Source organism: Selaginella moellendorffii, unplaced genomic scaffold (genome assembly GCF_000143415.4).
Source record: "Selaginella moellendorffii unplaced genomic scaffold, v1.0 SELMOscaffold_42, whole genome shotgun sequence".
Lineage (NCBI taxonomy): Eukaryota > Viridiplantae > Streptophyta > Lycopodiopsida > Selaginellales > Selaginellaceae > Selaginella > Selaginella moellendorffii.
In genome coordinates, this window is record NW_003314303.1 from 172,645 (window position 1) to 273,588 (window position 100,944).

The 100,944-nt window shown below is 46.0% G+C and overlaps 20 protein-coding genes and 2 non-coding genes across 29 annotated transcripts; 13 read left to right on the forward strand and 9 right to left on the reverse strand.

Annotated features, from left to right (window-relative positions):
- Positions 1-23,414: 23,414 nt before the first annotated feature.
- On the reverse strand, positions 23,415-26,277 carry LOC9635845 (sodium/calcium exchanger NCL2). The gene is made up of 12 exons (XM_024684746.1): positions 26,188-26,277; positions 26,011-26,137; positions 25,616-25,933; positions 25,457-25,561; positions 25,197-25,390; positions 24,987-25,137; positions 24,821-24,928; positions 24,629-24,762; positions 24,369-24,576; positions 23,982-24,310; positions 23,864-23,927; positions 23,415-23,806 (listed from the first exon to the last, which is right to left on the reverse strand). Exons 1-12 carry the CDS (start codon positions 26,250-26,252, stop codon positions 23,654-23,656), a joined length of 1,956 nt encoding a protein of 651 aa, XP_024540514.1. The 5' UTR covers positions 26,253-26,277; the 3' UTR covers positions 23,415-23,653.
- Positions 26,278-26,302: 25 nt separating this feature from the next.
- Positions 26,303-28,986, forward strand: LOC9635846 (pentatricopeptide repeat-containing protein At4g35850, mitochondrial). Of its 2 annotated transcripts, XM_002979601.2 has the most exons (14): positions 26,303-26,436; positions 26,517-26,685; positions 26,793-26,955; positions 27,024-27,089; positions 27,138-27,235; positions 27,419-27,536; positions 27,582-27,794; positions 27,843-27,919; positions 27,972-28,065; positions 28,114-28,179; positions 28,228-28,305; positions 28,362-28,463; positions 28,513-28,658; positions 28,717-28,986. In XM_002979601.2, the coding sequence occupies exons 1-14, from the start codon at positions 26,382-26,384 to the stop codon at positions 28,757-28,759; spliced, it is 1,488 nt and encodes a 495-aa protein (XP_002979647.1). In that variant the 5' UTR covers positions 26,303-26,381; the 3' UTR covers positions 28,760-28,986. The 2 variants fall into 2 exon arrangements, with proteins under 2 accessions (XP_002979647.1, XP_024540516.1); XM_024684748.1 differs by lacking the exon at positions 26,303-26,436 and having other exon boundaries at positions 26,572-26,685; positions 26,788-26,955.
- Positions 28,987-29,084: 98 nt separating this feature from the next.
- LOC112349760 lies at positions 29,085-31,146 on the forward strand. Its single transcript, XM_024684747.1, has 2 exons — positions 29,085-30,531; positions 30,587-31,146. Exons 1-2 carry the CDS (start codon positions 29,278-29,280, stop codon positions 31,091-31,093), a joined length of 1,761 nt encoding a protein of 586 aa, XP_024540515.1. The 5' UTR covers positions 29,085-29,277; the 3' UTR covers positions 31,094-31,146.
- A 65-nt stretch (positions 31,147-31,211) lies between these two features.
- LOC9635175 (pentatricopeptide repeat-containing protein At4g02750) lies at positions 31,212-33,359 on the forward strand. The gene has a single exon (XM_002979602.2). It carries the CDS (start codon positions 31,212-31,214, stop codon positions 33,357-33,359), a length of 2,148 nt encoding a protein of 715 aa, XP_002979648.2.
- Positions 33,360-33,559: 200 nt separating this feature from the next.
- On the forward strand, positions 33,560-33,633 carry TRNAR-UCG. The gene has a single exon. It is a non-coding gene; the product is annotated as a tRNA-Arg (tRNA).
- A 1,124-nt stretch (positions 33,634-34,757) lies between these two features.
- LOC9635176 (putative protein TPRXL) lies at positions 34,758-35,859 on the forward strand. Its single transcript, XM_002979603.2, has one exon. The coding sequence runs from the start codon at positions 35,019-35,021 to the stop codon at positions 35,532-35,534; it is 516 nt and encodes a 171-aa protein (XP_002979649.1). The 5' UTR covers positions 34,758-35,018; the 3' UTR covers positions 35,535-35,859.
- Positions 35,860-36,684: 825 nt separating this feature from the next.
- Positions 36,685-38,778, forward strand: LOC9635177 (protein phosphatase 2C 57). 3 transcript variants are annotated; one of them, XM_024684770.1, is made up of 13 exons: positions 36,685-37,158; positions 37,208-37,336; positions 37,397-37,505; positions 37,558-37,565; positions 37,613-37,676; positions 37,739-37,818; positions 37,870-37,923; positions 37,993-38,109; positions 38,163-38,217; positions 38,274-38,306; positions 38,354-38,400; positions 38,454-38,712; positions 38,763-38,778. In XM_024684770.1, the coding sequence occupies exons 1-12, from the start codon at positions 36,821-36,823 to the stop codon at positions 38,581-38,583; spliced, it is 1,164 nt and encodes a 387-aa protein (XP_024540538.1). In that variant the 5' UTR covers positions 36,685-36,820; the 3' UTR covers positions 38,584-38,712; positions 38,763-38,778. The 3 variants fall into 3 exon arrangements, with proteins under 3 accessions (XP_024540538.1, XP_024540536.1, XP_024540537.1); XM_024684768.1 differs by lacking the exon at positions 37,558-37,565 and having other exon boundaries at positions 37,566-37,676; XM_024684769.1 differs by lacking the exon at positions 37,558-37,565 and having other exon boundaries at positions 37,400-37,505; positions 37,566-37,676.
- LOC9635178 (MFS-type efflux pump MSMEG_3705) lies at positions 38,599-40,519 on the reverse strand. 3 transcript variants are annotated; one of them, XM_024684762.1, is made up of 4 exons: positions 40,100-40,519; positions 39,743-40,024; positions 39,235-39,704; positions 38,599-39,150 (listed from the first exon to the last, which is right to left on the reverse strand). In XM_024684762.1, exons 1-4 carry the CDS (start codon positions 40,403-40,405, stop codon positions 38,694-38,696), a joined length of 1,515 nt encoding a protein of 504 aa, XP_024540530.1. In that variant the 5' UTR covers positions 40,406-40,519; the 3' UTR covers positions 38,599-38,693. The 3 variants fall into 3 exon arrangements, with proteins under 3 accessions (XP_024540530.1, XP_024540529.1, XP_024540528.1); XM_024684761.1 differs by having other exon boundaries at positions 39,235-39,681; positions 39,735-40,024; positions 40,100-40,518; XM_024684760.1 differs by having other exon boundaries at positions 39,235-39,681; positions 39,735-40,518.
- A 447-nt stretch (positions 40,520-40,966) lies between these two features.
- On the forward strand, positions 40,967-41,852 carry LOC9635847 (photosystem I reaction center subunit IV, chloroplastic). The gene is made up of 3 exons (XM_002979605.3): positions 40,967-41,339; positions 41,442-41,507; positions 41,595-41,852. Exons 1-3 carry the CDS (start codon positions 41,109-41,111, stop codon positions 41,694-41,696), a joined length of 399 nt encoding a protein of 132 aa, XP_002979651.2. The 5' UTR covers positions 40,967-41,108; the 3' UTR covers positions 41,697-41,852.
- On the forward strand, positions 41,818-41,890 carry TRNAR-UCU. The gene has a single exon. It is a non-coding gene; the product is annotated as a tRNA-Arg (tRNA).
- A 227-nt stretch (positions 41,891-42,117) lies between these two features.
- Positions 42,118-43,989, forward strand: LOC112349723 (pentatricopeptide repeat-containing protein At4g02750-like). Its single transcript, XM_024684673.1, has 2 exons — positions 42,118-42,889; positions 43,058-43,989. Exons 1-2 carry the CDS (start codon positions 42,118-42,120, stop codon positions 43,987-43,989), a joined length of 1,704 nt encoding a protein of 567 aa, XP_024540441.1.
- On the forward strand, positions 43,990-47,980 carry LOC9635179 (WD repeat and HMG-box DNA-binding protein 1). The gene is made up of 12 exons (XM_024684759.1): positions 43,990-44,327; positions 44,390-45,489; positions 45,546-45,722; positions 45,770-45,886; positions 45,937-46,041; positions 46,100-46,234; positions 46,286-46,341; positions 46,386-46,491; positions 46,543-46,659; positions 46,715-46,841; positions 46,895-47,025; positions 47,084-47,980. The coding sequence occupies exons 1-12, from the start codon at positions 44,060-44,062 to the stop codon at positions 47,546-47,548; spliced, it is 2,904 nt and encodes a 967-aa protein (XP_024540527.1). The 5' UTR covers positions 43,990-44,059; the 3' UTR covers positions 47,549-47,980.
- A 5,074-nt stretch (positions 47,981-53,054) lies between these two features.
- LOC9635180 (glucan endo-1,3-beta-glucosidase 6) lies at positions 53,055-54,583 on the reverse strand. Its single transcript, XM_024684674.1, has 2 exons — positions 54,261-54,583; positions 53,055-54,164 (listed from the first exon to the last, which is right to left on the reverse strand). Exons 1-2 carry the CDS (start codon positions 54,581-54,583, stop codon positions 53,111-53,113), a joined length of 1,377 nt encoding a protein of 458 aa, XP_024540442.1. The 3' UTR covers positions 53,055-53,110.
- A 295-nt stretch (positions 54,584-54,878) lies between these two features.
- Positions 54,879-56,851, reverse strand: LOC9635848 (glucan endo-1,3-beta-glucosidase 5). Its single transcript, XM_002979715.2, has 3 exons — positions 56,304-56,851; positions 55,552-56,100; positions 54,879-55,464 (listed from the first exon to the last, which is right to left on the reverse strand). Exons 1-3 carry the CDS (start codon positions 56,849-56,851, stop codon positions 54,879-54,881), a joined length of 1,683 nt encoding a protein of 560 aa, XP_002979761.2.
- LOC112349724 lies at positions 56,739-62,694 on the forward strand. Its single transcript, XM_024684675.1, has 5 exons — positions 56,739-58,801; positions 58,978-59,217; positions 59,618-59,697; positions 60,131-60,327; positions 60,558-62,694. The coding sequence occupies exons 1-5, from the start codon at positions 56,988-56,990 to the stop codon at positions 62,643-62,645; spliced, it is 4,419 nt and encodes a 1,472-aa protein (XP_024540443.1). The 5' UTR covers positions 56,739-56,987; the 3' UTR covers positions 62,646-62,694.
- Positions 58,783-60,650, reverse strand: LOC9635849 (probable solanesyl-diphosphate synthase 3, chloroplastic). Of its 2 annotated transcripts, none has more exons than XM_024684767.1 (7): positions 60,506-60,650; positions 60,218-60,423; positions 59,997-60,139; positions 59,813-59,940; positions 59,648-59,751; positions 59,476-59,603; positions 58,783-59,412 (listed from the first exon to the last, which is right to left on the reverse strand). In XM_024684767.1, the coding sequence occupies exons 1-7, from the start codon at positions 60,634-60,636 to the stop codon at positions 58,864-58,866; spliced, it is 1,389 nt and encodes a 462-aa protein (XP_024540535.1). In that variant the 5' UTR covers positions 60,637-60,650; the 3' UTR covers positions 58,783-58,863. The 2 variants fall into 2 exon arrangements, with proteins under 2 accessions (XP_024540535.1, XP_024540534.1); XM_024684766.1 differs by having other exon boundaries at positions 60,218-60,447.
- On the reverse strand, positions 62,664-64,275 carry LOC9635850 (uncharacterized protein At5g39570). Of its 2 annotated transcripts, XM_024684764.1 has the most exons (2): positions 63,291-64,275; positions 62,664-63,194 (listed from the first exon to the last, which is right to left on the reverse strand). In XM_024684764.1, exons 1-2 carry the CDS (start codon positions 64,228-64,230, stop codon positions 62,713-62,715), a joined length of 1,422 nt encoding a protein of 473 aa, XP_024540532.1. In that variant the 5' UTR covers positions 64,231-64,275; the 3' UTR covers positions 62,664-62,712. The 2 variants fall into 2 exon arrangements, with proteins under 2 accessions (XP_024540532.1, XP_024540531.1); XM_024684763.1 differs by having other exon boundaries at positions 62,664-64,274.
- On the forward strand, positions 64,264-66,499 carry LOC9635851 (succinate--CoA ligase [ADP-forming] subunit beta, mitochondrial). The gene is made up of 12 exons (XM_002979607.2): positions 64,264-64,544; positions 64,614-64,724; positions 64,791-64,902; positions 64,949-65,013; positions 65,058-65,135; positions 65,191-65,265; positions 65,319-65,471; positions 65,526-65,660; positions 65,712-65,876; positions 65,933-66,055; positions 66,134-66,205; positions 66,266-66,499. Exons 1-12 carry the CDS (start codon positions 64,326-64,328, stop codon positions 66,338-66,340), a joined length of 1,383 nt encoding a protein of 460 aa, XP_002979653.2. The 5' UTR covers positions 64,264-64,325; the 3' UTR covers positions 66,341-66,499.
- Positions 66,500-66,619: 120 nt separating this feature from the next.
- Positions 66,620-67,419, forward strand: LOC9635181. The gene is made up of 2 exons (XM_002979608.2): positions 66,620-67,202; positions 67,251-67,419. The coding sequence occupies exons 1-2, from the start codon at positions 66,768-66,770 to the stop codon at positions 67,335-67,337; spliced, it is 522 nt and encodes a 173-aa protein (XP_002979654.1). The 5' UTR covers positions 66,620-66,767; the 3' UTR covers positions 67,338-67,419.
- Positions 67,420-72,484: 5,065 nt separating this feature from the next.
- LOC9635852 (copper-transporting ATPase RAN1) lies at positions 72,485-76,443 on the reverse strand. Its single transcript, XM_024684743.1, has 9 exons — positions 75,891-76,443; positions 75,043-75,678; positions 74,555-74,984; positions 74,185-74,498; positions 74,069-74,127; positions 73,655-73,997; positions 73,404-73,595; positions 73,095-73,352; positions 72,485-73,034 (listed from the first exon to the last, which is right to left on the reverse strand). The coding sequence occupies exons 1-9, from the start codon at positions 76,212-76,214 to the stop codon at positions 72,543-72,545; spliced, it is 3,048 nt and encodes a 1,015-aa protein (XP_024540511.1). The 5' UTR covers positions 76,215-76,443; the 3' UTR covers positions 72,485-72,542.
- A 1,419-nt stretch (positions 76,444-77,862) lies between these two features.
- Positions 77,863-79,124, reverse strand: LOC112349759 (cytochrome P450 98A3-like). The gene is made up of 2 exons (XM_024684744.1): positions 78,596-79,124; positions 77,863-78,530 (listed from the first exon to the last, which is right to left on the reverse strand). Exons 1-2 carry the CDS (start codon positions 79,106-79,108, stop codon positions 77,937-77,939), a joined length of 1,107 nt encoding a protein of 368 aa, XP_024540512.1. The 5' UTR covers positions 79,109-79,124; the 3' UTR covers positions 77,863-77,936.
- Positions 79,112-79,498, reverse strand: LOC112349725 (cytochrome P450 71B21-like). The gene has a single exon (XM_024684676.1). It carries the CDS (start codon positions 79,496-79,498, stop codon positions 79,112-79,114), a length of 387 nt encoding a protein of 128 aa, XP_024540444.1.
- Between the last annotated feature and the right edge of the window lie 21,446 nt (positions 79,499-100,944).

Genomic DNA, 100,944 nt, shown 5'->3' on the forward strand with positions numbered 1-100,944 from the left:
AAATGTTGCCCCAAAGTCCCAGACTATGAAAAGGAAGAGGAGCCGTCCTCTAGCGTAGGGACCAAGGATATAGTCATGTGAGGAGGAAGTCCCAGAGCACCGTGGGACTTAGTGGTTGGGCTTGTGGGCCTTGATCCAGTGGCAGTGTTGGTGAACACGGCCATGGATAGAAAGGAACTTGGTGAGGACTAGAAAAGGGATATTAGTCCTCATGTCTGTGGGCATCCTAAGGATGCTAAGGAGTAGATCTAGAATGATTACTCATGGACGGATGACCTAGTCCTTGAGAGACGGGATTGTGATGTAGGTGGTGTTAGACCACCGATGTGACCAAGGTGATGGGGCATGGCCTTAGCATAACAGACTGATATGTCGATGTTACCTTGGGGTGTTGGTCATGGGATCGGACACATGGAGCACTTGGACCAAGTGCAAAGGTTGAGTGGCGGGGATGCCATTCTCAGGGCTAGCAAGCCCAAGTTCGAAATAGGACTTATGGAGGTTGTGAATGAGACTCCTGCAAGTGGTCGAAGGTGTGGTTAAGTGACTAAAGTAGAATGGAATAAATTAGTCGCTTACACCAACCTTGTGGATAAGCAGATCTGCAACACATTTCCAGGGTACTGATTTTAAACTCCATCAGTGATGCAAGTCTTGCTTGAGCTCTATTGCCCACCAAATGGTGTTGTGATTGATTGCACAGCAGGTAGAAGTTCTATGGTGGAGGCAGCACGTGATTTTGGTAGGTAGGTGTTTGTTATTGAAGAACATCATTTCTTCAAATGCTAGCTCAGAGGATTTTGTGAGTTGCCTCCAATCTCAAGGAGGTAAATTATTTTTATTAAAATTTCAATATATGTTTAATTCTATTTTATAGATTACAATCATCTGGAGTTCCTAGAATTGGAGGCTTTGGAAGTCTCCCTGACTATGCAGAAGCTATGGCTCAACATATGCAAGGTGAACCTTCCCCACAATACCAATATAAGAGGAAGCATAAAAGAAATCAATATGTTGATGATGAGGCAGAAGAAAGTTAATTGCATCCTTACATAAAATGCAAAGTTTGTTATATGTCAGATGTTTGTGAAAGTGTCAAATATCAGTATCAGTGTTAGACATCATAATTGCAAATTATCATTCTCATATGTCGCCATCACTTTGCAATGCTTATGTGTTGCCATCTCCTCCTTCAACATTTTGTAAACAATTGTATGTCATATGATAGCACCTTCTAGAAAAAATTATGTTACCTACAACTTATATCATTTTATTATATTTTTTCTTTTAATGCTGACAATACTATAGTATAGTAAGGTAATTTTAGATCTTACATTCCACTGTATAGTGGCTTAAAAACCCATATTTTGCACTAGTTGATGCAGTGTTTCCTAAGGGGATGTTGTTCCTCACTATGAAGTGGTAGTGGGTGTGTGTTCGTAACTCATTCTTGAATCTATTGTACATCCACACGTGCACATTTTCCAGACCCACTGTTAGGCAATTCTTACAATGCTTATGAAAAGTTTGTAAACCCATAGAGCCATTTGTCTTGTCCAAGAAAAAGTAGCATAATGCACACCAAATGTAATAGCATTTTGTGCTTTCAAGTAGTCCTACTATGTCAAGAGCAAGATCTTGCAAAAACATGTGGTATTGCTCTTGAAGCGCTGAAGGCAATCCCTCTTTAGTAGCAAGATTTGGAATTTCATATATAGAGAGCTCTAGTTCAACTTCACTAGAGCCCTTAATAAAAAAAAGATTGTTATGTGGAGGTGAAGGTGGAATGTTGGTAGAACTTGGGGATGGAGGTGGAGATTGATATGAAATGTTGGGGGACCAAGTATGAGTAGCAATGACTTTCCTTCGAGCCATTTTAATACAAACTTCTAAGGAGCTCAAGGAGAACAAAAAAACTATGATGACTATAACTTTTCTAGATACTTTATATACTAAGTTTTAGTCTTGAGAATGAGATTTATTTATTATGACATTGAGATTCTTTAAATGTTAATCTTGGAAGTGGGGCTTCATAATCATAACTTTTTTGTAAACATAAGATCTTCTAGAATTTTAGATTATCATGTATACATATGCTCTATCATTATGATGAAATCCTACTTTGTTACACATATTGTCGTGAATGTGATTTCGGGTATCGAAAGTTACTTGTCAACCAGTCCTTACGGACACTCTTACCTTACTACCACGACGGCAGAAGGTCGGTATTGCTGGACCTTTTATCAGTTCCTCTTGTGCTAGTGGAGTTAACTGGGCATTTCGAGTGTACTTAGACCAGACGAGCATAAGGACGGAATTCCTAAGTGTTATTAGCTAAGCATATTTAGCCCGGTAAAGAGTTCCCGTCTCGTTATGTCTTGCACTGGCTAATGAATAGAACCTTCACGTATTGAGATTAGTCCCTCAATATTGCTGGATGATAGCTTACCGTGTCTGCCAAACACCCTCGCTATTGTCTTAGTCTCATTTCGGTCCTAAATGCTAATTATGGAAAGTGTCTAGATTTGCTCATTTGGCATATCTACAGAATGTAGAGATTTTCCTAAACACAATGGTGTTCGTCCTGTGTCCAAATTCGCAATTTAGTGCCATTTTATATTTAGTAAGTTTCGAGCTTGTCCCAGAGACTAACTCCTGATACTAAGGGAGGCTTGGGGTGAAAGCCCAAAGCGTGTGTTCCTCAAGGCGAGGGGGGAGGGGCTGTGGGGGGTTCCAAATGTATAATAGGGATAGTGAGTAGGTCGGGCATAGCCGACCAACCTGAGGCATAGTTTAGCTCCCGCTTGCGTGCCTATCTTTGTTCTGCGTCCGGCTTGGGTCCAAGCCCAAGTTCCATTCCATGCTAGCTGGTGGAGTACCCATATCCTCACGTTAGGCCACCGGTATGCTGAAATAGTGCTAGACTCCGTTTAGCTCCGTTTTGCGTGTTGGTCCTGGCATTGGGATGCTGGTTACTCTAGGACTGTTCCAAGTCGCTCCGGGCTCCTGTCCCTTTGCTCCTTGGGCTGTATACTCGGAAGTTGCTCTGTGGTTCGGTTCCGTCACTCCTCAGCTCCATGCTTGGGAGTTTGGCACCAATCCTTCGTTCAGTGGCCCAAGGCCCTGAAACTTAGGACTGTCTTATAGACACGTGGCATGTGACATGTGGCATATGACACATGGCACATGGGTTTAAGTTCCGCTCTGTGGTGTTATCCTATGGTAAATCACCATAGGATAAAGGGTAAAAACCATGTGCGCTACATTTGGTATCAGAGGATGAGTCTCAGCGAGTACTATTCAATAAGATTGGGCAACTAGTCTCGTTGCATACGTAGAGATGAAAACGATGATCCGAGTGGGTACACGTTTGGGTGCAAATACTTCGCAATTGTTCCTTAGGTATGGATTTGGTTACCTTTCTGTACTGTAATAATGTGAGCTTGCTCTTGGGCTCATAAAGAATGATTGAGTTGTTCCAGTAGCACGAGTTTTCGCTTGGGCTTGTGAGTGAGGCACATTAGCAACTCGAGGTTACCCATTGAGTTGGCAGGATTAATGTTAGCCTATCGGTGGTTCCATGAGTTGTTCCATGTACCATAGGTAAAAAGTGAACCTTCCCTGGGTTTTCTATGAATGGCAAATAGGCTGGTCCATAGTTGTTTAGCGTGGCACTAGTGGATCCTTCCTAGGCATGATTATAAGTGGATCAATCAAGACTGTAGGGATTAGTCTATTGGTTCAAGTAGTCATTACTATGTTCTCTCATAAACTTTTCTTAGATTAAACTGAAGGCAGTGCAAACGCAAACTTGAGGTTTAGTCAAAGTTAAGACCAAAAAGAGAGTTGTCAGGGACGAAAGATCAAACACGTAAATCATTTTCTTTTTCTTGGAGAGATGATTTGCAATGAGGTGTGACTCATTGCTCGTATTCACATTATACAATCAAGAGTCCCTACCTTGATGCATGTTGGTTATGATGGTCTTACAAGTGGTGAGTTATGGGATGGATAGCAGTGAAGCGCTAAACCATTTTGTCTAAGCTTGCTATTGAAGACTTAGGTTGCAATGCTCAATTCTTTTCTAAGGAATCTTGCTATTGCTCCTTGAGTAGTTGGTGTTGGATTAGTTTTGAGATTGGTTAGATAGAGAGTGGCATGAGCTTGTCTGTGTTGTGAACAAAAGTTAGTGGTGTTGGTGTTGTAAATCTCTATTGGTGGAGTGTGGCATTTATGTTGCATTTTGTCAAATTGAGTTGGCACTTGATACTCACATAAACATTTGTAGTAGTGACATGGGCATTGCTCGTGGTGTTGCTTGATTGATGATCAAGACATTGTGATTTTCATATCATATTCATGTGATAATGAGTAATGTGTTTACGAAGTTGCTTGGTTAAATGATGATCAACCCCAAAGTGGTTGATAGTGAAGCTAGTCTACTTGCATGAAGTAGCATTGAGGTAGCTTTAATTGGATTTTCGGTGATGGTCCATTATACTAATCTTATGTTGGTACCTTGTTTCCTTGAGTTTGCCCATTAGGTGTTAGAAAAAGGTTATAGCATTCACTTGCTATGACTTGTCGGTTTATCTGTTAACACTTGGAGTAGATTGTTGGATGGAGAAAATGTGTAGTTGGGGCATTGATATCACTAGCACTTGTGTTAGTGGAAGTGGCATTGTTATTTCAAGTGATGAGGAATTTTCCTTAGACCTTGATTTTCCATGTCATTTTTCTTATTAGTGTTTTGGCTTCACATTAAATCTTGAAAGTGATTGAAGAAGAGTGTTAGTACAATGTGGATATCCGAAAATGTGGTTTTCGTGATCAAGCCTTGGATGTTTATTTTGCACTTTGCGAATATCGGTGCTAGATATCGGTTAGATGGGCAAAAATGTTTGATGCTTAAGTATATTGTTGGATCATAAGAATTTGTGTTAAGGTGAACCTATGTGAAGTTGTTTGTAAGAGGAAGTTGGTTGAGTTTTGAAAGTTTGCAATCCTGGACTGAGAGTCATTCTTTCTCTAGGATGGAAATTTTCCACAAATTTTCTTAGACTTCTCCAATGGCTGATCTGTTGGTCACTTTGCCGAAAACCATTTCGTTTTTGTAAGCCAGTACAAACTAGTGAAGGGGTTGGAATTGACTTCAGTTAGCTTAGACTTTGGTAGGTAGTTTGTATGATGCAACCCAAAAGGGATGCTGACTTTTGGGGCTAAGGCAATTGAGTTGGATAGAGTATAGAATTGGTATAGAAAAGTAGCTGTTGCGCTTTTCTAAGAAGGGTGACCCTTGTGCCTTTCTTTTGTAGCATTATGTTCGATGGCAAGTTGCACCTTGCATTTTGTTAAGACTCTATGAGAGTAGTGAGCTCTCACTGATCTTGACTTGGTCTTGGTGGCTTTGCGCCTTGGCTAAGGATAGTGATGTCCAACTTAGTTGTTTGAGGTTGAGATGTTGGTACCCGTACTATAACTTTGTCTATGAAAAGGTTGTGTACCGATATGAGTTCATCTTATGGTCTTCACTTTAGTTTCGACTGAGTGTTGATCATATAGCTAGCCTCTTCAAGGCATGCTCAGAGCTATTGGCTAGACGCATTAGTGAGCTTATTGCGGTTGAGTTGGATTCGAGCGATCATTGAGTTTGTGCTTGTCTATGAACTTTTATCTCGTACTTGGGGTATCACGTTCATGTTGAACAAGTATATAACTTGATGATAAGAGTTGGTGTTTGGGTGTTGTGAAGGCAAGTTGAAGAGTGATTGTTAGTTGCTTTGATTACTTATAGACTTCATCAAGGACTGTTGACACTTGCTTTGCTTGATGATGATTTAGCAGTGATGGGCTTGCTTACCGGATGGTGTTGCGGAGGATCGTGTCATTAGACTTACATGGTTTCTCCATATTGGTATATCGATTCCACCTTTGTTGATATCATTTGGTTGCGTTTAGTTTGTGGTGTAGGATTTCATTGAGTCTTGGACGTGGCGAATCACTTCTTGATGAAGTGTTATCTGTAACTGAGTTTTGCTGAAGGATTAGTCTCGGATACTGACTAAAGTATCTTCGACTTTGGTTAGCTTGGTTGCTAAAAAGTTTTGGGTGGTGATTCACTCTTGCTTTCTTCTAGTTTTGTTATGGTGTTGATGGCATTGAAGTGATGCTTTATCATTGATATTGTTGATATTGAGACTAGAGTGAAATGAGATATCCTTCAAAGGATTAATATTGAGTTTCATTAGTCTTGTTGAAAATAGTGTTGATGATTTGGCTTTAGCTTTGCGTTGTTGGCATTCATTTGCTAGTTAGCAACTATATTAACGTTCTAACGAGCTAAGTGGCAAGTTTGAGTTAGATGTGTTTTAGACAAAATTGTTTAGTAGGGGTTGAGTTTTGAGCTTTTCCTTGAAAAGTGATTTAGTGACGAACTATACTAGCTTTACGAGAGGAAGAGTTAGCGATTGATATTAAAGTGATTGAATCCTTATTGGATTTCAGTTGGGATATGTCGATCGTTGATGATTCTTCTTGTGCTTGTTATGAAGTGAGTTACGTCTTGCTATAAATAGATTCATGGAGGATAGTTTAGTGATCACTTGTTAGGCATAGCTCCATTATGCTTAACTTTTGGATTTATGCAGAAATGCTCTTCATTAGCTTTGGCATTATGAAATTTAGCTTATGGATGTGTTGAGGAAGACATTGTAAGTTGCACCATGATTTCTTCTTTAGCATTGAAGTTAACTTTTATGAGACTCGTGATCATTATTAGGCAAGACTTGGTTATAAGCTTTTTCAAGCTTATGGTTCCTTGAGTTTTGTGCTCATTGTTCCATTTGTTAGAAGTTGTTGGGGAAGGCATTTTGGCTCCTAGCTTCGATGTTGAAGTTGGCTTTTGCATCTAGCAATCATTGATGATGATTGACTGTCATCTAGGATAGTTGATTATCCTTGTCAAAGGTTTTGCTTGATTATCGTTGATCTAGAATGATTTGCTATTCTTTAGGATGGTGGATTCCTTCTTAGATGATGATTCTGCATATATCTTTTTGATGGGATGATTGATGATCTTTCATGATGGTTAGTTGTTTTCTTTGATAGATAATGGCTTTTCGCAATACCACATGTTCTTTGTGGTTTGCTTTGGATTGGTCTCTTGGGTTTGAGACATCAGTGGGATGTTGCCGATGCTTGCTTAAGCAACTTTGGTTCCTTGGTATTATTGACCGGGATCTATTCAGATTGGCTAGTGCAATAGTTAGCATGAATAAGTGTTTGTTAGTCTTACCGCATTCATTATGTTCTGTTGATTGTTGCTCGGGTTAGTTTTAATAGGTTAGGATGTTGTTTCCTTTGGGTGATACACTCGTGAGCATTATGCTTGTCAGTCGATGATACTTTGTGTTCTTTAAGTTATCTTTAGTAAATTGTTTGGCATACTCTCTACTATCTTTGGTAGTTAAGTTTCATCATTAAGTTTCTTTGATGATATACTTGCTATTGAATTTTGTTGGATGGTGATTCCTATGTTTTCCACTTATGATGATCTTGGTGGTTCCTATCCTATACTACTGGATTATCGGATGATAACTTAATTGGAATCCTTTTGTATTCACTGATAATTAAGTCTTTTAGATATCATTGTCTATGACTTTGATATTGTCCATCTATTGATCTTTGAGTTGGGCCAGTATAGGCAGACTGGCTTTGGCACTTCCTGTGCATGTTGAAATCTTTAGTCATGGGGTAGCTACTGTAGACTAATCACATCACCCTCCTCTTTGTCGATATTCCTTATTTCATTGAAAGGGTGTGACCATGTAAACAACTCTAACTGCCTGTTTACAGTAGTCTATCTAAACCTTACCGACAGGTTTGGTTTTTTTTCTCATGAGGGTTGGGGCCTCTGGCTTCTCTCTCTATATCCTTGCGGGCAAGGGCGTATCACACTTTTGTAGCTGGGTGACACCTAGAGCAGCAAGGATGGCTGACTCCATTGGTCTTTTCCTTGTCAGCAACAGCCGGAAGGTGTCTGAGCTGGTAGCGCATCCCCATTCGACAAAGAGGTTACTTTAACTCATTTAAGTTGGTGCATTTCTCACATAGTGTGAGTACCATGAACTTTTTCGAGAGTTGTTTCCTTGGCGGTATTCTAGACTCGAGTATGCATTGACGAGGACGTTGATCTTCCCTGTCACAAATGTGACTTCGGGTATCGAAAGTTACCTGTCGACCAGTCCTTACAGACACTCTTACCTTACTGCCACGATGGCAGGAGGTCGGTATTGCTGTACCCTTTATCAGTCCCTCTTGTGCTAGTGGAGTTAATTGGGCATTTTGAGTGTACTTAGATTGGACAAGCATAAGGATGGAATTCCTATGTGTTATTAGCTAAGCATACTTAGCCCGGTAAGGAGTTCCTGTTTCATTATGTCTTGCACTGGCTAGTGACAAAAACCCTCTTGTATTGAGATTAGTCCTTCAATATCGCTGGATGATAGCTTACCGTGTCTGCCAAACACCCTTGCTATCATGCCCTTTGTCTTAGTCTCATTTCGGTCCCAAATGCTAATTATGGAAAGTGTCTAGATTTGCTCATTTGGCATATCTACAGAATGTAGAGATTGTCCTAAACACAATGGTGTTTGTCCTGTGTCTAAATTCGCAATTTAGTGCTATTCTATATTTAATAAGTTTCAAGCTTGTCCCAGAGACTAACTCCTGATACTAAGGGAGGCTTGGGGTGAAAGCCCAAAGTGTGTGTTCCTCAAGGGGGGGGGTGGGGGGCTGTGGGGGGTTCCAAATGTATAGTAGGGATAGTGGGTACGTCGGGCATGGCCAACCAACCTGAGGCATAGTTTAGCTCCCGCTTGCGTGCCTGTCTTTGTTCTGCGTCCAGCTTGGGTCCAAGCCCAAGTTCCATTCCATGCTAGCTGGTGGAGTACCCATATCCTCATGTTAGGCCACCGGTATGCTGAAATAGCGCCAGACTCCATTTGGCTCCATTTTGCGTGTTAGTCCTGGCATTGGGATGCTAGTTACTCTAGGACTGTTCCAAGTCGCTCCGGGCTTCTGTCCCTTTGCTCCTTGGGCTGTATGCTCAGGAGTTGCTCCGTGGTTCGGTTCCGTCACTCCTTAGCTCCATGCTTGGGAGTTTGGCACCAATCCTTCATTCAGTGGCCCAAGGCCCTGAAACTCAGGTTCCACACCACTGTCCTATGGACACGTGGCATGTGACACATGGCATATGACACGTGGCACATAGGTTTAGGTTCCGCTCCATGGTGTTATCCTATGGTAAATCACCATAGGATAAAGGGTAAAAACCACGTGCGCTACACATATATTCTTTTCTACACATACCAAATGTCTAGGGAAATAGACTACAAGGAAATATAAACCATATTCCTCTGACTTGCCAATCTCGCTTGGCAAGTCCTTCGACCACTGTAACATGGTTCCTGCATAAGCGTGAAAGTCCTTGACCATCGACTTTCGTTCAAAGCCCTCTCTTTGAACACTCGGGAACTACTTCCCTAACCTTGATAGCCTTGCTTCATGGCAAGCTTCAAGACCACACTTCTGTTGTGCCATTCTAGTTTCGTACGTTCCATGAACCATTTACACTTGGCCTTTTTAAGTATTAAGCTACCTAAAATCGTCTTTGGGAACCTTGAAGGAACTCTGTTCCTTAGCTTGCTAAAGCCTCCCTTTTCGCAAGCTTTCTAGTTGCCATATAGTCTAGTATGGACAATTCCATATTTTACACTTTCCATGGCATCACGGTTGCTAGCAATAACACCCTCGAGCCCCCACTTGATTCTCCACTCCCAGCTGGCATAACCAGCCTTGGTCATACCCTTCGATTCCTATGGTTCGGTTCTATCCCTTTACTACTTGCTTTTTGGCTTCACATGTTTCCTTCGGTCATTCTCCTCCAGACTAGGAGGATAGCTTTACACTTTCTATCATGCCTTAGCAAGTATTCTTAAGGATGAACCTACCTGATAGCCTAGGGAGTAGTTCCTCAATCCAGGTATGCTCACCTTATAATCCCACACACTGGGATTAACGTTGCTGCTCATGGGCCTTCACTAGCCTTGCCAAAATTCCATTTTTGGCTTTGTCCAATTCAGGTAAACAGTCTTCTCCTGTCTCTACAACCTTAGACATTTGGATAGAACCTTTTATCCATCATTCGCTAGGGACTTAGTCCCTTGGGCCTTATCTATTGCCCTCACGACATCAAACACCACCTCCTGGTGTTCTAGAGTGTTTGGGTGTTCTAAATGATGGCCTCTTTGACAATGAGCATTTCCTTTTATAACATTGACTTATTATATCGCAACATAAGCAATTTATCCCTTATAAGAGTATATTTAACTTCCTTATGCCATTAAGAAGTCTTGGGTAGCTACCTTCTACCAGTTTAACCAATTATCTTGCACCTTTTGCTTAGTTGCCTAATAGTTGTCAAGTCTTACAACTCATTACTGGTGCTTCCACACCTCCATCATTGTTTTGGTCACCACACTCTATCACATGCCTTCCAGCTTAGGCTATGCCATTCCCATTTCTGTTGGGATTCCCTTAGCAAGGGGTTCTTATGAACCCACCAAAATAACCTCAAGGTATCACACCTTGGCACATTTTGTGTCTCCACACCATCGGCCCCACGAGCCTACCCTTATGACACTACTTATTAATGTCTAGGTCTTTGCCAAAATTAATATAGTTGTTTCTTATGCTAACTATCTGTTAGCATCGCACTATAGTGTTTGCCCCTAACTTTGGGCCAAAGTTGCTTTCTTCTGGGAACATCTTTCCCACGACTTTAGTATGGCACATTCTGCCATCAATGAGATATTTCTTGTTCTCATACTTGGATCTTATGATCCTCCCTATACCTTATGGGATACCATACACCTTAGTCCAAATGTTTCAACCAATCCCTTAAGACCATTCCTTGACCCCACTTGAGTCATCCAGCATTTTAGACTTTGCTAATCCAACAACCTACGAGGTCTTAGTCTTCGAGGTGCCAACTTGCTGGAATAAAACTTCTTGTATTCATGTCTTACTCACAAGGACTATCTTTGCAAATGTTACTTCGACACTTGATTTGTTTTCTTGGGGCAACCTTTTGCCCTTTAGGACCACTTGTCCATGTGATGAGAATACTAACTCATCCTCTAAGTACACCCCCAACTCCTTGGGTTGTTCCAGCATTTATTAGAGGTAGTCTCAGCTACCATTTCAAGGACTTGTGTCCTCTTCTGTATTTGACCTCCCATGGTCATCAATTCCGGTCTCAAAGTCATGAGCACTAGCCACAACTATATGAGGGTAATCTTGTGACTCCTTTATTGTTTTGGAGTCTGCATCTTTCCTGTGATCCCAATTATAGTTGTTTACCACAACTACATTAGCCCATTTGCTACGTTAAACACTCATCTGGATTACATCCTCAGCTCTCTAAGGAAACCCTTATACTGTTCCCAATATCCCAAAGTCATTCCCTTACTGGCCCTCTTCCATCCACCACATCGTGCACAAGTTCATGCATGAACTTGAGTGGAGAGCCATGTCCTCTCAACATGCTACTCCTCGAGGATAGGTCCATATCTGGGACCTTCTAATTCCAATACAAGTGGTGATATGCTTGGCCACCAATAAGAGTTGGACTAAGGAACAGCTCTGATACGAGGTTGTAAGAGATTAATTTTTTCCATTCTACTTTAGTCACTTAACCACACCTCCAACCACTTGTAGGAGTCTCACTCACAACCTCCATAAGTCCTATTTTGGACTTGGGCTTACTAGCCCCGAGAATGGCATCCCCGCCACTCAACCTTTGCACTTGGTCCAAGTGCTCCATGTGTCCGATCCCATGACCAACACCCCAAGGTAACATCGACATATCAGTCTGTTATGCTAAGGCCATGCCCCATCACCTTGGTCACATCAGTGGTCTAACACCACCTACATCACAATCCCGTCTCTCAAGGACTAGGTCATCCGTCCATGAGTAATCATTCTAGATCTACTCCTTAGCATCCTTAGGATGCCCACAGACATGAGGACTAATATCCCTTTTCCAGTCCTCACCAAGTTCCTTTCTATCCATGGCCGTGTTCACCAACACTGCCACTGGATCAAGGCCCACAAGCCCGACCATTAAGTCCCAGGGTGTTTGGGGATTTCCTCCTCACAGGACCATATCCTTGGTCCCTATGCTAGAGGAGGGCTCCTTTTCCTTTTCATAGTCGGAGATTTTGGGGCAACATTTGGAAACACCATGGCCTTACGCAAACCTTGGGGGTACTTTCCTCCCCTTCCCCCTTGGGGTGCTCTATCCATGGGCCTAGAGGGAGGTTCCGTTGACCCATCCCAGGTTTCCAAGTAGGTAGTCCCCCCCCCCCTTGGACTAGGAGTTTGGCCCTTTCGTTCTCCCGAGGGAACTAGAGCTGGTTTTTGAACATTTCACCAAGTTACCCCGCTTGTGGGTCCATATTCACTTTAGTCTTGGACTTCCCAGTGGTCAGTTCATCACCCAATACTAGGTATGGCCTTCCTAGGCCAAATTGGCCTTTCCTGGCCAAACTGGCTCCACTGGGCTCCACCCCCACACTCTCCCTACTATACTTTTGGAACCCCCCCCCCCCCCCCCCCGGGGGACGATCGCTTTGGGCTTTCACCCAACAGTCTGTATTAGTATTTGGACTTGGACTCGAACTCAGTCTCGATCTTGGTCCCGGTTTCAGACTCGGACTCGGTCTCGGTCTCGGTCTCAGTCTTGGTTCCATCTCGGACTCCATCTCGAGTCCATCTCGGACTCCATCTTGGATTCCATTTTGGACTCCATCTCGGACTCCATCTCGGGTCCATCTCGGACTCCATCTCGAACTCCATCTCGGACTCCATCTTGGGTCCATCTCGAACTCCATCTCAGACTCCATCTCGGGTCCATCTTGGATTCCATCTCAGACTCCATCTCAGACTCCACTTCGGGTCCATCTCGGACTCCACTCGGGTCCATCTCGGACTCCAACTCGGACTCCACTTCGGGTCCCTTTTTGGAGCCTTGCTTATTGGTTGCCTCGTGCTCGCTCCTCGAGCACATTGTTGAGAGTTCCACTCCCGCTCTCGACCTTCCAAGTCAAAGCTTTTAGTCCAAACGTGTTACACTCGTTTGGCTTTTGCTTCGGCCACTACCACATGGTACCCTTTCCGGCTCTACTTTGGGGCCTAGGGATTTTGTGTCTCATAGTTGGGTATGATGTTAGTGGAACTGTCGTACCTAGGCAAAACACATGCTGCATGTTTGCTATCATGAAACCCATCATATGTGTTTTTGCAGAAGGCATGATAGGTCCACAGGAAAATAAAAATGTTTAGAAATTAGATAAAAATATAAAATACATACTCACCTTTTCAAGCTTCCCTTGGACACCCCTCGTATCAACACCAATAGGATCCATGATGCACCCGGAAGAGAATGACTTAAAATGAATTTTTGCTGCACACGTCATAAGCTCATACATCCAGTTGGGGTCGTTTGGTAGGATGAAGACGACATGGCCAGCTTCGAGCATAAGTGCTTCGGACAAGAGGAATGCATCGCGTATGTGATCAGGTGTGAGAAATTTTCAGTCCTAAATTTTTCCCATCGATATCTGAAAGACCATCTAGAAAGTCAAAGAGAATGAAGTCCGCAACTGAGAGCAATTGTCAGGAATCCCCCAATTCTTGCTACATTCCTGACTCTCGCCGGATTCCTGACCTGCAGACCACATTCCTGACTCTCGAGACACTTCTCTATTCCTGACTCTCGAGACACTTCCCTATTCCTGACTCTCGAGACACTTCCCGATTCCTGAGTCTCGAGCCACATTCCTGATGATGATGTGGCGCCTCCTCAACCTCAGCTGTATTTAGGCTGTCCTCGATCCAAGAGTGGTGGAGCTTCATCAACCTATAGTATATATAGGTTAGCCTTGTTCCATTTCTCCACAATCTGAATCAACACCAGTCTAAGGCCTCTTCTTTGTTTTCACTAGCTTTTTCTCTTTGTCTTTAGCATTTTCCAGTCTTGATCTTGTTGGGGGTCTTGACAGTTTGATTCAGATTGTGTTTTTTGCTTTTCTTTTAGCTTGTTTTGATTATTTGATTGCCTTTGTCTTTTCCCCCCTTTCTTTTCTTTCTTCTTGCCAATGGAGTCTCCAAGCCATCCTGATTTCTTTGCCGAAGTCCTTGCAAAAATCCAGTCTGAGAATACCGAGCTGAAGGCGACCCTTCTTCGCATGCAGCAGGAGCTTGCTTCACTTTCGGCTCAAGGATCCAGCAAAGTTCCTGAACCGAAGGTGAGTTTCCCGGCGAAATTTTCAGGCAAGCGTTCGGAGCTTCGTGGATTTTTGAATCAAATGGAGCTAATCTTTGCACTTCAACATCGGCGGTACCCCACTCCCGAGTCTCAAATCGGCGCGATTGGGACGTTGCTCGAGGGTGCAGCTTTGTCATGGTTTTCTCCTCTTCTGGAGAAGAGCATGAAAGGGGTCGTGGTTCCGGAGCTGATGGATCTTCAATTGTTCAAAGAGAAGCTCGAAGCATGTTTTGGCGAGACGGATCGGGTTCGGGCTGCTACCACAAAGATGAGACGTCTCTCTCAAGGGTCTCGTCCTGCCTCGATCTACGCTGCAGAGTTCCAACTCCTTGCCTTGGACACTCAGTGGGATGAGCGAGCCCTGATTGACCAATTTCGTTTCGGCCTCAACAACGGTGTCAAGGATTTGTTGCTCACCATGGAGGATCCCAAGGACCTGTCGGACGCCATCAACAAAGCTGTTCAATGTGACAATCGTCTCTTTGAACGTTGTCAGGAAAGTCACCGTGCCGCTGTTTTTCCGTCCCAGACTCAGGAATCCCAGCTTGAGTCTTCGGGGCATAGTCCTGAACCTACTGCTCCGGTCCCGATGGATATTTCTGGTACTCCCCGACTCATTAGAGGGAAGTTGAGTCCTGCTGAGAGGCAACGTCGAATATCTCATAATCTTTGCCTCTACTGTGCTGATCCTAATCACAAAGCAGCTGTGTGTCCCAGGAAGCCTCCCCGATTGCTCGAGTTCACTCTGCCTCAAAATCCACCACTGTTGCAGTCGGGAAACGACCCTGTCCAAACAGAGTAGGAGCTGTCTGTTTGGACTCCCCAAATAAAAATCACTTTTCTTCCTTATCAAGCTCCTCACCACCTTTCATCAAAGCCACCACCAATTCCCGCAACTTCCGCGTCCCATGTCTCCTTTCTTTCACCGGACAATCAGGACTCAAGGCTTTGGCGCTACTGGACTCGGGTGCAACTTCCTGCTTCATGGACACGGACTTTGCTGCCCGACATCACGTTCCTCTTTCTCCTACCATACGGGATCTGAGGGTTGAAGGCATCGGCGGGCATTTTGTGTCTCCATCTTCTGGACTTAGGGAAACGTTGCCCGTTCGAGTACACATCGGGTCCACCGTCACCGATATCGCCTTCAACATCATCAACAGCAAGTCTTCCTCTGTGGTGCTCGGTCTTCCTTGGTTCCAACTACATCAGCCTCAGATTTGTTGGAAGGACTTACAGCTCATCTCTCCCACATCACCATCTCCCACGGCTTCCCCTGGTGTTCATCGAGTCCGAATCAGGAAAAGTTCCCTAAACTCAAGTCGGGGTTCTGTTCCTGACTCTACGCAATTTTCATCCTCTTCTTTTTTCTCTCTTCCCTCTTACACTGGACAGTATCCTCGTCTCATCATTCCATTTAGTCGTACTCTTCCTCCTATCTCCACAATCACTATGAAAGAACTCCTTCATGAAGAACCTCTTTTTCTTTTTGCTTTGCATGTTTCTCCTGTCAGTCTTCCTGAGAAGTATCATGATTTTGGGGATGTGTTTGACAAGAAAAAAGCTAGTGTACTGCCTGTTCATCGGCCTTATGATTGTCCCATTGATTTACAGGAAGGAGCGTCACCTCCGTGGGGGCCTATCTACGGGTTATCCCCGTCCGAGCTTAAGGCCCTCAAAGAGTACGTGGATGAGAACCTTGCCTCGGGCTACATTCAGCATTCGCAGTCCCCGGCTGGAGCGCCTGTCTTCTTTGTCAAGAAGAAGGATGGGAGCTTGCGGCTAGTCATCGACTACCGAGGTTTGAACAAGGTGACTGTTCGGAACCGTTATCCGCTGCCCCTGATCTCGGACCTGTTGGAACGCCTCGGCGGTGCCCGCTTCTTCACCAAGATCGACCTCCGTGGAGCATACAACCTGATCCGGATCCGGCCTGGTGATGAATGGAAGACTGCGTTCCGAACCCGCTATGGCCACTTTGAGTACACTGTCATGCCATTTGGCTTGACAAATGCTCCAGCGGTTTTCCAACACATGGCGAACGACGTTTTTCGGGAGTTTCTTGATCAGATGGTGATCGTCTACCTCGATGACATCCTCATCTACTCAAAAACTCAGGAGGAGCATGACGAACATGTTCGCAAGGTGCTAGCGAAGCTGCGAGAACACGGCCTAGTATACGCGAAGCTTGAGAAATGTTCCTTTGATCAGCAGTCTATGGAGTTCCTTGGGTACATTGTCACTCCTAAGGGTATCACGATGGATCCTGCAAAAGTCAAGACTATTCTCGAATGGGAGCCTCCACAATCAATGTCGGACGTTCAGGTTTTCCTTGGCTTCGCCAACTTCTACCGCAAATTCATTGATCACTACTCTGACATTGTCCTTCCTCTCACACATCTCACTCGCAAGGATGTTCCCTTCTCTTGGTCTGCTGCTGCCCAGCAGGCTTTCGACACACTCAAGGCGGCCTTCAGTTCTGCTCCTGTCTTGATCCATGCTGATTCCTCACAACCTTTCTTCATCGAGGCTGACGCCTCCGACTTTGCCATTGGTGCTGTGCTATCTCAACTCGGAGCGGATCACGAACTTCATCCGGTCGCTTTCCATTCTCGGAAATTCCAGCCTGCGGAGATCAATTACGAAATCCACGACAAGGAGCTTCTTGCCATCGTGGATTCCTTTGGAGAGTGGCGCCGTTTCTTGGAGGGGGCGAGCCATCAAACAACAGTCTGGACGGATCACAAAAATCTCGAGTACTTTGCCACTTCCCGAGTTTTAAGCCGTCGTCAAGCAAGGTGGGCACAATTCCTAAGTCGGTTTGACTTTGTTATCAAGTACAGACCTGGAAAGTTTCAAGGCCTTCCTGATGCTCTTTCAAGGCGCTCCTATCTCAGTCTCAGGCCTGGTAATCCTGCCTTCGATCAACAGGATCAAGTTATCCTCGGTCCTGATCGGCTTCAAGTTATGGCAATTTCCCTGGCCCCTCAGGACTCCTCCTTGATGGATGCAATCAGAAACGATCTTCAATCCGATGATCTCGCTAGCGACATTTTTCCCCATCTTCAGGCTGGACACCCAGTGACTCCCGACTGCCGGCGATTTGACGAGTTCGAGTTCTTAGATGGCTTATTGTACCGTGGGGAGCAACTTTACGTTCCTGAAGGTGATGCTCGAAGGTTGATCCTGATGGCGTGCCATGATAGCCCGACTGCTGGTCACTTCGGCATTGCGAAAACCTATGAGCTAGTTGCACGGGACTTTTGGTGGCCTCACATGGACGACTACATCAAAGCTTTTGTTACCTCCTGTGACACTTGTGCCCGGAATAAGGTACCTCGCCACCTTCCTTCAGGTTTGCTTCGTTCCCTTCCGGTCCCTTCAGGTCCTTGGGAATCCATCTCCATGGATTTCTTGAGTGATCTTCCGAGTTCTGGAGGCTTCAACAGCATTTTAGTCGTGGTGGATCGCTTCACAAAGATGGCGCACTTCTTGCCATGTACCAAGGAGTTTTCGGGCGAGGACATGGCAAAACTGGTATTCAGGGAAATTTTCCGACTTCATGGGATTCCTACAGATGTGGTTTCGGATCGGGGGCCTCAGTTCATCTCTCATTTCTGGCAACGGTTTTTGCAGTTGCTTGGAGTGAAGGCCAACCTCTCTTTGGCATATCATCCTCAAACTGATGGGCAGTCCGAGCGAACGATTCAGACATTGGAACAATTCTTGAGGTGCTTCATCAACTATCATCAGGATAACTGGTTCGATATCCTTCCCCTTGCTGAGTTCTCCTATAACAACTCTGTTCACTCCTCTCTTCGAGTTTCCCCCTTCTTTGCGAACTCTGGCCGAAATCCCCGATTCAATCTCTCACTTCCTTCTCCATCTGAATCCTCTCGTTCAAATCCCCGCTTTGAATCATTTCTCTCCAACCTTCAGGAAATCCACAACTCCATCTCCTTCCACCTCCATCGTGCTCAGGAATCTCATAAAACATTTGCCAATGTCCATCGTCAGGATTGTCCCCCTTACAATATCGGGGATAAAGTCTGGCTCCTCAGGCAAAATATCTCCACCACCAGGCCCTGTCCAAAACTCGATTTCAAACGCCTTGGTCCTTTCCCTATCATTGCCATCATTAATCCTGTCACTTATCGCCTTGCACTTCCCTCCTCATATCAAATTCACCCCGTTTTTCACTCCTCTCTCCTTGAGCCTTATATTCCCAGTCCTATTCCAAATCGGGTCATTCCTCCGCCTCCACCAGTGCAGCTCGAGGATGGGTCTGAGTACGAGGTTCAGGACATCCTTGATTCCAAGATTTCACGATCTACACTCTACTATCTGGTGGACTGGAAGGGTTACGGACCTGAGGAACGCACTTGGGAACCTGCGGACAACCTGATTCATTCTCCTGACCTTGTTCAGGACTTCCACCGCCGCTATCCTTCTCATCCCAGTCCTCATTCTTTTTCTCCATCTCCCATCCCTCGCCGCTCATCTCATCCTCCTCTTCGTTCTCGTTCACATCCTCGTTCCACTCGTTCTTGAGGAGGGGGTGCTGTCAGGAATCCCCCAATTCTTGCTACATTCCTGACTCTCGCCGAATTCCTGACCTGCAGACCACATTCCTGACTCTCGAGACACTTCTCTATTCCTGACTCTCGAGACACTTCCCTATTCCTGACTCTCGAGACACTTCCCGATTCCTGAGTCTCGAGCCACATTCCTGATGATGATGTGGCGCCTCCTCGACCTCAGCTGTATTTAGGCTGTCCTCGATCCAAGAGTGGTGGAGCTTCATCAACCTATAGTATATATAGGTTAGCCTTGTTCCATTTCTCCACAATCTGAATCAACACCAGTCTAAGGCCTCTTCTTTGTTTTCACTAGCTTTTTCTCTTTGTCTTTAGCATTTTCCAGTCTTGATCTTGTTGGGGGTCTTGACAGCAATGGCCTTTGTATCTTTTGGCACCAATGGTTGAATTGGCGCCGTATATCCATGTTGATGTTGTCTTCCATGAAAGCTATTAACAAATTATTGTAGGAGCCAATGAAGATACCCACAATGCCTTGTTGTGTTATTAGGGACACAAGACGGACCTATAAAAGAACTAAGTGAATGAAAAAAGTAATAAAAAATATGCTATTATCATATGGCATGTTGTCGATGAGAGTTCCTTCAACTCTTCACAAGCATCTCATCTAGCTGGAATGAAATTACTACCAATAGTCATTGTTGCAAAAAACATGTATTACCACCTTCAGTTTGTAAAATTCACTTTTGCTTACCTCGAGATCGACGTGATATTCTATAAACCACTTGATCATCATTATTTACAAGTAGAACCTGATCCGAATCTTGGTTGTTTGATGCTTGAACTAGAGCTTAATTTTGGTTATTTGGTGGTGGAACACGAACTTCATCTAGAGCTTCCTCATCCTTGTCTCTATTGTCACTTGTATTGCCATCATTGCTAGCATTGACAACTTCCTCATGATCTAATGTAGAAGTCTCCTTCCCTAGGAGCTCCAACTCCCAAAAGCATTCTATCTTCTGTGCCTTTGGAACTCTTACAAACATTGTTGGGTACATTCTTCCATCCCTTACACCCTTTGCAACAAGTCAAGTGCAAACTAATGCCTCAAATGGCATGCCTTTATATTGAAGATACCTATAAACAATATATATTTAAAAAAGGTCTTAGCTGCACGTCGCATGAAATAAAGATTGACCATGTTAGCAATCATAAGTTGTTGTGCTTGTAGACTTCTTTGGTAGCCACCCTCTTCGATCCCTTCCAATGATGTATTGATGTAGGTGTCAAAAGACATAAATGTGCCATCTGGATTGTCACCAATGTATGGTGCCAAGAACTTCTCACCTTCATTTATAATTTGCATGATGTAGACAACCCTTCTCATCATGTTCTCAAATAGTTCTAGCAGTCTTTTCTCTCTATTCATTAAGCAGATATTGAGAAACTCTAGAGTCTCTATTTATTGTTTATATGGAAGCTTCAATTTTGCGATATTGTAAATCATGTCATCTGGAGTTTTATTCATTGCAAAAGTAACATATGCATAATTGAGAAAAATGAAGTGTGATAAAAAACTTATATTCATGAGAAGAAATTTCTGCTATAGTCTTTAGCCACTCCTTCAGCCTACGATTGTCTGCAATGCATACTAGTTTCTTCAACTTTGAAGACTTTGCATGTTGAATTTTATGCTCAATTTGTACGAACTCAGCTAAGAGCTCTTCCTGACTCTTCTCCGGATGTGCAAGTTTGTAAGCATTTTGCTTGACTTTCACCAAAGGCTAAAAACCAAAATAATTAAAAGAGGCCTTTATAAAATACATACCTTGCACCACACATCGAGCATAAAACTGATTGGGTTGTTGAACCAAGTTGTACCGTCATTTCGAGTGCATGAGTGCCGAACAAGTGTTGCAAGATCATCATCATAATGTTGGCAGATGTCATCCTCACTCAAGTCTGCCAAAAATTGAAGTTGCTCGATGTCATAGACAAAGTTTTGCTTTTGAACAGTGAAATGCCCAAGCCTACATTTAAACACAACAAAATAAGTTAAAGTGGAGTTAGAGGTAAAATTATAAAACTTATGCATTGATCTTTTGGCAGGCCAAAATAAGTCTGTTAACATCCAAAGGTCCCCTCACGTAGATATGCCCAACTAGAACGTTGATATAGTAAATGGGATCATCACAAAAATGATCGTTGATACACTTCATCCAAGCCCCATATTAGTGGTTACTGTCAATAATTTGGAATATTGTCCCCACAAGTTGTCGAGTCTTAAGATGTCTGATAAGCATGTTATCAAATTCCAGGGATTTCCTCCTATAAATAAGATTCTAGCTATTCACAATCTCGGGTGTGATGGTAATTATCTCTGTTGTTCCTGGCTTGCAAAAAGAGACTAGAAACATACCAATATTTGTCACAAGGCCATTTTGTTTGAACAAGCTATATATATCCAGTTGACATACTTAGATGCTGTGTGGACAAGGTTCGTCTGCTACAAACGGTAAAGGGGGATTTCTTTGATCAAGTCACAAGGGCTTGGCCATTTGAGCACCTCAAGTGTTTGGTGAACTGCTTTTTCCCTTATTTCCCTAACAGTCTCTTGGAAGCACTTGTCCACCATGTTGTCAGGAAGGTTTGCAACTTTTCAGCTCCAGGCTGTTCCTTAGATTCACTATCGTGAACACCACTAGATTGCCCAACTTCAAGGATTTATGCTAGTGGTGGGCCAGTGAGGAGTAAAGGTGGAGGTGGGGGTAGTGGTGGTGGCAGCGGGGGCAAATGCAATAGTGGCAGTGGTGGTGGTAGTGGCAGTGGCGATGGCGGTGGTGGAGGTGGTGATGGTGGTGGCGATGGCGGTGGTGATGGTGGAGGTGATGGTGGTGGAGGAGGTGGATCTTTAAATAAATGTGTCTTTGTTGATGTGCTAATGGACATGTTGATCGTGATGTCATTGTTAGTACCAAATTGAACTTCTTGTGTCTTCTTGGCTCCAACAACCTTTTTATGTAATACAATTTTCCTTTTCTGCAAGAGAAAAAATTTTTTTAGTCAAACTATATAAAGATAATAAGAAATTCAAACAATCAAAGAGAGAAATTGAATAACTTTGGCCCCCTAGGCAACCAAAGTGCCCGAGATGGACTTTGAGCCCAGTTGACTTTTCTGCTCCGACATATTTGGTTTTACATAAAACAAGAGTCTTCATAAACAAACACTAAATTGCATCACTAACTTAGATGCATTTGACAAAGATGATGCAATTGTTGGAAAGCATCATCATAATCATTAGTATGTCCAAATACACATTTGGAGACATTTGAAAAAATGGTTCAATTTGCATGAGTGGCTGCACTTAAACCATTATAACACTACAATGTCATCCCTTAGAGATACATAGGAAACTCACATAAATGCCAAATATCATCCCAAGAATGATATGTGGTAATCACCATAAAGTGATCGAACTAATAGTACATATCATCTCTAGGATTCCTATGAAAAAATTTCAACCAAACATAAAGATTAGCAAAAAGAGTAAAAGGAGTTATATTATATGTTGTGAATGCCACTATCAATTAAGTTTGATTGTTCAATTGCAACTATATAATATTGAGCAACTACACCAATTGCTACTCTAGAGTCAAAGGAGGAGGAGGTTGTTACTTTACCATAAAGATGAATGAGAAGAAAAAAAGCAAAAGAAAAGAAATTGAAAAAGTTATAAAAAAAAGGAGATTTAAACAATGCAAAAGCTAGATCTAAACTAAAATTTTAAATCCAAGCACTCCTTAGGGATAATCAAAATTGCTCCTTATTTTCACCAATATGAGTGCATAGAATATAGAAATGAAATATAAAAATGTACATATCAATTAGCCTAAAAACCCTAGCTTATACATAGGAGTAAATGGTTTGTATTGAAACCAATTCGATAGCTATCAAAATCTCACTATGTTAATATTAATATACCACATACATAGCCATACATAGCTATACACTTAGACTTCACAAAGTAATTTTATACAAAATGAATAAATCTTAATTAGAAATTATCCAATAAATATTGACCAGCTATTTTTATAACTCCAAGAATGACAACTTTTACTTTCAAATTCAAATTTATAATATTTTTATGGCTAGAACTCTAACACACTTCATTGTTTCCTTTGCAAAAATAAGTTTTCTGTCACCCCTCTTTATCCCAATTAATCAAGAATCATGTTTCAAAATAAAAAATATATGTAAAAATGTTTTTGGCAAAAAAGTTATAGTCAATTGATAATTTGAACTTTCTGATGTTGAAATAACATTGTAATATATTGCGAATTTATTTAAAAAAGAGAAAAAAAATTCAACACAATCTTCAATGCTCCAAAAGTCTCTTTGATCTTGACTTATATACTTAAGAAAAGATTATTTATTATAAGTATTTTTTGTCTTTTAAAGTAATTTAAAGCACAAACAAAATGTTATCCTTTTCAACTTATTAAAACTTGATCATGAGAATTCCTTTTGCTCTAGCTCCATGAACCCTTGCTTACCTTTAGCAAGATTGTTGCCCAATATGCCTCCCTCCTTGCTTACCTTTAACAAGATTGTTGCACTATTTTTACACCCTAAAAAAACGGGCTTTTTGAAATCTCTCTCTCTCTGTTTTTTTTTTTTTTTGTAAACTCTCGTCCCAGGAACTAGTCGCAGTGATATGGCTTGGCTAATGCCAGCCTAGCACATTATCAAGGAAAGCAATACTAGCTATGGACAAAGGATATAACGCGAGTACTGGGAGAGAGAGCCAAGAAGGAAAAGTCATTCTTGATCCCCCGAGCGCACCAACAAAGAATGTGGTGATCAGTATAGCCGTCACCTGAAAACGAGCAAGCGTAAGGCGAGAGAAAAAGCTTTTGCAATCAAATCTTGCTACCTCGCTAGAGAAATCCCACGTCAACCCTCTCGTATACACCAAGCCAAGGAAAATTCCAAGGCAGCTGAAGCAAAGTCGATGTTAAGCGAGTTCGAAAGAAGCAAGGCAAAGATCTTACAGTGTATTGTTCATTGTCACCGCACCATAAATCTGAGAAAATGTGAGCGAGATGTTTCTCTTCCGCTTCTTTTGTGCAAAGCTGATGCTGGAGACGAGCTCGCTCGCGTTAGACGCAAGTGGAGTGAACACAAAGGCGATAAAGAAAGGAGGTATCTGTGATGCCTGTGCAAATCCATTGATGCTGTTGACAAGAGGATCTGCGAAAGCAGCCGCAAGCAAGCTCCCCGAGAGGAGATAGAGGATGGCTTCAACGTACAGCTTCGAGGATCCAGGTTGGCTTTTATCATCCTCCACCTCGTCAATATCCTGCTCGAGGAGCCGCAAGACCTGTCAAGAAAGGAAATGTTATCAAACGTTTCCTACAAGGCCACAATGAAGAACAAACCTTTTCTGCTTCTTCAGACTTGGCTGCCCAAAAGTTCGGCTCGTCCGAGGTTTCCAGTTGGTGTAACGCTCGTAAATGCTTCACTTTTGCGACTTGCACAGCCCACTTGTTCAGTCCCTCGACGAACTCATGTTGAGCAATGGATTTGTTTGCGTCAACATCGAACTCCTTCAGCCAGTTGTCGATCAAATCGCGAGACATGGTGTCCCTGACAATAAGTGCTCAAAACAATGAGCGACAAAAGAAGGCGACTCATGTACCCGTTTGTTTCGATCCCAAGGCCGACCATGAACGCCTCCAGTTCATCTTTTTCGATTTTCCCGTCGGCATTCTTGTCGAAGCAAATGAAAATGTTTTCCAGCTTTTCTCTCCCGAATGGCGCAAGCTTCTTTTCCTAATAAAAAATGAAATATAAATATACATAGTGATATCCAAGTGATATCCATTAGTACCTTGCTCTCTCTGGACGAGTACGAGGATACTTTTTGTAAAACGCGAGTTTTGAGGAATCTAAGGCGTGCCTCATCAATCCTTTTTTGTTGCAACCACGGAAACGCCACCTTCAGCCACAAAAGCAATTCAACGTCAAGAGCGTAAACGGAGTGTGCTTCAGCTTGCCTGGTATGCGCAATAAACAAAAAGTCCAACGCATGAGATTGCAGAACCAATGAAGGCAGCTTCTGGGCCTTCAGAGGGATGACCATCCAGTAGAGGAACTTGAGCACAAATGAGAGGAAGCGCAGACGCGATCATAATCCAGGCACCCCATCTTTCAAAGTTTAGAAACACGGTCAATCCGGAGAGATCTTACGTGACCAAGTTACGTACCTTGTTTGCGTATCAACCGTAACACCAGTATGGAAAAGATCGTACTTTTTCGTTAGCACTTCATCTTTCGCTGTTCCATCGGAAGAACTCAAATCACAGCGCCCAGCCAGAAGCGATCCAGCCCATGCAAGCGTGAGGAGAAGCGTCGTGGAGCCTGCTAGGACGCCTACTCCAACCATCACCTCCTCCTGCGCCTGAAAAAAAGACCTGCTTCACCAAGTTAGAGCTTACTCGAAAAAGCTATGGAGCTCAGAGTTTATCTCTTGAATGCTTCCCCCTGTACCAGATGCTAGAATCAACAATGTATCCGGAAGAGCTCCCAGAATCGGTAGAAGAAGACCACCAATCAGACCTGGATTCATCACCTGTAGAAACCGAGAATCTGTAAAAGCTAGCTATGGTTTTCGGGCTTTGTTTACCTCGAGAAGGACTTCACTGCCTTTGGAGATAAATCTCGCAGCTACGAGAAGTAAGCAACCAAAAGTGGCCATCAGGAAGAGGTTCCCGCCGATGTTAGACGAGCAAGGAAGGAAGCCATAGCTCTCCTCACAAAGGTTCTCACATTGAGGAGAAGCTTGGCTGCTTTGCTCCGGAACAGTGGCAGCGGCCATTGTGCTAGCAATCACTTCCTGCGCCGATTGAGAGGATTGAGTTGGATTTGGTGCCGCCAGCGCGCCGGGAGAGGATGAAAGCAGCAGTAGAGGCAGTGTTAAGTTCATCACACTTTGATAGCTTCTCTAGTCAGAAAAGAAAAAAAGAAAGGAAGAAAAGAGTGAGCTCGCATAGCTAGAAATTAGAGAAGAAAATGAAAGACCTTGATCGCGAGAGAGCTCCATTCTCGCCGTGCAGCCTTGAAACCCTCTGCTCTGGAATGGAGTGAAAAGAAAACACCAAAACGATTGCCTTGCCTCGATCGGACGCATTTTCCAGGGAAATCTTTCCTGCATTGCAAGTAATGCACAGCTATGAGCAAGAGAATGGTCGATATTACCTAGCGCGCGCACTGTATAGACGCGTATGGCGCGCTTGGAACTCCGTGGGAACGAAGAGCGCCATAGCCTATCCGAGAATTTAACAAAATCCTAACACTATTTGAGTTATTTATTAGGGCTCATTATCCAAAAATGAAATATTCATTTCGCCCTAAGCTTAAGCCCTAAATTTTGGGCGCAGTGGAGGAAAGGCATGGCGTCGTGGCGCTCCCTTCGCGGCTTCCGGCAGGCGCGAACGCTCTTCTCAGGTAGCGCTCGCATCTCAGCTCCTAGATTTCCAGAGCGCCGGGAGATTTTGATTCCAAGCGCGCTTCTGTGGAAAATGCAGGGAGAGCGGCTTCCAAGCGGCTGTCCCATTGCTCCGGATCGTCCATTAGAGATGGGCCTGGCACCACCGGACGCTGCTACGCTACTGCATCGGTCGCGGCCGTGAATACCTACGCGAATGACCTTGATTCGTACAATAAGGCACTGCAAACCCTCAACTTCAAGAGGAGGTGAGTCTAAGTTTTAGGTGGAGTAGCAACAAAGAAAGGAAAAGAAAAAGATCCGAGAGCGATTCGATTTGTTTCTTCCTCCTTTTGACATGGGCTTTTCAGCTCAGGCATTACTTACTCCGGGACGTTTATGACGAAATGCTGGTGGATGGTGTGCAGCCTGGGCCGGCTACATTTCACTTGCTTCTCTCGGGCTGCATGAAAGGTTCACGTCTCCAAGATACAATGTTTTTCTTCGAACAGATGAGAACTATGGGAATTATTCCAGACGTATGAAGCTCTTTCGCTGGATATTTGCCTACTGATAGGCCTTATTGCTTTCTTTGTTTCTGCTATAGGTGGCAACGTACAGTCTCGTCATTGCTGCGTGTGGGAAATGCAATCAACTTAGCCGCGCTTTTCGGGTATGAGTTCGTAAAGTTCCCTGGCTGCTACTAAACTTTGTTTTTCAGGTGGGAGAGGAGATGGAAGCTTCGGGAGTACAACCAAAGCTGGAGACCTTCGTTGCGCTTTTGAGTGCTTGCGGAGTAGCGGGTGACACTGATAAAGCGTAACACTTCCAATTCATGCAATTCGGAGGTTTCCTTGGACTTCCTTCTGGGATTCTTTAGCCTGCTTGTTGAGAGATAGTTTCATACGGTCATGTTTGTGTTCTTGACAGACTGCGTCAGTAGTTCGTTGTTTTTATCCTTATTTGTCTAACCTCTTCTCTTTTTTCCCTTTGTTTTGTCAGCTTCGAGATCTTACGAAGGATGACAACCTACGGAATCACTTTCAATGAGTACTGCTACAGTGCGCTGATAGCCGCTTACAAGAATCGAAAGCCCATTCAGCCTGATACGTTTGACAAGGTTTGAATGAATTCATAATTTGCTTAAACCAATGTAGTTTTGCAGATATACGAGATTGTAAAGAAGTCGAAGGCTTTGGCCTCCGAAGATCTCAGAGCCCGTGCAGCCACCGGTGAAGCCGAGATATCTACCGATCTGCAAGACGAGTTCTGCTCTTTGATAACCGGAGAGGGTCAGATGAGGCGCGGTGCTTTTAATCGTCGGATGCTCGTATATCATTCGGCATTGCGTGCAGCTGCAGACTTGAAAAATCTAGAGGTATACACGTTTTCACTCTATATTGATCTCACTGTTTCAAGCTTCTAGGGTCTGAAAAAGATTTGCGAGATGATGGTGACGGATCGTCTCTTTCCCGACGCGTTTTGCGTGTCTCAACTGATAAGGTGCTACTTAAACTTCCTGGGATATACATTGCAAACTATTTTGTCTCTGCAGGGGATACGTTGCTGCAGGAGACACTGAGAGCGCATTAGAGTGTTTCAACAAGCATATCAATTCTGGCCGACCTGTGAATTTGGACCTCTACATGGTTAGTCTGTTCCATGTCGTCTACGCTGCTTATTCTGTCTTCCTGCAGGTGATGATTCAGGGAGCGATGACCAATTATACTCCAGCGGGTATGACCACAGCCAAAAAGCTTCTGGTAATTCATTTCTGTTATTTTGTTTATATTGATATTGGCCCTGTCCAGCGGCAACTGGAGGAAAAGGGCTTCTATTTGAATCCTAAAGTTGGAAGTGATATGCTAGCGTTCGCATCGAAGGAACCGGTAGATAACATTATTCTTTCAGCCCGGAACGTCATGTTGATATCATTGTGCTGCAGGAGGGGGATTTCACAACTGCAAACCTCATATGGGACATGATGATGCGTAAGAGCTTGAGGCCCACAAGACTGGCAAGCCAAGCGTACCTTGATGGACTTCAGGTGAATGTGTGCTTATGTTGCGTAACCTTTCTCATTTACTTGCATCTAGGGACGTGAGATACCTGATGACGACCCCAGGATAGCCAGTGTAAAAGCTGCACTCAAAACCAGCTCGCCGTTCATGGCCGAGCTGCAGCAGCAACAACAGCAGAGGGGAAGGGTAGGATTTCGGCCTGGAAATGTTCCACTAAGCATGTAAGGACCGGATGTAGTTTCTTTTCCTTCTTTGATGCTAACTATGAAATTTCGACAGGATCAATCGCCGCCAACAGCCTGCACAACGGCCTCGCGTCTAAGGCGGCCAAGTTTTGTACATCGTGGGGTCACCCGTGCTGCTTTCTTTTCGTTTTTATGTCGTTCTGAAAGCCTGCTTGTCAGAAATCGTTTGGCAGAGTGGGGAACGACGTTTGTACCCATGGGCCACTCGACAAGAGCAGATTCTCAGTACTTTGTTTTGAGACTTTCAGCCTTGACAAAAAAAAAAGACCGTGGATTAATAACTCACTGGTTTCTTCCGACAGTTTCGAGCTCTACTCGGCGTCGTCGTATCGGTACTTTCTGTCCGTTTGTGATTCTAACCAGTTTGTCCTGTGAACCAGCTTTCAGGATGAGGATTACAGACTTGTTATTGTTGTGGTGCGAGTTAGGTGCCGTCTCGTGAAGCTTACACGTGGGAAGACAATCTCACGGGGTCCAACAAGCTTACCAGACAGATACAGTGCCGAGTATATATGCTGGATCATCACGGCCCTCAAAAAAGTTGTCAGCACTGGGGTAGCAGAAGCTGGTACATTATTTTTTTTCTTAAGAAAAGATGAAGCAGGCACTGGCACTGCTGCTACTTCTCATTCTCACCGTCGCTGTGCAAGGACTCGAGTTTCAAGACGAGCGGTCCCGGCGACCATGGTACAAGAAGAAACCAGGACCGAAGCCCGGATCGCCACCAAGCAGCAAAAAGAAGCCAGAGAAGCCACCAGCACCGGTACTAAGCAATGACGGCCTGGTAGCTCCTCTCACCCGGATGAACATCCAAGGCGCCTCGGTGCCGTCCTTTGTGGTGGAGCTCAGGGTCGGCAGTCCTCCGGTGGCCGTGAACTTCACCATCGACACCATGGGCACCCATACAGCAATGCCATGGCAACTTTGCTCGAACGTTACCACTGCCGCCACCTTTACCACGACTGACAGCAAAGGGAACGAGAACTGGAAGAAGACACCACCGTCATCACCGCCACCACCGGAGAGATCGTCATCTCCACCAGGAAGACCGTCGCTACCATCGTCACCGGTACCACCATCGTCCTCGAGTCCACCAGAGAAGCCATCCACACCACCAGGAAGGTCTTGGGCCCCGCCAGGAAAGCCACGGCAGCCACCATCGTCATCGTCTCCTCCAGGAAGGCCAGGAAAGCAGCCATGGCAGCCACCATCGTCCTCGACACCACCATCGCTACCACCAACTTACTCTGGAGCTATCCAAAGCGTTCCATGCTCGCATCCAGTGTGCCAGGGATCGTCCTATACGTGTGACAAGGTGAGAAAACGCTGCATGGCTTACGACCGCTACACAGGGAAGCCCATCGACTTGGTTCTCAGCCAGCTTACCATGGAGAGCGTCTATCCATCCGGGGACGTCGCTAGCCAGAATCGAACCATCGCCGGCATTGTCATGGGGTGCAGTGCCCCGTCATCTGTGCCGTACGCCTCGACGAGCATGGCCTCCCTATCCCCGGGCGCCACGTCGCTGGTGTCCCAGATCGCGACAGCCGCGAGCCTGCCACGTCGGTTCGCCTACTGCCTCGGCAAGCCACGTGGTGCGTTCTTTGTGGGCGGGGCTGATTACGTGTTCCGCCAGCGCACCGTCAAGCCGAAAATGCAGTACCTCCCAATGCTGACTCCTCCCGCCGCGTGGCAGCGCGGGATGGGCTACCGGCTCGCACTTCGCGGGATCGCCGTTGGATCCGGGCCAGATGTCAAGCCCCTGCCCATCGATTCCTCACTGTTTGACAATGGGGTGGTGATTGGAACCAAGCTGAGGTACACGAGCTTGGTTGATCCAGCTTACCAGGTAAGCGAAGATCTTCATTCTATCGTTGGATCTCGCTGCTTCTTCTTTCTACCAGGTTGTTCGAAGGCATTTCATGGCGGTGGCGGCGGCGTCTAACGCTTCGATCACTCCCGTGCCATCGCCATTCCCGGAGCTCAATCTCTGCTATAGGATTCCTCCCAGAGCTGCGGTGTCCGGGGCGCCCAAGATCCAGTTCATCTTCGAGAACGCAACGCTCACGGTCCAGCCCAGGAACTACATCGTGAGGTGGCGGCGGACGGACGTTGTGTGCCTGGGAATCGTGGGAGCCGGCGCGCTGGGGCGAGTCTCCGTGATTGGAACGCTCCAGCAGGAGGAGACGCTGGTGGAGTTTGATCTGGAGAAGCGCGTGGTGGGCGTCAGCGAGCACCTCAGCCTCTCCGGGACCAGCTGCAAGAACTTCGAGTTTCTTCCCGATGCGCCGTGGCCGCGGAGGTCGTCGATCACGCCAGCTCCATCGCCCGGAGCTCCAGTTCTATCTGAGGATGATGAAGGAAGTTTTGACGAAGAGGAAGAGGTTGGCATTGCGCCATCGTCTTCTTGAAGGAGGAGTTATTGTATGGTTTGATTGTATTGATATATTCTAAGTTCTCATAACATTCCAATGTTCTACCAAAAGAAATGGCAATGTATTATTTCACCTCAAACCAACTGAGTTGGCAATGTATTGTCTCGAGGAGCTTGTTCATATTGTGAATTCTTCCAAAACGCTACCACAGGCCAAGGCGGCCCACGCCAGCGTTCTCGGGGCTCTCCCTCTCGAGTCTCGGACCGTCTATCTCCTCAATCTGGTCGTCCAGATGTACGGGCGTTGCGGCAGCGTGGCAGATGCGCGCCACGTGTTCGACTCTATCCATCCCAAAGATTCCTTCTCGTGGAATCTGATGCTGGATGCATATGCCAAGAACGGGCATCTGGAACAGGCAAAAAGAGTGTTTAACGCGATGCCTTGTTACAATCTAGTCTCGTGGAACACAATGTTGGCAGCACTGGCGAAAGCAAGCCAAGCGGCAGAAGCAAGCGCATTGTTCTCCAGGATGGAGGAAAGGGATATAATCTCCTATAACACAATGTTATCAGCATATGCCACACTTGGGCATTTTGATACCTTTCAAGAGCTTTTTGATCGAATGCCAGATCACAGTCTCGCGTCTTGGAACTTGCTTTTAACGAACTACTCGCGACGAGGGCTTCTGGTTCAAGCCAAGAAAATCTTCGAAAGAATGCCGGAACAAGATTTCTTCTCCAGGAACACGATTCTTTCAGCACTTGCCCAGAACGGGCATCTGCTAGAAGCGGCGGCGATGTTCTCCACGCTGCCGCTGCGCGATCTCGTCTCCTGGAACACGATGATCTCCGCGTACGCTCAACTCAGCCGCCTCGTTGATGCAAAGGATCTCTTCGACACAATGCCCGAGAGGAATCTCGTGTCGTGGAACGCGATCCTGGGCGCGCTCGTCCAGCACGACCACCTGGACGAAGCCCACGAGATCTTCGCCGCGATGCCGGCCAAGAACTTGATCTCCTGGAACGCGATCCTGTCGGCGCTGGCGCGGGCGGGATCAATCTCCCGCGCCGGTAATCTCTTCGCGGCAATGCGCGAGAAGGATCTCGTCTCCTGGAACATCCTCCTCGTCGCCCATGCCACCGCCGGATCCAGCATCGAGCGCTGCGAGGCGATCTTCGCCGCGATGCCGCAGTGGAACGCCGTGTCGTGGAACGCGATCATGGCGGCGCTGGCGCGCGCGGGGCGGATCGCCGACGCCAGGGCCTTCTTTGATCGCCTCCCGGAGAAGATCATCACGTCCTGGAACACGATACTCACGGCGCTCATCCAGTCCCGGCGATGGATGGAAGCCCACGAGCTCTTCCTGGATCGAATGCCCGAGCGCGATCTCGTCTCATGCAACGCGATGCTCACGGCCTACTCGCAATCGCGCGAACTTCTTCGCGCGAAATCGCTCTTCGATTCTATGCCCCAGCGCAATCTCGTCTCGTGGACAACGCTCCTGTGCCTCTACTCGCGCGAGGCCCGCCTCGAGGAGGCCAAGCTCCTCTTCGATTCCATGGCTCATTGCGACTCCATCGCCGCGATCGCGATGCTCAGCGCCTATGCTCAGAACGGGCATCCAGCCGACGCGCGGCGGATCTTCGACTCCATGCCATCGCGCGATCTCGCTTCCTACAACGCAATGCTTGCCACGCTCGCCCAGGATTTCCAGATCCATGAAGCGCTACTTCTCTTCCATCAAATGCCTGATAGAGATCCAATCTCTTGGACAACGCTCCTCCTTCTATTTGCCCAGACCGGGCATTTGGAACTCGCCCACTCCCTATTCAAGCAAATGCCCGCCCAGGACCTCATCGCGTGGACGGCCCTGATCACCTCCCATGCCCGCATCGGGCGGCCAGGATCCGCGCTCGCGCTCTCCTGGGCGATGCAAATCCACGGCCACGCGCCCGACGATGCCACATTCACGTCCCTCCTCCCGGCGTGCTCCCACGCCGGGGACTTGCGCACGGGAATATGCTGGCTCCGGTCAATGGACGCTGACTGGGGGTTGACCCCGAGCAAGGAGCAGTACGGCTGCGTGGTTGACCTTTTGGGCCGGTCGGGCCACTTGGCCGCGGCCGAGGAGCTGGTCGCGACCATGCCGTACACACCAGAGGCGCTGGATTGGATTTGCCTGTTAAGCAGGAGCGATAGCGCTGTTGGTTTTGGGCGAGGAGCGGCAAAGCAAGCGATGGACCTCTCGCCGGAATCGCCTGCTAGCTACATTCTTCTCTCAAACATCACCACAAAGATCTAAAGCCAATAGTCGTTGTATAGACTTAGTTAGTCCAGAGATTTGTGTGACAGAAAGGCGTTAATCCCGTTAAGTGGGAGTATAGCGTTGTAGGAGCGGCAAAACAAGCAATGACCTACATTCTTCCCTCAGACATCACCAAAGCTCATAATATAGACTTACTTAGTCCCGAGATTAGTGTGAAACAAAATGATTAACACTAAGGCCGCGTAGCGCAGTGGATTAGCGCGTTGGACTTCGGATCCAAAGGCCGTGGGTTCGAATCCCACCGTGGTCGTGCACATGCATCTCTCGTGCTTGGTTTGTATCTTTTGTTTTGTCGATCGATCTGTCGCAAATGTAGACAATCCTAGCGGCAAAACAACTCTCACGACAAAGATCTAAAGCTGATTGTCAAGATTAGTGTTAAATGAAAAGATTAACGGAAAGGCCGCGTAGCGCAGTGGATTAGCGCGTAATCCCACCCCATGGTCGCGTAGATGGATCTCTCGTACTTTGTTTGTATCTTTTGTTTTTTCGAAAGAGAGGAGCCATACGTAGCATTGATCGCTCTCTCGAGAGCGTAGCCTGGACAATCCTAGAAATTTCTATCTGGGTGGCCACCGCCCCGGGAAAATCTTTCCCTCTCAGTGGCACCGTCCCATGCCTCGAGAACAAACTCCGCGATCATGATCAACATGGAAAGAGTAAAACCAAGAGTCCAAAAGAGATGGACCACCACTACACCGCCTTGTGCAGTGCCAATCTTATATACTTCGCTCCTTTTCACTTGATCTGTGCGAGTACGGACTTTGATCTTGGGAGTTTCATGTCTGTCGCCTGCCTTGTAGTTTATTGGTGTTTGTACGGTACGGAGTCGCCAACAAACGATGACCATTTATTTTTCTGCGAGAGGATGGTAGCCGCAATGTTGATTGATTTTGGGGCCGGAGAGAGAACAAAGTTGCGTGATCGATGCAGTCACCGGTCACGGCAGCACTACACTGTACGTGGGATCTGGAATGAAAATTATGGATGCCAATCAACACACGGTAAGAATTTGGAAGATCTCGTCCATGAGCGTGTCAAGAACGGGAAGTTCTCGCCTCCGTGAACCTGGGAGACCGCCGTTGCGTCGCCAGGCTTACAAGAGATTCAAAGCTATGTTTGCGCTTTAAAAACCAATGTAGAAGTCAAGAAAGGGAAAGAACAAGAGAGCAGTCCTCGATGGAACGTAAATCCAAAGTATAGAAACTTAACAACAACCAAAAGCTTACCATCCAGCGCACCAGTCAAGGCTTACGTCGCCCCGGTTTGACCAAGCCAGGGTTTGACCAGACACGGGTTACTATGTGGAGACTGTTGACCGCGTGGAAAGCTACAAGGGACGTACGACTTACGGAGGAGCATGGTTTATCGTGATAAGCCAAAACCCCTTTTAGCTTTAACTAAGGTTCTTTCTTGATAGCCCTGCGTGAGTGTGAGCAGTGTGAGCAGTGGACAGAGGCAGTAATAAGAAGCGCAGCGCTTTTTTTTCCCCTCCCTGTCGCTGCCATTTTGTTTGTTTTCGATCGCTCATTCACTTTGGCTTTGCTCCAAGCGCTTTCCATCGCTCCGAAATCGATCCCATTTCCTTGGAGTGAGGATTTAATCGCCTCGCCAATCCAGTGCTAGGCTATAGCTATGGGGAATGCGTGCTTGCGGAGTAGCGAGATCCACCACCACCAAGAAGAGGAGGACGAGGACGAGATAATGGGAGGCTCGCTGGCCTCCAAGAGGCTCAATCTCTTGAGGAAGAAGAAGCTCCAGCAATCTAAAGCTGCGTTCTCTTCTCCATCTTCTTCTTCTTCTTCTTCTTCTGCTATGGCTACTTCTTCTTCTTCTTCTTCTTCTTCTTCATCTCGATCTCTTGTTGTTCCTGTGGAGATGAAGCCCGCCATGGAGATCCTGCCCAGCTCCCAGGAGGGCGTGATGCGAGTGAAGCTCATCATCTCCACGAACCAAATGGCCAGTATGATCAATGCGAGCTACAAAAAGGACGACTTCCTCGAGAGCCTCATCACGTCGCTGCTCAAGGAGAAGGGGATCAACATTCCAGAGCAGCAGCAGCACAAGCTCTCCGCCTCCAGCTCCAGGAAATCGAGCTTCTCGTCGTGGAAGCCCGCATTGGAGAGCATTCCCGAGGTCAGATCATCCTAGAACAGACATTCTCTCGACGCGGGAGCTCCTTTTTCGATCTCGTCAGCTATTTATTGGTTGGACGATTTTCAGTCTTTTAGTATGTTTCTCCCTTCCCTCGGTGTTCTTCCGGTTAAAGCTTCTCCAGTCGATCAAAACTCGATCTGGGCGTTTGATCCAGCAGAAGCCCACCACGAGATTGGAGCCAAGAACAATATACCAGCAGCATTCCGGCGAGAAACGATTTACCTCTCGAAAGAATCCCCTCTTTTCCTTTTGTATAGAAGCGATACTGCTCTAACTCTGCTACTACTACTATACATGAAAAGTTCCTCTTTTTCTTGTCTTTTGTTTGCTTGCTCGCTCGCCGCGATTAGATTAGATGATGATAAAGCTCTCTCGGATCGAATCAAGCCGGTCTTTTTGGCACGATCGATCGATTTTTCTAACATCTCTTCGAACTTTTCTTCGTGTCCCCGCGCTTGCTTGCCCCGCTTTGATCCATCGCATCGGTTTTTCCGGTTTCGTTTCGTTTTGGAAACTTTTCTCTCGCCATCGAAGTGCTGGCTATAGCAGCTCGTGCTTCCACACCATTAAAAAAACGCGAGGAAATTCTTCTTCTAGATGAAAACAAGAGCTTTTCTAGGGTAGCCACTCACATGGCTATAGTTTAGCAGCTATGATTTTACTGCAAGACACGAGAACTTGTTTGATTCCTTCTTCACATGCCTGTGGAACTTGTTTATCATTTGTTTTCGTGTTCTTCATAAGCTTCTTGATGATCTCGCTTAAACTTAAGAAACTAGGTGCAAGACAGCAAAGACCAACGAGAGATCATTTGATTAAATCGGTGGAAACCATATTTTTTAATGGGTGGAAACCATGGGAAACAGTTAGAGACCATCGGGCTATATAGCTTAAGGTTGGCTCGATTTCACGCGATGATTGATCGAGTCAATTACTGTCTGGCTCTCTCTATAGTTTTCTTCTAGCAAAATTTATCTCCAAAAACTAATGATTGAAGTTAAGTTTGTCGGTGCTTAGCGGCAAAACGTCAGCGCAAATTTGAAATCATAAATATTCTAAGAATATACCATAAGCAATGACTGGCATATTCTAAGAATATATTTTAAGCCCTAACTTTATTAGCTAAAGCCCTTTTTTTAAAATTTAAGCCCTTATCTGTGTGTGTGGTGGGCTTGATGATCCACGAAGAGCTCTCCATCGCGCCCACCGATCGGCGTCCCATGAGCGGCATTCTCTACTCTCGGTGAGAAATTCCCATCCGGGACAGCGCGCGCGAGGCGATGGCGGTGGCAGCGCCTCTGTTTGGCAAGGTCTGCCCGGTTCTTGGCGAGAAGGCCGCGGCAATCGGGAAATCGTCTAGGTTAGGTCCAGTCCAGCAGCAGAGATTCACGGCGCTCTCGTCATCGTCGTCGGCGGCGGAGGTCTTTGATCCGTCTGGATTGCCGCCAGAGTCTTCTCTAGCTTCCCCGTCTTCGATCCGATGGGCACAGCTTGCGTTGCAAGGTCCCCGGGCGGAGATGGAGGACGACATGGAGCTGGAGGAGGGGAGAATTCCAGAATTTACGTTTGCTGCGGTCTATGATGGTCATGCCGGTATATCATCAGTGAACTATCTCAAGTAAGCACTCTACAATTCGATTTTGATCTTTCTAGCGATGGTTCTTCAGGAAAGAGCTATTCAGTGAATGCGTGAATGCATTGCAAGGAGGAGCTCTTCTACAATCTGATAACTCGATCGATTTGGAAGCGGCACTCTCGCAAGCTTTCGTCCAAGTTGACAAACGCTTGCTCTCGTGGTTCGTCTAGCTCGATCCATTCATCTCCACTCGTGATCAATGCGAGGTTTTGCTTTGCAGCAGGCTGGAGCAACAAGAGGAGTCTGATCGAGAATCTGGCTCCACTGCAACTGTCATGTTTCTGGGTAAAGAGAAGGTGGTGGTAGCTCACGTCGGCGACTCACGAGTGGTACTGTCATCGTCTTGCAATGCTTTTGGAGGATTTAACTAGTCTCCACTAGATTATCAGGTAATTTCTCGAGGAGGAAAAGCCGAGGAGTTGACGAGTGATCACAGGCCATATGGGAGCAGCAAGACAGCTCTAGCCGAGGGTAAGCGAGTCATTGCTGCTGGAGGCTGGGTATGTTTCTCTTGATGTTTAGTTTTTGGTACTGAGAACACTCGTGTTTTGTGTTTGACTAGATAAGCAATGGCCGAGTATGTGGTAATTTGGCTGTGTCTCGTGCATTTGGAGATATATCCTTGAAGTCCCGTAGAAAAGAGTAAGAAATCGTTCGCCAGTGAAGGATTCTTTTGACGAAGGGATCTGTCAGAATGCTAGAGGAGGGGCTCAAGAAAAACTTGTGGACGCAGAAGTTTGTGTCGAAGTAAGTGATAACTTTCCTTTGTCATTGTTTTCACCAGTATTTCCTAGACTTCACTCTAGAGTGTTTCAGGCGGGATCTCACAGGAGAATGGCTGACTGCGGCACCGGATGTTACTGCTGCAACTCTTGGTCAGGACGCCGAGTTCATCATTCTTGCTTCAGACGGCTTGTGGGATTCCATCAAAAGGTGAATTCCAGAGCTCATGCAGGACTCACAAGCAACTTTTATGGTTTTCCCAGTAAGGACGCTGTAGCATTTGTGAGAGAGCAACTGAAAGAGCACGGAGATATCCAGGTAATAATGTTTCCATTTCCATCTCTCCATAACGACTAGCTTTTCGTATCTCCCAGCGCGCTTGTGAGAGCCTTGCGGCCGCTGCTCTGGTAACTTCTATCCATCTTACTTTCTTAAAATCTCATCCACTTTACAGGCCCAAAATGGCCAAGACAACATCAGTATTCTCATTGCCGATTTCGGGTGAGTGAATTTGGTACCTCTACATTCTCACAGACGCAAGATCAAATCAACAGAAAGGTAGCACGCGTGGATGGACTTGCGCAGCACCAAGACGTCTCAGCTGGGGTAAAGCAGGTGCTAGTAACGTCTGGCATTCTACTGCTAGGAGTTTATGCTTCTCATCTAGCAAGCTTGATCAGATAAGTTCCACTCTTTACATTCATAGTTGATCAGCTTTCATCTAAAATTTGCAAAACTTTGGCGATCGAACAAGAATCTGCTCAACAATCTTCCCAAGTTTTTGTAACCATATGTTAAGAACCGATAATGCTGGTAAGCTCATTTTCTGCTTCTGGCTCATGCTCTTCCTTGTCCTCTTGCAGCTCCTCGTTTACAAAATAGCCATTGCTCGACTTCTCGTACGTCACCTTGCTCAAGCCAGTGCTCATCTCGGTTTGAGCTTGGAACGAATTCACCACCCTGTCCCGGTCCTTGGGATACGACCAGTAGAGGAAGGTGTATGTCAAGCAACAAGTCGCCATGGGTATGGCATAGGCAGTGTAGAGGGCCTTTCCCAGAGACACGGCATCGCCACTGTTAGCCTCCACTGGATTCTTGGACGTAGGTGGCGGCGGCACGTATCCATACAAGTGCTCCGCGAGCAAGCCCACGATGGGAGGAGCAAACGAAGCGAGAACCGACTCGAAGGACCGATCCAATGCGTAGATCGTTGTCCGGGACTTCTCGGGGACGATCTCCGCAAAGATTGGACTGTTTGATCCTCGACAGAGTTAGCAGATGGAAGATCTTTGAAGAGCAAAACTGTGGAAGAGCTTTCAAGAGCAGGGGACTTACTTGTTGGTGGCTGGAGCATTCCACGACGTGCAAAATCCTAGCACGGCGAAGATGAGAGCGTGGAGCAGCAGCGAATTAGATCTCGGTGGCAAGCCGAGGAGTAGAATCGCCGTAAGTGGCACTCCAGAGCCGGAGCTAAACTGAGCGAGGATGATTCTCCCAGAGTCCGGGAGATGTTTAGAGATGGTGTCTCCCAAAGTTCCAGCGAAGAGGCCTCCCAGAGATCCGCAAGCCGTGAACAGGCCGAGAAGAAACGCTGTGTGCGTGTGGCTGAATCCTTTGAGCTCCAGCCAAAGTGGAGCAAACGCTAGCGATGCCCAAGGGAAGGTGCCAACAACACCCTGCGCTACCAAGAACTGGAAAGTTTTTACGTTGATCACCATCTTTCCTTCTTGAAGCGCTTCTTTGAGGCCACTCCACACTCCGGCAAATCCCCGCTCCCTCTTCCTGGACAACAAAGATCTCCAAAACTTTAGCGACCGACAAAGTCACGAGCTTACGCTTTGGCGGCAGGATCCACCGCGAAGATCAAGAGCAAGATCCCGAGAACCACGCTGATGGCCGTCACCAGCAAGAACGAGAGCCTCCATCCCGAGATCCCGAGGAAGCTCGTCCCCGCCAAGATGATCGACAAGAACCCACCAAGTATCGTCCCCACGCTGCCCGTGAGCTGCAGCCATCCAAACGCCTGGCCGCGCTTGGATTCGTCGCAAGCATCAGCTACGAGCGACTGGATCGCGGGGACGACCAGCGCCAGCCCGACTCCATTCAGAGCTCTCCACACTGCGATCTGCGCGAGATATCCAAGACCCACTAAGCGAAGCGATCGAGATCTAGAGCTAAGTACGATGGATCTACGACTTACTTGCGTGAAGGTTTGAGAGATCCCCACGAAGAACGTGGCAATTGACCACAGGAAAGCGCCGATGGCGATCACTTTGGAGCGATCGTAGTGGAGGCTGAAGTAAGCGGCGAAAGGGAAGCACAGCGCTTGGGTGATCGATCGGAGGAGCGTGAGCGACCCAAGTGCCGCTAGGCCCGTGTGGAGGCTCTCGCCTATCTCTTTGTACACACCTGGGAGGAGCGCCTCGTCCGCTTGCTCCATGACACTGGCGAGATTCACCAGGACGAGCGTTCGCACCCGCTCGTCGCTCCATGGCTTAGCCCTCATTCCTCCTCCTCTCGCGGCCACTCCAAGGGAATTAGTTCAAAAGTTTAACAGCTGTGCTTGACTAGAGTTGACTAGTTAACATGACAACGCATATTCCAAGAGATTTTTATCGTGCAATTCTGTGGTGATCACGAGAGGATCTGAGGAGTCGAATCATCGTGATTTCTTATTAAGTGTTTGATATAGTTCGGAAACCTGGAGCTGAACAGATCGAATCTCCTTAGAAGAAAAGTCACCGGCTAAAAGGAGCCCTAAAACCTGCTTGCTAATGGTGAAATATAATAAATCAAAATCAAGGTAAATAAGGAAACTAAGAATATATGGCTTAAGCCATATACATTTTTTAGGGTCTTGCAGCACACAATGCAATGGATAAACTTAGGTTTGGTATTTTTAAGCCCACTTTAGGTGACAAAGCATATTCTATTAAACCGGTCTAAGGGGAAAGAAAGTAGTCCTACTCAGCTAAAGTCAATCCTAGTCAACTCCAAGTTGGCAGTGATGTGGACCAATCCATTACCGATAAGGCCACTTCAGATAGGGTAACGAGGCCCGGGCCAACCATGTCGTGCCACGTCTTCAGCTAGCGAGCAAAACCCCCTTCTTTCGTTTCGACCTAGTGTTCTTCGCAGACACACGTTCCCAGCACACGCTCGCGCTTTCTCTCACACGAGAGAGAAGATCAAAGCAAAGAAAGGAAGGAATGGCGTCGGCGGCGGCTTCCGGGTGTGTGGGATTAGTGTCTGGAACAGCAACGACGAGCGCATCGTCGTCCAAATTCTTTGCCGGCCAATGCCGGGTCTCTCCAGCCGCGTCGTGGAATCGGAGAGTCCCCTCCTCCGCCGGATTGGTGGTGAGAGCTTGCGAGACCGCCGCCGCTCCACCAGCCACCGAGAAGAAGCCAGAGCCGGTTGGGCCTAAGCGTGGATCAATTGTAAGTGGATCCTTCTTCCAATTCTCGCTCGATTTGATCTTGGGTCTTGTTCTTCTTCCATCTTCTCATCGCGCACATTGCTAAATCCTTGGATGGATGCAGGTGAAGATCTTGCGGCCAGAGTCGTATTGGTTCCAGACCACGGGCAAGGTCGTGACAGTGGATCAGGTAAGCATTTCTACTACTTTTCGTTTCTCTTTCGATCGACTCGATCGATTGCCTGGATTTTCCTGATGGGTTCCTTGCAATCGCCAGACCCCCGGCGTGCTCTACCCCGTTGTTGTTCGATTCGAGAAGGTGAATTACGCTGGAAACTCCACAAACAACTACGCGCTGGACGAGGTCCAAGAAGTTTAAAAAGAAGCGCTCTCGTGTAAACCACATATATCTCTCGCCTTTATCTGTGAAAGAAAAAAAAGAGAAAAGATCCTTACAAGAACTGTACTTAAGGTCTAAAACGGGTAATTTTATAAGATGGGCTCCCGTGGCCTAATGGATAAGGCATTTGACTTCTAATCAAGGGATTGTGGGTTCGAGTCCCACCGGGAGTGTAACACTTTTTTTCAAAGCGCACAAATTCGAATATACTTTTAGAACACTTTTGTTTTTATTTTCTTCTTTAAAGCTCCCTGAATATGCGAAGCTGGCATCTGTTCGAGAGTCTATTGATCTCATTCGATCCTGCAAATCCCTCTCTCACGCCCAGCGCGTCCACAGCTACATTCTTGAAAGCAATGGCACCCAAAATTCCACCTTTGTCTCTAACTTGCTCATCCAGATGTACGGCAAGTGTGGTGCCGTGCAGTCGGCACGGATCGTCTTTGATAGCATCGCCCACAAGGATGTTTTTTCCTGGAATCTTATGCTCGGCGCATATACCCGGAATGGGGATCTGGACGCCGCAAAAGTGCTCTTTGACAACATGCCCGACAAAGATCATGTCTCCTCAAACACACTTATAGCGGCATTCTCCAAGTCCGGCAAGGTAGATCACGCGGCAGATTTGTTCGCGGCAATGCCCGATAAGAATGTCGTGTCTTGGAATTCGATACTGGCAGCATATGCCCAGAATGGGAATCTTGCGGCCGCCAAAAAAACGTTTGACTCCATGCCCGAAAAGGATCTTGTTTCCTGGAACACAATCGTGGCGGCGAGTGCTCAAGCCGGGAATCTAGAACTTGCAAAGGATTTCTTTGATCGGATGCCCCAGCATGATCTAGTCAGCTTCAATGCCATGCTCGATGCATTTGCCCGAAACGGGCATCTGGCAGACGCTTACGCCCTTTTCCACGGGGAAATGCTCTCCCGCGAGAGGAATATCATCTCCTGGAACGCGATGCTGGCTGCAATGGACACTCTGGAGCGCGCAAAGGCGCTGTTCGATCGAATGCCTGCGCACGATTGCTTCTCCTGGAACTCGCTCCTTTCAGTGTATGGATCTTTGCGGCTTGTGGATGCTGCCATGGAAATCTTCGAGCTCTTGATGCCAGAGTGGAATCTCGTATCATGGAATTCTCTCTTATCAGCAATGGCAGATCGTCGAGAAGATCGTCTGGTTGCAAGCATCTTTGCGTCAATGCCCGAGAGGAACCTCATTTCCTGGACTGTGATGCTGGGATCTTGCTCGGATCTTCCACAGGCGAAAGAAATTTTTGATGCGATGCCCGAGAGGAATCAAGTGTCCTGGAACACGATGCTCGAGGCATATGCCCAAAGAGGGAATCTGGAAGATGCCGAGAATCTCCTCTGTACGATCCCCGACACAGACGAGGTAACGTGGAGCATCATGTTGATGGCATATTCCGACCACGGCAAGCTCAACGAGGCCCTGACCGTGTTTGACCGAACCCCTCATTATGACGTTGTCCTGTTGACCACCCTGGTGTCGGCATATGCCCGGCATGGGCATGTCCGCGAGTCGGAGATTCTGTTTGACTCGATGCCGGGGTGGACTCTCATCTCGTGGAACGCAATGCTTGCCGCGTATCTCCACAACAGAGAGTTTGATCTCGTCGACTGGACCTTCTCGTCAATGCCGGTCACAGACGCTGCGTCGTGGTCAGCGCTCCTGGCCGCAGTTGCCGCGAGAGGGCAATTCGAGAGAGCCGAGTGTTTGCTCGAGACAATGCCCGAGAGGGGCATTGCCGCTTGGAACACAGTTCTAGCGATGAACTCGATCAATCGGCGAGGATCCCAAGCGGCGGATATCTTCGCAAGGATGAAGCTGGAAGAGAATTATGGCATGAATGAGGTGACTCTCAATTGCGTGCTGCTGGGGTGTACTCACGCGGGCGATCTGGCTTCCGGGAGGAGGTACTTTCGATCAGCAGCGCTGGATCACGAAATCCCAGCCACCAAGCAACACTACTGCTGCTTGATCGATCTTCTCAGCCGAGCTGGGTATCTAATCGATGCCGAGGAGCTCTTGACTACCATGCCCTTTGTTCCAGAGGCCCAGGACTGGCTTTGCCTGCTCGGGGCTTGCCGGAGCCACAGAGAAATTGGAGTGGGATCTCGCGCAGCGCAGGAAGTGCTTGGATTCTCCATGGCGATGTTAAAAGCTGGGCCTTACATCCTCCTCTCCAACATGTATGCTCTTGGCGAGCGCTTGGGTCTCCCATCAAAGCTCTTCCTTCTTCCAAGATTATAGATCTAGAGCCCTAAATATTTGAACTTTCCCGCCATTTCGCGCCAAGGGTTTAGGGCATTTCTCATCCGGGATGGGGGCAAAATCCAGGCTCCAGCAGCGGGACGCGCACGCCAAGGGTCGATCGATCATCGCTTGGGACAAGACAGGCAAGAATCTCGTCACTGCTGGTGTCGATGGCAAGGTTTTGATCCACACCTGGGATCCATCGGTGCCCTCGGCCGTGATCGCCACTATCAAGGCACACAACGCGGCGGTCACTTGTGCAGCGCTCTCGCCGAATGGGACGGTCTTGGCGTCTGGATCGGTCGATCACTCGGTCAAGCTCTTCAGCTATCCAGGTTAGTCGGTGTTTTTTAAGTAACTTTTATTTGTGAGTGATGGATGATTTCTTTTGTTCTAGATGGGAAGTTTCAAAGCACAGTGACGAGATTTACTCTGCCGATTCGGTGCCTGGGATTCAGTGCTACTGGCGGTCTTCTAGCCGCTGCTGGAGACGATGATGGGATCAAGCTTATAGCCATGGCGGACAATTCCATAGCTCGGATCTTGAGGGGTCATGGTTCTCCAGTTACGTGGGTGGCGTTTGATCCCAAGAACGAGTATCTAGCCTCGGCCGACAGCGACGGGACTGTGATCTTCTGGCTCATCTCTTCCGGAAAGAGCTTGCACACTCTCACACAGATTGCTCCAAGGATCGACGTCGAGTTCTCCGAGAGTAGCAACTGCGTTGCATGGAGCCCTGATGGAAATCTCCTCGCGCTTCCGGGTCGCAAGAGCGATGTTCTTCTCTTGGACAGGGACACGGCGGAAGAGATATGTAGCTTCAAGGGTGGTCATACGAGCCCGGTTAGCGCTTTGGCCTGGTCGCTCAATGGGAAGTACCTTGCTACTGCCGGGAGTGATCTTCAGGTGGTGCTTTGGGACGTAGAGAAGCAGCAAGACATCGACGGGATGCTGTTTGAGACGCCACTTTGCTCCATCGCTTGGAAGCCAGTCGAGAATGCCTTAGCGGCGATCAACATGGAGGGGAAGTTTTCAGTGTGGGAGTCGGCAGTGCCTCCACACATGGTTTCCCCGACGATCTGTGTTAAGTCCAGCCTTGTGTCGGCGACAAACTTCGAGCAGCTCCACAAGTTTAGTGACGATGAGGGGTCGGAAGGCCATGGACAGTCCATAGACTTGGGAAGCCAAGACACTGCTGGTGGTAACGAGGATAATGACGAGAGCAACGGTGAAGAAGAGGAAGAGGAGGAGTTCGTTAGCTCGAAGAGACGTCGCGGTGGAAACTCTGCGTCTTTGGATGATGTCTACGATAAAAAGCCGGCAAAGAGGCCACAGGTAGAGACTGCGAGAGCCTCCTTCACGCTTAAAGTTCCGGCAATGCAAGGAGCATTTCACCCGGGATCCACGGACAAGGTTGAAGGGAAAAGATGGTTTCTTGCTTACAATCTCATTGGTAGCATAAGCAGCTGCGATAAAGACGGTTCTTGTCATGTGGAGGTAACTTAAGCTAGCTACTCGATTCGAAGATACTCACGTTCTTTTGCTGCTTACAGGTCGAGTTTCATGATATTACTAAAGGAGTTCGCATTCCCGCTATGGCGGATTATTTTGGCTACACAATGGCTTCTTTGGGAGAGAAAGCTTGCGTTCTTGCGAGTCCGCAAAATGGCGATAAGTGTCCGAGCACTCTGACATACAGGCCTTTCAATAGTTGGGCGAGCAACAGCGAGGTAGTATTCACGGTTGGCACAACAGTTTTCTTAATTTTATGCTGCAGTGGTCGATGAGATTTCCTGCAAATGAGGAGGTTAAGGCTGTTGCTGTTGGGAATGGCTGGGCTGCGGCAGCAACAAGCTCTCACTTCCTTCGTATTTATTCGGAAGGCGGTGTGCAGGTATATTTCTTGGGTTTTTAATACCACTTATAACTTGCAATGTTCTGCAGAGCTTTATCCTTTCGCTGTCGGGGCCGGTAGTTTCAATGAACGGATACCAGCATCAACTCGTAGTTGTCACTCACTCTTCGAATCCATTATCCACGGATGATCAGGTGAGCTTATTATTTTTCCTCTTCGCTGTAAAGGTCATGCAAGTTTCTGTTTGTGTAGGCAATGGAGTTCGTGGTTCTGGATTTGCAACGACGGAGGAAAATCATGGATGGCCGTCTTCCACTTAGTCCTGGATCAAGATTAGCCTGGATTGGTTTTAGTGAAGGTGGCTCTCTTGGGTTTTATGATTCTCAGGTAATCGACGACGTTTTTTTTCGTCTTGTTGTCTTTAAAAGCTTTAAGCAGGGTGTCCTCCGACGGCATTTTCATGAGTTCGGTGGTTGCTGGGTTCCTATCTTTCGGTAATGTACAGTTGATCTAATGAAGTGGCTAATAAGATTTTCAGAGCCGAAAAGGAAAGGAAAAACTCAAGCGAAGTTTTTTGGATGGTTGGATTCGATGAGACACAAACTTTTGCAGTAATATGTAAGCTGCCGGAGACACAGCCCCTGGTAAAAATTCTTTGACCGTTTCGATGTTTTGATTTCAAATACTTTTTGCAGGTCTTTCCGAGGCCTATACTGAGCTTCTTCAAACACAGCTTGCCACTTGTCAATGCTGATCTTGGTGGCGATGATCTCGAAAATGACTACCTTCGCCATTCTCTACTTTTATCTGAGGTGCATTTGTTTGTCTAAGAAGTTTGTGCGTCCATTTGATGTGCGGGTTGTGTAGGCACGAGCAAAAGCAGATCGAGCTGCTGCTGAGGGCCTCGACGCCGATCACGAGGATGATAACGTTTTACAGAAGGAAATAGAGCACGACAAATATGTTCTACGTCTCGTGGCAGCCGCATGCAAAGGTAGAATTTTCTCTTTACGTCAAGTTTCATCTCTGACACCAAGTCACTTAAAGGTGACAAGCTCGTGAGAGCAATGGAACTGGCAGCTTCTCTACGGCTCCGAAAGTCACTGGAAGGAGCAATCAAAGTTGTCAATGCCATGCGTCTACCGTCTCTCGCAGATCGACTCAATGTCATGCTCGAGGTATGCCAGAAAATTGTCTTCAAGAATGGCCTTCTCACTTCTTATCCTTTTTCTGCAGCAACGAAATATGCAAAAGAGTCTGGAAGACGACGTTTCAGAACCTGTGCGTGCACCAGATTCTTCCATCTGGGAGCGTACTCAAAGAGTGGAGGCTTTGGAGAAAGAGCCTGTTCAAAGAGTAGAAGCGCCCGGACCACCACCATCAGTTCTCCCCGTAGCGCAGCATCCAAAACCAGTGATCCAGAAAGAATCACCGGCGATCCCGAGGGAGCCGCCTCAGGCTCAGGCTCATCAACAAGACAGAGCAACTCTTTCCAATCAACCTGCGAAGGTGTCGCACGATCAGGCGCTAATCTCTGCTCAACGGAAGGCAAGCAATCCTTTTGCAAAATCACCGGCGCCCAATGGTGGAGCCTCCACGTCGAAGTCGTCGGTGCTGGACTCTCTCAAGCTGCTCCAGGGCGATAAGAAAAAAAAGGAAACAGATGGCGAGAAGGGAAATAAAAGATCCCGCAAATCATGAACACGGGCTGGAGAACGCAATCGTGATCCAGTGATCCCGTGGTGTCAACTACGTCCAAGTTCTCAACTTTTCATGGCTACCATCTGCCGCTGTGGATACCACTACCAATGACTCGCACTGGAACTCCTCTGCGATCTAAAGTTTAGAGTGCCGGGATCTCCAGTTCTTCTCTCGCTGACCGCGCAGTCCGCCACTGGTAGGCTAAATTGCTTGGAAACTGCGAAAACAAGAGCACCGAGCTAGCAACATGGAACAGATTTGCCTCAGGAAACTGGACACACTTCCAAAACCCAAAGTTGTTCTTTCATCGTCAACTTTATTTAAAATCCTTGCATGCAGGCGCCTGTTGCATGCTGGCAACTTGTGATGATTTCACGAATGATCCATGGTTTGTGTACGAAACCCAAAGCAACGAATGAACTGAATTCTACAGCCTGCCGCTGGAGAGAACTCCAAACAGGAAGGTTGGACTAACCATTTCATCTAGAATTTTTGTACTAGAGAATGGTCTGATCCTTGGTGGATTGCCCCCTTCTTTCTGCTAATATTCTTTGTATTCTGGCAAATCACTTGAGATAATCATACACTTCCCAACGAAGATAGCAATCATCTTCTGGTGAACATGAACTAGCGCCATAAACAAGAGTTGGAAATTGTTCAATACTCTTTTTTAAGTTTACAAGGCAAGAGTATTTGAGAGCAAGCAGAATGGCCATGAATTTCTCCAATCCTGACAGTATTATTTCTTGAACTTGTCACTTTTAGCAATTGCATCAAAAGTTCTTGTTAGCTGCTCTCAAATTTATTGTATCTAAATCTTCCTAATAGTTCTGTGTTTAGACAAACACTTTGTGCATAGAGAGAAATAATAAGAGGAGAAACATAGTATACATATCTGAAGAAGTCTTGATTGCATTGATATTAATAATCCAGATATTTTGCATATTTTTATTCCAATGCTTGAATTGTACTCATAGTTTGCTTTCCATATTCTATAGAATAACAATAATAAAGACAACTGAAAGACAAGAGAGACTTGAAGTTTGTATCCGTTCCTTAGCCCATGCCTGTGCAGCATTCACAGCTGTGGGATCTCACTGCAAGCAGTCAAGTGTCAGGATCTATGCAGCCCCATGAGAGCCAAGCCAGCTGGAATTGAGGGAGCGAGCGGAGAAACCCTAGCCTCGGCCAGCATATAATAACTGTCGCATGCCCCACTTCTCTCAAGTAGATTATTATTATTATTTTAGAAAATAGAAGCAAGCAAAACTTCTCAGCTATGTATAGTGCGATCATAGTGTTTCTGGTCTTATTATTTCTTTCCACGGCACTTACACAAATTCCCGTTTGTCCAGATCCGGAATTAATAGGAGCAGTAAGATACAACAAGGAAAAGGCTCGATCAGGCAGCGTGTTTGATGCACAACTAACACAAACTTTTGATGCTATAGTGACAGATTCTGAAAGGAATCATACCGCGAGGATTGGAGAAATTCGTGGCTTTTCTTCCTGCTCTCAGTCGCCTGTATATCCTCGGTGCTCCCCATGCCTTGATACCTTAAGACGTGATATCCAAATGATTGCTCCTCTTGCTTTGGGAGCTGCTTCATGTTCCACAACTGGTCAATGCTACCTTCGTTACGAAGTGTACGATTTTCTCAACTGATTTGCAAGAAAATAAATAAAAATTCATTGACAGCAAATCCACAAAATAGTGACCACAAGCGTTTAGGAGGGAGCGAGCTGCCAGCCGTAACTCCGAAGGGCTATGGTTTGAATAATGTGCAATATTCTTGCGATGAGTGGTCGTTCCCTCTTCCTGCATAAGTAAACCACAAAGCTTTCCAATTATTTTTAAAAATGTGAGCATTCCAGGCGAGAGATGGAATCCTTTTGAGTGAGCAGGATTATGGGCCATTGTTTGAGAGTGATGGTTTGCGCACTATAAGGCTCCTAGCAGTGGTGAAAATCGAGGACACCAGAGTGGAGGCGGGTTCCCACCTAAACTGGGATCGTCTAGATGTTAACTAAATGTCTGCGTCTGGTTGCAAGCATCTTTGCATCAATGCCTGAGAGGAACCTCATCTCATCGACTGAAATGCTGGGATCTTGCTCGGATCTTCCACAGACGAAAGAAATCTTCAATACGATGCCCGAAAGGAATCAAGTGTCCTTGAACACAATGCTCAAGGCATATAACCAGAGAAAAAATCTGGAAGATGCCGAGAATCTCCTTTGTACGACGTGGAGCAACATGGTGATGGCGTACTCCGACCATTTACGAGGTTCTTGCCGTGCTTGACCGGACCCCCATTATGAGGTTGTCGTGTTGACCGCCTTGGTGTCGGCATATGCCCGGCACAGGCATGGCCGCGAGTCGGAGATTCTGTTTGACTCCATGCCGGGGTGGACTCTCATCTCGTAAAACGCAATGCTTGCGACGTATCTCCACAACAGAGAGTTTGACCTTGTTGACTAGACCTTCTCGTCAATGCCGGTCAGAGACTCTGCGTCGTGGTCAGCGCTCCTCGCCGCAGTTGCGGGGAGAGGGCAATTTGGAAGAGCCGAGTGTTTGCACGACACAATGCCCAAGAGGGGCATTGCCGCTTGGAACACAGTTCTAGCAATGAACTCGATCAATCAGTGAGGATCCCAAGCGGCAGAGATGAAGCTGGAAGAGAATCATGGCATGAATGAGGTGACTATCAATTGCGTGTTGCTGGGGTCTACTCAAGCAGGCTATCTGGCTTCCAGGTGGAGCTTCAGCACTGGATTACGAGATCCCAGCACAAATCAGCATTACTGCTGCTTAATGCTTTATAATTAAAATTGTACATCTAAATCTACTAGTATCTAGGAATCTCGATAGTCAAGTAATTTATATTTCCTTAAAACGGTAAAAATTATTTCTATAGATTTACTAGTTTTTTTGTTATAATTTAGTTTTATGTTAATATCTGTAATTTCATTAAATTTCTTCCATCATAATTCTGTTAATTACTATTTATATATCCACAAACAAATAGCCTTGGAAACAAAACTCCCTTCTAATAGCATTTAACCTTGTTATTGTGAAATCAACCTGTTTGGGGCTAAATCTTGGTATTAAACCATAACAATTGAAATTAAATAATAAATTAATTGGCAAAATAAATTTGATAGAATAATCATTATTACCATAGAGAAGTGAGTTAGATAATTTGCCCAACTATATATTAAATTCATAATAATGATTATTAAGTTAAATAGAAATTTGAAAATATAATATTAGAGTGCCTATTTTAGGAACTTCCTGTGAAATTCTGAATTTTTTAAAAGTTTTTTACTTTGCTTGAAATATAAACAACATATTAAAGAAAAGTTTAACAAGAAGATTCAAATTTCTAAAAGACAAAAATAGAGTCATGCTTTAAGAAGAATATATGATGTTATATTGCAAATCATAGTAGTGGTGTTGCCAATGTCAATAAAATTATTAATATTTAAGATTTTTTAAAATAAATTACTAGCCTTTGGTTGCTTAAGCAAACCTATAAGATATACCTAAAATATGTTTGGATATTTTGGGATATTCTACCATATAACTGTTATTATTATTTTTATTAATCTTGTATTTATAATTAATAAGTATAAATTACAAATTTCCTGAACACTTTCTAGAATATTCTACTTTATTTTGTCATTTATATGTAATAGAATTAATTTCATTTAATTGAAGCTTAAATCATGTATTGGTCTTATAAAGTTATATATATTTATTTCCTCTAAAAAATTGAAATGAAAGTAGAGAATTGCATGTATACAAAAGTGTAAACAATAAAAAAGAATGACTTAACAAACTATCAATAAGGGTTTAAATATAAAGATAAAGAACTTAGAAATAAAAGTGCAATATTTTTTTTAATCAGTTAAAAGTTTTAGAAGATTTAGGGTTAAGTGTTAAGTTTATTACCAGAAAGAAAGGAACTATTTATTATTATCGTATTATAATCATTTATAAGTTTTTATTTAATCAATAAATAATAAGCTCTACTATTAAGCACTCCCACACTTGGATTAAAGCTTGAATTGTGCATAGATGATGGAATATGGTGAGAATGACATATAAAAAACTTATTAATCAACTACTCAAAGATTTGTTCTTAGTCTTCACATATTATTGATTCAACCTTGCATCTAGCATGTGGTCTTGGCCTTGAACTGTTTTCCTTTGCTAACTCACACATTAATCTTTATATGCATTCTTCTTAATTGTTGGAAATGCCTGCAAAGAGTTGCATACAATATTCTTGAATTTTGACTCAATGAGGCAAGATTCTTATTCATATATCAAGTTGCTACATTAATTTGCCCTTCTTAAATTTGGACTTCTGCATTATGATAAACACTTAAGTAGTGGCTTCCCAAAGAAAGTTTAATAGGTAATATTCCCAACAAATGAGCTAGGCTAGATAATCTCCCCAACACAACAAATGAGGTTGTCAAGGAATGAGAGGCGAAATCACACAGTCATAGTAGAGGAGAGGAGTAGACATAAGGCATATGGAAATGCCTCAATTTCAACAAAAGGAGAACTACTTCAGCTTTAGTGGCCCATATCTTTTATAGGTAAGTTTGTAGTTGCCACATTGCATGATAAAGGAACCCAACATGGAAGGAAGATATGTTGTTAAATTGCTGATAAATCTATGTATTTATAGGGTGGATAGAGGGAGAGTTCAAGGGGGGAAATGGTTATTGAGCAAGTTATGAGTTGGGAGTCAAGTTAATTCAAGGGGGGTTCTTTAGGATATGGGACATCTTCTTATGTATTGCACAGGCTTACACCTGTTTTAGAATTGCTACAACATAGCATGCCCTATATCAATATTATAAAATACAATCATATTTTGATTGCAACTATAGCAATCAAAACATGATTCTGTCAATTATAATATTATGTAGAATAAAAGAAAAATACTCCCAATCATGTTTTGATTACAATATATAGCTATATTTTAATGTACTAATAATTTTTTGGGTGTTGAATAGTATTGCTATTCCTATATAGTATTTTATTTACTAATCTATGGAAGTTTATAATTATAAACATGTTTTTAATTTATAAATGCAAGAATAATCTTATTGCTAGAATAAAAAAGAATATACTAGGAAGTATTAACTGTTAAAGGTAGAATATCCCAGATTATTTAAGTATTTTCTAGGTATATCTTAAAAAAACTAGAATATACTAGAAATATTTTATAAACTATATAAACAAAATTAATCTATATGAATAACAATAATATCCCAGAATCCAAGTAAAAATACAATCAATAAATATAAAGTTTGTGTAATAAAACTTATAAACGTGAAGTTGTTTATTTTTAAAGCATTTAGGGCCATTCGTGTTGAGCAGCCCTGTTCGAGATGTCCGCGACTAATCCAGCACTTGCTTGTTGGCTATGTCGGAATGGAGGTGCTTGGCTTCTGCTTCATGGTTGGATCCAAGCGGAAACGTGCTCCATAGACAAAGCATGGAAGAGGTAAGATTCAGCTAGACAATCTATACGAGCGCGGTGGTCAGATGAAAAGCATCGACAACGTCAACCACACGAACGCCAACACATTTCTACAAAGCCTCTCCCTCTCAGCGCTATTGACAACGATCTGCCGCATGAATCGACAGTTCCCGTGGCTCGGATCATCCCTTACGACTCTGCCAAACTCGGGATCACAGCTGCTGGTGGCCTGGTCATTGAGCTGATAGTTGCTGTTGAAAGCATAGCTCGCTCGCTCGCTCACGGTGAGAAAGTTGCAAGAGCCACCTTCGAGGAGAGGACTGCAGTCTACTTGCTGGCAAGTGGCATTGATCCTCTGCTCCAGCCCGTCCGTGGCGTCGTTTGAGACGCACCACCTCGCAGGCATGTACTCGACGTCTGGGACGTTCTCCAGCTCTCTGGCACCCAACAGCGTAAGGTCATACTTGCGAGTTCCATCGTACTGGAAGATCCCCCAGTGCCGCTCGTAGCCTGGTTTCTTGCGGTCTTCATCCACCAGGCTGAAGATATATGCGTGGAGTTTGCCGGGCCTCAGCGGGGTACCTCTGGAGCTTTCAATCCGCTTCACCAGGCCTTGGTTGAATCGCTTAGCGTTTTGCGGATTCGCCTGAAGGTTGCAGTCGGTCGGCCATCCGGTTCCTCCGACGATGATTGGCATGTCCGGGAAGCCGGCTTGTTTCAGAGCCGACACCACAGTGTCGAAGATGGCGTCGAAGGCGTTGGTGTAGTTGTTGCCTTGGTCCTGTTGAAATGGGAAATCGCCATCGAAGAAGGCAAAATCGAGGGGAAAGGATGGATCGTTCACCGAGCTGATGAAGGGGTGGATGTTGACGGTGAAAGGCGACTTTGAGTCGGAGAGAAGCTCCAAGATGGTCTTCATCTCGTCGGGGCGGATGAAATTTCCAGTGGAGGGTGTGAAGGAGTTCGAGGTAACGATGCCAGCGCTGAAGGGAATGGTGGTTTTGATATCTCTGGTTCTTGTCTGCTTGTCGAGCGCAGCCCGGATGTTCTTCACTGCTCCAATAACAGCGTCGAGTCTCACATCGTGTAGTGGTTCCTCGCCAACAGCGACGTATCTGTTTGACAACCTCTCAGATCAACAAACGATCACAAACAGGAAGACAAAAAGAAACAAAAGATATCACCTGATGTCTACTCGTCTCTTGGGGTACTTGAGGTACCAAGTTACGTTGCTCTCCACCCAGTTGCGAGCAGCGTGCATGCTCGAGGACAGCGTCTCCAGCATGGTGTTGGGAATTCCAACCATGACTTCGATGTTGGAGCCTGCCAGTGCGTGGAGGACGGAGGCGTCCGTGTCAAACATCTTCACTCTCGTGAAGCTGTTCTTCTGGAGCATTTTGACAACGCTCGGCGCGTGGAGGGGGTGAGATACCTGCGTTCCCCAGTTGACACCAACCTGAGCTCGACTTGATCCAACTAGCAGCAGCAGCAGCAGTAGCGACAGCGTTGTCGAGAAGTCCAGCCGGACCAACATCACTACGAGCAGAATCGACCATCTCCAAACGTCCTATCTCTCCCACCTCGGTCCGAAGAGTAGCGGCTGTCATCCTTAAAACGCACTGCTACTCAACTCCTTGCTTGACTTTGGTTTTACCTCTACCTTGATCCCGGGCTTCGTAGAGATCAATGCAACCATGGATCTTACCAGAGGTAAACGTTCGCAATTCACATCACGACGGAAATCACGAATGAAACTCTTTTTTCTAACCAGAAGAACAAACTGCTAGGACCAGAGATAAGCTTTTGGGAACACAAACTCTTTCGTTTGCTTAAATTTCTCTTATCACTACAGCGAGAACGATGGCGAACACCATCATGGCAAACGCTCGAGGACGCTCTAAAGTAGCTCGTGAAGAGTGCGATGCGACGACTTTCAGCTTGATCTGCCGGATGAATCGGCAGTTCGGCGTGCTGGGATCGACACCGGTGATGATCCCGTTTCCTTGGAAGTCACAGCTGCTGGGAACTTGGTCCTTGAGCTGGAAGTAGCTGTTGAACGCGTACGAAGCGGCCTGCTCGGGAGAGAGCGTCGAGTAGCAAGAGCCGCCATCCGGGACGAGCGGCGTGCAGTCGGCTGCCGAGCAAGCGAAATCAATCTGGCCTTGCGGGACTGCTATGCCGGGTTTCAAGACGCACCACAGTGCCGGGTAGTAGTCAACGCCACCGACTTTCTCGAGCACTGACGAGCTTCCGCTCGTGTTGAGGAGGTACTTGGGCTGACCATCGTACGTGAAGAGACCCCAGTGACGCTCGAAGTTACCCGGGGCGATGCTCTTGAGGTCCTCGTCGAAGAGGCTGAAGATATAGGCGTGGAGTACAGTTCCTGGCCGCATTGGGGTACCTGGTGGAGAGGGCCTGTGGATCCAGAGGTGGAAGAACTTAAAACACTCGCAAGATCGAACTAAACTGGTATGCATCTGGAAGTTGGCATGAGATACTCACGAGATGATTCGACTGACCAGAGCCTGGTTGAATCTCCTCGCGTTGGAAGGTGTCGCGCTCGGGAAACCATCGGTCGGCCACCCGGCCTCGCCCACGATGATCTCCATGTTTGGGAAGCCCGAGTCCGTGAGAGCCGCGACCAGCATGTCGAAGGTGGCATCAAAGACGCTCGTGTAGGTGCTCTGGCCGTATTGGACCTGGAAGCACCCGTCCAGGAACGCATATTCACTGGGGAAGTTTGGATCCTGCGCCAGGCTGATGAAAGGATAGAGGTTGATCGTGAAGGGGGCTCCGGTGCTGGCGAGAGCTTTCACAATGTCGTCCATGAGCATCTTGATATCGTTCCTGAAAACTCCGGTGGATGGATCTTGGTTGCCGGGGTCCCGGGGCTGCAACACATCGGCATTGAGTGGCACGATGGCTTTGATCTGGTCGGCGAACTTGGCCTTGGAGAGCGCCGCCTGGATGTTCTTCAGTGCTGGGAGGGTCACGCCCTCGAAACTTTTGTTGTAGCCCGCGAGAAAGGGCTCGTTTCCGACAGCGACATACCTGGGTCAAGTAAGCTTACCCTTCAGTCATCAGTCCACTCTGGTAAATTTTCAGTAAGTTGGTCACAACTATACTCTCAGTCCACTCGTTCGTTAGTCGACTTCAGTCAACACCTTTCACTCAACACTCCATCCATTTCCTTCTCTAGTCAACGTTAGTCCACACTTCTCAACAGTCAACTGTGATAGTCAACACACACTTACCTGATATTGACCCTCTTCTTGCGGAGGTAGTAGTGCGTGACGTTCATGAGCACCCAGTTGCTCGCGGCGGCGGCGTCGGTGGCCAGCGTCTCCAGCATGTCGTTTGGGATGCCCAGCATCACCTCCAGCGGTGAACCCGCCAGAGCGCTCATGATCCGGGGATCCGCCTCGAACAATTTCACTCGTCCCACATTGTTGGAGACGAGCGCGCGAACCACGTCCGGCGCGAACAGCGGGTGTGACATCTGGGTTCCCCAATTCACGCCGATCGTTCCACTCTGATGCCGCTGATCTGCCGGTGATGGTGGTTGCTGTTCTTGATCTTGTGGTGGTGGCGGCAATGGCTGCTGTTGATCTTGTGGTGGCGGTGGAGGTGGCTCTTGATCCTGGCCTTGTGAGGGTGGCGGCGGCGGTAGTGCCTGTTGATCTTGCGGTGGTGGTGGTGGCAATGGCTCATAGTCATCGGTTTGAGCAACAGTGCTAACACAGCTATGACCATCACAAGAAAGAAGGAGAAGAAGAAGAAGAGCCAACATCAATCTCGACATGATCTATGGAGAGAAATCTTCCATGTTCGTGCATTTCTTGGTCCCCGGCCATTGCGTAGCTTGACCGGAAATTTTCCAGCTTGAATCTCTTATGCTTGCTCCGCGATCCAAGCCTTGAACGATTCCTTCCACTCCAATGACTGTTGTCGCGGCAGCTGGAAACGAGAGACTTACACTCGAGTGTGACGCCTGGATCAAGTCTTGCCGCAGCTTGGCCAATCTCCAAGCGATCCACAAGCGGATCATCCTCCGCCACGGCGGCCTCTTCCTCGATCGCAACACCGGCCTCTCAAATCTCCTGCTCCAGCGCTATGCCCGCTGCGGCAGCCTGGATCACGCGGAGCAAATCTTCGCCGCCATCCGGGACAAAGACGTCATCTCCTGGAACGCCATGCTCTCGGCATATGCCCGGACGGGGCATCACACCGCCCAAGCGAAGCTCCTCTTCGACTCCATCCCCGACCGCGATCGCGTCTCCTGGAACGCAATGCTGGGCGCCTACGTCCACGCCGGAAACCTCCAGGAATGCAAAGACATCTTCGATAGATTTCCGGAACGAGACATAGTTTCATGGAACTCTCTCCTTGCGGCATATGCCCAAAAAGGGCAAATGGAAAAAGCCCAAGTTGTGTTTGATCAGATGCCCGAGAGAGGCCTGATCACTTGGAACACAATGCTGGCAGCAAACTCCAGAAACAACCATGTCGCGCAAGCCAAGAAACTCTTCGATGCAATGCCGGAGAGAGACTATATCTCCTGGAACACGATGATGAACGCATATACCCAAGCAGGGCATAGTCGCGAGGCCAAAGAGCTCTTCGACCAAATGCCAGCGCGGGATATAGTTTCATGGAACGGGCTTCTCATCATGTACGGGACGAGTGGCAAGACCGACCTGGCCAGAAGCGTGTTCGACGCTATGCCATACAGAGATCTCGTCTGCTGGAACGTCATGGTCTCTGTGTATGCCCAGTCCGGGCATCTGGATCCGGCCAGGGAGCTGTTTGATCGCGCGCCGGAGCGAGACATCGTGGTGTGGAATGCGATGCTATCGGCATACGCAAAAGCAGCGGCAGCGGCATACAATCGCAAGCGCCAGAGAGACGTCACACTCAGCAAAATGGTAGTCGACATCAAGCCTGTGGGAGCTGATGGCTCCGAAGTCCATCCCACCACCTTTGCCTCCAAAGAAGAAGATAGTGAAATCGAGGACGAGGAGGAGGAGGAGCGGCGGCGGTGCCACCGGGATTTGGAGGCGGCGCGGGAGCTCTTCGATGCAATGCCGGACCGAAATGTGATCTCCTGGACGACGATGCTGACGCTGTACGCCCAGAGCGGGCATGTCGGTGAGGCCAAGCGTATCTTCGATCACGCGTTGATGCCCGAGAGGGACGTAGTTTGCTGGAACGCTCTCTTGGCTGCCTACACGCAGGCCGGGAACACCCCGGCCGCCACCCGGATCTTCGCGCTCATGCCTTCGCGCAACCTTGAGTCCACCAACGTCATGCTCGCGATGCTGTTCCACAGCTCAAACTCGCGATCCATTGCTCGCGGGCGGCGGATCTTCGCGCGCTCTATCCGCGATGGGATCGCTCCCGACGAGGTGAGCTTCGTCCATATGCTCTTTGCTTGCAGCCACTCGGGCGGATTGAGCGCGGGGCTGCGCTACTTCCGATCCATGGCGATGGATTTCGCGCTGCGCGGGACGAAGCAGCAGTATAGCATCATGATCGATATCATTGCCCGCGCTGGGCATCTGGAGGATGCGCGCGAGCTCATCACAAACATGCCGTTCTTGCCCGATTCTCGCGACTGGACGAGCTTGCTGGATGCTTGCCGGAGTGGGAGTGGCAAGAGCGCCATGAAAGAGCGCGTGATCGACGTTGCCAGGCACGCGATTCGATCGGATCCACGGGACTCGGCACTCTACGTTTTGAGCACAAACAATCTTTGATTTCCTCGAGAGCTCATCGATAATGAATGGAAATAATTCTTACAGTATCCCCGGACGATCAAAACACCCTCTCAAGAACATACTCCACCATCTTTTCCAGCGAGCTCCTGGCCGCTCCCACTGGCAGGCACTCGAGAGCCTGGATCGCGAGCTCGGCCTTTTGCTTGGCCAGCTCCATCGCCCTGTCGATCCCTCCGCCTCTCTTCACCAGCTGGACTGCGGACTCCAGCGATCCCTCGTCCGTGAACTCGGAGTCGATCAGCTTCCTCAGCTCCGGCTCCTTGTCCAGGGCAAACAGTGCCGGGGCTGTCAAGTTCCCCTTCGCTAGATCGCTTCCGGCGGGCTTCCCGAGCTGTGCCGTCGACTGCGTGAAGTCGAGGATGTCGTCCACGATCTGGAACGCCAAGCCCAGGTACTTCCCATAGTCGAACATCTTGTCACAGACGCTCGGGTCGGCACCGCTGAAGATGGCGGCCGAGCGAGTGCTGGCTGCGATGAGAGAGGCCGTTTTGTAGTAGCTCTTGTCCAAGTAGTTGTCTAGCGTGATGTCGGAGTCGAACAGACTCGACGCTTGTTGGATCTCTCCGCTAGCGAAGTCTTTGATCACCTAGATACAAAAGGAGTCCGAGTAAGAGGACGGACGGTTTCTTCGCGAAAGAGTGAGACAAACCTGACTAATCAACTTGATAACTTCGAGGTTGTCCAGATTTGCCAAGTACCAAGACGACTGCGCGAACATAAAATCGCCAGCTAACACTGCAATTCTAGTTCCGTATAGTTGATGGACGGTTTCTTTCCCTGTGCATAGCCAGTATGTCAATGTCAAAGATTCGATTTCTCACCTCGTCGGACGTCGCTCTCGTCCAGGACATCGTCGTGAATGAGGCTAGCTGTGTGTATCATTTCTGTAATTTCCGCTAGTCTTCGGTGCTGTAGATGGATCGTGCTGCCATTTACATATCAAAGACTTAGTACAGTGGAGAGATGAAGAAAACAGGAAAAGTTACTTGAGACGAGCAAGCTGCATAGTTGCTCTCGACACCAAGAACACGATCGCTGGACGCATTCTCTTTCCACCGGCACCGAAGATCTGCTCCGCGGCTGACATCAAAAGAGGATTCTGCACACCAACGATCTGAAAAAAAAAAAAAACCATAAATTTCTGCAAGCTCAAAGGACGAACAAACTTACAGATTGTAAGTTTTGGTTGAGCGCATCAAGATCACTGCTCACGGGCTCGATAATCTCATTCAAGCTGAGCTTCTCGCGTCGCTCGCGTCGCTGGACGTAAGAAGCCACGCCATTGAGAAATCTGGAATTGGTAGCATCTCCAGCTATCTACCGGAAGCTCAAATTAACACTGGGAAGAGCAAAGAAAGAAAGAAAAAGAAAAGAGCGTAAAGAATTTTCACCTGGTATTGGAGAGGAGGTGTTCACGCTCAAGCTCGTGGGACTCCCGCTATCAGCCGTGAAAGAAATCGTGGCTCCTTCGGCGACTACTCTTCTCCTGCTCCAGCATTTGGCACTTCTCCTATGGTCGATTGCCCTGCGCTGCTGATAACCTAGGCCGGCATCGGATCCTCTGGCACAGAATGCCGTGCTCGTCATTGCGCCACACCTGGAATGGATGGAATGACACAATCTGTAGACGATGGAATCACACCAAAGATTTCGATTCAGGAGGAGACGATCGCATTTACCTGCCGGATTGCGTTGCTCGGAGCTCGCGAATTCGCCGGATTTCCTCCCTAGAAAGCGCAATATGGCGCCATTGCTCCACCTCACAGAAAATATTTAAGGGCTTTATCCTCGCGAGGAACACATGGGCCATATGGCCGAAACCTTGCCGCCATTGCGCTTATGGACTGTACGTGGCCACGCTCGCAAGCTCTAGAATCGTGCCACGTGTGTGACAGGATCATTCCCTCCATTGTCCCTTCCTTAGACGCCTCCACGAAGAAGAAAACTATCGATGGTGATCGTGAGAGAGTTTCTTGCGATGACTCAATGATCGCGACGGCGGCCAGCGCCAAGCAAGACGAGATCAAATTCTTCGCCCGGCTGCTCAAATCCTGCGGCGAATCCAGGAACCTCGCCGAGGGCAAATTCGCGCACTCGCAGATCTCGCGCAGCGATCACGCCAAGAATCTCTTCCTCCGCAATCTCCTCATCGAGATGTATGGGAAGTGTGGCAGCGTCGCGCTCGCGCGGGAGGTGTTCGATTCCCTCGAGTCCCCCAACAAATTCTCCTGGAACATCATGCTCGCGGCATATGCCCACAACGGGGATTTGCGCGAGGCGAGGAAGATCTTCGAGCAAAACCCACTGCCGGATCCAGTGGCCTCCGCGGCGATGATCCGCGCGTACGCGCTGGCAGACGATCTCGAGCAAGCACGCGCGATCCTCCTCCAAATGCCGGATCTCAACGTAGTGTGCTGCACGATCCTCATACACGCATATGCCCAGCGCGGGCATCACGCCTCCGCGCAAGAACTCTTCTCCCAGATGCCCGATCGCGATGTCACGGTGTGTAACGCGATGATGAAATCACTCGCGGAGGACGATCGGTTGCCGCTAGCGCGCCGGCTGTTCAATCAAATGCCCGAAACAGATGTGGCGTCCTGGAACACGATGATCCAAGCAAATGCCCTTCACGGGCATCTTGGAGAGTCGCGGCGGCTCTTCCGTGCGATGCCGCAGAGGAACATCATCTCCTGGACGGCGATGCTAGCGGCGGAGGAGAGCGATCTCGCCGCCGCCAAGATCACATTCGCGGGGATGCCCGAGTGGAATGTCGTCTCCTGGACGGTGATGATCACGGCGCTGGCACAGGCCGGGCTAGCGCGCGAGGCAGCAGTGCTATTCGCCCAGCTCCCGGAGCAAAACATCGTCTCCATCACCGCCATGATCTCGGGGCTCGGTGCCGCGGGATCGATTGACGAGGCGCGCAGCCTCTTCGATCAAATGCCCGCCCGGAACCAAGTCTCTTGGAGCGCGATGATCCAAGCCTACGCGCAGAACGGCTACATCGACGACGCGCGATCGATTCTAGACGCGATGCCGGCGATGGATTCCGTGGCCTGGAACACGATGATCGCGGCGTATGCCCAAGATGGGCAAATCGAGGAAGCGCTCGCGATGCTCAACCAGGTCCCCTGCGCGAGCCCACTGCCCTACACGGTGCTGATATCCGCGATGGCGCAAGAAGGAGCTCTAATCCCCGCCACGAAGCTCTTCTCGCGGATCCCCAACCACGACACGGTCTCGTGGACGGCGATGGTGGCGGCGAATGCCCAGAACGGGCACGGCAGGGCGGCGCTAGGGTTCTTCCGGGCGATGGATCTCGAGGGCGTGGCGGCGGACGAGATCACGATCCTGAGCGTGCTGAGCGCTTGCGGGCACGAGGGATTGCTGGCCGAGGGCTGGAGCTACTTCGTCCTCCTGGGCGACGATCGGGGGATGGCCGCGAGCGTGGAGCACTTCTACTGCATGGTGGATGTGATCGGGCGCGCGGGGCGGCTCCAGGAGGCCGAGGATCTGATCGCGAGCATGCCATTCGTGCCCAATGTGGTGCCGTGGACGAGCTTGCTCGCGGCGTGCCGGACGCACGGCGATGCGCACAGGGGGGCGCGCGCCGCGGATCGTGTTCTTGAGTCGCGATTTGGGGCGATCGATGTGCCCTACGCGCTGATTTGCAACGCCTACCTCGGCGCTGGGAGGATCCAGGACGCCGAGATGGTGCGCCGGATGATGAGGGAGCAGCAATTGGGGCTGGGCGCGCGGAGGAGGAGAAGAGTCGCTCTCCCGCAAAGTACGGATAGCTTTGCCCTAGACATTTAGCGCCAAGAGACATTTAAAAACCACACAAGAAACAGAGTAACATTATTCTTACTAGCACACCATAGCTTTAGTCCTCGCCATAGTTCCTCCGGCCGCCATAGCCAGTGTAGCCTTCGCTCTTGTCTTCCCCGTACTTCTTCCGGCCTCCATAGCCGCCATAGCCTTCGCCATCGCCTTCTTCGTACTTCTTCCGGCCTCCATAGCCTTCTTCACTCTCTTCTTCCCCGTATTTCTTTCGACCACTGCCATATCCTCCACCGCCATAGCCTTCGCCTTCCTCGTCGCCACCATACTTCTTTCGTCCTCCATAGCCTTCGCTCTCTTCATCTCCACCGTACTTCTTTCCTCCTCCATAGCCTTCGCTCTCTTCAACGTCATCACCATACTTCTTTCGCCCTCCATAGCCTTCGGTCACTCCAACGTCTTCTCCATACTTCTTTCGCCCTCCATAGCCTTCAGTCACTTCCTCGTCACCACCATACTTCTTTCGCCCTCCATAGCCTTCGCTCTCTTCAACGTCGCCACCATACTTCTTTCGCCCTCCATAGCCTTCGCTCTCTTCCTCCTCGCCACCATACTTCTTTCGCCCTCCATAGCCTTCGGTCTCTTCACCGTCGCCACCATACTTCTTTCGCCCTCCATAGCCTTCGGTCTCTTCAACGTCCCCACCATACTTCTTTCGCCCTCCATAGCCTTCGGTCTCTTCAACGTCGCCACCATACTTCTTGCGCCCTCCATAACCTTCGGTCTCTTCCTCCTCGCCACCATACTTCTTTCGCCCTCCATAGCCTTCGGTCTCTTCATCGTCCCCACCATACTTCTTTCGCCCTCCATAGCCTTCGGTCTCTTCATCGTCCCCACCATACTTCTTTCGCCCTCCATAGCCTTCGGTCTCTTCAACGTCGCCACCATACTTCTTCCGTCCTCCATAGCCTTCGCTCTCTTCCTCCTCTCCAACATACTTCTTTCGTCCTCCATAACCTTCGCTCGCTTCATCGTCTCCACCATACTTGTTTCGTCCTCCATAGCCCTCGCTCTCCTCCTCATCGCCGCCATACTTCTTTCTTCCTCCGTAGCCCTCGGTCCCCTCCTCGCCACCACCACCTCCATAGCCACCGCCATAACCCTGGCTCTCCTGTTCCTCACCGTATTTCTTCCGACCACCACCATACCCGTAGCCTCCGCTCTCCTCGGCACCGTAATTGCCACCACCGTAGCCTTCACTCTCGCCCTGCCCACCACCATAGCCTACATTCCCAGATCCATACTCACTCCCTCCGCCATAGCCAGATCCATCATACCCAGATGAATGCCCGCCATAGCTACTCTTCCCCTGGCCATGGCCGTAGTAAGAAGGCTTGGCAGTGCCATAATCCGTGGCTCTCCCCACATCCACCTCGAAATCCTCATCGCCATACTCACCCGGATCGCCACTGCGAGGGTAGCTCCACTCTTCACTCGCTTCCTTGATGGCGCCATACACAGATCCAATGTCGTAGCCCCCGACGTAGGGCTCTGGATCGAATTCGTCGTGATCCTCAGCATCCTCGCCGCGATCGCCCCCTCGTCCCCATCCTCGAGCCATGATCTCTACACGTCAACAGAGAAAATGTGTTCTTCCAATCCGTCAGGGGTTCGAATCGTTTTACAAGAGTGTGCCACGTCATTGCCACGCAAGCGATGCGTTGGCTTGCCACGTCGGTGTGTTTAATAGAAATTGCAGGGTTTGAATTAGGTTATCGAGCTGCGGCAATGGCGAGCGCGATGGCGAGGCGCGTCGCGAATGTCGTGGCCAGATCGCGGATTTCTTCCTTCTATCCACTGCACAAGGCCATCGCCGCGCCGAAAAGCGGTCCCTGGGAGCAGCAGTTGCGGCATCTCAACATCCACGAGTATCAGGTATTTCCTTAGCTCAGTAGCATCCGATCGATCGATTGAGTGAGTCCCATTGCCGTGTTGATCGTCCAGGGCGCCGATCTTATGAGCAAGTATGGTGTGAATGTTCCAAAAGGGGCGGTTGTTTCGTCCAGGAAAGAGATCTCAACCGTGTTGGAAAAGGAGTTCCCTGACAATGAAGAGGTATGGTTTCCAGAGAGGAAGACGAACGTTTTCATGTTTTCTTCTTCTTCTTTTTTTCTTTTTCAGCTTGTTGTCAAGAGTCAAATTTTGGCTGGTGGTCGTGGTTTGGGAACTTTCAAGAATGGTTTGAAAGGAGGAGTTCACATCGTCAAACGAGACAAAGTCGAGGACATTGCAGGTTTGCGATTTCCTTAAGAGACCTTTGCTTAAGCACATCTTTCCAGGAAAAATGCTTGGTCAGATACTTGTGACCAAGCAAACGGGACCGGAGGGAAAGCCAGTGAACAAGGTAATGGTTGGTTACAGAAACCCACTCATTGAACCCTTCCTCAGGTTTTCATATGCGAGAAGCTGCAGCTTGTCAATGAAATGTACTTCGCCATTGCTCTAGACAGAGCAAGCGCTGGGCCTGTAAGCTCACCCAATTTTTTTTTCTCCTCTGATTTACATGCTGTTTTTATACCAGGTTATTATTGCCTGCAGCAAGGGTGGAACAAGCATAGAAGATTTGGCTGAGAAATACCCGGACATGATCATCAAGGTTTTTATTTTCCTCTCTTCAAATTTAGAAGAATGTACTAATTCTAATGCCAGGTCCCTATCAACATCCACAAAGGCATCACCGATGCCGATGCAGAGAAGGTTGTAAACGGACTGAACTTGAAGTGCGCAGATAAAAACGACTCGATGCAGCAAGTAAAGCACCTGTATGATCTTTTCTGCAAATCCGACTGCACGCTTGTGGAGGTGAGAAACTTTGCCCCTAGGCTATAGCCATCTAACCAAGTGCCAATTATGCAGATCAATCCACTGGCAGAGACTGCGGATGGAAAGCTCGTCGCTGCCGATGCGAAGCTCAACTTCGATGACAATGCGAGCTTCCGTCAACAGGAGATATTCGCACTTCGTGATCAATCTCAAGAAGATGCTCGAGAGGTTTGAGACCTTGTTCATAGTTTCACGTTTTAATGCCTGTTCGAAAAACAGGTCGCTGCTGCTGCCGCCGATTTGAACTACATTGGATTGGATGGCGAGATTGGCTGCATGGTGAATGGAGCAGGACTCGCGATGGCAACCATGGATATCATCAAACTGCACGGAGGATCACCAGCCAACTTCCTTGACGTTGGCGGAAACGCTTCAGAAAACCAGGTACCTTATACCACTTTTTCTCTCTCGTCTAGACTCCGTTTGCTACTTCTTTCCAGGTCATTGAAGCCTTCAAAATCCTCACGTCTGACAAGAAGGTGAAGGCCATTCTGGTGAACATCTTCGGTGGAATCATGAAGTGTAACGTGATCGCGAGTGGTATTGTCAACGCTGCCAAGACGGTGCGTCTTTCTCTTCCTCTTGGACATGTGGATGCATGTGGATGAAGTAAAAAGAACTCTCTGCTCTGGTCCTTGTAGGTGTCACTCAAAGTCCCACTGATCGTTCGATTGGAAGGCACAAATGTTGATCTAGGAAAGAGAATACTAAAGGTAAGCTATATACAACTCCCTTGTTTATAGTTTGGAGGGAGGTTCATTCTTTGTTTGCAGGAGAGTAAGATGAACTTGATCGCTGCGGACGACTTGGACGATGCCGCAGAGAAGGCTGTGGCCGCGCTGGCTTAAAAGGAGGTCAATCCTTCCACCGCAAAGATTTTTGGACGACAATAATTCGGCAAGCAAACCATGTAAGGTTTTTATTTTTGTGGTAACTGATGGCTTGATCATAGGATCTTACCAAAGTTTCAAGGCAATAGACCTTGCTGGCAAGAAATTTATCCGTTACTACCAGCATGTAAAGTTTGATGGGTCATAGCGGATTTTTATGAGATGGAGCGAATTAAAGGAAAGGAATGTGAACGTTTCTCGTGATTCCTAAATTCGAGACTCCACGACGAGCAAGCAATTAATTTAGCGTAATGGCGCTGCTTAAATTCGGCTAATGCCCCAAAGAGCTCCGGTTCTTGGGCGCTCGAGAGGAAGAGTTTGGGAGTTTTTCCTGATCGTCAATCCAATCCCAATTCTTTTCTGTGAGTGCTAGTGATCGATCGCCATGGAGAGGAGCCGGCAGCAATCCATCCAGTTGGAATTGGTAGGGAAGATGGTTTCCAAGGAGCTGTCGCTCAAGTACTCGGATCTCGCCGCCGCTCCAAGCGACGATCTCGCCCTCCACGCGCCATTCTGCTTCCACTTCGCCGCCTTCCAGTGCTACAGCCCCCAGACCGCGCTGTGGCTGCGGGACTTCGATCGCCGCAAGAGTGTGGACGCCGCCCCAAAGAGCAGTCCCTCCTCCTCCAGCAAGAGCTACATTTACTACTCCAGCAGCGGCGATTTCTCCTCTCCCTCATCCGCCCCTCCCTCCTCGTCTCCATCCTCCAGGCTCGCGAGGCTCATCTCCAAGAAGAAGAAAGCGCGCGGCGGCAAGACGAAGAAGACGAAGTGGCCATGGCGCCTGTACGACAGTACGGCAATCTCCTTCAAGGGCAAGGTATGTACGGTCTCGCTATGGAGTGGCTAATTCTTTTTTGCTTATCAGGTATCTTGCAGGGCGTTTAGTTGCATGTCGCAAGAATTTCCAGTGCCGCCAATCCATTTGCCCAGGCATATCCCAGAGATGCTCTAAGTGAACAAATTGCAAAGGCAAAATAATTCTATGTTTTAAGATTTATAATGCATTTTAGCAACACTTCAACAAATTTCTCATAGTGTTTTGTTAGTTTCTTCCTTTTGCAAGTCTATCTATCTACTGCCCACTCGGTTGCAGATCCATGTAACATCATCAAGTTCTAAGCGAAGACAAGTCAGACTGCGTGGTCTCTATCTAAAAAATGTTCTTTGACACTTTGCAAATAGATGGATAGATAAAATGGTTTCAAATAAATATGTAGAAAAATCAGGAGAAAAGGGGCACTAAGACGAACTCTGCGATGCCAGTGTATTGCACCGTGAAAATCCAGCTGTTGGGATGGAACACGATCCGTCGCGAGGGAGTAAAGCCCAAACAGTGCCCAATCCAGTACATGTTATATGTGCTACAATACCACGCCTTGCCACCACCGTCATCCACAAACCCATCATCTTTCTCAAGGTGCTCACATCTCAAGCTCGTTACCACCGGGTGCCGGCTCAAGTGATCAAAGCCACTCTCTGCGAACTATCATGAAGAACATAAACTTGGAATAGATTCTCCCTGAGTCAAGATCGCTGACGCAACACCAGCGCGAAGCGTGGATCACAACATCCGGCTCCTCCACTATCCCCGTCGTTTCAGGTTTACCTAAACAACCTCTTGTAGAAATGGAGAGGCTTTTGAATCGCATGGCCATGCTTTTAAGTCCTGTGTGATATCATTCTCTCTGGATATCAACAACTAGGACACGTGTTTGACTGGCTTGTGGGAAGAAATTAAACGACAAAAATCTGGCCGATTTTGAGGATTTTGCAAAAGTGAATTGCCGTTCTTCATCTGTTTAATATTTGGCAGATTTCATAATGTTTATTAGAAGCCAAGTCTTCTCTATAAATCACTGGCATCTCAAGTTGTCTTTTGTGAAACTTATCATCGTAGCAGGCTCTACATTTTCTCATAGCAATTGGAGTTGTTGAGATTATAGAATTAACATGAAATTAATTAATATAGAGAGAAATAAATTAAATGTATTAAAATTTATAAAATTTACTTTGAATTCAAATTCACGAGCCTCACACCAACATGGTTTATTCTATTGTATTCTTGGACATAATGCTGGTATTAATCAAAATTTTGCACACGGAAACAGACCACAAGAATATTTTTTTTTAAAATCATAATTCTTAACTGCCTTTAGTCAAATTTGCTCTTAAGATCTGAAGAGGCCTGGAAATTCAAGACCCAACTAAAGGTTAGCCTAATGGGGAGTCATTTAGAGAGCAACAACGAGTAAAACTTTATGAGTGATCTTTAGTTTAAAAAGCATCAATTTTTTCCTTAGAAGCTTGTTTAATGGCATAAAGAGTCTTTCACATGTTACTTATTCTTTTATGCATTAGATAATTGTCCAAAATATTATCAGTTTTCATTTGGTTATGACGATGCATATGGCTGATTGAGCAAGGAGTCGAACAACAGTGACTAGCACGCCCGTCCTGGGATGCTCTTCGACTTCACACAGGTAGGCAGCCGCTTGCTGTCCTTGCTCAGTTACGAGCTTTGTCTTACCCACCATTTGATTGTTGTGAGCTACAAACGAATGATCAGGAACTGGAAGATGACATATACGAGCACAGTTTGTCCTTCGACAAAGCAGCTTGGTAAGATCTGTGGTCAAAAGCAGAAACTTGGAGCTCAAGTTTCTACTGGTGTAATTTGGATCAAAGTTTGGAAGTATATGTTCATAAAAGTTTAGTCTTCACAAAGGATGGTATCTCTTCGCTCACCGTTCTCAACGCCTCGAATCAGAACGAGGCTTGAAGATACCTCCGGAGATAAACTGTCGTTTTGATGCTCTTCCTTTCCTGATTACAAGTCAAGTACATATATGAATCACTTTTAAAACTGAATATCTGCCTGGTTCGATTCTAAACTTTTTCTCGATGATTTGTTTTACCAATCTTTGCTCAAAAGTGCTGCTCATTTGATGCCCTCAAGAAAAAATCCAGCGCTCGTCAATGGGTCAACTCAGGTTGACGTGTGAACTTTATCACAAAAGTGCTACATCTGAAGGTTTTACAAAACCTTGGATTCAAAGGTCGGATCATTGAATGCTCTGGCTGCTTGTAGTTTGATTTAATGCAAGACAAGTCTGATCCGATGTAGCCACATTATGAATTTGTGTGCTCAAGAATTGCTCGCAGTTCTCAATGCCTCAAATTGGATCTGGGCTTAGCCATTATGATGCTTTTCGTCGTAGTGATGAAGTTTTACAGCTACTCCTACATGTAGTTCCATCTAGTCTAGCACCCACTCCATTTAGCCTCACCTAGTTACACATGAATCAATCTTGGTGTTGAATCTTGTATGATATCATGATTTTTTTCCTGCTCTTTCATGAGATCTTCACTGAATCGATTCATGTGTTTGATTTGATGCCGAACAGGTTGTAGCAAGCAAGCAAGCAAGACTCGCGGACAGAAGATTCAACACTATGATGTAACTCAAGTTAAATAAAATGTAGTCAGATCCATAGTTACACATGCCGCAACGCGCTTCCTGTGGTGGCCCCATTCCGCCCTTGCTCGCACGCTGGCGCATGCACTCCTTGATCCCGAGCTGGTTTTGGAAAGCTCGCGCTAGTTTTAGCGAGAGGCTTACCTTCTTGGCCACTGCTGTGGCAGTCGTCCAGTTATCTCCAGTCATCATGAGCGTCCTTATTCCCATTTGTTTGACGCCTTCCACGACGATGGCGGCTTCTCGTTTGAGGGGGTCTGACACTGCGAGTGACGGAGGTCGTGGCCAACGGTGACTAGCACGTCCGTCCTGGCACGCTCTTCGACTTCATGCAGGTAGTTGGCCGCTTGCTGTGATAACGGAATTCCTTGCTCGGTTACGAGCTTCGTGTTTCCCACCTGTTTGATTGTTGTGAGCTACAAACGAATGATTTGGAAGTGGAAGATACATACCAGCACAGACAATGCAGCTTCCGCTTTCAAATCGGAGAATTTCTTTACCCAGCTGAAGTCCCGGGTTCTCGACAGAGGCTTTGGCGTCGAAGGAACCCCTCCAAGGACCAAATGGTGGTACGCATAGTCGAGAACTGCTCTCGCAAGCGGATGCTCGCTACCAGCCTGTGCAAAACCAGTGACGACTTTCATGAACTTCGAAAAGAAAAGAAACAAAGAAAGAGGAGTAGCACTTCAGCAGCAGCAAATGCGAGCATCTCCCGACAGGGTCATTCCGTTCCGTTAAAGGCTTAGTTATCACAGACTGTCTACCATTTGTCAAGGTTCGACACACTGGTGTCGTTCTAATGCGTTGCCACCTTTGATTAAAATTCCGTTGAAACCTCCAACACCGCTACCATGATAGCAGTTACGGAGTAAACTATGCAGACGTAGTTCCAACAGTGACCCATATTGGCCGAGTCACAACGAAGCTAATGATACGCCCCGAGATAGAACTTTCTGCCAATGATAAATTGCACCGGAGTTACAAGGAGCCAGTTCATCCAGTCACCCATGAGAGAGAAAAGGCCCACAGTGGATGAGCAAAAGCCGATAAGCATCAGCTTGCTGGCTTCGAGGTCCATTCTCGGGTACAGGTCGATCAACTGCGAGCCATGGCTTTGTTGGGCATATGGTGTTTCAGCTGCCTTGGTTCTTCAACGTAATTCTGTCGAACAAGCTTCAGCTGCCTTGGTTCTTGCACGTAATTCTGTCGAACAAGCTTCCGCATACAGGTTGATCAGAGCGCTCTGAAGTACAACACTCGCAGAGACAGCCTGTGCATGAACAGCTCTACCTTTTGCTCCACGTCGCGCAGTGCAACGGGCAGATTCTTTGCTGCCCGCAACAGAGATGCGAATGTAGCCGCCGCAGCTCGTTTCAGCCTATATCATGGTTTTCGTTGATAAATTGCTCAAACATAAAAAACAGTTTTGGTTTTCATCGCATCTTGTTATAAAATCTCAAATAATCACTGCATCTTGAGATCATCGGCGATTCTGGAACAGAATCTATCTCAATATTGAGAAGAAATTTCCATTATCAATTTCAATGGGTGCTCCAGTTTATAATGAAGTAGATGGCGATTTGGAAATGGTTCCATTAAAAACTCACCAAATGAGCCTATAACAGTCGTCAGATCTGCCGATGGTCAATAGCAGAAACTTGGATCTCAAGAAACGGTTTCTTGAGCTCCAAGTTTCTGCTGTTTTGTACATAAGGCGATGGATAAAATGGAGGCTGCTGTAATCTGTATGTTCATACAATATTCTGTGCCTTCTTCAGTCTTCACAAAGCATGAAAGAGGGCAAATGATGAAGCATCTCTTCTCTCGCCGTTCTCAATGCCTCGAATTGGAACGAGGCTTGAAGATACCACGGGGGACAAACTGTCATTCTGATGCTCTCCTCTCTTGATTACAAGTCTAGAACATATGAATCAATTTCAGAAGTGTGGTGGAATCTCTTTGCATGATACTATCTACGTGGTTCAATTCCTTTATTTGTTTTCCGAATCTTTGCTCAAACTGCTGCCCTCAAGCAGCAGGCAGATGATTCAGAGATGTGTTTGATTTAATGCAGGACAGGCCCAATCCCATGTAGCCACAATTTGGGGCAGAAGATTCAACACTGTGCCTTGAGGGAAAATGGTTTCTTGAGTTCCAAGTTTTTGCTGTTGTGTGCAAAACCTAGGATTTAATGAATGTATGAGCTCATGGATCATCGAATGCGCTTGTATTCGGTGCTGATTTGATTAGAGATTCATCTGTATATGTGCTCAATAGAAGGAACGAAGCAAATGATGAATCATCTCTTCCCCGGATCGGAACGAGGCTTGAAGATGGACAAACTGTCATTGCCATTGTCATTGTGTGTTGGATGGTGATCGATCTTTGTCTCTGTTGCAAGCTTTTACTCCATGATTTCTTTTTCATGCTCATTGGATGAGATCTTTACTAAATGATTCTACAGTGCATCAACTTGATGCCTTGCCACGAACATAAAGACAAATTCGCGGAGAAGAGTAAATCTTCTTTACCTTTCTCCTATCGAAATCGACTCTGATCTAAGAAAATAGTCAAGCATGAGGAGGCAAGTGAGCACCGGTAAGCGACCACTTGGAGATGACAAGAACGCGATCAATGTCGAAACTCACAAAACATCTCATGTACAAAATATATAGTTACACATTATTGCCTGCTTCTGTGTTGTGGTTGGAAGTCGAGAATCTCCGTCAACCTGGGCCTCCTGTAGAGCCTCAGTAGCAACGAGCAGCCGATAACGCTAACCGAGGACATGGCCATGGCGGCACCGGCCATCCAGGGCGGCAGGCTTATCGAGAAGAAAGGATAGAGCACACCAGCAGCAACGGGGATGGCCACCACGTTGTATCCCATCGCAAACACGTAGTTTAGCCGGATCCTGGCGAAGGTCTTGCGCGACAAGTCGATCGCCGTGATCACGTCCTCGAGGTTGCTCCTCATGAGCACGTAATCGGCGGCTTCGATGGCGATGTCGGTCCCGGCACCAATCGCCATTCCCACGTCCGCTGCTGCCAGCGCGGGAGAATCGTTGATGCCGTCGCCCACCATGGCTACCACGGTACCGTCGGACTGGAGCGACTTTACCACCTCGGCCTTGCCGCCGGGGAGAACTTCTCCCATGCACTCCTTGATCCCGACCTGGTTTTGGAAAGCTCCGAGTTAGCTATAGCGAGAGAGGACGGGGGGCGAGAGGCTTACCTCCTTGGACACTGCTCGGGCAGTCGTCCAGTTATCTCCAGTCACCATGAGCGTTCTTATTCCCATTTGGTTGAGGCCTTCCACGACGATAGCGGCTTCTCGTTTGAGCGGGTCTGACACTGCGAGGATTCCACGGAGATCGTGGCCAACGGTGACTAGCACGCCCGTCCTGGCACGCTCTTCGACTTCACGCAGGTAGTTGGCCGCTTGCTGCGGGATGGGGATTCCTTGCTCGGTTACGAGCTTCGTGTTTCCCACCTGTTTGATTGTTGTGAGCTACAAAACGATCTGAAAGTGAAGATGACATACCAGCACAATTTGTCCTTCGACAATGCAGCTTACGCCTTGGCCTGGTAGAGCTTTGAAATCGGAGCATTTCTTTACCCAGCTGAAGTCCCGGGTTCTCGACGGAGATTTTGGCGTCGAGGGAACCCCTCCAAATACCAAATGGTGGTACGCATAGTCGAGAACTGCTCTCGCAAGCGGATGCTCGCTACCAGCCTGAGCAAAACCAATGAAGACTTTCATGACCTTAGAAACAAATAATGAGGAGAACAAACCTCAGCAGCAGCAGCAAATGCCAACATCTCTGACAAGGTCATTCCGTTGAAGGCCTTTGCAGTTGTCACAGACGGTCTACCATTAGTCAAGGTGCCCGTCTTATCAAAAACGACACATTGGATCTGGTGTGCTCGTTCTAGTGCGTCGCCGCCTTTGATCAAAATTCCGTTGGAAGCTCCAACACCAGTTGCTACCATGACAGCAGTTGGTGTGGCGAGTCCCAAAGCGCAGGGACACGCGATCACCAGCACAGCAATCCCGAACATAAGTGCAAAAACAAAATGATTTGTACCATCCGGCATCCAAGAATCTGGATATAATTCAAGCACTCCCGCCAGGTACCTAGCAAAACACAGAAATTTTGCATGAGCTTGTAGAGGCGCTAGTTACCGAGGGAAAACAAAAAGACTTACCAGCAAATCCAAGTAGATAATGCTAGCACAACCACAACAGGAACAAATATGCTTGACACCTTTACAGATGAAAAACCCGTCAGCACTCACTACAAAGAGAGGGAAACACGACTTACGTAGTCTGCGAATTTTTGAATCGGAGCTTTGCACATTTGTGCATTCTCCACAAGGTTGACAATTTTAGCCAGCGCAGCGTCTCTTCCGACCTTCACTGCTTCGATGTAAAGAAGCCCGTTCACGTTGATGGTACCTCCAATGACATTGTCGCCAACGGATTTGTCAACCAGTGCAGCCTCTCCTGTGATCATGCCTTCGTTGACGTGACTTGAGCCCTCCACAACGAAGCCGTCAGCTGGAATCTTAGAACCGGGCACAACCTTGAGCCTGTCTCCTTTCTGTATCAGCTGGGCATCAATCTCCGTTTCCTTCTCTACAGTGATATGCTCAAGGTTTAGAATGCATGGCTATTGAACGAACCTGAGTTACCTGAGTCAGCAGTGACCAACATAGCAGTAGTCGGTGCGAGCTCAAGCAGCTTTCCAATCGCCTCGGATGTCTTCCCTTTGGCGAGAACTTCCAAATACTTTCCAAGCAATACGAAGGTAAAGAGCATAGTCGTCGTCTCGAAGTACGTCCTTCCATGAAAGCCCGTAAAAGCACCGTAAAAGATAGCACCTACGGAATAGACGTACGCAGACGTCGTTCCAAGCGTAACTAGAACGTCCATATTGGCCGAGCCACTACGAAGCGAATGATACGCCCCGAGATAGAACTTCTTGCCAATGATAAACTGCACCGGAGTTACAAGGAGCCACTTCATCCAGTCACCCATGAGAAAAGGTCCACAGTGAATGAGCAACAGCCGATAAGCAAACGGAACGTGTGGACAAACCACCGTGATGAAGAAAACTGGAATCTGAAAGGAAAAAAAAGAAACATGAGTTTGACGAGTGAAAACAACAAGTACAACTCACACTGAAGGCCAAGCTCGCGATAAAAAGCCGTAACGCCGAAGATACTTCTTTGCTTTTATCCGGAGAATAAGACGTATAAGGATTCGGGAGCACGACTTTATACCTCCCAGCCCCGGCATTCTCGATACCGTGAACGATGTCTCTGAGCTTCAGCACTTCCGGGTCATACATAACTACAGCCCTTTCCAGCAACACGTCCAGCGTGAAATCCCTGACGCCTTTGAGCTTGGAAAGAAGCTCCCCAACCTGCGTTCCATCGTCCTCAAACATCCCACCTATGGTGAGAATCACCTTGTCCCGTTCCTCACTCTCAATGAGCTCTGCCTCGAACCCTGCATCTTCGATCGTCTCAATGATTTGCCTTCTCTGCACAGCCTTGGGATCAAACTCCACCTCTCCCATCTCGGTCGCCAGCGCCACAGCAACGCGCTTTACACCTGGAAGCTTCGCCAAAACGCCTTCCACGGAGTTGACGCATGCTGTGCATGTCATGCCACCAACCTTGAACTTTTCAGTGGTTGTCAGTTTGCTTGGCGGAGCAGCGTTGCCATTACCAACCAGGTCGATCATGAAAGTTCTTGACAGAATTTCGGCATCAAAGCCAGCGTCCTCGATGGCCTCTTTGATTGCATCCTCCTGCAAAGCACAAACAGGCGTGAGGAGAACTTTCGCCGGAACCAAAGCACTACTAAACTCTTCCACAATCGTTTCTCTAGATTTCTGCTCTTGCTCTTTTCTCACAAATCAAGCAAAGGTCTATCCTGTAAAAAAAAAAACAAAGTACCTGCAAGAAGATCTATCCTATGCAAGTCAAGTACCAAAATTACTACGAGTGAGGACTCACATACCTTGCACGTCCTGGGATCGAATTTCACATCCGCCTTGTTCTGCAAGAGCGCCACCGTCGCGGAAGAAACGCCGTCGATCCTCAGCACCGCCTTCTCCACAGACGTCGAGCAAGCCGTGCAAGTCATCCCTCCAATCGCGACCTCCAATCGACACAGCGCCGGCGCGCCGCTCTTCCCATTCTCATTCCCGTCCTCCAAGAAAGAAGAACTCGTCAGCAGCGGCTCTTTCTCCAGCGCCGCCTCATCCAACACAAGCCGAGCCTGCGCCTCAAGATCCTCCAGCTCCAGCTCCTTCCTGATCGCCCCTCCTCTATGCGGCGCCATACCCCAATTTGCGAAATCCTGCCCCTACAGATCCCGGATAGGAGAGATCGATCTAGAAATCCTCGAAATCCGAAACCCCGGCGGCCGCGAGCGAGGGATTGAGCGAGGAGGCCCTGTGGAGCGAAATTTGCTGCAGGGCGGCCATTGCTAGAGCGTGGCGAGGGCGCCGAGGAAGAAAGACTGGAACAACTAGCGTGACCTAAAATCCGATGTGGGGATCTTCTTCCCTGTGCGTGACCCCGCGTCACGATTCCATGTAGTACAAGCGCTTGCAGTACAACAAGAAAATACTTGTTTAAAAAGACCACGCATTTTTCTCTCTCTCTAGTCAACGTTGTGTTAGAAAAAAGTGCGTAAAAATGGCATTCTAGAAAGGTGGGCAGGTAAAAATGGTAAAGTGAGAGAGCACAACACTTTTTACTCGGCCGTGACGGTGGTGGTGGTGGAAGACGACGCGGCAGTGGTGGTGGCGGCGATGGCGGCCGCGGCGGCGGCGCTGACCGGGTCATCGGTGGTCCAATGCTTGTCAAAGTCCATGTCGTCCAGTGTGTTGAACTGGAATGGCCCGTCAAACATCAAATTGCTCATGGGCGCGGAGGCCCCTGGAACTCCCCCGCCACCCCGAGAGCTTAGATCTCCTCCATAGCCACCGTTGTTAGCGGCGGCGGCGTTAGCGGCGCTGGCACTCATCATCGAAACACCACCATAGCCATTGTCAAAGCTGGGGTTTCCGGCGTTGCCACCATGGGGTCCTCCCGGGAATCCACAGCCCATGTTAAAGTCCGTGTAGTGAGAAGCGAGCTGGTCAATTTGGTGAAGCTGCTGATGGTGGTGGTGGTGGTGAGGAGGAGGAGCGCTGCCACCGCCACCTTCGTACTTGGATGGCTCGACGAACTTGGTGGCGGCGGTGGTGGCGATGGAAGACTTGCTTGAGTTGGATATGGAGTCCTCGTCTCCGGGGCCTATCAAATCCTTCTGCCCAGCTGCAAGAAGCGGAGGATTCACAGTGCTGGTGTAGATCTGGCTGTTGTTGTTGTTGGTAGTCATATTGCAGTTACCATTGTTGTAAACGGGCAATCCTCCTTCCATACCGCCATTACCACAGCCCACCATTCCTTGTCCATACAAGATGCCCCCACCGGGCAAATTGAGGTCCAGGAGCCCTCCGCCACCCTGGGCCTGAGCCACGACGCCGCTGTTCATCTCGGGGTGGAGCATCCGCTGGATCGCCATGAGCTGGTAAGTCTGGTACGAGTGCATGGCGTACTTGGTGATGATGTCCTTGAAATCGATCGCATTGCCACCCAAGTTGCCGCTGTTGCCCGTGAACCCGGCCTCGTGAACTTTACCATCGCAGATGACGATCACACCCACCTCGGCATTGCACAGCGTCGCGAGCTGCTCGGCCTTGCCGCGGAGTCCCTTCAGCCGCTTCTTGAACGTTTCCCTCCTCGACTTGTCATTCCGGATGAATTCAATGGGAAGTTTTCGCCTTCCCATTGACGCTTCACGCCATGAGACGCGCGAGATTGTGAGAAATGCGAAAGAGGGCTTTTCAAACTGGACGGCATTGTCTAGTTGTAGCGGCACGTAAACCGCAAATAGCTCCCCATGGCATCCATCAAAAATGGCCACAATGCGCTAATTATACGCCCCAAATAAGTGTGTCACTTATCCTTTAAGATAAACTTCAAGTCTAAGCCCTAAATTGAATTTAGGGTTCTAGCGATGGGAGGCACAGACAATGCGGGGTGACGCGACCGGGCCCCTACCCGCGAGCTCCGCCATCTCGATCGGCTTCCCAGGCGGCGATCGCCAGCTCCAGCGATGCAAGAGGTAGGCGAGGGTGAGCGTGACATGGGGCATGGCCAGCGGGATCCCGACGCAGCGGCGCCGCCCGGACGAGAAGGGCAGGAGGTCGAAGTCGTTTCCCAGCACGCTGTGGTCGCTGCCCAGGAATCGCTCGGGGAGAAAGAGCTCGGGGTCGCTCCAGATGCTTGGGTCGTGATGGATTGCCCAGATGTTCACGAGGACCGTGGTGTGGGCGGGGATCGTGTAGCCGGCGAGAGTTACCTCGCGATCGTTGTAGTGGGGGACGCCCAGCGGCGCGATTGGACGCTTCCGGAAGACTTCCTTGACGATGGCTTGGATGTAAGGCAGGTCTTTTAGATGCGACTCCTCCAAGGGACGATCTCTCCCCACGACTCTGTCCAGCTCCTCGTGAGCTCTCTCCTGGACTCTGGGGTTTACTATCAGCTCCGAGATGGCCCATTCGATCGTCCCCTTGGACGGTCCAGTGCCGGCCATCAGCAGATCCTGCGTCCCACGCTTACGTGAGAAACAACGAAGAACGCAAGACTTTTCTTTCTTCTTTTGCTTACCTGGAGCAGTGCGATGATCTGGTCGTTGCTAAGCTTGTTTTCTCCTCCCAGAGTCAGCATCACGTCGACGAAATCCCGGGGATTTTCCGGATCGAAGTCTTTCGTGTGCTCCTCGATGACTGCTTCCAGAAAGCGAGATCTTGCTGGTAGGACTTCATTCTTGAGTCGGTTTTGCGTCCCTCTGAGCGTGTCCAGCCATCGCATCGCAGGGATGTAATCAGCGGCAAACAGCCTCCTGGATTCTTTCGCTTGGATCGCCCACGACGCCTTGTAGGCTTCGGCCTCGGGAGTGAGCGGCGTGTCAGTGCCGTAGAACTTCCTCCCGAACAACACGCACGTCATGAGGTTGGTGAAGTACTCCTGCAGCATGGAGCTGAGATTAAACTCGTGCCCGTCTTTTGCAGACGCCTCGACGGTCGCTCCAAACGCTCCCAGCTCCCTCTTGCGAGTGCTGGCAAAGTGGCTCACCTTGGAGGCCGTGAAGAGCTCTGTGCCGCACACTCGCCGCAGCATCTTTCATCGCTCGCCGTGCGGTGCGAAGATAAGGTCCTGGAAGTTGTGGCTAATGAGTCGACCGATGGTGAAGAACAGGGGCCTGCTCGCAAACTCGACGTCGTGCTCCTTGAGGACTTGCCTCGCCATCTCCGGGCTGCTGATGATGATGTGAGGCCGGACTCCCAGCCGGAGTAACATAACAGGGCCATACTTTCGAGCCATCTCGGCCAGGGAGCGATGCCGATGGGGGCCGAGCGAGAAGAGAGAGCCAACGAGGGGCCATGAGAAAGGACCTGGTGGGAAGTTCTTCTTGCTCCTCGCGCTGGTGGAGTGGAAGATCTGGAAGAGGAGCAGCAGGGCGGCCAGTGACGAGCAAATCCAAGTCGCCAAGAGCAGCAGCACATCCATGATGTTGCCCGGGTAGAAAAAAGAGATTGGTGGAGCTTTAAGTACGTCGAAGTGATGGATCGAAGGCCCCGGAGGGTGTGTTCGTCGAAGCATCCATGATGTTGCCCGGGTAGAAAAAAGAGATTGGTGGACCTTTAAGTACGTGGAGGCTCTGGCCTATTGCACAAAGTTCGGTTTTCGTGGACAAGACGCTTTTTTGTTTTTCTATGGCGGCTATGATAATTTATTGTAATATAAAAGATATTCTGAGAATAATGTATTTTAGCTAAGATCGCTTTTAAACTAATGACAAGTCTTTGGGATTTTGGTGATCTCATGGCAATTGTGCAGGTGCTCCTCTGAGCGGTTTCACCTTGGGCTGCTATCTGGTTCTACTGGATGACGGCAAGCACTGAAGCAAGGAGTCGGCCAAGCATCCGGAACAGTTGATCTTCCGATTGAGCTCTTCAGTCAGGTTGAGAATTTGGGAGGCTCTGGCTGCCAGTGGATCCAAGACCTGTGGTCGGGCTGGGTTTTACAGCCGTTTAACTGGAGAAACTACCTGATCGTGCTCATGAGTTACGTTGGCGAATCACTCTACGGCCGCTGTGATGGGAGCCAGGCTGCTGGTGCGGTGCATAATGTCAGCCCCAGGAACGTTGCTTACTGCGAGCAAGGCGTTGGTTTGGAGAGGTTCTACCTTTTCGACTTCGGGATTGTCGCATCTGTGTCAGACAACAATGGGGAAACCAGCCCTGACAAAGTCGGTGTTGACAATGCAATTAATGCTTCAACGAAAAGGTGCCCAAGATGGATCCACCATGGTCGGCTGCTGCGCAGGAGGAGGACTCGGTGGTTACCATCCAACAGCAGGCAGTTGCAAAAAGGCAGTGTTTACCTGATGTTTCATCACCTTCTTTTCACCCCTTTTCCGGTATGTCATGATCATTTTCAGTGTCTAATGCTCTCTTCAAATGGCAGTAGATCCCACTGCTATCATTGCATTCCGAGTCCTCACAACATCACCTTGGACACCGCATTAATGCTGCCACAATGAAGATTTTAGTGTATATAAGGAATCTAGACATGTTTCCCTATCAAAACTTCGCTCCAAAATAGAAGATAAAAAGATGGTAAATAAGTTATTTTAGCTAAAATAAAATACTAGTAGTAGGGCATAAGCCAGCTATGGTAAGTTCCATTTTCTCTTCCAAACTTCTTGCTCTAAATCTTGTGTTAGAGAAGCTTCTTTCCCTCATGAATGTTTTGTCTCTCTCAAGGACCAACTGTAGGCACCAGGAATAAAAAGTTTAATTGGGGTTGGCAAAAAGGGAGCCAAGTCAACAAGGAGTTGAGACATAATATTTTAATATTTCTGATTTTAATATACTAAGATTATTCTTGTGTAATAAATTAATATTCGAAAACATTTCATCATTATAACTATATATTAAATCATTTAGTAATTATAAATATACTTTATGCTGTAACTATCAGATATTATTATAACTATAACAAATTATATCTCAAATCCACACACACACACACACACACACTATATATATATATATATATATATATATATATATATATATATATATATATATATATATATATATATATATATATATATATATATATATATATATATATATAAAAGAACTAGATTGCTTTCTTCTTCTCTCTCACATTTTCTATTTTTCTCTCTTCTTCTCCTATGCATAATCATTAATGAGCTTTAACATGAAAATTGACTTCTTCTTAATGCATATGTTATAATGGTTTGAATGCCTCCCCATAAACTTAAGTACAATCTTTATATATGGTGGCATATCCTCAAGAGCTTTCTTTATAATAACATGCTTAATCCAAAGGTATTGCAACCATTATGTCAAGTAATAACCAAGAAAACCTCTGTACCACTAAAGAAGTAAAAAATACTACCACCCTCATCATAAAGGTATCACATAAATATATCTGCCAAAATTTCTAACTTTTGCACCTCTAAAAAATATTGGAGGTGTTTTCTTGTTTAAAAAGAAATAACTTAGCCAAGCTTTGTATTTAATGTCACTATGGCAATGTGGTATTAAAGAGGTTTTAGGTCCAACTCTATTGATTGGCTAAAGAAATCACACCACATATTGAGATTGACATTTAAGAGGTTTAATTTGCCTTTAACTAGGCTCGACTTGAAAAAGTAGGGTGTATTCCATTTACAAAGGCACGAATTTGCAAAGAAGTGTAATGGATTATAAACAACTAAAGGAAAAGGAAAGAGCCCATAAACAAGATGTAAACTCTTGAATTTGGACTTCCCAAGAAGTCATCAAACCCAATACTATTCAAACCTAAGGATATTTAACCTTAAATATCCCAAGACCCTTAACCAATTGGAAAAAAGGTGTACTTTTATTTATGGGCCCTTTCCCTCTATATTTGAACCCTTATGGATCGTCTCTCGAATTATTCCCTTTGGTTGCTTACATAAGAGTGCATATTCTTTTCCAATTGATTAAAGGTTTTAGGATATTTGGGTTTAAACATCTTTGGGTTTAAGTAGTATTAGGTTGGATGACATCCTAGAAAGTCCAAATTTATGAGTTTATAATAAGCTCGAGAAAGCATCTATGCCATCTCAACTATTTGCGATATCATTCCAAAAGTTAAACACTAACTGAAAGTCCCACAAAATTCATTTACAAGACTAACACTGGAATAAAACTAGGTTGGATCACTCTTATCAATAAGTGAGCACCAAAAAGAGTAAAACTATAATTTATTTGCTCAATATGAAGATTCACTAATAGAGGAACTCTAAGAATGGTGATACATAAACTTCTTTAGTTCCTTGAGAAATAACTTATATTACTTGAAATCCTTAGTATTTAGAGTTTTCTAATCTTCACCAATCTTAAAATCATCACCAAAATCCTCGTTAGTGTATTTTTTTATATGTTTTATAGCTTTGTTGAAAAATAATTTTGGCCAAGTCTTCCATAGCTCTATGTTAGATAACAAAATGGCCAAGTGCTTTTGGTATCTCATTTGGATCATTAATATATGGCTTTCACCCAAGCTTGCAAGAAAGCTTTCTTCCTTTTTTGAAATTTGGATTTCTTCCACTTCAGAATTAGCTAAATAACATAGTTAAATACAAAATAAATAAAGAAATTTTGTGGGCTTACTAGATGTAATAAACACTTTTAGTGCATTTTGAGTAACATGCTTTCTCCTCTTCTTTTTTAGTTGTGTCTTCACTTCAATGGATTTATCAATACCATCAAATTCTATCAAAAAATCCTTGATGGTTGTAAGTTACTTTTCCTATCTTGTATATACAAGTTCCATATATTTTTCTCCCTCTTCAGTAAAGATCTAACCACAAAAAATAATTTTCCCACTTCTAGTTTATGACCTCAGTATGTTTAGGTAATTTTTTGTTTCCATACATATAGGTAAGCAAAGTAAGGGACAACTAATAGTTGGAATTGCCTTTTATACAGATTTGAAGTACTTGAAAATTAAAACTTGAAAAGTACAAAGTGATGAAAGTGTTAATTGGATACAAGACTTTAGCCAACTTTTTGCATTACTACATCATTTATCTCATCCCCTTAATCTTCATCATTGTCCTCTTCAATCTTAGCTTTACTAAACACTAACTGAAGCTATAGCTAAATTTATAGAATGCCAAACTCAAGCTCACATTTGTTATAACACTCTTATACTAATTTGTACTTTGATTGAATTGCTCTAGAGAAGTGTTATTCACCCACCTCCTCAACATACATAATTTCTTTTTCCACCACCTTGATGTTCATCACTTTTTTTTTCCATTAAACTCGGAATGGCTTATTAATAGTTGGGACTGAAGAATGGATAACTATAGATGATCCACTAGATGCTCTAAATTCCTTGAACGCTACTAGCTTATATAAATTTAGAATTTGTGCTGAAGCTACTATGTTTATCTTCTCAAATATACACTATTTATACTATGGATCCTCTATATTAAAGCTTGTCATAGCATCAAAACATTCCTCTCTAAGATCCAAATGTGAGATATTAATCAGCTTCATCATTTTTACTATATGTTTTTGCTTGATTTTATATTCTTCTTTAGTAATAGCATCAACATCTAAGCTCTTCTTTTTCAATTTCTTGAAATCCTTATTGATGTCATACTAGAGAAGCAAAAAAAAAACTCAAAATGAGTACTTTAGCAAAATTAAATACCTTGAATGGAATACATGTGTAGATTATCGGGGGAAATTGGCATAAATATCATGCTTCTTAAATTGATTTACTTTGGCAACTGTTATGTTGAGTTGGACTTTTTCCTTGTCTATGAGCTCATATATAATCTTGCTAGCATCTGCTTGAAAAATATTCCGCACAACCATGATCGTGTATAGAAGAGTTATTTTGACTATTGCATCTTCATGTTGCTTATATTAAGAAAGTTATATCAATAAAGAATCTAAAGAAGAAATAGGCATATTTATTTATTGAAGTCAAAGCCATAATAAGTGTTATATGATTTTTGTCCTAGAACTCTTTCACCACAACATTTGCCATGACATAATATCTTGCAATCTCGGATTTAGATAGTTCAAATATCCATAGCAACTATACCTCGAGCTAGTGATTTCCCTCCCATACAAGTAGCATTCAATTAAAAAGACCCTCCTTCCATTCGGCATAAGTCTCATTCTTCAAAGTGGCCTTAAATTCCATGTCAAGTTATTACCATATCTCATTCTAAAAAGTTTTTTTCTCATTCAAGAGCATTGGACCCTTTGCCACAATAAACTTAGACTTTATTTACACAAAGCCTTGTTGTTAAATGGAAAACTTAAGCTAATCCAATCATATTAAATTTGAGATCATATGGTATAGAGGCATTTGGGATGTGGAATTTTCTTTTTGATTATCATCTATTATAGTAAATTCAAGACAACCTCCACTTTAAACTTCAAGGGACAATTAAATGAGTTTATATCTAAAACTTTCTTTTGTATTTATAGTTTTTCATTTTGCTTTTACTTTGCATTAACTCCATCCTTGGCTCTACTTGGTTCCTCTATAGCCATTCTTCTTTATGCAACTTAACTCTCCAAAGGGTTAAGGCCATTATCATCTTCTTTTTCATCTTACTATTACTCATTTTCTTCTTCAGAGTCATCTCCAAACAATTTAGGATTCTTGGTTTGCTCGGGATTCTTGGTTTGGTTGCTTTCTTGATATGAGAAAGGTTCTCTCACTTATACTGTGTCTATGTTCCTCATGGCATTAATAGCAATATTCTTGATAAATATTTTTTTCTTGCACATGTTGTAGTAAGTCACCAAAGTCTAGATAGCATAGGCATGAATTTGAATGAAAAAAAAAAACAAAATAAAGATCAATAATTACAAATTAAGATGGCTAAGCATAAGAATCAGTTGCAAATCAAGCTACTGCATTCACCACCACCGTGAATCAAGTTGCCATGAGGGGAGCCATAGTGTCACTCCCCCTCACGTGGCAAAAGGGGTGGTAGCACTCACCACCACTCAAGAGGAAGCCACAATGCTACTCTCAGCTCAAGTGTTGGCACTTGCTATCATTTGGAGTTGCTATGGAGGGAGCCATAACATTGCTCCCCTTCATGCGGCGGCTCGAGTGTTGGTGCTCACACCACTTGGAGTTGCTGTGGGGGGAGCCATGGCATTGTTCGCTTTTATGCGGTAGAATGGGTGGTGGCACTTGCCACCACTTGAAGTGACTATGGGAGGAGCCACAACACTACTCCCTCTCACATGGTAGTGCACAATTCCTTTGGTCAAATTGCCATAACATTGCCTAAGCTCTCATGGCAGATCAAGCTTGCTCAACTCAGGCCACTATAGCACTACCTAAGCTTCCATAGTAGATTGAGCTTGCCTAACTCAGGCCACTATAGTCGCCATGTAATGGGACATAGTGCTGTGGCTCCCTATAAGCAACTAAAGGGAATAACTTGAGAAATGATCAATTGGGGTTTAAATATAAAAAAAAAGGCTTATAAACAAGAGTGCACCCCTTTTCCAATTTAAGGGTCTTGGGATATTTGGGGTTAAATATCTTTGGGTTTGAATAATACTAGGCTAGGTGACCTCTCAAGAAGTCTAATCTCAAGAACTTACACTCCATGACAACATAGGCTATGGCATCTATGGCAATTTATCTACATGCTTGTTGCTCCTCACCACATTCAACTCATCTCTTGCTAAGAAACCCTAGCTATTAAGAACACTTACCCAATTGCTGACCTCAGCCCTAAAAACCCTTAAAACCTTCAAATCAATTTTGGAGAAAACAAAATAAAGTTATAACTAAAAGAATTTACTATCATTAATGACTTGATTTTTCTTGTAAAATATGTTTTAATTTTCCCACATTTTATGAAGATCCAATAGTGAGTAATGTTGCAATAACAATAGTGAGATATCAAAGGAAGGAGTTAGTCACTAAAAATTGAGTCACTGATAAAGCATTTTTATATGCTTTCTTTGGGCTTCAACTTGATTGAATTAGAATGTTGTAAAAAGCTCAAGGTATATGGTCATTTTGGGTTTCTGTGACAAAGATATTTTTAGGAAAATATATATACACCAAATCCAATTGTAGAAGTAGAGTTTCAACTATAAGAGTTTATGGTAGATTCAAATGATGGATCAATTCGGAGTAGAGAGGTTATTTCTTCAACGGCAAATGAGAAGGAGCTATGTGTATCCTTGGCAATAGCAAACTCTTCAATGGCAAATTTAACAAAAAATATAGATATAGGAAAACATATGGGTAGTGGATTTATGTTTAAGCTACTAAAGCCTCTAAAATTTATAAGCACTCTAATTTAAAGTACCAATGCGGAATTCTTGTGAATTGATCTTAACTTTCTAAAGACTATGATGGAGATTTGGTCCTTAAGCTTCTACCTTCTAAAAATTTCATGTAGGGGATATTGTCGCGAATATAACTTCGGGTATCGAAAGATATTTGTCGGTCAGTCCTTATGAACACTCTTTCCTTACTGCCATGAAGGCAAAAGGTCGGTACAATTAGTTCTCTTTATTGTTCCCGCTTGAGCTAGTTGAGAAACTGGTCAATGACTGCGTACTTAAATCAGATAAACATAAGGTAGGAACCCTATGTGTTTCTTGCTGAGCATACTCAGCCAGGTTTGAGAAACTTCTATTATTAGCTTGCACTTGCTAGTATCAAGAACTCTCGCGTATTGAGACTAGTCCTTCAATATCGCTGAATGATAGCTTACCGTGTCTGCCAAACACCCTTGCTATCATGCCCTTTGTGTTGGTCTCATTTCAGTTCCAAATACTATTTATGGAAAGTGTCTAGATTCACTCATTTGGCATATCTATGGAATGTAGCGGTCGACCTGAACACAATGGTGTTCATCTCATGTCCAAATTCGCAATTTAGCGCCATTCCATATTTAGTAAGTTTTCGAGTTTATCCCAAAGATTAACTCCTGATACTAAGGGAGGTTTGGGGTGAAAGCCCAAAGCGTGTTCCTCAAGGGGGGGGGGGGATGTGGGGGGTTCCAAATGTATAGTAGGGATAGTGGTTGGAATGCATGTCTGACTATTTGAGACATTAGTTTAGCTCTCGCTTGGCTGTGTTGCTTTTTATTTTGTGTCTAGCTTGGGTCTAAGCCTAAGCTCCACACTGCTCTAGTTGGTGGGGTACCCTCCTCCTCGCATTAGGCCATCGGTATGCCAAAATTGTGCCAAACTCCGTCTGACACCATTTTGCGTGCAGGTGCTGGATACGGGGAGCTGGTGCTTGTGGGATTGTACCGGACCCTCATTTCATAGCGCAACAGGCTTGGAGTTCAACTCCAAATTCAAGTGCACTACAGATATGTTAGGATTAGGATTAGCATATTTAGGTCAAACTTATGGTTTAGAGAGCTGAATAGTTTGCTAGAAGAGTCCAAATGAGTCAATGCTTCAACTTGGACTACCTATACTACAACCAATTTCAAGAGTTCACTTGCAAACAATTTCACTGCGTAAGCAACTTGGTTTTGTGAAATGTCTCTTTTACAAGAAGTTTCCATAATATGAAAGAAAATGTGAAACTCACATCTTTTATATTGTCCCAAAAGATGTGACATTCACTATAGTAACAATTCACATTGGTTAGCATAACCATTTAGTGGTGAGTGGGACATGCTTGGAATCTTTGGATGTGGCTACATCTACTCTTTCAAATATAGTAGAGAGCTCAACCTATAGTTATAACTACTAAAATAGTAAATGAGTTAATTCTTCAAAACTTTTTACAATCAATTTCAAACACTATGACACCTTCATCTTAACAATTAAGTAAAGCACTAGATAGTCTTCTAGCACTTATCAACAAACAAAAGTAAAATCTAGTCACTTTGAAATATTATTTTGTACTTACTTTAAAATATCTTTACAAGATACAAACTATGATAATCTATTTCTAAATTTGGGCAAATTGATGGCATGCAAAAGGATTTTCTTCTTTGGCTAGATTGGGTCATCTTTGTAATAGGAATTTGTGCTTCTCCGGGCTTTGTTTTGAATGCCGTTTGTTTCTAGAGGTGCTCTTGATCCTAGGCTTTCCAAAAACTACCAACGGTGCTTTAGTATTGATTTACATTAGTGACATGCACATGTTTTTCCACAATATTGGTGTTCTGGGCTTTTTTTTCTTGGATTTCAGGGAATATTGAGGTAGCTTCTTCACAAATTCCTGCAATAGAGGGTAGACAGGGTTGAGCCCTTTCCAACAAGCCCACCAACAATCAAAATGGGGAAGGATCAAGACCAAAAGACTCATTTTTCTCTTTTGGGCTAAACTTTGTTTTGAGTTCCTTGAGAATAAAGCAATCTTGAAGGAACAAGTAGGCGTAAAAATAGGAACAAGAGTTGGTATAGGAACAGGGACAGTAGGAGTAAGCGTATGGATAGGAGTTAGTGTTGGAGCAGGCATAGGAGTAAGAGCGAGAACAAGGGATTACTAGTTACAGGTTACAAGTTCCTAGTTACTGGTTACGAGTTACCAGTTACCATCTAGTCCAGCGGCTACTCTAGCAGTTACCCTAGGGGTCAATGGTTACGTGTGCTTGAGGCCTACATCACCCTTATTTCTCTTCATCACAGGCATTTTGGGCAACTTTGAGCAACTTGAGCACAAGCTTGTAGTCTTCTTGTTCTTGTCAACCCAGTTGCCTTGACCAAGCATTTGCAGTGTTCAGGGTATTTGATGCCGATACAAACCAGATGTATGACAAATTGGCACCCTTTCACCATACCTCAAGGCCCTAAGGTACGGAGTAAACTTTCTAACATCCAAAGGCAGCTTAGGTACTACATAACACCTTCTCGGGCCGAGTCCTCTTCATCCTCGGCAGATTCTAGTGACTTAGATCTACGAGCTATGGCGTAGCCACCTTTAGCTTGACCTTAGCTCTATGTTCTGCAGAAGGGGAGTGATCTGTCGACCTTCTCAAGTGTTGGAACAATCTCTCTAACATTGCATATCAGTCGCTTTGATTACTATTGCACCACAAACATGATTGTTGATGATGATCGCATGTGCTGCGACTTCTTGCAGTCTCTCAAAGGCAAAGTAGCAACTTGGGCAGATTCTCTCCTCCTAGAGGACTGAACAGACTTCTAGACACTACTTGCTTCTTTCAGTGAATGTTTCGTTGAAGAAAAACCCACAAGTCGGCTACTTGTCGACCTCTTTTCGTTCCAGCAGGGTGTTCATGAGTCTGTTCCTGACTACATCACCCGGTTTCGAGTATACTGGAAGCAGTGTTGGGATCATAGAGTAGTCCAAAATGAGCAACAGGGGATCACGGAATTCACAGTGGGTCTGTGTGGGAACTTGCAATGGAAACTTCTTAAGAAGACATTTAGGTCTTGCTGTAAGGCATTTTCATTTGCTATGAAGCTGGAAAGAGAGCTTTTTGTCGACCTGAGGATTGCCAGAGTTGATTTCGACCAAGCCATCACTTCATCAGAGTCACCTTGTGCAACTATTCACCTATCCACAACAAAGCCCGTTGCTATCAAGCATACACCTCTGGCTATTGAGAACTTTGCCAACGAGATGCGGCAGCTGAAGGAGATCATTCTTCAGCAGCAATCACACCATGATAAACTACTCCAGGAGCTGGTGGAGTCCAGGAAAGAGGTTGCTACAGCTCGGGAATGCAGATTTAAGTCCCGTTAGTGCACTCACTACGAGACAAACACACATAACACGCAGCACTGCTTCAAACTTCACCTAGAGCTTTGGCCTCCACCTTCTCAATGTGTCCAACAACGTCCCTTTGCGGATAATTCCACATCATCTCGGGGTCTAAAGACATATCAGGAGCAGTTGGAGCGACAAGCAATTGAGGTAGCCCCTTCGTCAAGCAAAGGCAAGGTACCCATCTCATCAGTCAACATAATTTTGGTAGCCGAGGAACTCTATAGGCAACAGTAGCAAACTATAGCCACTTGAGCCCAAGCGAAGAAGAAAGCAGCCGCTCAGCCTCCCATAGATCCCCCGGTGGCTTGTAAGCTCCCCTTCAAGTCACTACTTGCTTCTCCTCCTGAGATCTCACCAACAATTATTCCTGTTCTGGAGCCGGTTCTTCAACAGTTGGTTAACACTCCCATCACCTTTTCGCTCCGAGACATGTTGTGTCTTGTCCTGGGATTCAGCCAGCATTTAGAGGAGTTTGCATGGTCAGAAACACTAAAGAGCACTTTCAAGAGGACTCCTTAAGATGTGCACATTGTCGACATGACAAGATATGGTGGAGATCCTAGTCCATTCTTTGTCCCAGTGAAGATTGGTACTTCCTCTTGTAGGATGGATGTTTTGGTTGACTCTGGTTCTAGAAGCAACATTATCTCTCTCAAAGCTACCCTATCTATACTATCTATACACAACTGGTAGAAAAAATCAAGCCAATCAGACATGCTGCATGTGAGTTATGGCTCTTTGAGTTCAGAATTTCCTACTGTGGAGCCCTTGGTACAGATTCAAGTGTATTACATTGAAACTTTAGCACCAGACTTGGACTTGACTTCGGCGGAGGATCTTCCTTCACTTGCAAAGTACCTGGCTACAATCCTTGCATTGGACATTGAGCGCTCAGAGCATCAGAAGCAAAGAGAACAACAGACAAAGACTCTGGATCCAATAGCAACGTTTTTTCCTGACTTGCCAAAGACAGTCTTGCCGGATGTGGTGTCCCTAACATCTTTATTTGAAGAAGAGGACACTCCTATGATTACAGCTTATTTTGACGGTGCTTTATGCCCCAAAAACCAAGTTGCCAACATTAGAGTTTGGATGATTGATTCTGTGGAGAACAAAGTAGCCAACCTCTCTATCACTTTGCCAGCAACATCAGCTAATGAAGCAGAGTACTTGGTGGCTATTAGTGCCATGAAGTTAGCCACAGATCTCAAGTTTAGGCGTGTCACTTTCGTTGGAGATGCGCAACTCATCATACACCAACTTACTGGAGAATACCAAGTCCGCAAAGAGAACCTGAAAGAGCTATGGCAGTGGGTGGCCAACTTGAAGGATGAGTTCTCTCAGATGACTTTTCAATGTGTCCCTCGTGAAGAAAACTTTTGGGTGGATAGGTTATCACATCAAGCAATCACCATGATGTGAGAGGCAAAAGGCACTCCCTGCTCTTTGGTTTCCAAGGTCAGGGAGGAATCCAAGATAGATGAACCCCCTGAGCCCAAGGTTTCTCTAGACTCCAGGGTTTATGCCGTTTTCCTAGGTGATGACAAGGACTCGGTCTTTATTGCCACATCGCTTGCTTCAACAAACGCAGCAAAGATCTTGAATCTCCTTCACCATTTCAAGGACGTGTTTGCTTGGGACTACAGCCAGCTTCTAGGAGTTCCCATGGACATGATCATGCACAGTATTGTGCTTTCAAAGTCAGCCAAACCAGTCCGTCAAAAGATGCGGTGTTTCATCCCGGTAGCTCACTCAGAGATGAAGTTGGAGATCGAGCGACTTCTGGTAGCCAGCTTTATTTACCCTTTGGAGAGCTCAGAGTGGGTGGCCAATCTCATCCCTGCATGCAAGGCAAATGGAAAACTCTGCTATGTGTTGACTTTCGAGACTTGAACAAGGCAATTGCGAAAGATCACTTTCTAACTCCATTTATCGATGCGATTGTGGATAAGATGGCCGGACACCATTACTACTCTTTCATGGATGGCTTTTTAGGGCACAACCAGATCTGCATTCATCCTGATCATTGAAATCTTACGGCCTTCCGGACATCTTGGGGCATCTTCACTTTCAACGTCCTCCCATTTGGCTTGTGTAATGCTGGAGCTACGTTTTAGCATTTTATGACCCACGCCTTTCATGACTTGATTGGAGGCACCTTGAGGGTGTATATGGATGATCTATGCATGACCTCTAACTCCTTTGAGGACCACCTTGTGCACTTGGAGCAGATCTTCACTTGATGCCGACAACATAGGTTTTCATTGAACTCAACAAAGTGTAAATTCAAGGTGATTGAAGGCCGGTTGCTAGGCTTTGATGTCTCACAGGATGAGATCAAGCCCCAAGTAGACAAGGCTTAGGAGATTCTGGATCAAAACCCACCAACCAACATGAAGCAACTTTGCAACTTCCTTGGGCAAATGGGTTTCTTTCGCCATTTCCTCCACAACTATGCTGCATGTTCACGGCCTCTAATAGCTCTGCTACAACAAAATGTTCCATTTGTCTAGAGTGAGTCCCAGCAACAAGCCTTTGAATCACTAAAGTAATCACTCTGCACGGCCCTGGTACTCCAACCACCAGAACGACAACTTCCTTTTGACATTTATGTCACAACGGGTACAGAGGCTTTTGGAGTATGCCTTTGCCAAAGTGCACAGCCTGGCAAGCCACCACATGCAACATACTATGCCTCACATTTGTTCAAGGAGACTGAGAAGAAGTATGTTGATGCAAAAAAAGAAGTAGTGGCTGTTGTTTACACCTTGGAGCGATTTCGTCACTTTCTCGCTGGAGCCTGTATCCATTTCCACGTCTATTTTAAATTGTTGACCTTTCTTTTACAGCGACCGGTTTATAGTCCTTCTACTTTATCTTGGATTGTAACCATCTAAGAGTTCCAGCCAACTTTTCACACGCGCCGGAAGTGTGTGATGGATCTGAGCGAGTTTCTGGTTGCTGAAGCTACTTCCTTTGTGGTCCCAGCAGCATTACAGGACATTGTAGTGTACCTGGATTCAAGTCAGTTCCCAACAGATTCCTCACCAGTGCAACAAAAGGCATTGGAGATCCGAGCACGGGGGTTTTGCCTTCTCGATGGACACCTTTACAGGAGAACTTCTCAGGAAGTTTTGTTGTGGTGTGTGGGTGAACATGAGGTCCCTGAGCTCCTTCACGCTTTTCACTCTTGTGCAGGGCATTTCTCGGGATGGGTCACAGCACAGCTCCTCTTGTGCTATGGCTACTTTTGGCCTTGGATTCACCAGGACAGCTTGGCCTATGCCAAGGCATGTGAGCAGTGTCAACGGTTCAACCCCCAAAGCCACATTCCATATCTTCCTTTCCAGCTCATCACTTTTCTAGGTCCCTTTTTCCAGTGGGGACTTGACTTCATTAGCCCGATCAACCCACCGAGCTCAAATGGACAGTGATACATCATTGTGGTGACAAACTATTTCACAAAATGGGTTTAGGCCACCCCTCTATGACAGGCAAATCAACAATCTATAGCAAAGTTTGTCTACGAGTACATTATTTGTCGATTCAGAGTTCCTACCGTTTTGATTTCCAATCGTGGCAGCAGCTTCCTTGGACAAGTGATGAAGCATCTTCTCCAATGGCTGCAAGTCAAGCACATAAAGAGCAGCAGCTATTATCCTGAGTGCAATGGCCAAGTCGAGTCCAGCAATAAGATATTGAAAACAGTCATCTCAAAGCTTATGGAGGATCACCCAAGGTGTTGGCACGAGCACTTAGTTACGGCGTTATGGGCCTTTCGGACGTCCTTCAAGACATCCATCTTTGCGACCCCATTCTCCCTTGTCTATGGGACAGAGGCCGTGCTTCCAGTGGAGATCCAGGTGCCATCACTCTCACTTTCACTTCGACACGCAGCAGCGATGCAGCTTAGTGATGAGGACAAGCTTCATGCACATGACTTGGAAGTTTTTCCCTTGGAAGAACAGCAACGATCCACATCGGAACATCTCCTTTAAGGCAAGCAGAAGATCAATTCAGTCCTTGATCACCAGCGGTTTGCCGAACCATTCGAGGATGGCAATCTTGTTCTACTCAAGGAGTTTACGCCGCCTTTGAAGTTCTCCCCTTGCTGGACCAGCCCCTACTTTGTCCAACAATACATCGGAGGTGGAGCATATGTGCTAGTTGATGCTGATGGACGTGAGCTCCCACACGCTTATAACCACTCTCACCTCAAATGCTTCATCCGGTGAGGCGTTCCTCTTCTCTTTTTTTCTATTCCTTCTTTTCTTTCACTTTACTTTCATGATTCTTTTTCTTACTTTTAGGGGGTGTTTCTCCATTGGACCATGGCCCATGCCTTGGATTTCGTGCTCAGGCTGCATTGCTGTTTGTATGGAGGTTCCTTGCTTGGCTCGGTCTATGTTCTAGGTTCTCTAGCCCTTCCCGTACCATCACTAAACCCCACACATTTCCCACACTCATTCCGTATCATCTACACTCACAGTTCCATCACCAATCACTTCCAGAAGCGTTGCCCACACTTATCTCTAGATGCCCATCTTGCATCTTTCATTCTTTTACCATCATTCACACCTCTGTTTGAGGTCACATTTACACCATACCATGGACACACATACATGCACTAGTAGCAAAAGACACCACCTCATTTAGACGTGCCATTTCCAAGATATCCTTATGACCATTTGCCGACAACACACTAGCTTTTCTGGAGTGACTTTGTTCACTCAAGGCACCTAGGTGGATCTTTAGGCAAGGCCACAGAAGCTGAAGTCACTTTCTTCTGCTCTAGCACTCAGTGGACACATGCCACCTCTCTTTACCGGTAACCTAGCGACTACGCTATCCTTTTCAGCTGCTGACTTCTTCAATCCGACACATCAGACTGGCCACCTTCTCAGAGTGCCACCACCATTTTGGCGCTCCACCATATCAGTGCTAGAGCAGGCGCAGGAGTAGGAGCGAGAGCACGTGGTTACTGGTTATAGATACCCGGTTATTGGTTACCGGTTACCGGCTACTCTGAGAGGTCAGCGCTTATTCTACGGGCCAACAGCTATCAATGGCCACCTTTTCAGAGTGCCACCACCATCTCGGCACTCCACCACATCACTCCATCTTTCATCATTTCCACACTTACCACCCTTGGGCAGTGTATCCCCTCTTCCACCTCTCTTTTTTTCTAAAATTTGGCCAATCCTTGGAGCATATCAGAAGTTATCAAGAGGCTACATTTGCATATTACACTTTCTGAGCCAAAATCCAGATACGGGTTAAGTTCTTTGGGTACTCACTCTTTTTCCTCTATTTTCCTCCTCTTTTCACGCTTTTTCTGCACTTTTTCTTCAACTTCAGGGTCCAATTTGACTATAAGGTTTCCCACAAGGTTTTCCTCCCTGTCTCTAAACTTCATACCTACCTTTTTTCTCCCCTTTTTCACTTTGTTTTCTAGAGTTTCTACTATTTCACACAGCTACCAACACTTGGCATTAGTAATAGAGGTACACTCTACACTCTTCGGCTGGTTCTTGCACGTCTGGAGCCAGCACGATCCACCATGGTCATGAGTCATGCATAGTGCCAATTCATGGCATCCATCATATGTTCCAGACCTGAAGATGGGTCTTTGGTTAGGGTCAAGTCTCAAGGAATGTTGACTGTAGTGGCATCTTTGGATGTAGTAGTTACACTACATGGTGAGCTAATTTATATCTTATCCCTGGTCATATGTCCTTAGTTAGGTTGAGTCCTAAAACTAGAGTATAAAGGTAGGGTGTTGACAAGTAAAGGAGATTCTAAGTAAGCTCAAATAACTACATTATATATCTCTAACCCATGTTAGGTGAGGAGGCAAACAACAATTTGTCCTCCTTCAGTTTGCTTCCGAAAGTGGTTCTAGTATGGAAGAAGTGGTGGAGGACAATGTTTTGCCTGTAAGCAGAAATTTCATACTTATATCTGTAATTTCTTAATTTCTCATGCATTTGAGACTTCACTAGTCCAGACTCATTTGCCATCTGGTTACATCTCAAGATTCTTTAAAAAAAAACTACAAGGTACCTAGCAAACTACTTCCAAATTACAAGGCCAATTTTGTGCAAATATATGTGCATTGTCATTCTGAATTGGAGGGTGAAGGAGATATTGAGTCAGGTTCAGACTAATGTAGCTATAAATCATGCTGGCACAAACTGGGGTATTATTAACTCCTGGTTTAGTTGTTGAAATGCAGGATATAGATTTAGCTGATAGCAAGTTCACAAAGCATTGGCAATGCATGATCTAATAAAATAGAGGCACTTGTTTAGAATTCAACAACAAATTTACACTTACACGTTATGCTATATGGATTGTGAGTATATTTCATTGTATTTGTGAAGACTTAAACATTCACCAGGGTAACATATTGCAAGCTTATGGATTCATATTCATGCTTTGATATGTGGGGGGACTTATATAGTAACTTGTAAGCTATCAACCACAAAACAAACACATACAATTTTTAACACATATGTATGGGTTGTATGCAGATTTGGCTGGCCTAAATGCATTAGGAGTGACAATGCTCCTGAACATAATATGGTAGAAAATGATATGGAATGTTCTTGGGGTCCTTAAAGCAAGAGTTTTATTCATGGGACATCAACAAGAAACTAGGTCTACATTTAATATTTTGTTGTGCATGTTCATCACCACCCTTGTAGCACATCAAGCACTTCTGGTGTGAATTATACAAGTTCGTGGTGTAGAGTCTATAGAGTATATTGGCATATTGGATGTTTCCAATGCATGACACAAGTACAGTCTGCAATATGTTTTTATGCCATATCTTGCCAAAGATATACCTCATTAGGTTGTTATTTGGAAGTTACACAAAATGCATCCATATCAGTGTGGTGGGTTCTTTAGGCCATCTCACATATTAACAAACTTGTTCTAGCCCCTAGAGTGCAAGCTTGGGTAAGCCTTTCCTTTGAAGATGATATGTATAAACTTTCACACCACTTGTAGAATCATTTGGCATATCAATCTTCAAGGGACATAGAAGACATGATAGGTTTGATGCTTATGAATGTTGAAGGTGCAACACTCCCTTAGATATTACTTTCCTTTTTTCTATTACCTAAAGTATGTTTAATGTCTTAGGAACTCATTGCTGTGAGGAATTGGGCTCTTCTAATGCACTAGAAAGGTCTTAATCTTGATGAGCAATATCTCCTACACTTGGATTTGTCTATTGAATGTGCAATAGCTAACGTTGAAGGTGTGGCTCTTCCAATTTATATTAATACTAGTCTTCCTTTTGCAACACCAGTCAAGAAGTGGGAAAAAAAAATTCTTTCTCCCCTATTTGCCCTGCTTATGCAGGAAAAGCATAAATAAGGGTTGTTTGCTATGCTCTAACCACATGAGTGTGATTAATTATTAAGCCAAAAATATTTCATCTTTTTCTAGGGTTTGAACTATTGTGTGTGCTTTTTTTAAGGAACTAGAGCTTTGCTTTTACACTCTAGTCACAACACTCCATGGTAAGCCTTTTGCATTTCCTCTCATCTCCATGACAAATCTTTTCTCTCTGTTTTTTTTCCCCATAGGCAAGAAGTAAAGACCCAGCATAAATACATGAAGGTCAAGGTATTTCCCCCCAGAGTAGTGCTAGAAACAATGCTCTAGGTGATACTAAAGAACCTCATGATCTTCCCTTTATGTCCAATTTGCAAACCACATATGTGGGCTTAGTTTCAATAGAGCATGCAAGGGTGCAACTAATTAATGCACCACCTTGAGCAGTTAACAACCCTCCACCAAATATCTCCTTCCAATCAAACCATGAGTAGCTCTCCACTAGGATCTAGAAATCTACTCCAAGGCTTAGGTGCTCTACAAGCCTAAAGAGCCCAATTGATTGATAGTGCTATTGATAGCACCCCAATGCAATTGCTTTAGATGCAATAAATACCACAATTGGTGGGTAGCACCCCAATGCAATCACTACAATTGCAACAAATACTAACACTAACAAGTAGTATAAACTCCATTAAGTAGTAGTAGCTCCTTTATAATCTAAAGCTTGAGTCTGCCACCCAATTCATATTGAGGGGAGTCTAGAGTCATCACACCACCCCCACTACATTCTAGATGCTTTGTTCTACCTCCTTCCAATCTGGCTCAAGGGGAGGACTAACTCTCCATGGATTCAATCTATATTCTTCCTCGAAGAGAGCTAGTACTATAAGTGCTTTCCAAATATTTTTAATTTTAGTTCTCAATTACATCACCCCACCCTTAAATCGTCCATTTGGATCTTTATTCTCAACTTCTTCCCAAAGCTTGCCAATTGAATCACTAGTGCAATATGTTATTGTTTGCTCCATAATATATAACCAACAATATTTTATTTTTTTATGTCCATAATTGTTGTCTCCTTTAGTTGCCACTATCTAGACATGCTAACAACAACTACTAGAGCCTCTCCTCTTGGTGTGGGAGGCCTAAACGCTAGTCCAAGGTGATAGGAGCTAATAGTGGTGAGAGCTCCTTAAGTGTGTTATAAATCTCATGGAGAAACAAATTGCTATTCCTGTAATTTATACTTTGTGCCTCTATAGGAAATAAAGGGAGCCAATAATGAAGATCCTACAATTTAAAGATGTCCTCTTGCAACTTCTAGAATGCATGCCATAGGAGGAATTTACCTCAAAGTTTGTTTTCACCTAAGCATTGTTTAATATACTATCTAAGAGCACCTTTCAACATTCTAATGCAAGTTTTTAGTATTGGAGCATTTGTTTGGTGATCAAGACAATCCAATAGGCTGATCCCCCACCTACTTTGCAAGGGCTGAGATGAGTTCTAAGCCAATATTAATCACCACCACCAACTCCCATAAAACAACTATTGGCAATAGACACAACTAAAACACTAGTAATGGAGAGGCAAGAGCCTCTTACTACTGACAATGATGTCAATGAGGAAGAGGAAGTTGATGAGGAAGAAAATAATAGGCCACACAATGAGCAAGATGAAGTAGAGCCTTCTTTATCTTAAAAATTCCCATCTTAAGGAGCCGATACTAGTAAGTCTTTCTTTCCTTCCTCATGCAAGTCCTCACCAAAGGCACCATCTACTCTTGCAATGTAGCCTATGGTAGTCTCAAATAGTGATGATGGTTTTGGGCCAGAAGATCCTATAGAGCCCACCACCTTTTAGTGACAAGGACTACTAAACACCACTCCCACTAGTAAAAATGGTCAACTCAATAACAACTCAAGTGTAAATGGTCTAGTTGTGGAGCACGTGTTTAATGTATATTATTATTGATTTGTGCAATTTTGAGTTGAAGCAAAGTGCATGGATAGATGCTGCCATGGCTTATAACCACACATTGGAGTTGGCCATGCAACCCAAGGCTATCAATAACATGGTTAATTTCCAAGAAATTGGAGCTATAGAGGATGTAATGTCAGTACTAAAGCTTGCAATAGTGAATGATCTTGACCTAATGGCACATATATGTTGGCTTAAGCAAAAAGTGCTTGGAAAATATGGAGTGTTAACATAAGAAGGTGAGTATTGGTTAGAAATCCTAGGAGACCATGAAGAATTCAAATGACTTGGTGGGGAGTAATTCCTCTAACGTGTCCTCAATGTCAATTCCATGCCATATTGGTAAGAATGGGAGCCTGTTCTCATGAGACTCAAACTAAATGAGAGTAAATTTGAAGATATGTTTTGGTATAGGGCCATTACTACCTTAGGCTAGACCTAGCATCACAACTTCAATATTGGAGACAATTGCTATATGGCTCTATGATTAAGGGTAAGTCATTACTTTTTTGCCTATTTATGGTGGGTGTTTTACATGTTTGTAGGCTCCAGGACAAGTTCAACAAGTTGCACAAACTATATGAGAATGCAAACACTCTATACTACTAGTTCTCAAGGTTTATAATAGAGAATGCAATGCTTCCATCATATACGAGGGCATAAAGGAAATTAAAATTAGTAAATCTATTAGTGATTTTTACAAAAAAAATCTAAGTTTCACATAATCTAGATATCTCCCCAAAAATAGTTTAGTAGTTTTCATCTTCAACTAGAATTGTGAAATCCAAACTCAAGTGAAATCCAAATCCAAACTTCATGGAGCCTTGAATTAGTGTTATGATCCGGCGCAAAAAGACAGAAAACTAATCTCCTTACTACACCACCTTTTGAGGTTCCTCCCCACCCAACCACCCCCGAGATATCTCAAAAGCTCCACTATGCCACCACTCCACTATAGGTTAAGTCCCTTACCCTAATATGCCTTAATATACCCTTGACCAATGTTGACCACATGGTCAAAGCTGGTGCCTAACAATTCTTCCCCCCTAACAAAAGTTTTTATCCTAAGGACGAGTTGTATCAATGATCACCCTTTCTAGGGAGCCCTACTCAAGCATTGTCCATAGTTGTATACATCAAGGAAGCATTGGGCTCGTCATTTCGAGATAATACACCTTTCAACTGGCTCACATAAAATATCGGATGAATTTTCACCCCAGCTAGCAGTTGGACTCGATAAGCTACTTTACCAATGTACTCCAACACTTCATATGGACCAACATATCAATAGGAAAGTTTGTCACTTTTCCCTGTCCGTAAAGGCACCAAGATGTTTTGCCACTCACTTGACGGAAAGATCACTTGCATGAAGATGAGATCACCCACTTTATATTCCTCATTAGCAAACTTCTCTATTCTATCTTAAGTTGCTTGCAAATTCTATTTGCACACCACCAAAATCTCATCAAGTTCTGTGGCCAAGTCAGTCGCCTCTGAATCAAGCTTGTCTTAAACATCCTTACTCAAATACAATCCTTGTTCAGGGATGCCTTCCAAACATAGCAAAGTAAAGACTTAGCTTTGTTCCACTGTGTTGGATATTTTTGTGAGCAAATTGCACCAATGGAAAATATAGATCCCATTGTCCTTGCCTTTTACCAACGCTACAATGTAGTATATCCTCCACCACCTAATTCACATGCTCGATTTGCCCATTTGTCTGAGGATGATCTCCACTTGAGAGTTTCAAAGTCACTTGCATAGCCTTCATAAAGCTCATCCAATATCCATTGGTGAACTTTCAATCTCGATCACTAATGATATCTTGTAGCAGACCAAATCAGGAAAAA

Excerpts from the sequence above, each read along its gene's own strand:
- LOC9635845 (XM_024684746.1), bottom strand. The coding sequence starts at position 26,252 with ATGGCGCTCTTCGTTCCCACGGAGTTCCAAGCGCGCCATACGCGTCTA. Across the intron at positions 25,562-25,615 it reads GCAGTGAAGTCCTTCTCGAG|GTGATGAATCCAGGTCTGAT; the intron begins GTAAACAAAGCC and ends CGGTTTCTACAG. Across the intron at positions 24,311-24,368 it reads AGTCTGAAGAAGCAGAAAAG|GTCTTGCGGCTCCTCGAGCA; the intron begins GTTTGTTCTTCA and ends CTTTCTTGACAG.
- LOC9635846 (XM_002979601.2), top strand. The coding sequence starts at position 26,382 with ATGGCGTCGTGGCGCTCCCTTCGCGGCTTCCGGCAGGCGCGAACGCTC. Across the intron at positions 26,956-27,023 it reads CTATGGGAATTATTCCAGAC|GTGGCAACGTACAGTCTCGT; the intron begins GTATGAAGCTCT and ends TTTCTGCTATAG. Across the intron at positions 27,537-27,581 it reads AGCCTGATACGTTTGACAAG|ATATACGAGATTGTAAAGAA; the intron begins GTTTGAATGAAT and ends GTAGTTTTGCAG.
- LOC112349760 (XM_024684747.1), top strand. The coding sequence starts at position 29,278 with ATGAAGCAGGCACTGGCACTGCTGCTACTTCTCATTCTCACCGTCGCT. Across the intron at positions 30,532-30,586 it reads TGGTTGATCCAGCTTACCAG|GTTGTTCGAAGGCATTTCAT; the intron begins GTAAGCGAAGAT and ends TCTTTCTACCAG.
- LOC9635175 (XM_002979602.2), top strand. The coding sequence starts at position 31,212 with ATGTATTGTCTCGAGGAGCTTGTTCATATTGTGAATTCTTCCAAAACG.
- LOC9635176 (XM_002979603.2), top strand. The coding sequence starts at position 35,019 with ATGGGGAATGCGTGCTTGCGGAGTAGCGAGATCCACCACCACCAAGAA.
- LOC9635177 (XM_024684768.1), top strand. The coding sequence starts at position 36,821 with ATGGCGGTGGCAGCGCCTCTGTTTGGCAAGGTCTGCCCGGTTCTTGGC. Across the intron at positions 38,110-38,162 it reads TTGTGGGATTCCATCAAAAG|TAAGGACGCTGTAGCATTTG; the intron begins GTGAATTCCAGA and ends TGGTTTTCCCAG. Across the intron at positions 38,401-38,453 it reads ATTCTCATTGCCGATTTCGG|AAAGGTAGCACGCGTGGATG; the intron begins GTGAGTGAATTT and ends TCAAATCAACAG.
- LOC9635178 (XM_024684760.1), bottom strand. The coding sequence starts at position 40,405 with ATGAGGGCTAAGCCATGGAGCGACGAGCGGGTGCGAACGCTCGTCCTG. Across the intron at positions 39,682-39,734 it reads GTGGATCCTGCCGCCAAAGC|GAAGAGGGAGCGGGGATTTG; the intron begins GTAAGCTCGTGA and ends TTTGTTGTCCAG. Across the intron at positions 39,151-39,234 it reads AATGCTCCAGCCACCAACAA|TCCAATCTTTGCGGAGATCG; the intron begins GTAAGTCCCCTG and ends AGGATCAAACAG.
- LOC9635847 (XM_002979605.3), top strand. The coding sequence starts at position 41,109 with ATGGCGTCGGCGGCGGCTTCCGGGTGTGTGGGATTAGTGTCTGGAACA. Across the intron at positions 41,340-41,441 it reads GGCCTAAGCGTGGATCAATT|GTGAAGATCTTGCGGCCAGA; the intron begins GTAAGTGGATCC and ends GGATGGATGCAG. Across the intron at positions 41,508-41,594 it reads AGGTCGTGACAGTGGATCAG|ACCCCCGGCGTGCTCTACCC; the intron begins GTAAGCATTTCT and ends TGCAATCGCCAG.
- LOC112349723 (XM_024684673.1), top strand. The coding sequence starts at position 42,118 with ATGTACGGCAAGTGTGGTGCCGTGCAGTCGGCACGGATCGTCTTTGAT. Across the intron at positions 42,890-43,057 it reads GGCAGATCGTCGAGAAGATC|GGAATCTGGAAGATGCCGAG; the intron begins GTCTGGTTGCAA and ends ATGCCCAAAGAG.
- LOC9635179 (XM_024684759.1), top strand. The coding sequence starts at position 44,060 with ATGGGGGCAAAATCCAGGCTCCAGCAGCGGGACGCGCACGCCAAGGGT. Across the intron at positions 45,723-45,769 it reads GTTGGGCGAGCAACAGCGAG|TGGTCGATGAGATTTCCTGC; the intron begins GTAGTATTCACG and ends TTTATGCTGCAG. Across the intron at positions 46,342-46,385 it reads TGCTGGGTTCCTATCTTTCG|AGCCGAAAAGGAAAGGAAAA; the intron begins GTAATGTACAGT and ends TAAGATTTTCAG.
- LOC9635180 (XM_024684674.1), bottom strand. The coding sequence starts at position 54,583 with ATGTTGGTCCGGCTGGACTTCTCGACAACGCTGTCGCTACTGCTGCTG. Across the intron at positions 54,165-54,260 it reads AACGTAACTTGGTACCTCAA|ATACGTCGCTGTTGGCGAGG; the intron begins GTACCCCAAGAG and ends GTTGTCAAACAG.
- LOC9635848 (XM_002979715.2), bottom strand. The coding sequence starts at position 56,851 with ATGTCGAGATTGATGTTGGCTCTTCTTCTTCTTCTCCTTCTTTCTTGT. Across the intron at positions 56,101-56,303 it reads AAGAAGAGGGTCAATATCAG|GTATGTCGCTGTCGGAAACG; the intron begins GTAAGTGTGTGT and ends TACTTGACCCAG. Across the intron at positions 55,465-55,551 it reads CTGGTCAGTCGAATCATCTC|GCCCTCTCCACCAGGTACCC; the intron begins GTGAGTATCTCA and ends CTGGATCCACAG.
- LOC112349724 (XM_024684675.1), top strand. The coding sequence starts at position 56,988 with ATGACTGTTGTCGCGGCAGCTGGAAACGAGAGACTTACACTCGAGTGT. Across the intron at positions 58,802-58,977 it reads GTTTTGAGCACAAACAATCT|CTCCATCGCCCTGTCGATCC; the intron begins TTGATTTCCTCG and ends TTGCTTGGCCAG. Across the intron at positions 60,328-60,557 it reads TTCTCCTGCTCCAGCATTTG|AAAGCGCAATATGGCGCCAT; the intron begins GCACTTCTCCTA and ends TTTCCTCCCTAG.
- LOC9635849 (XM_024684766.1), bottom strand. The coding sequence starts at position 60,636 with ATGGCCCATGTGTTCCTCGCGAGGATAAAGCCCTTAAATATTTTCTGT. Across the intron at positions 60,448-60,505 it reads CGAGCAACGCAATCCGGCAG|ATTGTGTCATTCCATCCATT; the intron begins GTAAATGCGATC and ends CATCGTCTACAG. Across the intron at positions 59,752-59,812 it reads ATGCAGCTTGCTCGTCTCAA|CACGATCCATCTACAGCACC; the intron begins GTAACTTTTCCT and ends TGTAAATGGCAG.
- LOC9635850 (XM_024684763.1), bottom strand. The coding sequence starts at position 64,230 with ATGGCTCGAGGATGGGGACGAGGGGGCGATCGCGGCGAGGATGCTGAG.
- LOC9635851 (XM_002979607.2), top strand. The coding sequence starts at position 64,326 with ATGCGTTGGCTTGCCACGTCGGTGTGTTTAATAGAAATTGCAGGGTTT. Across the intron at positions 64,545-64,613 it reads TCAACATCCACGAGTATCAG|GGCGCCGATCTTATGAGCAA; the intron begins GTATTTCCTTAG and ends TTGATCGTCCAG. Across the intron at positions 66,056-66,133 it reads TTGTCAACGCTGCCAAGACG|GTGTCACTCAAAGTCCCACT; the intron begins GTGCGTCTTTCT and ends TGGTCCTTGTAG.
- LOC9635181 (XM_002979608.2), top strand. The coding sequence starts at position 66,768 with ATGGAGAGGAGCCGGCAGCAATCCATCCAGTTGGAATTGGTAGGGAAG. Across the intron at positions 67,203-67,250 it reads CAATCTCCTTCAAGGGCAAG|GTATCTTGCAGGGCGTTTAG; the intron begins GTATGTACGGTC and ends TTTGCTTATCAG.
- LOC9635852 (XM_024684743.1), bottom strand. The coding sequence starts at position 76,214 with ATGGCGCCGCATAGAGGAGGGGCGATCAGGAAGGAGCTGGAGCTGGAG. Across the intron at positions 74,128-74,184 it reads TTCAAAAATTCGCAGACTAC|GTGTCAAGCATATTTGTTCC; the intron begins GTAAGTCGTGTT and ends TCATCTGTAAAG. Across the intron at positions 73,998-74,068 it reads TTATCTACTTGGATTTGCTG|GTACCTGGCGGGAGTGCTTG; the intron begins GTAAGTCTTTTT and ends GTGTTTTGCTAG.
- LOC112349759 (XM_024684744.1), bottom strand. The coding sequence starts at position 79,108 with ATGCTGCGGCGAGTGTGCGGCACAGAGCTCTTCACGGCCTCCAAGGTG. Across the intron at positions 78,531-78,595 it reads AGATCATCGCACTGCTCCAG|GATCTGCTGATGGCCGGCAC; the intron begins GTAAGCAAAAGA and ends CGTGGGACGCAG.
- LOC112349725 (XM_024684676.1), bottom strand. The coding sequence starts at position 79,498 with ATGGATGTGCTGCTGCTCTTGGCGACTTGGATTTGCTCGTCACTGGCC.